Here is a 144179-nt window from a genome sequence, read left to right on the forward strand (position 1 = left end):
CCCCTCCCCTGTTTAAGCGAGTTAAAGCTTCATCAATAGCTACTAGCCAAAGGAGAGGCGAGAGGACGCCGCCCTGCGGTGTACCTCTATGTACGAACCTAGTGATTTTAGTTCCTCTTGCAACAGCATTTATTTCCCTACCACCAAGCAGGGGCAAGATCCATAGGTAGATAGGTCTTTCTACCCCCAGTCTATTTAGAGAGGTGACAATTGACTCAGCCTACTCTTAACCTCTTAAAAAAAATTTCTTAGTTCGATGATTTTTATTGAAAGTATTTTCATGTAAACTTACGATTTATTTACCATATTTATTTTATTTTTTATTTTTGCTTTTTTGTTCGTCTTAATTAGTATATCATCGCATTTCGCTGTAAATATTATAAGTATGTGTTATTTAATTTTTATTTATTTTTTAATTTTTTTTTTTTTTTTTGTTATTTACTGAATGATCGTAGGTACATAAATCGATATAATCGCACTTTAAGATTATTGTAAAAGTACGCGTACATATGTCTGTGATGAATACCATAATTAAGTTGTGACATATATAAAATACACAAAAATACACAAAGTGATAGCAGTTCTATGTATGTATGTATGTAAATATGTATAAGAATAGAAGATGAAATAAAATTAAAAAGATTTAATGTAGAAATTGTAAAAAAGGTACACATTTTTCGTTTTCCATAAATAATTACATGAATGTCTGAGTACAGTGAGGAAGAAGAAGAAGAAGACAATACAAAAGTTAAACGATAGATACAAATACAACGTGGATTTGTGAATGCATTTCACATTCTTCCGATGGACTCCTCCTTGCTACTTGTTGTTGTTGCTGTCGGTGTTGTTAACTTTGATGATCGCAGCAACATTTCGTTGCTTCACTTGCTGGCAGCCATTTTTCGTTGATACGAGTATTGATTTGTTGCTATAGCTGGCGTGCAATGTTGCAACAAGCGCAGTTTTCCATTTTTCCTTAATTTAGAGGTTTTTTCTTTGTAATATTTTTTTGTGAACACACATAAACTATAAACACGAGTACTGGGACGTAGTTCAGATCCAATTAATTTTTTTTAAAAATTTTTTTTTTTTTTACTTTATTAAACTTTAAATTTGTTTTGTATTTGTATTTAAGCGTAATCACGTGCGCTATCCAGTTTTCTCATCTGTATTTTAAGAAAGGTGAGACACGTTTTAATAGACAAAAATCTATGATATAAATAAATAAGATTAGAGAATTAAGCAAATGGGATAAGCAGGCAATAAGCAGGTGGTGTGTGGGTGTGTATGTGTGTGTGTACAAATTTACAAATGTGTATGTATTTAAGGTGGTATTAAACGATACTTTTTGTTATTGTTGTATTTGTATGTAAGCATGTTGTATGAGTATGTACAGCATTAAGTTTTGGTGCGGGTGCAAGAGCAACAGCGAGTGCGTTTTCATACATATTTAGAAATTTTGCTTTTTTTGGCATTTTTAATTTTTTTGTTTTTTAATTTTTACAGAATTCCAGCGCTTGATTGCTCGGATCGCCATTTCAAATTTGTTGCATCACAACACGCACACATACATATCAACATTCATTATGCACTGTGCAACTGCAGTAAATTCGAGTTGTGTATTACAAAATTTCCTCTACTCAACTTTTCACTATTCACTTTCGATCTGCACAATCAAACACTCGGAATTCATTCGCTTTGCATTTGTTTTCGTTTTCAGTTTTTTTTTTGTTTTTTGATTTCAGTTTTTTTTGTTTTTTTTTTTTGTGTTTTTTTTTTGTTTTTTTTTTTTGTTTTTTGATTTCTGTTTTTTGTTTTTCGTTTTGTTTTTTTGGTTTTTCTGTTTAGTAGAAATCTGAGTTTTTCCAGGCTTTAACAAAGCTCACCTCGCGCTCATCGGCGTGTGTCCGATATTTCTCGGACACCTCAATCACCTTAACGGAGGTGTGTACGAGCGGCTTCTCCAGCACTTGTGTGTAGATGAGCGCCGCCGCGATGCCACCCAAAATGGGACCAGCCCAGAATACCCAGTGTGCATCCCAATTATCGACAGCGAAAGCAGTGCCCAGTGTGCGTGCCGGATTCATGCTGGCGCCAGTGTAACGAATTGTGCCCAAGTGGCCAAGTGTGACTGACAGGCCAATAGCGAGTGGCGCGGTGAAACGGGAGTCTGGAAAATGCAAGTGGGAAAGTTATTGAAATTTCATAGAAATAAAGTTTTATAAAAAGTAAACAAAGAATGAAGAGGAGAAAGAAGAAACTCGTAAGAGATGAAGTTAAACGAAATGCTGCATAGATTTGGTAAGAATTGTTGAAAAACTACACCTTTTTCAGTTTGAGTTCAGAGTGTTGCAATTCATATTCAGAATTTGCATCTAAAAGAATTCAGAATTACCATCTCAGAAAGTTGAAATTCAATGTAAAATAGTTAGAATTCAAATTCTGAAATTTCCATTTTTAATTCAGAAATTTTCATTCCTAATTCAGATATTTCCATTACAAATTCAGAAATTTTCATTACAAATTCAGAAATTTTGATTTTTAATTCAGAAATTTTCGTTTCTAATTAAAAAAATTCCATTACAAATCCAAAAATTTTCATTTCCAATTCAGAAATTTCCATTAAAAATTGAGAAATTTTCATTTATAATTCAAAAATTTTCATTTCTTATTCAGAAATTTTCATTTTTAATTCAAAAAATTCGATTACAAAGACAAAAATTTTCATTTCTAATTTAGAAATTTTAATTTTTAATTCAGAAATTTCTATTTCCAATTCATAACAAATTCAGAAATTCTCATTTCGAAGTCAGAAATTTCCATTAGAAATTCAGAAATTTTGATTTCTAATTCAAAAATTTTCATTTCTAATTCAGAAATTTTCGTTTTTAATTCAAAAAATTCTATTACAAATTCAGAAATTTTCATTTCTAATTCAGAAATTTCCATTTCTAATTCAGAAATTTTCGTTACTAATTCAGAAATTTCCATTTTTAATTCAGAAATTTTCCTTTCTAATTCACATTTTTGGGAATTTTCATTACATATTCAGAAATTTCCACTACAAATTCAGAAATTTCCATTTCTAATTCAGAAATTTTCATTACAAATTCAGAAATTTCCACTACAAATTCCGAAATTTTCGTTTCTAATTCAGAAATTTTCCTTTATAATTCAGAAATTTTCCTTTCTAATTTACAATTTCAGAAATTTCCACTACAAATTCAGAAATTTCCATTTCTAATTCAGAAATTTTGCTTTCTAATTCAGAAATTTTCGTTTCTAATTCAGAAATTTCCATTTATAATTCAGAAATTTTCGTTACTAATTCAGAAATTTCCATTTTTAATTCAGAAATTTTCCTTTATAATTCAGAAATTTTCGTTTCTAATTCAGAAATTTTCCTTTCTAATTCAGAAATTTCCACTACAAATTCAGAAATTTTCCTTTATAATTCAGAAATTTTCCTTTCTAATTTACAATTTCAGAAATTTCCACTACAAATTCAGAAATTTCCATTTCTAATTCAAAAATGCCCAACTTAATTTCAAAAAATTCCGTATTCACTGTACGAAAACGAGATTTTAAGTCGCATAGAAGGAATTCTGCTGAAAAGTTTTAACATTTCTATTTGTTTTTTTTCTGTATATGTACATATTATATTATATATGGCTTTGTCTACCTGGATCCTAGGACATTAATACCAATAACAACGTCGACTAAGAGATCCAGTGAAGAATAATTCTTGCCAACAGGTGCAACTTTTGGCTCGGTAGGCAATTGAAAAGCTGAGTGCTCTCTCGACGCACGAAACGAAAACGAAAAACGCTATCTCAATCACTCATCCTCCCGGTCTTACTGTATGGCGCTGAGTCGTGGACATTGACGATCACCGATGGACGGTTTTTAGGTGCTTTCGAGAGACAAATTTTTTGCAAGATCTTTGGTCCGATTTGCGAGAATGATGCATACCGCATAAGATGGTACACGAGCAGTACGAGCTGTACGCCGACATCGACGTAGTGGACTCTATTCAAATTGAACAACAACGCCCCAGCAAAGAAGCAGCTCTTTTCGAAATTTACTGGTGGAACTCGCAACAAAGACTGCCCTCATTTACGTTGGAGAGACTAGTCGACGATGATTTGACCGCCATTGGTGTTTCTGACTGGCGTCAATGCGAACAATGCAGAGGCGATTGGCGCAACATTTTGGTAGCGGCCGTTCGGAGTAGGCTTGAAACTGTAGGTCCCTCCATTTGTGGAACAACATCAAGACGCACACCACAAATAGGAGGAGGAGCTCGGCCGAACACCCAAAAAGGGTGTACGCGCCAATTATATATACCTATATATATATATATATATATATATATATGAAATTCCATAAATCTCACCTGGTTTATTTGCATCACAAGCGCCAAAAACAGTTAGCACCAAGACTAGACCCAAAAAGAATTCTATACCGAGACCCTGCAGTTCGGTAATGTTGGGCGCAAGATGTGTGTGACCTAAGCCATTGTAGTAAAGCTCATCGATGAGTGTCTGAAAGTTAGGAAATTTCCATTAAAACGCAAAAAAAAAAAAAAATATATTTAAAATTATTTTTTTAGAAAAAAAACTAAGATCATTTTATACTCACACGAATGGCGGCTGTGCCGGCAATGGAACCCAAACATTGGAATATTATGTAAAATACGGCGCGCAAAACAGACACACGTCCCGCCACCAATAAACCAATTGTGACGGCGGGATTTACGTGACCACCGCTAATGTTGCCGATAACCTAAAATGTTTGAAAATGTAGAGAATTTTTGTAAAATTTTGAAAATATTTATAGCAGTTTTATATAAGCAGTAGAAAATTTAAGCGTAATCTACACAAATATGTGCATATATGTATGTGTGCGTGTATATTTGTATTTGCCAAAGGCAAGTAAAATTAAGTCATTACATTCATACATACAAACTTAATTACAATACAATTCGACACGTTTTCACTTTCAAGTAGCAGAAAAATAAAAATACATTTGTTGCACTGTAATGCACATACATATACATACATACATACATACATACATACGTAAATACATACATATGTACATATTTACATGCATTTCATGTTCAATGTTAGCTTACTTCGCACTTGCAGTGCACTTGCTTTCATCTCTGTCCAATGGCATTTTCAGTTTCAAATGATGCCGCCGCTGAGTTTCGCGATTTTTTTATTTTGAATAATTTTCACGGCGCCACTTTTATAGTAAAAACCATTTGAGAAAGCAAATTTTCGGCTATCTAAATAAGTGTTTCAAACAAAAAATGTTTGCTTGCTTACTTGCAGTGGCGGTAAACAAAAGTCGAACATTAATTACAGTTAAGTTCCTCACAATAGCAGTGCCGCCATTAACTGAGCAGCAAACGGAATTATCAGTTCAGTCTATAATTTCGTGTGTTTTTTAAAGGTGGTTTCGAAATAATAAAAAAGATGTTTAAAGTATTTATTAATCAATAACATATTTTCCTTCATTATTTACAATGTCTTCTCAACGTTTAGGAAAATTTTTATATTAATTCCCTGCTCAAAAAATTTGTTGTCCTTGGAGCCAAAATACGCTGCGATATCCCTTTTTAATAGCTTCTTTTGAGGAGTAGTTCTTGTTACTCATTTGGGATTGAAGTCCACGGAAAAGGTGATAATCACAAGGTGCAATATCCGGAGAGTATGGTGGATGCGGCATTACCTCCCATCCGGGCTCGTTCAGCTTGCCTTGCGGTATGAGGACTTGCGTTGTCGTGGTGAAAGAAAATTTAGCGCCTACTCACTAAAGACGGTCGCTTTTTGTTAAGTGCCTCATTCAGGCTTGATAGCTGATGGGAATAATAATCAGCAGTTATCGTCTGGTTTGGTTCCAGAAGTTCTTAATAAACAATATCGGCCATGTCCCACCAAATAGACAGGAGAATCTTCTTGGGGTGAAGGCCATCTCTAGGGGTCGGTTCTGGTGTTTCATCTCTATCTAACCATTGGCGTTTGCGAACAGGATTATTGTAAAGGACCCATTTTTCATCACCAGTAACAATACGGTTCAAACTCCTTTCATTTTCAAGCCGTTGCAGCAGCTGAGAACACACATTCACTCTCTGCTCTGCTGAAGGTTGGCGACGGAAAGTCTATGCGGTACCCATTTTCCCAGCTTTGAAACCTTTCCCAACTGAACCAGGTTCCTGTGAACTGTTCCATGCGATGAATTTAACCTCTGAGCTATCATATCGACTGTCAAATTTGGCTCAGCTTCCACGAGTTCGAGCAAGGCGTCGGAGTTAAAGACTTCAGGACGACCAGCGCGCGGGGCATCCTCCACAGCTGCCTTCCAATGAAAGCTTGGTGACATTCGGCGTAGTTTTTGCGTCCAAAGTCTCAGTAAGTTTGTGTCATGGGTACAAAAATGAGTTTCGCACTAAGAGCTAATATCAAATTTTGTTTTAAAATCAGTAAAATGTTTACCGAAACATTTTAATTAATGAAAAAAGTATATGGCGATGATTGTCGATCTCGTGCCGGAACTCATGAGTGGTTTATACGTTTCAGAGATGGTTGTGAGGACATAAATGGTAACGAACATACGGGCCGCTCAAAATCACTAGACATCGAAAACTTTAACGAAATCTTTCTAAAATTTATCAAAAATAAACCTAAGTCATCGTTGAAATTCATGGAATCGGAGTTGAATATCTCCAAAACATCGATTTATCGCATTTTAACTGATCATTTGGACTTACGAAAGGTCTGTGCACGTTTCATTGCGCATAAGTTAACTGAGGACCAAAAATTCCGCAGAATTCAACATTCGCAAGGCCTCATTAAGGAGGCGAGAAAAAAAGAGAACTTCCTTTACAACATTGTAAGTGGTGATGAAACGTGGAGTTTCCAACATGAACCTGAAACTAAGTGTCAAAGTGCCGATTGGAAGGCCCCAGGCGAGCCACCACCCAAAAGATCGCGTTTGGAGAAGTCAAAAATCAAGTCGATGCTCATTTGCTTTTACGATTTCAAGGCAATTGTCCACAAGGAGTTCATGCCAACGGGCCAAATCGTCAATGCAATTTTCTATCTTGGCGTTTTGAAGCGTTTGGTGCATCGCATTCGTCGAATTCGCCCAGAATACCGCGAAGCCGAAAGCTGGCGCTTATTGCATGATAATTCACCATCTCATCGATCCACTCTTGTGACTGATTTTGTGACTAGAAATCGCATTTTAACCATCAATCACTCACCGTATTCACCTGATATGGCTCCCTGTGACTTCTACCTGTACGAAAAATTGTATTTGGCCATGAAAGTAAAAGGTTTTGCGTTCGTAGAGGCTCCAAAGACTTGTACCGACATCCTGAAAGACATTCCGGTCAATGACCTGAAACACTCTTTTGAAAAGCTTTTAGATCACGAGAAACATTGTATTGAGGCCAGAGGGGACTATTTTGCATAAATAAACTCGAAGTTATCTGAACAAAGCTCCTGACATTTCCATTTTCGCTCAGACTTGTTTATTTTGGACTTCCCGTTGTATATCAGATTAAAGGTACTTTTACTAATAGGGTTTTTTGACAGATCACGTGTGACTACTGTCAAGCTAAATGCTTATTTTTTTCAGTATTCATTGACATTTCACTTTCACCTCAACAACGTTTACAAATCGTACAATTGAATTACGAAAATCGACGCTCTGTGAAAAGTGTTCGTCGCGCGCTCAGGCCAACTTATGGTGTTCAACGATGAGGGCCATTTTTGGCTTAATGGCTACGTCAATAAGCGAAATTGCCATATTTGGGTATGAAGAGCAACCTGAAGTCATTGAAAACAACCGTTTGGTGCGGCCTATGGGTTGGCGAATATTTCTTAAAAGAGGAAGCTGGCTCCCATGGAACAGTGCATGGTGAACGCTATCGCGCCATGATAAACGAGTTTTTGATACCGGAAATTGAAGCCCTTGATCTGCACAACATTTGGTTCCAACAATCCAGCAAGACGGCGCTACTTGCAATACAGCCCGTGAAACAATGGATTTACTGCGTCGTCGTGTCGGTGAGAAATTTATCTCTCGTCTCGAATCAGTGGATTGACCACCAAGATCGAGTGATATCATATCTTTTGACTTGAGGATATGTAAAGTTTAAATGCTTTTTGGATACACCAGCTTCGATTGAGTTATTGGGAGCCAAGATTACTAAACTTATTCACGAGATACCGACCGACCAACCGAAGTCCTCCAGCGAGTCATTCAAAATTGAAGTTTACGGATGGCCGAATTACGACGCATGTGCGGCCAACATTTGAAAAGGATTATCTCTAAAAAATAAGTGTCAAGAATGGTTCTACAAAAAAATAATGAAAATTGCCCAAACAATGTGAACTTTCGTTGGTTTGTTTCAATTTAAAATCCAATAATTCTAAATTTATCACGTGTGCAGACTATCTATTTTCTTACATTGGCAATTTTTTTAAATTTATTTATTACATATTACATGAATTTTTTTAAATATTTTATTTATTATATCCATGCACATACGCTATAAATTATACCATTTTTCTCCGTTGTGGCTTTCAACCTTCGTATGGTTTTACCTATGTAAATAATCACTTCATGTAGAATTTCTAGAAATTATTATTTATTTCGCCTGAAATAGACAGTGTAGGTGTTTGGCACATATTAGCGAAATTAACCAAAATTTATTAGACAAGGAAATAATTAATATATTAAAACGATAAACCCACACCACCCACTAACACAAAGTGACGCCAAATTTATCACCCCATCGGAAGGCGTATAACTTTTACACTTGCGAACTGGACAGCTGTAGTACACAAACAGGAAAACAATGGAGTTCAATATAATGGAATAAAGTTCAAAATACAGATTTCCAACGCACAGAATCATTTGTTTATATGTAACAACCTGAATAGATCTATTGTGCAGCCATGTAGCCTACTCGAACAGTTTTAGGCTGTTAATAAATCCTAAATCTGCTGTAGGCTTCATTTCTACCAGGAGGTTTGAATTTATATCCCCATTTCCCAGGTAATTTAATCTGCGTCGTGCCACTGCTGGGCACTCGCATAGAACGTGTTTTGCTGTTTCTGGTGCCTCTTTGTAGAGTCTACAGGAATCCTTTTCTATCACAACTATCTTTTTCATGTGATGATTAAGTTTACAGTGTCCGGTTAGTAGTTGAGTGTAAAGTTTTATGTCCTTTTTGCTTAGGTGAAGCATTGTTTCTGCCTTTAACCGTTCTAGATCTATGAGTCTTTTCGATTGCCGCATGCCCGATTGGGCTCTCCAGTAATCAATTAGGCCTCGAACCTCCTGCTCACGTAGAAAGGCACTTTGAAGCTGTTATTTACCTCGCAGAAAGGTTCAGGACCTATGAAGGGAGTGTTTGCCCTCTTTTTCGCTAAAGTATCCGCAATTTCATTCACTTCGTGCCCCTCATGTCCTGGAACCCACATCTAGGTAACAAGTTTCTTCATGCTGGGATGTGGAGGATTTTAAAACATTCCCAGACCAACCTTGATTGGAATGAGAAGTTATCCAGCGATTTTAGAGCTGCTTGACTGTCAGAGAGAATGTTTATAGTGGCACCGCGCGTGCCTCTCCGTAGAAATTCTCTGGCACACAGCTCTAAGGCGTAGATCTCCGCCTGGAAAATGTAAGTGGTTTTTCCCCATTGCAATTGCTTTTTTGAAATGTCGTCCGACAATTCCAGCCCGGGCACTACCGTCTTCCATTTTGGACCCATCAGTAAACCACACCTGAGCGCCCTGTTTTAGGAGTATTTCATTGTTTTTCTACGCTGAGCAGTCACTAATGACCATTTTGAATTTCTTGGAGAATTCTAGTTTCCTTTCCATCTTGCCCTGGACTTTCCAGCACGGAGAGTTCAGGATTGAACCCAGAATTCTTACATTTCCTGTAAGACTGCCTTCTTTGAGATGGAATAGATTAGGAAGCCTTATAGCTGCACGAATTGCCATCTCTTTGGCTACAAGTTAGAGTGAAATGAGTCCAATGACCATTCCTTAAGCCGTTGTGGGGCAGGTTCGCATTGCCCCCGTTACGCTCAGACAGGCTATTCTGTATGCCTTGCTAAGTATTATCTGAGTCTGAGTTAGGTCTACTTTTGGCCACCACACCAGAGAGGCATAGGCGATCATTGGCACTATTATTGTCTTAAAAGATCATGCCATCATCTTTGGCCGCAGACCCCATGTTTTACGGTAAAGCCTTGGTCATACGTATATTGCTTTCAAGGCATTGTTTGTGATGTACTTAACTATTGGGCCATAGGATATGGCCTAAGTTTAAACCCGCGTAAAACAGAACTTATGCTTTTTACCACCAGATACAAGGTACCAACTTTTACCCTACCAAATATTAACGGACAAACCCTCCCACTTTCACCCAGTGCAAAATACTTAGGGGTAATTCTGGACTCCAAACTTAGCTGGAAGTTAAACATCGAAGAACGGGTAAGGAAAGCAGAAATTGCTTTATATGCCTGTAATCGTATGTTTGGAAGAAGATGGGGTCCTCGACCCAAGTATACATTATGGTTGTATAAGGCGGTTGTACGACTTATTTTATCGTATGGTTCGGTAGTTTGGTGGAAGGCTCTAGGGAGAGAGTACAATACCAAATTACTCGGCAGAATACAAAGATCAGCCTGTGCAATAACGGTCGGTGCAATCAGATCATGTCCTAGAGAGGCTCTCAATGCACTGACACACGTTATTCCAATAGACCTACACATTAAGAAGACGGCAACCATGAGTGCATTTAGGTTAAACGCAGCGGGTCGCTGGAAAGAAAAAACTTATGGTCACGCTAGTCTATTATTACGACAAGCTCAGTTAACCTCGGTGAGGACTGACTACACGTCCCGACGGTAACTTTCAATAGGAATTTTTCCACTCTCTTTCCATCTAAGGAAAAATGGAATAAGGGATTTTCTTTAAACAACGTCGACACTACGGTCTATACAGATGGCAGTAAAATGGATTGTGGTGTTGGAGCTGGTATATATTCTCATAGACTTGGAATTGAAAAATCTGTGCGTCTCCTTAATACCAGCAGTGTCTTCCAGGCGGAAGTACTGGCAATTGGGGAAGCTTGTAGGCTACTAATCACGCATTTCTCTTTTAAGGGCAATATCCCTATTCTTTCGGATAGCCAAGCTGCAATCCAGGCACTGGACTCGGCTACAACAACCTCTAAAGTGGTGGAGCAAAGTAGGAATAGCCTCACCACCTTGAGTGAAAACCATAAAGTTACCTTAATTTAAGTCCCGGGACACCGGAACATAGAAGGTAACGTAAAAGCCAATGAACTGGCAAGAGGGGGATCTGCCATGAATAGCGTTCTTGCAGTACCGGTATTCACACCATTAGGTGCAGTCAAGAATGCAATTTCCCTAAAATACCTTCGAAACGCAGATTGTAGATGGAGAGACCAGACAAAATGCAAAATCAGCAGGACGTTATGGCCCAACTACAACCTCAAGCAATCGTCGACATTGATAAACATGAAACGACGGGACGCCTGGAGACTAACGGCAGTCATAACTGGCTTTTGGTCTGTGGGAGAACAAGCAATCAAAATGGGCATCCCTCACAACACCTATTGCCATAGTTGTAAACAACCGGAGAAAAAGGAAACAATCGGAGAAAAAGGAAACAATCTTCCATTTCCTCTGTGAATTCTCTACCTTATGAAAGGAGAGAATGTCAACCCTGGGCAAACCATTGTTCGAGAGTCTCAAACAACTTGCTAGCATGGACGTCAACAGCCTAATAAGGTTCTTAAACCGCACAGACTGGATATAGTCATGCTAAAAATAACTGGTAAAGAAGTTGGTAACGAGGATGTGGCAATAAAATGGTGCGGAAGCGCACGTTGGATTCTGGATAAATCAGAACTCTAACCAACCAACCAACCAAACCTGGTAATCTAGCATCCTTGATCGGTATGTCAAACTCTCTGTATGTACAAACCTAATTCCAAAGCTAATTTAGGCCATGACGAGAAACTTTTGATTGCTTGAGATTCGTCGAGAACCTCATTTCACAAGAAAGATTCTCCTTGGATTTCTAGTCAGACATTATTGAAGGTAAATAGCTCGCCTATGTTTTCTAAGTTAATTGGAGTTCAAGCTCACCAGAAACACGTGAAGCTGGTATGCTAGATTGGCCTTAGTTATGTAAAATTATGTCTAAGCCTTCGCTAACAGAGTAGCCTCATCTAAAAAGTCGTATGCATTTTGTGTACTTAATGGCTGGCAAACAGTTTTATACGCCTTTGGGCATACTCGTATTTAGTCAGATGTACTACATACATCGTAAGTAAACCTACATAAACATACATTACATAGCAAGTACACAGAAAGGCTCATTGAATGGCAGTTAAAATTTAAATGAATTATATATTCTACTTTGTATTCGTAAACAGAATTTGGAACAAGGAAAACAAGCATTCAATGGAGTGTACTTATTTATCAACTCGTATAAAAATGTATGCACACACGCAAATAGCCGCCAACCATAGATGTGCGAGTACGCCTGCTTATGGGCATACTTGTAGCTCGTAAGCCATTTAAGGATATGTCAGTGAATGGCATGAAACAAATTCTATTAAACCAAAATTATATGGCGATTGCGTTTTTGTTTTTGTAAAAATTCTATGGCCATTTGTAGAACAAAAAAAAAATTAAAAAACAAAAATTAAAAAAAAAGAAATTAAATTAAAAAACCAGCCGAAAGCCTCTGCTATAGCACTGCGTTTGCTTGAGTTTACTTATAATTTTATTATCATGTAAGCTTTTAAAAATACAAAAAAAAATAAAAAATTAAGTTAAAAAATATAAAATGTCGAAACTAATCAAATCGACAGCATGAGTCTTTACCAAGCGCGCAGCTAGAAAAAAATTTCAGCGGGTTTCCGTTCGGTGTTTGGCGTGTTAGTTTGTACAGAACGATTTGTTCCGACAGTTTTCCCAGCATATCCGGATTCTACATGAAATTCTAAGAAAAAAAGTCTCTTAACTAAAGTTAATTTCGAGCCTCTAGAATATGCAAGGGAACAGTTTTGTTTAATTATTAGGCGCGCAACTAAGTTCTCGGTTTTTGTTTGATAAAAATACTATTGTACTTTATTCTGAAAAAGTGAATCATTGAAAGTATTGCCCAACGCTTGCTACTACTTTTTCCCATCTTTCTGGTAGATCTCGTATACCGTCGCGGTAAAACTGTTCAACTTTTGAGGCTATCCGCGGATCAAGCCATTTTTTGATGTCTTCATATTAATGCAACTGCTGGTCAGCTAGACCATGTGCCATCGATCGGAAGAGGTGATAATCGGGCGGCGCAATATCTGGAGAATATGGCAGGTGGGGTAGGATTTCCCATTTTAGTGTTTCTAGGTAGGTTTTAGCGGGTTTGGCAACGTGAGGCCGGCGTTGTCATGCTGTAGAATCACCTTTTCATGCCTCTCCCCGTATTGCGGCGGTTTCTCGCGCAGTTCTCGGCTCAATCGCATCAATTGAAGTCGATATCGCTGGAGCAGTTCTTCACTCATAATACTGAAGCAAGCGCGTCTTGCGTTTGACACGGATCCCCATTGAGCAATGCCTCCAATTCAGCGGAACCAATCTCGGCACGTTGTTTCACTTAAAGCAGCATCTCCATAAACTTTTTGTAACTCTCGATGCGCCTCAGCCGCCGTTTTTCTCGAATGAAAGAGGAAAATCAACACTTCCCGCAAATGACGATTATTCGGCACAAAATCAGACATTTTCACAAAACTAAAATTATATGATACCAAAAGCAAATCACTAATGTGTCGAAGCAGTTTGTTTACCATATGTCTAAGCTTGGTTTATGACGTTTAGGTTATGTTAGAATCGGCTAGCACTTAATAATACGAAGTTAATATGAAAAAAAGCTAAAAAAAACATTTTTTTAATATTGCGAAATTTAACAATTTGTTTTTTCAAGTTTACGACGATTAGAACTGATTTCGTTAATCTATAGTTTCAATACAAAATAATATCACACCAAGCCACCATTGGTGTGAAGAAGAAATTGAGTCGGTATAACTCCTCCTTTGTGATTGACCTGCACTTAAAAGAATCCCTTCAAAATATCTGGGCGATTATTTCTTTGAGCCATTGGCTTGAAATTACCCTGATATGGGTTCCCGGTCATAGGAACATACGAGGCAATGAGATAGCGGATGAGCTAGCAAGAAAGGGCTCAACACTAGACATAGCAGAGGCGGTGGCAGTTTCCACCCCACTGAACACACTAAAAGCATCTATTGCTTCACACTATCATGCTTTAGCCGAAAGAAGATGGAAGCAAATACCTACATGTATCACAACAAAAAACACATGGCCGTCATATAAAATCCAAAGGACGAATGACCTGTTAGGATGTTCTCGGCCAAACATTTCACGTATCACTGCAACCCTTACAGGGCATTGGAAAGTAGGGGATCATGCAGCTAGACTCAACCTACCCTTCAATCCTATCTGTAGAAGCTGTCAAGCGGAAGGGGTGAAGGAAAGTCTGTTCCACTATTTATGTGAATGTCCGGGACTAGCCAGGGCACGACTCCGATCCTGCGGTAAGCCTTTCCTACAGCAAATTAAGGAGATCTCAGTCATCGAGATAAAGGATTTGCTCCTATACTTGGACCTCACTAAATGGATCTGACTCGGAAGCACCAAAAAAAAAAAAAAAAAAAAAAAAAAAAAAAAAAAAAAAAAACAACTCATCATTTCACGAGATAGTGGTATTAAAACGGTGCTGGTCACTAATTAGGAGCATTTCAGCTAAGAAATGTTCAACCACCTCAACAACAACAACATTTCTTTGAAGACCTGGGAAATTTGCAAAATGTCTCACTGGAGGGAGCAGTTACTTTCTTAAAAAATATCTAAGCAGTTTAAGCAACTTAGTGAGGGGATGGAAATTAAATGAAGGCATCAATGAGTCTTACGGCCACCGAGAGTAATGTCTTAGACAAGCAACCTGGCTAACCTAGCCTAACCTAAGCCTCAATTGTATGTAGCTATGAACATAAATCTCTTCATATTATATTTTTCTTCAATGACAAAATACCGATGCTCGACCTGAGCCATTTCTTTGCTTGTGAAGATTCAGACGTTCATTGCGCTCTCAAGAATTGTTAAACCGATCAGTGGCAAGACTAGAAACTACTCTCCCAGCAGGTTTTGCAAAATCTTTTTAGCGATAATTCTTCTATATACTTGGACATCGCTTTCTGAGGCAGAGAAAAAAATGAAACAGTCTTTGAGATAAAATGAAACAGCCTTTGAAGAAATCCGAATAAAGAAACTGATTTACGCATCTTTTGGCTTCATCTGATAACACACAAAACTCAGGCACTTGATTTTTAAAATGTTCCAGGATTTGGGTTCAGATTTTTGGTTTGGACCTCTTTGTTTATTTCTTTTCTTTTCAACTTTGTTTTATTTGTCATGCGTCCATCGCCACCAACAAATGTTCAAGTCTAAGCTAAACTCTTTTAAAATTGTATCAAAAAAGAGGCCAGTGTATAGTATTCTAATCGTGAAAAGTCAATAAAGCGATGCATTTTTATACGTGGCTGCATCAGAAGCTGACTTTTTGGTGACTTTATTATAAAATGCAAAGTCCAAAATAAACAAGACTAAGCTAAAATAGAAATGACAGGAGCTTTGTTCTGAAAAATTCGGGTTTATTCATTCAAAATAGCCCCCTCTGGCCTCGATACACTGTTTTGCGCGATCTAAGAGCTTTTTGAAAGGGTCACTGACCGGAATGTCCTTCAGGATGTCGGTATACACCCTTTGGATGGCCTCTACGGACGCAAAACGTTTTCCTTTCATGGCCAAATGCAGTTTTCGAATAGGTAGAAGTCACAAGGAGCCTATCAGGCGAATATGATGAGTGATTGATAGTTGAAATGCGATTTCTAGTCAAAAAATCAGTCGCAAGAGTGGATCGGAGAGATGGTGCATTATCATTCAATAGGCGCCAGCTTCCTCCTACGCGGCATTCAGGGAGAATACGATAAAGGCTTCAAAATGCCAAGATAGAAAATTCCATTGACGGTTTGTCCCGTTGGTACGAACTCCTTGTGGACAATTCCCTTGGAATTTGTAAAAAGAAGTGAGAATCGACTTGATGATTTTTGACTTCTACAAATGCGATTTTTTGGATGGTGGCTCGTCTGGGGCTTTCCATTCGGAACTTTGACGCTTAGTTTCACGTTCATGTTGGGAACATCACGTTTCACCACCAGTTAGAATGTTGTCTTTTCTCGCCTTTTTAATGAGGTCTTTCGAATATTGAATTCCGAGCAATTTTTGGTCCTCAGTTAACTGGTGCGGAATGAAACGAACACAGACCTTTCGATCAAATGATCAGTTAAAATGCGATAAATCGGTGTTTTGGAGATTTTCAATTCCGACTCCATGCATATCAACGATGATTTCAGTTCATTTGTGATAAATTTACGAACAATTTCGATGGAGTTTTCGCTGATTTCTGATTTTGGGCGGCCCGGCTCGTATGTTCATTGTCATTTATGTCCTCACAACCATCTCTGAAACGTGTAAACCACTCATGAACTCCGGCACGAGATCGACAATCATCGCCATAAACTTTTTTCATCAATTCAAATGTTTCGGTAAACTTTTTACCGATTTTAAAACCAAATTTGATCTGAACTCTTTGTTCGAAACTTATTTTTGTACCGATGACACAAACATACTGACACTTTAGGCGCAATAACTTCGCTTCCACTGAACCGAATGTCACCAAGCTTTCACTGGAAGAAGGCTAGGAATGTAACTTCCAACGCACTAACTCATTAAAGGGATGGCGCCATCAAAAACATTTTTATGACACCAGTCTTGTTTATTTTGGACTTCACCTTGTAGGCTAGGTTAGGTTGAAGCGATTGCCCACTGTGGGACACACTCGGTGCCATAGCCTATGGTAATGCCGCGTGGCTTATCTCTCCTAAAAGTAGTATGAACTTTTCAAAAATGTTTTGAGCATCCGTGATATCCTCAGAACTGAAAACTTCCAATTCATTAAAGAATTGTCTACCTAAAATGGTAAACCTACGTCTGAATAGAGCAGGAAAACGGCACAAAAGGTGCGGGATCGTCTCTTCCTCAACTAGACAACTACTGCATAAGTCATTTATTTGGACACCCATCCTCTAGGTGAAATCAGTACGCTAAGATTGTGCTTATTTCGGCTTAGCAGAGATTCTGTGCGTTTAGTATTGAGAGTCGCCCACAATCGTCGGATGATTCTGCAGGTGGTCTGAGTACTCATCGGTCAATTTAGAGGCGAGTATCGCTAGTTGGCCAGGAACCCATGTTACCTTTAGGTGAAATGACTCAGCCATTTCGTTAAAGATAAGCGGCATTTCGTCACTACCTTGGAGGTTGTTGACTGCTTTGTGAGGGGTTGTAATGACCTAAGATGCGCGGAGCTTCGTAGATGCCAACAATAATTAACAGCCTAACTAATCAGCAATGTGAGTGCGCCTTTTTGGCAGTTCCACAGAAGGAGTAGTAGGTAGTGGAGACACGATGTACAGAATGCTGAGGTATGGCCAACATCAGACCGTTAACTGGCACTCAGCGAGTTAGAAAGAATCAGCTGATCTGCTGACAGTGGTTCGTTTACGAAAAAACTGAGATATTGTTGGAGATATAAGAAAAACTCAACGCAACTTTAGCTGAGATTACTTCGTTGCCATGAACAACGACTGATTGGACGAGTGTGTGAATACGTGTGAAATGGGCGGGCAGAATTCTCCTGCCGATTCCTACTACCTTGCGGCTGTACCGTGTGAAATGAGCGGGCAGAACTCTACTGTCGAATCCTACCACTTTGGAGTTGCTATTACCCAAACCCCGCCTTGTGTGCGCACCTGCTTCTCATACATTCATATACATACGCACATAATATACGCTCCTTAATTTACAATATTATAAATAAATTGCCGACTGATTGTCGTCAGTATTGAACAATGCTTACCGTGATCGCTATGAATACAGCCAAACCAAAAGCCAACGCCTTAAATGTGCCATCCTCTGGCTGTGTACATGCGCCGCATGCAAAGAAATTCAATAGGAAGTTGCCTAAAAATATATTATTTATTTATTAAAATTTTATTACATCATTAGTGGACAATTAAAGTGCGTATTTGAGTTTAATAAATTAAGCAAATAAGCGACATGGCTGAGTGGCTGAGTGAGTACCTAGAAATTCCGCGACGAGTGCCTGCCAAAGGCGATGTTCTTTCGACTTCAGCTCGTGCACGCCCAGTGAGTATTCAAATTTTTGCGGCATTTTTCCTGCTTTTCTCTGTACTTCAATTTTTGGACGCGAATTGCTATTTTGTAAGTAACTTCCGGCAGTGCGTTTTTAATTGACTGAAATCAAAAAAAGAAACCGAAAAAAAAAGAAATTACTTGTAAAGCGATAAATAAATAATAAAAAGGCATACATAAATTTGTAATTGAAGCGTTAAGGCTTATAATTATTTTCAATACAGCAACTTAATGAATCGTTTACACAGCTCAAATTGTGATACTAAAAATGGCAAACAAATAAATCAACTTTAACGGCTGTCGTATCAACATTTCTTTGTGTGGATGTGTTTGTATGTATGTATGTATGCATGTGTGTGTATGTATTTATGCATGTATGTACGCATGCTTGCTGCTTCGTTTATGCATAATTTTAAGACCTACTGTCTACAGTCTGTTATGGTATCACCAAATTTATGTGCACAACTTTTATTGTCTTGTTAATTGCCAAGCCGAGACTATTCGACGCCGCCGCTTAAACGAGCAGCTACACTGACTTAAAAGCATGCTTATAAGCATATAAGTAGCTATAGCGTACAATCAACCGTTTAGCACGGCTCGAGGTATCTAAATTGTTAATCGCCAAGCGAGCGATTTTTTATGCAAAAATACAGCCGTCAATTGGCAGGCGTGTCATTTTTGTCACCCGCTCAGTCGTCTATGGTTTTGTGCACGGTAAGTGGGTTGTGTGCTTATAGTGGATACACACGCCCACATATATATGCTTTAACTCATATACAAATATATGCATGTACTTGCTCATCCACTTGCCGCTTGCACTCAAAAATATTCTTACATTTTTCGTCTTCTTGCATGAATTTAGTCATTCGAAAAAAAAGAAAATTGTATCCATTGCAGTCGCAAATTTCACTGGTCATTTCAGTAGCTGCATTTTAGCACCGTAAATAAATAATGCCTATAAATTTACCTGCATTCGCCGCATTTAAAAAATAGTTTTAGTTTTCACGGTTGGCTCGTAAAAATATTAATTTCTCATTGTAAATAAATTCTTCACAATAAAATATACAGTTATACTATACATATATACATCTATATATGTATGTGCTCATTAGGGATGGGCGCGTGATAAATTTACGATACCGAAATTGCCAAATCCCGAAGACAATATCAGGTATACACCTATGAGATGAGACTTTTTTTTCAATTTCAAACGTTTATTAACAAAAAATGGTTACAAATTTATTCTTCAAAATAATAGCCATCGCTAGCGACACATTTTTCCCTTCTCTCAGGCAATTCGGGTGGGTGCCGCGCCAAAAAAATTGGCCGTCTTTGGCCGCAAACCAATCATCGAGCCATTTTTTGGCTTCTTCGTGAGAATTTAAGCGCTGCTCGGAAGGTGCGTGGCCCATCGGTGCAAACAAATGATAATCGGAAGGCGCCAAGTCTGGTGAGTAAGCCGCATGCACCAGCGGTTCCCAATCGTACGATAAGGGGAAACCGTTAAGATTACATGAATTTCGAGGTGCGCTTTGTTTCTATTTTTTGTAGTGTGGCTGACTAGGTAGGTAGGTAGGTAAGACGGCAAAAGAAAAGGGATCTAGGCTGGAGAATTCCTTCAAGCCATCCCCAAAGGGCACGGTAACGAATCTCAAGGGCCTAGTTGCCAGAGCCGGACATTTGCAGAGAAAGTGTTCAACAGTCTCTTTCTCTGCAGGATCCTCACAACTTCTGCAATAGGTGTTGTACGGAATTCCAAGCTTCTTCGCATGAGTACCGATCACCCAGTGACCAATGAACACCCCAATGAGCTTGGAAATTGAATGGCGGGGGATTCCCATCACCTTAAGCGTTCTGTTTATATCGTATTGAGGCCATAGCGTTTTCGAAATAGCACACGATGGGATTATCCTCCATCTGTTTTGCGTTTTTTTTAGAAAGAAATTGTGTAGTTTCCCTTTAATAATGGTCAAGGGGACACCGATGTCGGAGAAGGGGACAACTGAAACCGATTCTGTCGACCCCTTCCTGGCCAGCTCATCGGCAATTTCATTTCCCTCTATATTCCTGTACTCAGAAACCCAGATAAGGGAAATGTTTCCTGCACGTTCGAGACGTTTGAGTTCCTCCTTACTGGGGTTCACCAGAAGAGCGCTGCAATACGACGACGTCAGGGCCTTAATCGCAGCTTGACTGTCGGACAAAATATTAATGTCTCCCTCCCAACAGCGATCTCTAAGCATTTGGCATGCTTTCAGAATAGTGAAGATCTCTGCTTGAAAAACGCTGCTCGTTTCCGGCAGTTTAAAGGAGACCGAAATATTGGTTGATTTAGAGAAAGCCCCCGCTCTCACTTCAGATTCCATCTTGGATCCGACAGTGAGCACAGAGGTATCCGTGCCGACTCTCCCATCTTTCCAATCTTGCCTTCTCGAAAAATAGCCCTGGCACAATCCTCAAAACTCGGTTTGCGGATGGAGAGATCAGTGCGAAGTACAGAGAAGGAAGCAGGGATCTGCTTTAAGGTGCTCCTATGTCCTACAGGAAGTTGCCTCCAGAGGCTGACTAACTTTTTTTCAAATTTATTTGTTTGCTTTTGACGCGAGGTACTGTCGTATAAGGGGAAAAGCATGGTTGTAACACATGGGCTGAAAAATCCCGGGTGTAACAAAGAAAACACGTTTTTCACGAAAGCATTGCAGGTTGTGCAAAGAACAGTGGCACTCAGAGTTGCCTCAGTCTACCGTAGTGTCTCTGGCGCTGCAGGGTGGGGGTGCAGGGCGGAGGTGCAGGGCGGGGATGGATGCCTAGGACTCCAAGAAGATGCACACCAATACAAGCCGATGGGATACTGAATCGAGTGGCAGATGAACGGTGAAACTTATTCCATTAATAGGCAAATGTGTCGAAAGGAACTTCGGGGAAATGAATTACTTCTTAACTCAATTCCTCTCGAGCCACGGATATTTCCAGATACTCCTATACCGCATGGGCGAGTTAAGCGATTCCAAGTGCATGTACTGCGAAGAGCCGAGCGATAGTGTTGAACACACGTTTTTTAGTTGTGACAGTTGGCTTACGGAAGGAGATGCTCTGCTATGCCTAAAAAATTATATTTTAATTATTACACATTTTTTTTGCCTGATGTAGGGTTCAAAACAATCAAACGAGGTTTGAGAAATTCATAACCCTCCCCAAGGGTAATCTGAGAATGCTCACGGGCATCCTTATAGGCCACTGCAGACTGCGAAGTCATCTGCACATGATCGGGATTTGACCTACGGACTCTAGCCGTTTCTGCGACCAATCTCAGAAGACTCCAATGCACCTTCTCTTGGAATGCAGCATTATAGCACGCAGAAGGTTGAGACATTTTGGCCAATTGCGGCCAGAAGAAAGGCACATACGCTTAATCCAACCCAGCGCCATCCTGGGTTTAATAAGCGAACTGGGCTTGAATGAGATACTGTGATGAGTAGAGGGGATAAAAGACCATGAGGTGGAAGTGCAAACCTCATATATCTACATATGTATCTATCTATCTAGGGCTCAAAATGTCTTCGCACTTACAGCGATCGTTGTCTTGTGGAACTCACTGGAGAGGAGGACATCAGTTAAAAAGTTAGAGAGAGTTCAAAGGTCTGCACTCATTGGAATCAGTGAGGCGCTTCGAACTACTTCTACTCTAGCGCTTAATGTAATGTTAAATGTGGTACCTATAGACATCGCAGACAGAATTGCCGCTGCACGTACCGCAATCAGATTGAGGGGCTTGGGCTATAAACTCAATCTCACATATGGGCACTCAAGCATCCTCAAAAACTTCGAGTTCATCCCCTCGTCGACGGATCATTGTGTGCCTTCGTTTAGTCCAAGCGGAACTTTCTCCACCCATATTCCATCAAGGGAGGAGTGGACCGGGGGCAACACTTGGGGACAGGGCCTGGATAACCTCATCATAGATGGCTTGAAGTTGGACGAAAGGGTTGGAGGAGGAGTATTCGGCAAAGAGCTTCCCATCAAACTCAAATTCAGGTTATCGGATCACTGCAGTGTGTTCCAAGCAGAGGTGGCTGCAATTAAAGAAGCAGCTGACTGGCTACTTACTTGCGTAATAACTATTAAGAAGCTAAATATTGACTCCGTTAGCGCCAAGCGGCAATTACGGCCCTAGGCTCTATTATGGTGCATTCAAAACTGGTCAGGGAATGCCTGGTCTCTCTCTCGATTGCTTCAGAATTCTTCGATATAAAGATAATTTGGGTGCCTGGTCACAGTGACATTGCTGGAAACTGCGAAGCCAACGAGCTGGCCAGACAAGGGACCTGTGAGGTAGCGTGCGCGCGAAAGGAAAGGATCGGGATCCCCTTGACAACCTGCGCTCTACTCCTGGAAGCATGGGCTTTGCACCAACTCAGCGAGCGCTGGCCAAGTACACGAACGGTCGCGAAGTCCTTCTGGTCACGTTTGGATAGGAGGTGTTCGAGAGATATTCTGAGGATGACATCACTCAAATGTCGTGGGCATCCTCACGGGGCACTATCCGCGGGGTATACATGCCGTGAGACTCGGAATTACTTCGAATCCTTTTTGCGTCAGCTGTATGGAGGATGAGGTGGAATCATCTCAGCACCTGCTCCTTCGCTGCCCAGCTCTCGCGGGACTAAGATTCAAGCAACTTGGTTCTCACTTCTTTTCTGCGCCTGCTGATATAGCAGGTCTTGATAACAAAAATCTGATGAACTTCATCAGCAGCATAAAGAGGCTAACACAACCGCAAACTAGTCACCGTTCATAGTCCACAAACACTGACCCCTCCTCATCCCTTTCCCTTTCGTCATATCGTCATTTTTCCTTCACATCATTTCCCTCTCTTGCAATGGTATCACAAAGGATGAACCAAACTTTTTTCGTCCAAGTGGGCCCACTCTATGGGCAACCATTGCGGCCTAATCTAACCTACAGCGACCGTCGTTAATTATAGTTCCAGTGATAGCCGCAGCCTCATGGATTAAATTGTTTTTTTTTTTTTTTAATTTTTTGATTTCAGATCAGTCAATCAACCGGAATCGAGGTCGGGCTAGGTTAGGTTAAGTGGCTGCCCTTGCGAGAGGCCCACTTGGACAAATAAAAGTTTGCCTGTTGTGATACGATAGAGGGAGAGGGGAGAGGAACCAGACAGAATCCAAGCCCTGGATAAGAGGATTTGAGGATGACGACCAGCGAGTGGCGATTTATGTTTGTGTTAACCGCTTCAAGCTGCTGATGAATTTTACCAGATCTGCTGGTGTAGCGAAAAAGTGAGAGCCCAGACGTTTAAACCTTGGCCCGACCAGAGCAGGGCAGCTGAGAAGAAAGTGCTGAGATGATTCCACCTCGTTCTCGAGACAATTTCTGCAATGCCAAGTCTCACCGCATGGGCACCTAACGGGCAGTGTCCGGTGAGGATACCTATCAAATTCGATAGCTGTGACTTTGTTAGCCTTAGAAGTTATCCGAGCGCCCCCGCTGGACCGGAAATCGTGGTCACCTATGGACAATTGTTTTTTTCAGAACCAAGATCAATTTCCGGTATTCATATGTAAGTCATGAACATTGAAGTATTTCGATTAGATAAAATAACTATTTCTTGCTAAAATATCACTATTTATAGGAGGAAAAGCATTAAGAATAAATAAAAAATCCACAAAAGCGCCAAAAGCTTCAGAAGTGCACAAAAAATATTAATTCACGAAAGTTTGTCTACATTTTCTGAAATATTCAAAATTTAGCTCAATGCTGCTACAAATGACCTATTTCAACTTTTACACTTACATATTTGTACATGTATGTATGTATGTTTGTATGTGTGTATGTATGTATGCACATTTCCTCACAAACACTAAGAGAACTGCATTACAAAAGATATGAATTAATGATCTCACCGACACTTTTTTACAAGCCACAACACAACGAATTATGTCATGAAGTTTAATTTAAATAAGCCAACCATGAGCAATTTTTCCATTTCCACACTGTTGCTTAAATAAAAAAAATTGTTGTCATTACTATGCCACGCCAAAACAAAAGCGAATAAATTAGAAAAGAAAAAAATTAAATCATCTCAAGATCATTTCATGGGCGCCCCAAGTAAAGTGTGTAATAAGCAAACAAGTTTTTCCCGTCTCAGCTGTTAGGCTATTTTTATAAGTAAACACAATTTTTGAGCATTTGATTTTATTTATTTTCATAATATACATACATTTACATGTATATATCTGTGTGTGTACGAGTATATATTTTTGTTTTTATTTTACATTCGAATGTAATATTTAATTTAATTTTGTTATTGACAAAACTGTTTGTGATATTTTGAATTTTTTTCTCATTTTATTTTTATTTTTAATTTTTTTCTCATTTTTTTATTTTTAATTTTTTTATATTTTTTCATTTTTTTTTTTTTCATTTGTATCTGTCTGCATTGTATTTGTTTGCTAGCCTCAACAAAAACAACAGCACTTTGGCGGCTGACTACGTAATTATGATGAAGTCAAATTTAAGCAGCCGCAATAAATAATGGAGTGAACATAAAACAAAAATACTTTTATAACATCACCAGCTGGGGCTTACCTCATTCTCGAAATCTTAATTCATTTCGTCCATTCAACATTCTAAGGTTTTGTTATGTTGACCTGTTTGTTCGTAAGAATGAAAATGAAACTAAATACTAACATAGAAATGTTTTATTTCTCGTTCGCCTAATTCATGCGATAACCCTGTAGGAAATGGAATTAGCATGATAGTGTGAGATTCCATATAAGAAAGCGATTCCATGCCAAGAGAACGAAGTATTTTGGACATGGTTTTCAACTTTTCTAAAAGCTGATTGATTTGTAGGCTCGAGTAAATAAGAGGAAATTGGAGTAGTTTTGAAAAAATTTACTAGTTTTGCGATTTATTCAATGCTGAAAGTTCTGGAGAGATTTTTAAAGTGACATACAGTCTGTGTCAGAAGAAAAGTATCGGTTGTTTTCTTTAATTTCAAGATATATTTTGTTTTTCCTTTTGCTGCATAATAGTCCCATTCAAGGGCAACGACGCCAGTGCTAATTCAGGTTAAAAAATTGAGCCAAGGAGCACCAGAAGATTTGGTGGCTCCTAAAACACTCAGGCTAAAAAGCCCGTTGTATTTAAAGCTCTGGAAAGAGGGTAGATAGTCAAGGAGGGAAGGAGAAAAGTATCAGAGAAAGAGATAGGAAAGAAAAGAGACAGAGACAAATTTAGTAAGTCCTGTGAGAATTTTCCAGATTCTTTGGTAAATCTGTAAATATCCTCCTGTTTTAGAGAACGAATATTACTCATTCCCATGACATCGGAACACAATACTCGTAGCCGTGTTATAGCAAAGGCAGGACACTCACAGAGAAAATGCTCAGTGCTATCCGCCTCCTCCAAGCAAAGTGTTTTGTGACAAGTCCGAACAGAAAACTGTCAAGCTTTCTACTAAAACTTGGAAGGAAAAACGTTCGGTTGATGGTCGGTATCATCACAGGACACAACCCATGGGATCAGCATATGATCACCATTGGAATCATTGATGACCTGATGTGCCGGCTTTGAAGTTCTGCAGCGTTCCAGACCGGACCATCGCTCTTTATGTAGATTGCCTACATAATCGCTGATCCAATTCATGATTCCTGTGGAACTGATTCCCATTATTTACTCGGGCCCTTGTGGGGGCACCGCTGATCCACAGTTGGCCAATTCGTCGGCAATTTCGTTTCTTTGAACACTGGAGTGTCCTGGAACCCATATAAGTACAAGACTGTTTTGTCTTGCGACAGACTTAAGCTTCTTCTTCTTGCATTCTTCAATAATCTTTGAGGTTTGCTTCGCGTTCTCCAGGGCCTTCAGTGCAGCGTGGCTGTCACTGAAAACTCCAATCTGTTTCCCGCTCCATCTCCTCTCGATTATCCATTCGGCTACTTTCAGGATGGCAAAAATGTCGGTTTGGAAAACAGTTGCTATTGCCCCCTTAGTGATTCGTATTACTATCGTTTAAGTACTATCCGGCTCCAGACCCTATTTCATTCTTGGACCCATCGGTAAAGAAAATATCCGTCAGACCTCCCAGCATGCATTCTGGATTGCTCCAAATTTCCTTCCAAATGAAATCATGGGTATCAGGTCGTTTTTAGGTGCCAAAAACTGCTCAGATAGCAACTTAAAGATTTCTCTGTGTCCCGAAGTTCCGTCTTCGTACCAGAAACCATATTTATGGAGTCTACATATTGCTTTTATTGCTTCCAGTTGTATCTTAAGATCCAAGTGAAGCAAATCAAGCATAGCATTTAGGACATCAGCAGAGGTTGTACTCATTGCACCCCTGATGCATAAATACACACTTCTTTGTAGTCTGTATAGTTCCCGGATTGTGGGCTTAACCATGTTTCCTCGCCACCAGACCACAGAAGCGTAATTGATGATTGGTCTGACAAGTGCTGTGTATATCCATAGGACAACAGAAGGTTTCGGACCCCAGGTTTTATATTACCAAAGGCTCTACGGCTTTGCTGAAAAGTCAGGTTAGTGTCGTTCGAAACTTTCCCGTAAACGCAACCAAACAAAAATGATTGAGAAGTACGCGAAGGGTTTTGAGGTGGTATTTTTATGCACGCATTCGGAAGGACCGAAATTATCTTACGCCGCGGCTGCAAAAGTGATTAAAAAATCAAAAGAGTTTGTTGTGATGTGGAATCAGCGGTATAAGGTGTACAAAAAAGTTGATGACTTTTCCAAGCGTGGTTCGAAGCGAGTGACGACAAAAAAGCTGGATAAAGTGATCATCCAACTTTTCAACGACTACGCCAAGCACGATCAGTTCTTGCTAAAAAAGGAATAGATGTGAGTATCAACACCATCGAACGTCGACTGAAGGAGGCGAACAGATCCTACCGTCCCACATCGTCAAAACCACTGCTCTCAGAAAAACGCATCGAGAAACAACAAAACAAGCAAATGGCGTTACAGTATCGGACTGGCCTTCCTAGTCTCCAGATGCCAATCGCATTGAAAATGTGTTGGGAACTATGAGAACGCATCTTGCCGGAAGGCCAGTCCATGATTTAAAGCAACTCGTGCGTCAAGTTCGCAAAATCTAGTCCTGTTTGTCGATGAACTACGCAGAAAAGCTGGTTCAAAGCATGCCGAGAAGATGCCAGGCTATACTCGACAACGATGGAGACTACATGGCTTATTGAGTAATTGCGACTCGTAGGTTTCTACATACTTTCATGTAAAAAAAATTTAAATATATATCCTTTATACTTCGTGAATAATCGCGGTTCCTTTTTTCTGGCACAAACTGTATATTTGGTTATTCTTAGCACTTTCATCATTTTTTAAATTTTTATTTATAATTTTATAAATTTATTATTTTTCCTTTTACTCTTTTTCAGATAAGACATGAAGGACTACAAATTAACGCAAGAAAGGAAGAGGCATGCAGTTATCGTGGTTAAATGTGCAAATAACAACGATTTAGACATCTCTAATTTTCTTAAGTGTAACATCTCTACTTTTCTTAAGTCATTTGCTCATAAGGCTCGCCTGGAATTGGAAGCATCGGGCATTCAAGCAGAATCTGTTGCAAAAGGCAAAAAAACACTAGGAACGTTCAGATACTGTCCGATCAGCAGAAATTATTCTGCGCTCATTGACGAGGATCCTTCAAAATCAATGAGGGCCCTTGCGAGGGAGGAAGCTTAATGTTTCCGAGGGTCTTATACGTAGAGTTGTCCATGAAGATCTCCTGTATAAATCTTACGTTATGCGTAGAAGACAGTCTGTGTAGGTGCAAACACGAGAATAGCGAGTTATCCGATCAAAACGCCTCTTAAACAAAATTAAGCACCCTGAAGTGCCTAAGCTGTTGTTTTTTTTTCTGACGAAATTTGTTTTTACCAAGACCAAAAGACTAACCACAGAAATGACCAGAATGACAGCTGGTTATGTTCCAATCCTACAGAGGTTCCTGTTGTCATGGACACAAAGTTTCCACCCACTGTCTTAGACCATAGACTTAGGCGTTATGAGACGCAAAGGGCATGTCACGCCATCAAACTTCTTTATTCAAGGGGTTTCGAGTGAACTCTGCAGCAGATATCAATGTTTAAGACTCTCCTTCTTTACACAAAGCGATGGCAACACCATCTTGGATGGCTGAAAATTTCCATCACCACCTAATACGGAACTTATGGTCGCCTAATTCGACAAACCTTAATCCACTGGGTTACTATGATATTTGGGGCGCAGTTGAGCGTGAAACTAATAACCATAAGTTATAAATTATAAATAAATAATTTAATAATTATTAATTATGAATTTATTTATATAATAATTTACTATTTTTCCTACAAGGAAATCAAAGTGGCTGCTGTTTTTTTGAATACCCCTGACTCACCCAACAACATTTGCCATTTCCTATTTAGTAGAGCTCGTACGCGTGCGCTAAGAGCGGCTGTTGCTCATACTTTAACTGCGGCATAAAACAAAAATAACAAAGAAAACTTAAATTGAAATGACTATAAAAATGACATGATTCATTTTTAATAGGTGTACACTAATTAAAAAAAAAAAAAAACAATAAAAGAACTAGTATTTAAATGGCTTGAAATATGTCAGAATCTGTAGTAAATTTATGTATGTAAAATCTCAAATCGCTTAAAATAAAGTCAAAATTTTGTTTGTTGTATTCCGATTGAAATTATCATATCTATTTTCGTTAACCTATGCGTCAACGTAGCCGCCATAGCCGAATGGTTTGGTGCGTGACTACTATACGGAAGGGCGTAGGTTCGAATTCGCGTGTATGAAACAGCAAAATGATAAAATACGGATTTGGAGGCTGATTGATCTGCACATAAGGAGGGAAATTACTCGTGGGCGTTTATCGTACGCTCAATATGCTTACTGTAAAGGCAGATCGATAGAGTTTGCTTTGCATACAATTGTTAAGGACATCGAGGTGTCCCTCCATTAGAAGGAGTTCACTGTAAACTGCTGAAGGACGTATCAAAATACTACAAACTAAATCATATTTGGGAGCCAGGCCACAGGAATACAGCAGGGAACTGCAAGGCAGATGGGAAACCATCAACAACCAGACAGTCATGGCCGAAATGGAACAGCGGTCGATCAAAAAGCTTGTTAAGATTTAATAGAGAAACTAAATATAATAAAAATGATAGGGATATTAACTGGTCTTTGTTTAATAGGCAGCCACACTAGAAGGTTAGGATTCCCGTACTTCGATTTTTGTAGAAGCTGTCTTCACACAGAAGAAGAGGAAACAGTTAGGCACCTTTTATGTGAGTGTGAAAACTTAGCTACAAGGAGGCTCCGCACTCATGATAAGGCATTTTTAATTGATATAGGAAACATCGCGCATGTAAAAGTAACGAAGATTTGCTCGTTTATTAAATCTACCGGATGGTTTGAAAAGGAACCCATAGGGTAAGGATAAGTTCCAGTGGTATCACAATGGACCTATTAAAGGTCTAAGTGTATCATTGCGACAGCCACCCCACCTACCTACCTACCTAAGCCTGACTAAAATTCAACCAATTTTCAGAAAAATAAAATTTTATTTATCCAAAACTTTTTTTCAGAATTTTTTTTCCTATTCTTAAAAATTAAAAAAATTTAAAATGATAAACAAATAAAAAAAATGATCAAAAATGTTAAGGAAATACTCAACTTTAACATTGAATAAATTTTAAATTTTTTAATTATTTTCCTAATTTTTTTCAGTTTACTGCTTACTATACTCAAGCCTACAAATAAACCAATTTTCAGAATATTTGACGACAATATCCAAAATACTTGCACCACTTGGCATGGAATCGCTCCTACCTGACTAGCAGCTATCGAACCGAGCCACTTATCCTTAAGATGTAATTCTGTGGAAAAAAGCACACCTCATTCTCTGCCATTAGCCAACTAAAGCTCTGGATTAGACAGAAATAAACCAAAATAAATTACCAAGTCAATACGACTATTTGAATAAGACTTAGCGATCTCTAGATGATGCCACACCACAACTAAATAGTCTCTATGGCCTTTCATTCGCCAAGCTCTTATTAGATAATTATCTATGTATGTATGTTTGTTGTTATGCATAAAAATGTGTGGAATTCACCAAAAAAAAAAAAATATTTTTGTTTTCTAAATGCGAATGCTGACAGCTGGCACTGCCTTAATTAAGCAATTGAGATAAGGAGGTAGTGCCTTAAATGGCGCTTATTTTGACATATCTGAAGACTGACGCAATCTTGTCAACGCGACGCCATAGAGTAAAGCAATTTTCAACAAACAGATGAAAAAGTCTATAACAAACATGTATGTAAGTATGTACTTGTATTTTATATACTCAAAAGACAGAGCCGAAAATCCAATGTTAGAATTTCGTGGCGAGCCACCAAAATTGAGCCGATGAAGCAGAGTTTAACTTTGCGTGACGTAATCAATAATATATAAATAGGGAAATAGCGAGTTCTGTAAACAATAATGAAAAGCTGGGTTGGAATATCTCAACCAGGGGAGATATTTAATAGAAAAACGAATTAGAAGAGCAAAGAGTTGTTTGTAAACAAGGTTCTACAGACACAAATAAACGCACTGCCCATGAACTACGATCGTGGCGGCCTCGTCTGATGACAATGGCCTATAACACAGTAAGTTGTTGGTTTGAGTTGAAATGGAAAATGAGTTGTTTTTTCAAATACTATTTTTTTTTTTAATGCTATTTATTGAATCACACTTGAATTATAATGTAAGTAAATGACTGAAGTACACTTTTATATATGTACATAAAAACTTCTTCACGTCCAAAATAAACAAGACTGAGCTAAAAAAACGACAAGAGCTTTGTTCTGATAATAGTCCGGGAGCCAGGGGTCGATTTTGGAACGCGTTTTTATACCGTTAACTTCTTGACTATACTTGTGATTTAGCTTTCATCAATAAAAAAATTTCTACCAACTCATTTTATACCGGCTGAAATTTTTTTCATGTATTGCTGACTATTGTTTTTTTTATTCTACTAAATGTCAACAATACATAAAAAAAATTTAAGCCGGTATAAAATGAGTTGGTAGAAATTTTTTTTCGTCACGTTTCGCAGCATCCCACGCACGTACCCACCGCTACTGGACCAGGTAACGGTTGGTTTCGTCATCCATTGGATGGCATCTGCCTTCAGTATTAAAGTCAGCCGGCATGAAATGATGAGGTCAAAATGACCCCTGGCTCCCGGACTATAATTTCGAGTTTATTCATTCAAAATAGTCCCCTCTGACCCCGATACACTGTTTTGCGCGATCTAAAAGGTTTTCGAAAGAGTGTTTCAGGTCATTGACCGGAATGTCCTTCAGGATGTCGGTACAAGCCTTGTGGATGGCCTCTACGGACGCAAAGCTTTTTCCTTTCATAGTCAAGTGCAATTTTCCGAATAGGAAAAAGTCACAAGGAGCCATATCAGGCGAATACGGAGAGTGATTTGTGGTTAAAATACGATTTGTAGTCAAAAAATCAGTCACAAGAGTGGATCGATGAGATGGTGAATTATCATGTAATAAGCGCCAGCTTCCTCCTTCGCGGTATTCAGGGCGAATTCGACGAATGCAATGCAAAAAACGCTTCAAAACACCAAAATGGAAAGTTGCATTGACGGTTTGTCCCGTTGGCACGAACTCCTTGTGGACAATTCCCTTGGAATCGTAAAAACAAATTAGCATCGACTTGATTTTTGACTTCTCCAAAGGCGATTTTTTGGGTGGTTTCTCGTCTGGGGTCTTCTATTCGGCACTTTGACGCCGAGTTTCAGGTTGATGTTGGAAACACTACGTTTCATCACCAGTTGCAATGTTTTAAAGGAAGTTCTTGTCTTTCATCGCCTCTTTAATGAGGTCCTTCGAATGTTGAATTCCGAGCAATTTTTGGTCCTCAGTGAACTTATTTTTACAAAATTAGATTTAGATAAACCGAAATTAAGCAGGCTAGAATTAGATACGAAATTATATAGTAGTCTCCAAAAAGGTATACAGAATAGCCTGTCTTAGCGTTACGGGAGCAATGTGAACCTGCCCCACAGCGGCTTTAGGAATGGTCGCTGGACTCATTCCACTATATCTTGTAGACAAAGGGTCGGCAGCTAGTGTAGCCCTAAGGCTTCCTAACCTATTCCATCTCAAAGAAGCCAATCTTACAACAAATGTAGGAATTCTGGGTTCAATCCTGAACTCTCCGTGCTTGACAGTCCAGGACAAGATGGAAAGGAACCTAGAATTCTCCAAGAAATTCAAAGTGGTCATTAGTGACCGCTCCACGTAGAGAAACAATGAAATATTCCTAAAACAGGGCGCTCAGGTGTGGTTTACTGATGGGGCCAAAATAGAAGACGGTAGTGTCGGGGCTGGAATTGTCGGACCACATTTCAAAAAAGCAATTGCAATGGGAAAAACCACTTCCATTTTCCAGGTGGAGGTCCACGCTTTAGAGCCGTGTGCCAGAGAACGTCTACGGAGAGGCACAAGCGGTGTCAATATAAACATTCTCTCTGGCAGTCAAGCAGCTCTAAAATCACTGGATAACTTCTCATTCCAATCAAGGTTGGTCTGGGAATGCTTTAAAATCCTCAATACCCTAGCATCAAGAAACTTTTTTACCTTGACATGGGTTCCGGGACATGAGGGGCACGAAGTGAATGAAATTGCGGACTCTTTAGCGAAAAAGGGGCAAACAATCCCTTTATAGGTCCTGAACCTTTCTGCGGGGTAAATAAGAGCTTCAAAAGTGCATTCCTAAGTGAGCAGGAGCAACGAGGCCTAATCGATTACTGGGGAGCCCAATCGGACATGCGACAACTGAAAAGACTCATAGATCTAGAACGGATAAATGCAGACGCTATCCTTAACCTAAGCAGAAAGGGCATAAAACTTTACTAAACTACTAAACTACTAACAGGACACTGTAAACTTGATTATCACATGAAAAAGATAGGTGCGATAGAAAAGGATTCCTGTAGACTCTACAAAGAGGCAGAAGATACAGCAGAACACGTTCTATGCGACTGCCTAGCAGTGGCACGACGCAGATTAAATTACCAGGGAAATGGGGCCATAGATCCAAACCTCCTGGTAGAAATCAAGCCTACAGCAGTTTTAGATTTTATTAACAGCCTAAAACTGTTCGAGTAGGCCACATGGCTGCACAATAGGTATCTTCAGTTCGCAGTGCGCAAACAGCCAATCAATAATAATAATAATAATAATGATAATAATAGTCTCCAAGTGCCCGAATAATGCATGCATTAATCGAAAATTTAGTTTTAAAGTTTTGCCCATAAAAAGTGCCCACATTGTGAAGACTTCTTCGTGGTACATTAAAGTTTATCCGCTCAAGTAGAACTGAACAGTCGGCGATGCCACTAATAACACTGAAAATAAACGAAAATGAAAGGACTGTCCTTCTCTTTTCTAGAGATTCCAAATTAATTAACTTTAGCCGAGAATTATAGCATGGAACAGGCGACTCAAATCGTAGGGCCTGCTGAAGAAATACACTCATATATTATATTTATCACAAGTCAGTCATAAGGTCTCCAAATGATAACTGCGAACTCTAAGTGAAACGATCAAGAGCCGTAAACAGTGGCTTGTAGGTATCCGGTCTGAAAATTTAGATGCAGTGCGATGAATGAAGCCCAGAACCGAGTACGATTTGAACAAAATCAAATTAAAGTGACGACTGAAGGAAGAAGTATCGAATAAAACTGCAAGATCCTTAAACTCTAATACACTTTGTACGACATTATTCAATACTCAAAGACTGGCTCGACTTCATGCGCTTTCAAGACGAGTTCAAGCTTCTGAGCATCCACTTATGAGAAAACTCATCCGCAAAGAGCTATAAATTCGAAAAGGAAAAACACTTGCCTATGTCAACAACAACAAAAAGAAGTAGCCGGAAGCTCCCTTGACGGACACCCGAAGTAGCAACAAAGTGGTTCGAAATACTCCAAATACTAAATTTTTACCACGCACCGTCTATCCGTCAAATATGGTTTAAGGGGGCAGCTCCTCTAGTACTTTGAAATTTTCCATTTTTTTTGCTTTAAAAATTCATTGACAATCTAAAGAATATCTTTTCAATGTTTTAAGCTTAATAGAATGTAGAAAAAGTCTCTATAAAGTCAGTGAAGTGATGAGTGTCGAATGAAAGATGAGTAAGAACGAAAATTTCAATCGCGTTTTTCTAGAATTTTTATTTTTTCCGCGCTGTCGAATATAAATAAAAAGTAATCAAGATATGAACTTAAAATTTTTCAAGGATATTCTTTAACATACTGGCCTTTGCAAGTACCCCAAATTTTATATTAATTAACACTAAAAATATTGTTTGGATACATTTTTTTATAAAACAAAAAGTGTAATTTTTTTATTTTTCACTTCATTTTTTTCCTTTGTTAAAAATAGGTAAATGCAAAGCGAAATAACTTTTATTTTAATGGACAATTTTTGTCTGGTTGATTTCAGTTGATTACAAGAGGCTGTACATTACACGGCGCAAATTAAAGGAGCCACGTTTGAGAAGCAGTAGCGCCGCCATTTTGTTTGTTTTTAATTAAAAAAAAAAATTTATATCTTCATTTAATCATTAGTATTAATATCTAATTCATTTTAAGATAATAAATACACTCAGTTTTTCGCAAAAAATGATTGGAAGAGCTGCTAATGATCTGGTGGAGCTGTCCCCCTTAAGCCATTGCAGAAAGGTGGAGTGAAAGCCAAGCGAGCTTACTTGCCTACTAGAATATCTTGCAACACTTTGTCAAATGCCATAATTTTCTCTAGCCTTCAATAAAATGTTAGTCAGCTTTAATTTTCCACGTTCAAATAACCGAGTCACACATAGCGCAATTCTGAATTACGGAAAAGTGAAATATAATGCCGGCAAGGCATTTCCAAATAACTGGTCGGCACTTTGTGATACCTTAGCGTCTGATTCATATCCATTACCAAATTACTTCCAATTAAATAACAATTTCACACCATAAAAAATATAATAAAACCAGTTGGAAAGACCACACAAATACCTATGGGCATACCTTTAATCTGTAGTGGATAGACAATTTAATAAGAGAAGCGAAAATCGATGAGTGCATGCACTTGTCAGTACGAATTTGCATTGTTTCACAATTTCATTGAGAAATTCTGCCAATGTGCGCGTAATTGTTGTTATAATTGGCATTACTACATCGTGATTAATTAGCTCCAGCGGATGCAGTATTGCATATTTGCTTTGAATGAATTACTGTTTCACCTCTGGTGTTGTATATTTGTGCATACATATGTATTTACATATAATAAGAAAAACAAAAACACTTGACTGAAGTTATAATTGAGAAATTATACTATATATTTATGCCATAAACGAAAAATACTTGCTGAACGAGAGTGTGTCAAAAGCGCAACCATTAGTGGTGTGAAGTTCATGAAGTATCACCGAGAGTCAATGCTACGTTCATTTTACGCTGTTAATTGGCATCTGTATGGAAATTAACTTCAAAGACAACTGGCCGGCCGGCTGTAGAAATAATCAACCATACATAAATAGGCTAGCCTGGTTGGCATTAAGCCACGCATAGACCTTTTGGTTCCTAGTGATACCCGATGAAGACCGACCTCTATGAATTCTGAAAGTAGACATCAAGTAGTATGTGAGCCCTTTTGGCAAATCTAAGCAGAGCCGGGAGATCTGCTTTTGAGACGTCCTCAAACAATGGGGCTCCCAGGCATTTTAAACGCGTTTTTGATAATGCCGGAAAAACGCACAGAAGGTGTTCTAAAGTTTCCTCAACATCCTCTCTGCATTTCCTGCATTTTTCCGTGTTAGCAATCCCTACCTTGTACGCATGTCCAGCCATTACATAGATTATGACCTGTTAGCATACCTATGATAGTTCTGCAGTCCTTTCGTGAGAACGTAAGTACGAATTGAATCAGTTTTTTGTCGTTAGTTCTAAACATAACTTTTGCTGTTTTGCATGTGGTCAGATTAGTCCACCTAGCTTCCACTCGCCTTTTCATGTAGTCATCCATTTTATTGTACATATATTGTATTTAGCGGATTTAGTATGTCATTTTCTTGTTCAAATGGTACCCAATAAATATGCAGCCTACTGTTTGCGGCTAGCCTTTCTATGGCCACCCTGCTCCGTTGAACATTTTTATCCCTAGTTTTGAGTAGTAAATGCTCACTCCCACACCGTCTCAAGTTTTAGAGCCGACTGTATAGATGTAAAAAGTTCTATGGCCAGGCTTCATGCCTTTGTGCCATCCCTCCTCTTCAATTGTAGTACGAAACCTTCTCTCCCAACTAAAGTACAGAGTTATGTAGTCTGTGCAACCTGAACTCCTCTTTCCTATTGAGCTGTGTCTGAAGGTTTTACTGCTGAATATTCCAGCAGCCCCTAACCTCCCCGCGGATTTCGCTGCCAGATTTTCCGCCATAAGGTCAATAGGTGGCATGCTGAGTATCATTTCCATCGCCGCCGCTCCTGTTATGCACAGAGCAGCGAGTCGCTGAATCCTTTCCAGTGGCAGGTTATTGAATTTGGTATTTTTTCTGTGACCAGAGGTGATACTTTTAATGACTTCAAAAGGACTTACACCACTTTCAAAGCCAGCAAAAAGTAAAAATCGTACATTTACCAAATATAATATTAACTATGAAATATGAATTGAAATTTTTATTAAATTTTTTTTAAATACTTCATTGCATTGACGAATATAATTGTTAATTGCATTTTAGGGTTATTTAGTTTTTAATAAGTTTTGAGGCTTATAAATGGAATATCCAGGAAACAAAAATCAACATGTTTGACACCTGTTCTTCTTTGCATTTCATAGAGGTCAAAAATCTGCCGAAGCAGCCTGGCACATTTGCGACATTTGTATGGAGAAGGTATCATAGGCGAGTCTGCAGCACGGAAATGGTTTGCAAAGTTCAAAAACGGCGACTTTGACGTCGATGACACGTCCCACAGCGTCCCAAGGCCTTCTGAATTCGATGAAGAACATCTCAAATCACTTTTGAAGGAGCACAGACGCCAGACCAGTCGTGAATTGGCGGAAAAATTGAGCTGCGACCATAAAACTATTCTCAATCACCTTCATTCAATGAGATTTAACGAAAAATTGGGAACTTGGGTGCCTCACAAGCTCAACGAAAGAAACAAAGAAAGTCGCCTTCAAATTACTTCTTCTCGCCGCAATCGACAAACACGCGGTTATAAACAGCGTCTTTTGTGCCGAATCTTCACGGGAGATGAGAAATGGTGTCTATACCTACATCAATATGAAGCAAAGAAGCGAGAGTCCAGCCGGACTTTCTTCCAGATAAGATCAGGATATGTGTTTGGTGGGTTCGGGAGGGCATAGCGCACTGAGAAATATGCTCGAAAAGAATGCATCAATGGGGAGCTCTACATTGCCCAGCTACGCGGCATGAATGAGGCTATTCGACTGAGAAGACCTCATCGACATGGTCAAACGATATTCCTTCACGATAACGCCAATCCCCATATTGCATAAGTCATCAAAGGCGCACTCCAAGAGCTCCACCAAAGTTTTTTTATATTACAACTTTCAAGTTGTTGTTCAAGTTTTCTTGTTCAAATGTATTCAAGGGACTTCTGGGGAAACGGGCTGCACACAAACAGCGATAACTTTTACAGTTATTAATGTTTTTTTGAAATTTTGCTCAAGTCAACTCGACTGTATTAATGCTATGTTTTTATTTTTGTAAAATAAAGCATTTGACTAGCACAAAAATTATTGAAAATCATCATTTTTTCGGGCCTCTGACTACCCCTAACCCCTTAAAAGGCCACTCTGAACAGATTTGAGTGCTATTGAAAATTTGTTGACTTTTATAAAATTTGTTGTTTTGAAAGTGAAAATCTCTTTTTTCTTGCTTCTTTTGAGGTTAAGCAAAAATATTGGCTCTACTTTTCTCAACTCTTCTCGACATTTAAAACATTTTTATAAATTTTAACAAGCCTTTGAATTTACTAAATATGAATTGAATCCATAGAAGTGTAATTATACATAGTAAAAAAACGTACAAAAAATACCAGATAATACTAAAGAAACCATAACGTCCTTTTTGACGATCGTGTAATCACTTTCTTACATTTAATTTGTTGTCCTTTTCTTTAATTGTCTATACTATTTTTTATTTTTTAACCGGCAACCGGGCACGAAACAGCAAATCGAAGAAAAAAAGTGTTTTCTAAAAGTCGTCGCCCCTCGGCAGGCAATGGCAAACCTTCGAATGTATCTCTGCCATGAAAAAGCTGCTCATAAAAACGCATTCGCCATTCGGAGCACACTTGTGGAAAAAACTTCAAGACGCACGCCTCAATTAGGAGGAGGATATGCGAGTATGTACAATTTTTTTAAATCACTTCCATTTTTTGGTGTGCAGTGTTCAAAATCCCCAATTTAAATTTTTTTTTGGGCCTATCATTCGTTTGGCTGTTATGTTAGAAATACTTGTATGTGTACTACTACATACCCATCTACATATGTATAGAGATTTAACTGATTTACAATTATCAACACTGACCTTGAAAACGCTAACAACCTGTTATATATGTACTTAAATACCTATCCCACATACATACATACGTAGGGGCCGGTATTTTGTTTAACTGCCAACAAAAAATTCATTTCAAGCAGCCATTATCGCATTTACCTGCACCAAATGCACGAGTACTGATCTTTACTTTGGCATTGATCTGGTGGGGATTGAAATTATGCCTACTGTAATAATTTCTAGAGCGTTGCCCATCAAAATGAATATGTAAATGGATATGCATATTTTTTCAATTGTTTTTCAAAATCATCGCTCAAGCGCAACGACTTTTCAAACTGTTGATACAACACCAAGTCAAATAAGGCAACAAAAATCGCCGAATGAGAGCTAAAATAAGCATGAAAAGGTAAACGCAATTTGTTTAAAAATTGTAAACACGCGATCGCAGTGCACGAGTGAAGTTGCCAATGGTTTTTTGTGATGCAAGCAAATGTGAGCAAGGGGGAAAAGTACTGCTTCCAACGCGCCAAAAAAAAAAAACGAACATTAATACATCTATGCATATGAACAGTCTGTTAAAAAGGTATTCGGATATTTTGATGATTTAGGAAAGGCGTTTAAAGGGATTGTCTACATGTTTTTTGGCACAAATGTTCCCTTAAGAGTGTGCAATTTCATTAGTTCACTTCAAATGTTTTGTTTTTTGTGAATTTCGCAATGGGCCTGAAATACTCGCCAAATAATTTGTGTAAAATTTTGTATAGCTGGAAGTCTTATAAAGGGTGGTTAAATTTCAAGGGCCGATGTTGAATGTGCACCGCACCTAAATCTCAACGACACCGTTGGACTTCTTTCTTTGGGGTTATTTGAAAGAAAAGGTGTACGTCGATAAGCCAGCAACAATTCAAGAGCTAAAGGATAAGATAAGTCGGCACATTTACGGCATAGAACCTCAATAATGCCTCAGCGTCATCGAAAATTTGGACCATTGGAAGGAGGTGTGTCGCCGAGACCGCGGCGACCATTTGGGCAATATTTTGTTCCATACGTAATTGAGCCATACCAATATTATCATAAGAAAGAGATATGATAATAATTTTCCAAAAGAATTGTATTTTATTTAAAATCAACACCGGCCCCTTAAACTTAACCATCCTTTAGATAAGGAACTATTTGCATTTGGTGGTCTTTGGAGGTGTGCCGCTGAGGCCGCGGCGGCCATTTGGCCGATATTTTGTTCCACACGTAATTGAGCCATACCATTATTATCATAATGAAGAGAAATGACAATAATTTCCTAAAAAACTTTTATTTTAATCAAAATTAACACCGGCCCCTAAAACTTAACCACCCTTTAGAAAAACTTGTGGTGAATTGACTTTAGCAAAAACATGTGGTTATGCATAATTCAATGCATTCAAAAGCAGTTGAGATGTAGTGAATGTGTCACCTCGCACTGTTCGACTATTAACAGCCCCCAGTGAGGTTAAGATCGCTAAAGTCAAGTAAGTGTTTGCTAAAAGTCGCTATTTAAGAGGGTCGGCTCAGAAATTTCGTCGAAAGAATAGTAGGTAGTAATCTTCTAAATATCGCTTATAAGGTATCTCTCTCTAGGATTGGACTTTATCAGTGTGCCTTTAGACTTGGAAAATCCACAATAGACCAGTAATTCACAATACGCCAAGTCTTGGAAAAGATCCATGAAAGAAGAAACGACACACACGACCCTTTTATCGATTTCAAAGCTGCATTCGATAGTACAAAAAGAAGTTGCCTATATGCCGGAATGTCTGAATTTGGTATCCCCGTAAATTAATGGGGCTTTGCAAGATGACGTTGCCTAATACTCGAAGCGCTATCAGAATAGGGAAGGACCTCTCCGAGCCGTTTGATACCAAACGAGGTTTCAGACAGGGTGACTCGATGTCGTGCGACTTCTTCAACCCGATGCTGGAAGAGATAGTGGGAACCCCATAACTTAATCGCTCAGGCACAATTTTTTATGAGAGCATCGGCCTTAACAACCGCGCTGTTAGTTCTGCCTACTTCAAACTGGGTAGAGAAGCAAAGCGAATGGATTTGGTGGTGAACGAGGACAAAACGAAGTACCTCCTGTCTTCAAACAGTCGGCGCACTCGTGTATCGGCACACACGCTATTGTTGACAGTTATGATTTCGAGGTTGTAAAAGTCTTCGTGTATTTAGGAACCAGTATTAACACCAATAAAAATGTCAGCCTTGAAATCCAACGTAGAATCTCTCTTGCCAACAAGTGCTACTTTGGACTCAGTAGGCAAATGAGTAGTAAAGTCCTCTCTCGACGAACAAAACTAACACTCTACAAGACTCTCATCATGCCCGTCCTAACGTCTGGCGCAGAAGCGTAGATGATGACAACATCGGATGAAACGTCCCTTGGAATGTTTGAAAAAAAGATTCTGCGGAAGATTTTTGGACCTTTGCACGTTGGTTACGGCGAGTATCGAATGCGATGGAACGATGCGCTGTATGAGCTTTACGACGACAAAGCGCAGCGAATAAAGATCCAGCGGCTACGTTGGCTGGGTCATGACGTCCGAATGGATACAAACACTCCGGCTCTGAAAGTATTCGATGCGGTACCAGCGGGTGGTAGTAGAGGAAAACGAAGGCCTCCTCTTCGTTGGAAAGATCACTTGGTGTGCCCAATTGGCGCCGATTAGCAAAGGATGGAAACGACTGGCGCGCTTTGTTAAACTCGGTCAAAATCGCATAAGCGGTTATCGCGTCAATCAAGATGAAGAAGAAAGAGGTGTCACATTCCATTCCTCAATACCTAATGGTTTTCGACTTAAGTACAGCATTCATAATTTATGAAACTGTATGAAATTTCAGTACTTTAGTTAAAGTGGTTTCAGAGAGAGGCTATATGAAGCTTTCGACCTTTTTTCTACCACTTTTGACCATAAGACAGGTAGTTGCAATTTCTGCAACTGTATCAAATTTCATTATCTTAGCTTTTGCGGTTCCGAAGAAAAGCGATTTGGAAATTTCAGTTTATATGGGAGGTGTGACGCGCCCTTCTCATATACCTACTATTCTTCATCGTAACTATGGTATATACAATTTATGCACTTCGGCTAAGTTTCAGTTCCACAGCTGAATTGGTTTTAACGAAATATAGGTTATAACATTTAGATCTACAGGTATCCCTCGTATAACGCGATAGTTACGTTCCAGAAGAATTGAGCGTTATGTAATTCCGCGTTATCTAAAACATAGTTTTCATATAAATTTGGGGGTTATGCTCCAATAGGTTTTTTTTTAATAAAATACATACAAAATAACAGATGCCCATATATTTCAACTCAATACTAAAGTTCAGACTTTCTTATACAATTAAAAACACAAGATATGAATAATAATACATATTTCAAAATTCAAAAAACAAAATTTAAATAATTATGTGCACATTAAAAAATTTAAAAACAAACTAGAACAAATTAAAGGTTTATTAAAAACTTTATTGTTTTTCTTCAAACTTCATATGGTAATTTATCTGTTTCACTATCATCAAAGATCTTTGCACGTGGGCGTTTTGGGGGAGCAATAGCTTCAACATAGTTTTCGCTATTGGATAAGAAACTAGTTGTGGGACCTTGTGGTTCTTCTACTGGTTTTATAATTGCAAAATCTGTTATCAGTTTTTGGTGGGTGGTTTTTTTAAGCTCCTTTTCAATTTCGTAATAAGGTGCTAGATTAATATCTATTCTATCTATCTAAGGCAAAAAAGGGTAATTCCCGGTTTACAATAAAAATACATTACATATTATAAATATGTGGTACGCAAATTAGTGTTACCAGATTTTATAATTATGTATTTTCCCCTTCGCGTTATATAAGCCTAAATTTCGCGTTGTACTGAAACCTAATTTTTCCAAATCGCGTTATATCGAAACCGCGGTGTATAAGACCGCGTTATACAAGGGATACCTGTATATCGTAAATGACACGCCCCCTATATTTCATTCCTGCACTAAACGAAGTTATTTCTTTCATCGCCGAATGTTTCATTGAAATCTGGCGAAACTAATACCCAAAGAGGGGTTCAGATTTTTAGTGTGGCGTATTTACATATAATAAATATTTTGTGTTTTATTCAGCGTTTCCGGTACTTTTTTGACTGAATGTACGAGTACATACATGCAAAAATGTTAACTGTAATTAGATTCAGATTGAAGGTCAGTTTGTTCGGAATACCTGTTCAATTTTTTTCGCTCTCATAAATAATTTTTTTACGATCTACAATCGAATAGGTTAATCAATTTCATAGCTGGTATGCATCTGCATACACACAAACATACCGTATCTACATACGCGGCGACTAACAAAAGTTCCTTAAGTCGATGGTATTTGTTTGAAAAATATTAAAATGCCATTAGTTCTGTTATAGTCTTATGCTGTTTCATTTAAAATTTCAGAAAAATCGGTCGGAATGGAGACGAGAACACGTAAATTAATCTCAGCAGAAATACCGCTAGCGACGAAGCAGGAATTCGTTACTCAATACTTTTCGGCTTTCGACGTTAACTCCGGAAATTTCCAATGAGTTCCAAACTGCATATAAAATGGATACTCCATTCCCTACGACTATTTGTAGGTAATATCAAAGACTCCACACAGGCAATTTTTTTCTGAAGGATCAGCCTTCTTCGCCGGCAAGGATGGCCAAAATCGTCGAGCGACGAGATAAATGTGGCCCTGTTGAAGCGAAAAATTGGCGAAGATCCACACACGGCACATGAAATAATATATGTACCTATAATGAATTGGGCTTGAATGCTATGGCAGTTTCACGAATATTGCATAATGATTTGTAGTACACAAAGAAATCTGCTCGATGGGTTCCTTGAATTTAAAAGAAGAGTCTAAAAGCAGTTAGAGCGAAGCTTGCTTAATGTTTTTTAAGAAAATTTGAGGACGAAGGGTCTAGCAACTTTGATATGATCGTAACAGGTGACGAAACTTGGTTTTTTAAGTATGACCCGGAAACCAAACAGCTGTCTGTACTGTGAAGCTAGCAAAAAACAAAACCAGGCAGCAAAAGTCAGTAACAAAAGTTTGCTTGGTTTGCTTCACCAGTGCAAAAAAGTTTTATTGGTTTGCTTCACTAGTTCAAAATTTTTTGCTGCTATTCTGTTAGATTCTTTTCAGTCAGTAGGTTAAGTTAGGTTAGGTTGAAGCGTTAGTCCACTGTGGGACACACTTAGGCTCATGGCCCATTGTGATGCCGCGTGGGGAACTAACCCTTATCCCTCCTGAAACCAATGAGTACTTTTCAAAAATTTCGTAAGATCCTTAATTTCGACAGAGCCGAGATCTCCTAATTCATTAAAGAAATGCCCGCCCCGAATGGCGAATCTACTTCTGGATAGAGCAAGACAGTTACACAGAAGTTGCGGGATCGTCTCTTCAGTAACTACCAAATGTTATAAAATTGAAAACTTCAATTGAAAATCGCTTACCAAAAGTATTCAAAAATTTACTTGAAAGTAGAAAAAACCGAGGAACTGCGCCACTACTTCTTAAACTACGATAATTATTCGCCAGCTCGCACTGCTAAAATGGTTACTAACTTTAACGGCCTGTCTGGCATTGAAGAAACTCGTCCATCACCATATTCTCCGGATCTGACGCCGTGTAATTTCTGATTATTTCTAAAAATTAAAATAATAATAATAATAATAAATAATAATAAGAAATCTGAGTAGATCTTATGCTTTCAAGGAGCCATTAGGTCGCTTCTTAACACATCAGTGCTAAAGACCTCAAGCCTGATTCGAGCGAAGGCCGGGCAGATGCACAGAAAGTGGTACGCCGTTTCATCCTCCTCTTCATAAGCCGGGCAGAGTGCACTGTCTGAGATGCCTATATTTTCCAGGTGCTTCGCTCATAGAAAGTAGTCCGTCATCAGTCCAACCAGTTGCCTATAGTGCCTTCTGTCTAATGACAGGAGATTTTGCGACAGTTGGTCGGACACGACAGGTAACATCAGTTTTGCCCATCTGCAGCCTCTCTCAGCCTACCAAGCTCGCTTGTGCGTATACCCCCTTTACCTAGTGTAGAATTTTGAAAAAAATGGAAGTTTTTTTTGCATATTTTCAAAGTTTAGACATTTAAGAATGTGTCATTAAGAGGATGGCATGGCATCGGTTCCGATCCGACCACTTCTGAAAACTGAGAACGCGTTTTTCTCAAAAATACTTTTTTCGAGCTGGCAGTAAGGATATTTCGAGTTCTAATGGACCGATTTGCCTCAAATTGGGGGAAGATGTTCTTTATACATTCCTTCATCGAATGACTTTAGCTCGAAACTATAAGTTTTCATTTAGTATTAAAAAAAATTGGATTTGTTGAAAATATATGCAAAAAAAAATTTTCAGATTTTTCCAAAAAAAAAAAATTTTTAGAGAAAAATAAGAGAAAAAAAATTTCTCTAAGAAAAAATTTTTTTTTAGAGGAAAAATATGCAAAAACAAAAAATTCAGAGAATAAGAAGAAAAAAAAATTCTCTAGAAAAAAAATGTTTCTCAAAAAAAAAAAAAATTGTCTAATTTCTCTTTTTTTGCAAAAAAAAATTTTCAGAGAAAAAGAAGAGGAAAAAAAATTTCTCTAGAACAAAAATTTTTGTTTATAGAAAAATATGAAAAAAAAAATTCAGAGAAAAAAAATGCCTCTAGAAAAAAAATTTCTCTAGAAAAAAATTTTTTTAGAGGAAAAAAAACAAAATTCCAGAGAAAAAGAAGAGAGAAACAAATTTATCTCAAAAAAAAAAAATTTTCTCTAATTTCTCTTCTTTTTCTCTGAAAAATTTTTTTTGCATATTTTTTCAACAATTCCTATTATTTTTTAATACGAAATTTTATCTAGAATTTTTTTTTTTTTTTCAGAGAAATTTTTTTTTAACTGCACGCCAAGACACCCTCGTTTTTTGGACCCCCTACTTTGACTGCGCATAATTTTGTCAATTTACATTTTTCTTGTTTTGGTTAGTTTTTAATGTAATAATTAATAATCAGTAAACAAATGATAAAAAAATGGGTAGTAAAACTTTTTTGGTTCCATTGTACAGCGCTTCAAAAACCGGGCGAAACTCATGCCGCTACACTAGAATACCCCCTTAAAGTAACCCGTTTGCTAACCATGGCTTCCGTTGGAGATTTTGTGGAGGTGCCGGTCAGGCCGAAGTTTAGCAGATAATATGAAGAAGAATTAACAAATGCAATTAACGATAAACTAAAAAAGCCGCAAAAAACGCGAGTTCGAGGACTGATTTAAACAGTTGATTCATAGATTAAAAAATGCACTGAAATAAATGGTGATTATGCGGGGAAGATACAAAATGAAGAATATGAATAATAAGAAATAAAAAAAAACATCTTTTTTTTCAATTCAATTTATCGAAACTTTTTATTTACCAAATAGAAAAATGCATTTTTTTCAATTCAATTTACCGAACTTTTTATTTACCAAATAAAAAAATGCATCTTTTTTTCAATCCAATTTACCGAACTTTTGTTAGTCCCCTCGCATATGCATGCGCATACGTTCACAATGCCATCGATACGCGTGATATTTGCACAGCAAATGAAAGATCTGTTATGAAAACTACTTTCCTTCATGCATAGATAAGCACACACACACACACACACACATGAACATCTACCTCTGTATGCGCATATAAAAGTAAAAACAGCTATGAAATAGTAATTAACAAACAAAAAAGACAAAAGACGCAGCCGCAGTTGACATTTGTGGCGCGCTTCGAGGCTTTGGCAGTTTGACAAGCAATCGCTCATTTCACAGCAAATCAACCGATCGATATCGGACTACTGCAAGCGCGGCATACAAAATGTTTATAAATAAATATTTGCTACTTGAAGCGAAACTCAGCAGCTCAATTAGGCGAACAATAAAAACAATGAAGAGAATAGCTACGCAAGCGTACTTTTACACGCTGTGTGTTACATATTTACATACCCCACTTTTATTTTTACAATTTTTATTACATCTACTTGCGATTACATGCAATTTTTCTTCTTGATATCTATTCGATGATATTTTGTTATTAGATAAGCAGAAATTGAGAATAGCGAGGAATTAGAATGGCTTTGTGCTTAGACGTGCATACAAATTTACAATTCACATATGTATGTATGTATCTTCCCACATACTTTGGCATATGAACTCTTGAGGGCTATGAAAAAGGAACGAAGAAAATTTGTTGCCCACTTTACTGACCCATAAACACATTTTCCTTTTGGGGAAAATGCAGGCGCGTAGGCTCAATGATTTCGCTTAGCTACCAAATATAAAATTTTCGAAAATATTTATCACACTTAGTAACTCACATCACTAAAAGTAATCAAGAAAGCAAGTGCGTTGGTTGCTGAAATGAAATGTAGAGAGAAAACCATGCCAGTCCTGATCAACAAAGTTTACATAAGAGATCTCGAACTGCTTGCTTATGTAAAATTTATGAAGCATTATTGATTTCAAAACACTGGTACTTGTAATGGGCTGAAAAGTCCCGGGTCTAACACATATATGGCACTAATTTTATGGCATTCACCTCTTTTTCAGTTAGTACTAACATCGAAAAGACATCTGTTTAAATTCCATGGCATTCTATTCATTAGTTCGTGAGTTCATGTGCTAAGAGTGACGCTATTTTTGTATTTTTGTTATTTTCAAAACAATGAGAATTTCGCTTCTTTAGGTCATGAAGCTATCGGCTGTGCCGTTTTTGATATGCTTAGAGAGACAGAACACATATTCCGAATAGACTTTGTAACTTCGTCTACCTTCGGGGAACTCTGGGCTATCCTGAAGGCTATTGACACAGCTCATGGGCACAATGAAGAAAGCCTTGCAATCTTTTCTGATAGTCTAACCGCTTGCAAGATCTTAGCAAAATATAACTCAAATAACTATTGCGCTGCCCTACTCAGTCGTAGAATCCTAGATTACAAGCTTCAAAATGTTCACATTATTTGGACGCCGGGTATAAAAATAAATGAAAAGCTGACTCTATTCCAAAAGAGGCCGTCAACACAGGGCTGTCATTAGTAGTCAATTTCGCGGTTGATGAAGCACTCAGAAATATCAAAATGAACATCTACAGGGAGTGATTTCACAGGCTTAATGAGTTTTCTCAAAATAAACTCAATCTTTTTGACAAACTGACTAACAAAACCGTGGTTTAAAGGTTTCAATATTGACGGTCCAGACATGAAATTGTGTAATAGAATCATCGTAGGGTATAACTATGATAATGAGTACTTGCACAAAATTAAAGCTATAAACACACCACTATGCAGATGTGGTGACACCCTACACATACCAAACTTATGATTGTAACCTCCTTAATCAATTAAGATCATTATACCATACATTTAACACCTATAAAGACTTCGAATCCGTATTTAAAATTTCATTCAATCACAACTCATACATCTCCCTCACTTCATTAATTGCTTTTATTCAAGATGCTAACATCACATTTTAAAGTGAATTTTTCTACACACCAGTAATCTCAGCTGCAGGAGTAGAATTTTGCAATTCCCTATGTTGAAACCCCTAGCCATTTGTGGAAGTTATTCCCGCCATCTTTGCGAAAACCCAAAAAAAAGAGAATTTCGTGCTTTAATTTTTCACAGCAATGGCTTGAGAAGTGTTACGGGGACTCCGCTTCATCAAAAAGAACAATAAAACGATGGTTTGCTGACTTCAAATGTGGTCGTAGAGACACCGATCGCGGTCTGATGCACAACGCAGTGAGCATCCAAATGAGGCGTTAACACCAGAAAACAACTAAAAAATCCACAAAATCGTTTTGAATGATCTAAGGTGAAGTTACGTGAATTGGCTGATATCGTAAAGATATCAAAAAATGTGTTGGATTTATATTGCATGAGGATTTGACTATGAGAAAGTTCTGTTCAAAGTGAGTGCCGCGTTGGCTCACGGTTGACCAAAAACAAGAACTTGTTAATGATTCTGAGCAGTGTTGGGCCATGTTTAAACGTAATGAAGCGGATTTTTTGCGTCGATGTATGACATGATGGATGAAACATCACTCACTCCACCATCATCTGAGTGGACAGCAACTGGTGAACCTCGTCCAAAGCGCCAGAAACCACAACAATCGGCTGCAAAGGATATGACCTCGGTAGTTTGGGATGTGCGTAGTGTAATATTCATCGACTATCTTGAGAAGGAAAATACCATCAACAGTGAAGATTTTAAGGGGTATTGGTCATGAATCAAGCAAAACAATGGCATAACTACATGAATTGAACTTCGAATCGACTATTGTATTGGTCACATTTGGCTCCCATCGATTACTGGCTGTTCGCAGACCTAAAAACGCAGATCGCTGAAACTGAGGCCTATTTTGAGGTAGAATATAAATCGTTCTACAAAAGTGGTATTAAAATGTTGGAGGGGCGCTGAAATGATAGCGTTGTTATTGATGGAAATTACGTTGATGAATAAAGCTAATTTTGAACAAAAAACAAAACGTGTTTACTTGTTAGGCGCGGGACTTTTCAGCCCAAGTGGTACTAATATAACCAGGGGAAACATTTCCAATGCTTAGTCCTCAAGTTGAGCGCATTGAAATGCTTAATAGCTCCTACGTAGAATATATGTTCTTATGCCGGGAGTACATGAAGGATCTCGACTTTTTCAGGACAGTCCTCGATGTGTCAACGTGTGACATCAAAAGCTCTGACAGCTTTCTGGCAGTGCAAAGGTGTCTTTGGGAAAACGTGGGGTCTTTCTCCTAGTAGTGTCCTATGGATCTAAACGGGTATGATAAGACCTATTATCACCTATGCATCAATGGTCGGGGTGAGTAGATTCCCTCTCGTGGGAGTCAGGAGGACCTTATCGAGACTACAACGCATTTTCCGACTACTTCGAGCCCGGCATTAGATGCTCTGATTAGTCTACCACCACTTGATGTTTTCATCCAAGGTGAGGCTTTGAAGGACATCTGGTGATTCAGCCTCACAATGGGAATTGGTACGGCCCCTGTACGGCACTGGAAAACAGAGAAGGCATGGACTTCGATCCATCCATTCTATCCATGTCCCTTAACTCCACGCCAACAAGAGTCGTACTTGAAAAGAGATACACTGTGGTGCACCCATAGACTAAATTGTGTTCAAACTCGGAAAATGAGCCCGGCAAATACTGTTTTCGCATTTTCACGGATCCGGCTCTGGGGTCCACGTGGAATCCAGCGGGACAAAACTGTACTTTGCTCTGGGAATGCATGCACCTGTATTTCAAGCGGAGGTGTGTGCAGTTCCAGAAGCGATGAACTTTGTTATGGAAAACAGATGGAGAGGCAGATCTATATGTGTCTGCAGCGACAGCCAAGCCGCGCTCATGGCCTTAGACAATCCCCCAACCACATCAGGGACTGTCGAGACCTGTAAATCTAGACTGAACTATGTCGGTAGACGTAATAGCCTGATGCTAAAACAAAACGAGGGTTGCCTTTTATATTGTGCTCTTATGCCTCTCTACGTGTTGTAACCTGTAAGTCGCTTTTTTTTCGAAAATTTAGGTGTTTTTTAGCATAAACTTACATATAACGTTTTCACTTACGCGCTTTATTTGTTCTTTTTTCAATGAGTTGAAAAATGCATCTCGCCCAAAAGATGGAATTAACTGGTGAAAATTTTCGTGCGACAATTTATTACGATTTTCGAAGTGGATTATCGAGGCAGTTGTGCATTTATCAACTTAACATATATTCATTCAAATCATTAAAGCCGTTAATCAAGAATTGATCGTTTAAAGTAAAAGATTTGCAAAGAGTTTTAAATTTTGTCATGAAGCAGATATTGAAATAACTTCGAAGCAGCTCTGAAGTAGTATTATTGGCTGTGATTTTTCTACTTATGTATGTAGCTCGTAGCTTGATAATTTTTTCTCTCTTTATGTTTGAACTTCAGAATTTGGAAATTTAATTACCAAATATTCTTCTATTGAAATTGATTGCCACTTGACTGATCACTAAAGCATTCAAAACGACTTAATTGATTTTGGATGACTTCTTTTCGTGTACACAAAAAAATCAGTTCACTTCATTGTTTTTGACAAGCCATTAAATGTCATGAAAATGATTACTTTTCAGTCTGGCATTTGCGTAGCTATAAATTACATATTCGTTTAATTGATCACATAAATGTTCAGTGCACATTGAAATGCCTCTAAGTTTCTAGAATCTCGTAGCAAAAGGTGATTTTCCTCATATGCAAATTATGTGCATTGATACAATAAATAGCGAAGAGTACGTGCCTTGACTACTATTAAAAAAATACTTCTATTAAAAAAAGAAAGAAATATAATTTTGTTTGTTTTGTTTTGATATTGCAAGATCACCTAGTGAAGGTGCGGGAATTGGGAGACCCCCCAATGACTTACGATGATTTCAATTATGCATACGTTTTTGAAGATGATGAAAAAAAAAAATAGATTAATGCGAAAATATTTACACGCAATGAAATCACTATATTTTTTACCATATTTGCAATATTTTTCATGCTAAATTTTTCTTCATTAGGTTTTTATAAAAATATAATTCAAAAACCTTATAAATCAAAGCTCTCAACTTTGCACAAAATTCGCAAAGTTTTAACGAGTTTTAAGATATTTGTATCAAATTTTATACTATTTAATCAGAATATTTGAAAAACTTCCGAACTCTCACTTTGTACCTACTGAAATTATTGCACTACTGAAATCACTGTTGTCACCACTGCAAGCAAAAACAGGCTCGCTGTACGCAAACTTGTCCTTATGGTGCGCCATCCAAAATATAAAAAAAAATGCTGCAGGCAATGAGGTTCTGAAAGTCGTTGAAAATTAATTTTCTAGTTACTTCTTTGGATTTCTTCACACAACAAAGATTAGCAAATATATAAAAGAAATTATATTAATAATTAAAAGAAAAGAAAGACACCTTTGGTATACAATTTTTGATCTACCATAAGCTCGCTTTTACTTTCCGGAGTAGCAGTTATAGACTTAAGACTTCCATCAATTGTTTCTAGTGCGAAAGCTCACTCTTTTTCCAAGAAGCTGCACTTTTGCTAGTCTTTTCGACGTTTCCTAATGCTAAGACACTAGTCGGAAATAAGCTTCTGAAGAGATGGAATGTTTTGGATGACTTTAATTATAAGTTTATTCAATTGAACCTAAAATGCCGAGGGGTTCAATATTATCAAGAGAGGAACGTGGAAAAATTTTGGCCTACAAGGATTCAGGCTTGTCAAACAAATTAATTGCAAAAAAAAAGTCGTTGCGTTATCCGGAATTTTTTACGGAGTCCTGAGAATTACAAAATTTTGAAGCCCGTTGGAAGAAAATTATCAGTATCGAGTCAAGAACAGGGAGTAATCATAAGAAAAGCTTCTAACTCGACTAAGTCTTGTGCCAACTTGGCCGCTGTTGTTCAAAATAGGGTCTCAAAAACAACAGTTTGGCGCACATTACAGAGATGCAATCATTTAAAATTATCAAAAATAAGAGAAGGAGCCCATCTTTTGTCACGACACAAGCCGATGCGTCTTCGATTTGCCGAAAAACTCTTACACACCAACTGGGACACAGCAAGTTATTTGGAATATTTTTAATGTTGCCCGATTTTATATTATTTTGTAAAAAATGTTATATTTTCGGATGAAAAAATGGTACCTTGATGGACCCGATTGTTTTTTTTAAATTATTGGAGAGATTTGCGCAAGAGCCCCCTCTTATTTTACAGGCGCAACTACGCTGGAGGTTCTGTTATGGTTGGGTGCATTTACATCGAAAGCAACTCTTGATATACAGTTGACATCATCGCGAATGAATGGTGGGGACTACAAAAACGTTTTGAAAAATAGTTTCCTTCCCTTTAATCAGGATAATCGTGAAGTGCCCTTCGTTTTTCAGCAAGACAACGCCCGAATCCAAGTAAGCAGGGAAACAAGGCAGTATTTGACCGATTATTCCATAGAAACTACGGACTGGCCAGCGTGTTCTCCGGATCTAAACCCAATAGAAAACATTTGACTAATATACCAGTCAGAAGAGTTTACGCCAACAATCGCCAATTTGACAACACCAACACGAGCTTAAAGCGGCAATTAAGGCAGAATGGGAAAAAGGGTTATTTTGTGTCGCTAAAGCAAATGGTGCTTCCATAGAATACTAAAATATTCTAGATGACAGAAAAAAAAAATCGAAAAAAGTTGACTTTTGTTAAATGATCACTTTAATTACACAGGCCGACAAAATTTAACCAACATTCAGACCCAGAAACCAGACTATATATTTCCGAAGGTTTATGATGCGCTGAATCCAAATCTGGCCTCAGAATTGCTCTATTAGTTTGAGTTTTCGAGATATCCTAACCTAAAAGTGCAAAAAACCCCATTTTTGCCCATATTTGAGGTTATGTAGCCTTGCAGATGTTTTCTTTCACCAAAATTAAAGGATGGCATCTTTAAATACAATCCTTCTTTTTTCAAATGGCGTTTTGTTTACTCAAATATCATTTTTTTTCGCAGAGATATCGCATTTTGAAATTTTCATGTTTCGAAATTTTCCTACACCTGAAAATCGATTAAGATAACATAGACATGATATAGTCGCTTACTAATTTTCTTGGGTTTGAGGGCCTGAAATATATGGATTAATAGTATGTAAATTTGGAGTTTGTGGGAAAGCCTGCTTGCGGTTATGTGGGTTAGCCTGCTCGCGGTATGATAGGGGTGGTTTCTAGGGGTTAGGGCTGTGTGTGACTCGGTACCGAAGGGTTAGATAGTGTAGGGATGTGGTGAGTCAGCACACTTATGGTGTGAGACAAAATTTTAAGAAAAATAAGACTCAATTCAAGAAAATTAGTAATCGAATATATCATGTCAATGTTAATATATCTTAATCGATTTTCAGGTGTAGGAAAATTTCGAAACATGAAAATTTCAAAATGCGATATCTCTGCGAAAAAAAATGATATTTGAGCAAACAAAACGCCATTTGAAAAAAGGATTGTATTTAAAGATGCCATCCTTTAATTTTGGTGAAAGAAAACATCTGCAAGGCTACATAACCTCAAATATGGGCAAAAATGGGGTTTTTTGCACTTTTAGGTTAGGATATCTCGAAAACTCAAACTAATAAATTAATTTTAGTTATCAATCCGAATTTTGCATGGACAGAGAAGCAGATATTAGTTTAAATTATTTCGGATACTTTTCCTTGTAGACTAGTGTTATCATTTTGAAACGCCTGGAAATACGTTTTTGCTAAAAATTGTCTTTATGTTTTAAAAAAATTAATTCTGTAAGGAAGCAGATAACTTTTGTTACTTTAAATGATATATTTATAATATAAAAATTTTATTTTCCTCAGAAATCTATAAATTAAAATACTTTGAAAAATTTTTTGGTGTCTTATGATTATGAAACCCACCTTATATGTATGTTTCCGTGCTTTAGATTTTTAAAAGGCATACGAACCAATTACTTTTGAAGCGAGTGGATACTCATACATTGTAGTTGTAATTGTAAAATATTAGCTGCACCATTCACATTCACATGCAATGAGACTATTAAATGCCCCATTGGACTGTTATTAAAATTCATTTTGTACTCTTTCACAAATAAATTCATAAATTTTTTTAATGTGGCAAACCGTGAGGTCATCCTCTGCTTTCACCACAATGTTTGTCCTTTGAGGCTATAAAACGGCAACATTTATGACTTTTGACGGCAAAAAGAAAAATTCCATATGGCTTAGCGGTCTCTCTGAGTTCATTGCATTTTCAGAAATAAATACATATAAATAAATATTTTTATATTTGCGACATCAAAGCTATCAAAGTTATTGCTTGCATTTATTAAATTTACCATTAAAAATAGTCCAAGGAACGAGACCACATGAAATACACACAAACAGACGCATACACAAAAATTCAACTTAAAAGCCGCAGCCTTTTACTGGAATTCGATGCTTTGAACTTGCACACTTACGGGCAAATTAGTAAGTGCCTGTGAGACTTATTTGTTCTCATTGAGTTCTCATTAACACTTTTACACCTAGTGGCACCTAACAACAATAACAAACAATGGATAAACGTGTCCCAGCAATGATGTTTTCATAATAAATCTAAATTTAAATATAAATCCATGCATGAATAGAGAATAGAGATGTACAGTGTGCGGTTAAAAAATTAGGAGCATCCAAATGTTTTCAACTTCTGCCTAAACAAGAATGATAGAAAAACAGATTTCGTCGTGACGTGACGGAAGAACCCATGAACAAATAAACAAAAGGAAGGGGAATTACTTATGTGTGAAGAAGAAGAGTAGGCAAAAACAATGGAAACCACTTTATAGCCACGGCGTCTTCTGCAAAAAACCGCAAGCAAACTGCATTTAGAAGCGTTATGTTCCTTTGTGCTTTCACATTTAACACCCGGCACTTCGATTTCATTAGTTTAAATCTCACAAATCACAATATTGCTGAGAGCCATTCACTGAATTTTCATAAAAATCTACATAATTTCTCCTACTTTTGTTTCCTCTGTTCGCTTGTTTTGTATTGCGGAGGGAGCTGACGACCGACTTGTCAAAATCGGGAAAATAAAGTAACTGCTTTTTAATGACGCCACTTTAGATTCTCAATTCGCCTTGTTTTCTAAATGTACCTACAGAATGGTTATCACTCAAATTATTCCTACGAAGTTGCCACTTTTTTATCCAAATTATTTTAAAAGTAAATAAATTATCATAAAATGAATATCAAAGGAAACTAAGAATGAATACCAGCAAGGCGAATCTATTGAAGGTGATAGAAGCAGTACAAAAACAAAAAGTTGCATGTATTTTATGTTTACTTTTTGGGCTCAATTGTCAAAATGATTATTTCCAAGGCGAATTGGTTGAAAAAAAGAAACTAATAACAAAGAAATGTAAATAAAGTCTTTCGAGAGTATAGTTAAAAGTGTTTGAAGTAAATTAGTATTATTAGTAGTAAAACTTTTTCCGGATTTATTATTTAAATCTACTTAACAACTATGATTAACTGAATTTCAGTGCAGTTAATTTTAACAAAATAAACATCAAACCAAAATTTTTTGTAGGTTTCGTTGAAAAATTCCTAATACAATTCACAATTCTTAGTTGTTTTCGGATTCGATTGAAAAGTTTTAAATACAATTAAAAAACAAAACATATATAAAAATAAAAAAATAACAAAAAAAAAATTAAAAAAAAAATAAAAATACAAAAAATAAAAAATTTAAAGTACATATATAAAAAAATTTAATATATAGAACTTTTAGAAATGAAAAATAAAGAAAAAAATTTAAATGCATAGAATTTTTAGAAATGAAAAATAAAGAAAAAAATTGAAATACATAGAATTTTTAGAAATGAAAAATAAAACAAAAAAATTTAATTCAAAAAAATTATCATTAAAAAAATTTTAATAAAAAAAATTAAATATATAGAATTTTTAGAAATGAAAAATAAAACAAAAAAATTCAATTAAAAAAAATTATCATAAAAAAAAATTTTCATAAAAAAAATTAAATCTACAGAATTTTTAGAAATGAAAATTAAACAAAAAAATTTAAAGACATAGAATTTTTAGAAATGAAAATTAAAGAAAGAAATTTAAATGCATAGAAATTTTAGAAATGAAAAATAAAACAAACAAAATTAATTTAAAAAAATTATTAAAAAAAAATTTGAATAAAAAAATTAAATATATAGAATTTTTAGAAATGCAAAATAAAGAAAAAAAATTAAATACATAAAATTTTTAGAAAGAAAAATAAAATCAAAAAATTTAATTTAAAAAAATATCATCAAAAAAATTTGTACATAAATAAAAAAAAATTTTAATTTAAAAAAATTTGTAATTAAGAAAAAATGTATTAGTAAAACAGTTTCCGGATTTGTTATTTACTTCGGGTCATTGTAAAAAAAATACAAGTAAAAAACACTCTTTTTCTTCCTATTTTTTGACAGGAATCCTTGGTGTGAGTTTGACAGGCTGTCAAGTGTGTGATGGCGAGAGTGCTTGGTATTTTTGCTTGAGCATAATTAGAAGTTTTATGGTAACATTAAAAATAATACAAAAAAATTAAAAATAAAGTCATTGACTAGAAAAACTTACAATAGCAAATATTTTTAATATATTTCTTAGCTATTATAATGGTTTTTTATTGAGAAATACATCGGTGTTTATACCTCTTTTTACGATTTTCTATGAAATTACCCTTTTTTATGCAACTTTGTCACATAAAAGGGCGTTTTAGAATCAGCTGATCCCAGCTGTGGCCATTTTTTTTTACAACCAGCTCAGAGTGTTTTCACTTCTAGATCTGTAAAATGCATCTGAGCGATGAGCAAGAATAAAATGTTTGATCCTGTAACTTGCAACGGTAAAGGATATGGAATAGCGTCGAAAAACTAATGCTTGCCTTACCCCACAGGTTATAATATTTGAAGGCCTGAAGGCCATATCCTCTCGTTTTCTGAAAATTTCATGCAACAAGCACTGCTTACAGCAACTTAAAAAAAATTACCCATTCTGCCTTCCATTCTTTTCGCGTATAAAGGACTTTTGACCATTTTTTTTACTTAAATGAAGTCTTTACCCAAAATAATACCTCACTGATTTTTGTTTGTTTCTACTTTGTATAAAACAATGTAAACAACGAAATATGTAAGCAAAGCACACATTTTTGACATAAATGCCCAAGGCGAATTAGTCAGCTGTTCTACCGATATCAGCTTCTACAGATACGCCTTGAATACAAGACTTACGCCTTTCGAATTCGCTTTGGCATCATCGCCTCAAATAAACAAACAAAAGGAAGACGAAGAGTGAGCGAAAGCAATGGAAAGTGCCAAAGACAATAGATTAAAAAAAAAAAAAAAAAAAAAAAATTTAATTAAAAAAAATTAAAAAAAAAATTAATTAAAAACAAATTTTAATAAAAAAAATGTATAAGAAAAAAATTGTATATGAAAAAATTTAAATAAAAAAATATATAGTAATTTAAGATAAAGTGGATATGCACGTCGTTCTCTCCTTGAGAAATCAATAGTGGTTAAATTTCAAGGGCCGATGTTGAATGTGAACCACTCCTAAACGTCAACGACACCGTTGGACTTCTTCCATTGGGGTTATTTGAAAGAAAAGGTGTACGTCGATAAGCCAGCAACAATTCAAGAGCTAAAGGATGAGATAATTCGGCACATTAACGGCATAGAACCTCAATTATGCCTCAGCGTCATTGAAAATTTGGACCATTGGATGGAGGTGTGCCGCCGAGGCCGTGGCAGCCATATGGCCGACCTTTTGTTCCATGCGGAATTGAGCCATACCAATATTATCATAATAAAGATAAATGATAATAATTTCCTAAAAAAATTGTATTTTACTCAAAATCAACACCGGCCCTTGAAACTTAACCACCCTTTATATGTGCAATTGGCGCGTACACCCTTTTTGGGTGTTTGGTCGAGCTCGTCCTCCTACTTGTGCGGTGCGTCTTCGATAGTTGGTTGCCTTTATTATTTCGAGGCTTTTCTTAGACACGCCGCTATTTGAGAACGACCACCGGATTGTGAGAGCCCAAATTAGTAAAACTAATAAAAATTCCAAAACTAAAACTGCAGAGCATTACCCTACAATTATTAACAAATATAAAACCAACAACATTACTGTAAAATTATCAACAAATCCAATCCCTTTTTCTTGCCTCCACACCTAAATTCTTCTCTTCGATAAAAGGCGTAATAATCACGCGAAATTCGCAGATAAGCTGCTCCAGATTTGTATGTACCTACATTTGTACAAGTATATTTAAACAGCACCAGTTTGCCAATAAAAATCCAATTTGTACAACGGCAGACGTAGATTTGACGTCACAACCGCTAAAGCATTGCAAATATGTTAAGAATTATCGCTTCAAAAAAAGCATACAAATACAGAATTTTATTGTGCGGAGTTAAAAAATTTAAATGGTGTATTGGCATGAGATAATAAATAAAATAATAAAAGGGAAATTCTTGTTTCCGATTTCACAACAGAAAAAACTAGTAAAGAAGCGACCAATCTTTTGCGCATGTTGTTTTTTTTTTGTTTATTTTTATTTTTTATTTTTTTAAGATTATTGAAGTCATATAAGGATCATATTAATAGTTTATAGATAATTTGACTTATCTTATAAAAAATGGAGCCCTATGGTTTTTTAATTTACAAGCGGAGTGAGTCTTATTGGGAAACGTAAAGGGTTTCAGACAACCAAAGCTTTTAGCAGAGAATGTTAATGCACGAACATGTCCATGTTATCAATAACATTTGCGCCTTTTCATTACATTAACATTCTCTGTTATTGGTCTGCATTGATGCTATCGGTCCGATTTTTTGCCTAGAATATATCCGAATAAGTTATAACTGTAATACTCAAAGGAATATAGTGTGAAAAATTGTTAAATATTTCTAGTTTTAATTTTGGCGCAGCTCCTCTCTTTCCGATGAGTATCATACGAAAACTTTACAGGAGTTTTTCTCGAAACTCAGAGCTCGAATAAATCTTAACCAATTGATTTGAAATTTTAACTGTATATTCACCAATACACTCTGCCTGGAAATACGGATTAACTTTTCAATATTTACATAGTTTTGGGTCGGCTGCTGAACGGGTATTTGCTGAAGTCGAGGTGCACTACTTAGGTGCAAAATTTTCATGTGGGATCTTATTCTCTTGAAGCAGTGCAGCATTTTAAGTATTTGGGAGTTCTGTTCGCATGTAGCGGTGATGAAACTTCTGCAGTCAGGGTCGCATCAACGCCGCCAACAAAACGTTTTAATGCCCACCTGAACTTGTTCGAACCTCCCGGCTCTTGTCTAAAGCTACATACAAAGCTAACTATGCGCAAGACCCTTATCCGACCAAAACCAAATCATCTAAAGCTAGTGGCCCTGATAGACTAAGAATACTTATGCTGAAGCACCCGAGTACTTTGGGAATAGGATTGCTCACAAAGGTTTTCAATCTGTCCTTGGCCACTCTCATTATCCCTGACAAGTGGAAAACAGGGAGAGTGGTCCCGCTACTGAAACATGGGAGACCCGCCAACCAAGGGGAGTATTATCCACCGATAACTCTCCGTTCCCCAGGAGTGAAGGCACTTGAAGTCCTCCTACTCCCATCAAAACACCTGGCCCCAGCCCCACATCAGCATGGTTTCCTTCGAGTGCACAGCACTCACCGTCGTAAACGCCCAGATAAACCGCGGGCTTAACCAATACCGTCCCTGCGAGAGGACTGCCCTTTCACCCTTGCTGTTCAACCTCTATCTATCGAAGCTCCCCCAACCACCAGAGGGAGTCTCCCTGGTCTCATATGCTCACGACTTGCGTCAAAGTGAACGTCTACCTCCCCGATCTTTCTCGCTTTTCCATTGCGAGGAATCTCCAATTTTTCTCCACAAAGTCCACCGCGACCCTCTTTACCACCTGGACAAAGGAGGTCAAACTGCAACTGAAGGTAAAAGTGGATAACATACCAATTCCAACTGCTAATAATCCAAAAATTGTGGATGTAACCTTCGACAGTTTGCTTTCCTTCTCTGCGCACACAACCTCAATTGCTACTAAAATCCAAAGTCGCAGCAAGGTCCTCAAATCGCCTGCCGGCAGCACTTGCGACAAAGACAAAGAATTGTTGCTATCGACATTTAAGGCAATTGGCCGGCCGATTCTAAACTATGCTGCGCCTGTCTGGTCGTGGATAAAGCTCTAGACTTGCCAAAACACTGCTATTCGGACAGCGACGGGTTGCCTCCTCTCTTCAACACCTACACAACGAGGCATAGATGCTCCCCGTAAAGGAGCACTATATACTGCTCAGCAAGCAGTTCCTGTTAGGGTACTACCGCATGTTTCACCCCTGCAGACTCCTGCTTGAGCCAGAGCCGCCTCCCAGGCACGTCAGGAGACACCTCCTCAATTACGCCGACGAGATCCAGGACCAAACGAACGGACATCTACTGGACTAGACAGTGTTTAGACAGACAATAAACGACCTTCATCAGCAGACCATCACCACCTTCATAAGCTTCTGACCACCTAATGACGTAATCGGAGTCGTACAGCACATGAAGAGCTCCAGCTTCACCGTGAGACCCGCGTAACATTGGTACAATTAAGTTCTGGATATTGTAGCAGGTTAAACTCCTACTTATTCTGAATTGACCCCGACATACCAAACACATGTCCTGCATGTGAAGGCACCCCGCACGACACTAACCACCTTTTCACATGGCACTCAAAACCCACTCAAAACCCACTCATCTAACACCCTTCTCCCTCTGGACCCAACCTGTCGAAATAGCATGTTTTCTGGCCCTACCTTTAGATGAATTAGACGAAGATGACCGGTGATATACACTACACTGACAGGACTTGTATTACTGCTACAACAACAAAATGCTAGCTAGAAAGGGTACTAATCTTCCACTGCTGTAAAACAGAGGAAATATTGGAATGCCTATGGCAAGTTTCAAATCAAGGATAAAAAATAATATTTTCCAGGCGGCCAATAGATCACGGAGAGAAGAAAATATTTGTGTTACAACAAGGCTAATTTGGCCACAAACAGATAAGAAGAGATTCGGAGAATTGCTCAACGTCTCAAGAGAGAACATCTAGTGTCACCGGTCAATGGCTGATAGGTAGGCTCTCTTCTAGGCTAGAAGTATTTTCGCATGAACGCTGCAGAAGTTGTAGAGACGAGGAAGAGAAAGAATCAGAGAACATTTCCTCTGTAATTGCCCAGTCTCAGTTACGAGTAGAGCAAAGTTGTTAGGAAAACACCTTTTTGACCCTCTTATGGAACTACCCGGTTTCATAAGAGCTCCTAATTGGTTCCAATGATAAATAAACATTCAGGTTCCCGTGTTACACAGTGCTACCACAGCGCACCGACTGCCACAAAAACCTAACCTAACCTAACCTTTCTCCCTCTCTGGGCATTAATCGCTGCTATTAATAAACTGTTTATTTTTCTATATATTTCCAAATACGCGCGCGAAATTATACACAGATTTTATTAAAGTGAATTCTTTTCGCTTAATGCTTAAAAAAACTTAAAGCAACTTTCAAAAATAAAATAAAATATCACAGCATTCCAGAGCACTGCTTTTTTATCAGCTTCAAACAAGATTAATGCCTATAAAATACTCAAGAAACCTTTTCCAGCATAAATTTAATTCACTCCGGCTAATCAGTTGCCGATATTTGTCACAAACATAAGCACATACATACATATATACATTTAATAAGAGAAATGTGCCATGCATTGCCAATTTAGCACAACGGAACGAAGTACACAAACAGCTCATATTTGGAAATTCCAAAGAATACTCGCTTTGAAATAAGAAAAAATGAAGAAGTCACTTCGCGTTGAAAATGAAAACTTGTAGTGCAATTAAAAACTGTTGTTCGATTAACTGTTATTTCGACGTACATACGCAAGGAGACAAATACATACATACATATAAGCAAACATACATATATTATTCTATATTATGTGCATATGTATGTAAGTAGATAGTAAAATTAGAAAACGCAACAGCAAAAAATAGACGCAAGGTTTTTTACTTTTAACTTCATGAAATTTGCGGGAAATCATGACCAAAGACTTTTTATTATTGTTATTATTATTTATAGTGGATATATATGTACAATATAACAACCTAACTTAATTAGCACACTGGCTGTTAGGTCCTTCGGTGAGACACTTTTTTGTTTGATGAAAAATTTGAAAATTTATATCTAAATAATTCTTGTCATTTTGAGTTTTATAAAATATTATATTTTCTTGAGAATTTGATAAAATGTATTCATATACAATAATTATTAATTTTTGTTTTTTTTTTGGATTTGTTAAAATATTTCGTTAATAACTTATTTTTTATTTGAGAAAATAATTCAATAATCTTTTCCAAGTATTTTATTTTTATATTTTTATAAAATATGCAAAAAATCGAGCCGAAGAATTTTTATTATTTTTTATATTTTATTTGACAAAGAGTTTGAAAAACCATATTTTTGTTAAATATTTTTTTATAAAATATGTGAGAAGTCGCACTCAAATATTGTTGTTATTTTTTTATTTTTTATTTAATAAAATATTTGAAAAACCATTCTTTAATATTTTTTATAAAATATGTGAAAAATGGCAGCAAAGTATTTCTACTATTTTTTATTTGATTTAATATTAGAAGTATTCTTTTTTTAATTTTGTATTTGATAAAATAATTTTTTAAGTTTTTTATAAAATATTTGAAAAATCGAACCCAAATAATTTTGTTATTTTTTACTTGAAATAATATTTGAAGTATTTTTAACTTTTTACATGATAAAATATTTGACGAACCATATTTTTTTACTTTTATTAAAATGGCGAGGTAAAAGTCCACAAAACGCCAGGGTACTCCACCATCTGTGTGATCACTGGTGTGTAAGGGAATGGTAAAATTCAATGTTAGTTTCTTTAGTAAACGAAAGCAAATTTAGTGCGTCCTTTTCATTTGAAAACCCACATTTAATGCACAAAAAAAAAATTGATAAAAAAATATAAAAAATAAGAAAACAATAAAAAAATATATAAAAAAAAATATATAAAAAAAAAATATATAAAAAAAAATATATAAAAAAAAATTTAAAAAAATTAAAAGGGGGAAAAAATTAAAAGATAAAAAAATAAAAAACCAATACAACAACAAAAAATATAAAAAAATGAAAAAGTAAAAAAAAATAAAAAAAACTATAAAAAAATAAAAAAAATAATATTCGCATCAACATTTTTTATTTCGTTCCAAATATTTTAGTGCAAAAAAAAAGAAATCAAAAACATTTAATGCGAAAAATAAGAAAAAATTAAAAAAAAAATTTTAAAAATATAAACAAAAATAAAAAAATAAAAAAAATTAAAAAAAAAATTTTTTAAATATAAACAAAATTAAAAAAATAAGAAATTTAAAAAAAAATAAATAAAATAAAAAAAAAATAAAAAAAATATATGTATATAAACAAATAAAAAAAAAAAAAAATAAAATAAAAAAAAAAAATAAAAAAAAAAAAAATAAATAAATATCGTATCAATATTTTTTATTTTCTTCAAAATATTTTAGTGCAAAAAAAAATTGGTAAAAAACAAAATTGGGGTGCGCTTTTTTTATTAAAAATAAAAATTATTTGCATATAATTTTTGACGTATTTTATCAAATTAATGCCTGGTTTCACCAATGAATATTAAATTTATGAGACTTTAAAAATTTAACAAATTCGTGTTAAAATTTTACAACTTCAAATTTTAGTAGCCTAATAAATTTTAGAATTGATTGGTAAAAACGGGCATTCATTTGATCAAATGTTTCAAAAATCATATCTAAATATTTTATATTTTTAATTAAAAAAGGCGTTTTTTAATTAAAAATTTAAACAAAAAGGGGTTTTACCAATTTTTTTACGATTTAAAAATCATATAAAAAATCCTTTAAATTTTTTTATATTTTTGATAAAAAAAACCGCACCCAAATATTTGTTTTTTACTTTTTCTTACGTGATACAATTTTTTGAAAAATCATATAAAAGTATTTTTATTTTAAATTATTTTTATTATCATTATATTTTATTAATTGACGAAATTTTTTAAAAAGCATACCCAAATATTCTATTTGTTTGCTTGAAGAAGAACACAAAACAAAATTTTTCTTAGCACTTTTTTATTTATTTTTATAAAAAAAAGTTACTCAAATATTAAATTTTTTTATTTGAAAAAGATCACTGAAATATTTTCTTTAAATATTTTTTTATTTACTTTATATTAAAAAAAGGTACCCAAATTATGGTTTTTTACCATTTTTTTACGTTATAAAATTTTTTGAAAAATCATATTAAAAAACCATTCAAATTTTTTATATTTTAAATTAAAAAAAGCGCACCCAAACATTTGTTTTTTACCTTTTTTTACTTGATAAAATTTCTAAAAATCATATAAAATGTTTATTTTAAAATATTTTTATGATGATTATATTTTTTTAATTGACGAATGTTTTTAAAAATCATACCCGAATATTTTATTTGTTTATTTAAAATGGAATATCCAATTATTTTCGCTTAGAACTTTTTTTTATTTATTTTATATTAGAAAAAAGATACCGAAATTTTGGTTTTTTACCATTTTTTTTTACATTAAAATATTTTGAAAAATCATTTAAAAGTATTTTCATATTAATATATTTTTATTATCTTTACATATTTTTAATTGGCGAAATATTTTAAAAATTATACCCAAATATTTTATTTATTTATTTAAAAAATAATATCCAAATATTTTTTCTTAGTATTTTTTTATTTTTAAAATCATACCCAAATATTCTATTTGTTTATTTGAAAAAGAACACCCAAATATTTTTTCTTAATATTTTTAATTAATTTTATTTTAAATAGTGTACCCAATTTTTTAAATTTATTTTTGGTTCCAAAAAGTTACCTAAATATTATATTTGTTTATTTAAAAAAGACCGCCCAAATATTTTCTTGTTTATATTTTTTTAATTTTTTATTTTTATTTAAAAGTTACACCAATATTATATTTCTTTATTTGAAGAACTCAAAAAAATTATAATTTTTCTTAGCACTTTTTTTATTTATTTTTATTAAAAAAAGTTACTCAAATATCCTTTTTGTTTATTTGAAAAAGAACTTTCAAATATTTTTTCATAGTATTTTTTTTCAATTTTCGCATTTTCATGTAAAAATTATTTGAAGGCAAAACAGTTTCCACTTAAATTCCACACAATCGCTACACACCCCAGTTGCACACGCACCAAAAACGCTTTAAATATTTACTAAATACTTTAGACACTTCACACAAATTAATTAAAAATTTAAGCAAAATGGATTTTTTTTCTATACCTTTGCGCCGATTGTGGGCTTAATGTTGGCTTCAAAAATGCACGTAGGGCAAAATCTTTTGCGCGAACACAAACTAATTACTAATTTGAAATAATATGGCCGGTGCTGGAGGATTTAATGAACTAACACCACCTGTTGATCCGCAAAGCTTATTGCGCTCTGTACACTTTAACGTCTAAACAAATACTACACAGCGACGAAAATTGCAAAGCCCAAGACGACACGACCGCTAGCAGCAAGCAGCAAACAGCAAAAGCAATATTAAGCGACAACAACAACGACAACAGAAATCAAGCGCCAACGAGTGTAAGAGCCGAAAGTAGCAACAACACGAACTGTTGTAAACGGCGGTAGCCTCAAATGCTAGGGAAAACAACAAGAAACGCAGCGAAAATGTAACTGGAATGACAGTGGCACTGGCATTGGTTTTTGTTGTTGTTGCTTTTCTTGTGCCCTAATCGCATACGAAGCCCTCTGACAAAATAAGTAATTAAAAGAGCATAAAAAATAGAAGTAAGATAGGTTATTGTAATAAATAGTTGCTGTTTTTTAAATTATTTTTGCTGGCGCTGCCGCTGCTGCTGCTGTTGTTGTTTGCTGTTGTCTTTATCGCTTTTGTTATTTTTACATTTTACATGCAACAGTTGCTGTTGTTTTTGCTGCTGTTGTTGATCATCGTTGGCTAATCGTCACTAAGTAGGAACTGGAAAGCTACTGTTTGTCTGGATATCGGGGTGTGGTGTGGTGTGGCGCTCACGGAGTGGTGCCAACAATTTTGATTACGGACTAGTAAGTGATGAATAATACCTACAGACATACATACCGTATATACATGCATACACACTTACAAGGAGAGCTTACATACATCAGGAAGAGTAGTTTTACTTTTTGCGGCGCTCGGTTTGGGCGTAAATAGCATGCGTTGAGTGAGATATTTTTAGGAATCATAATCAGACCAATAATCCGTTTTTCAGTTTTTTTTTTGCCTAGAGAATCGTACTACTGGAATTCAAATTTTTTCTTAAAAGTTGCTGTCGATACTAGACTTAGGTAGATGAAATGATTGAAGTACCAGACTGCCACTTCTCAAGTAGCACCAAAGCGCCAATTTGGTACTACTCTAAGACCTCCAACAGGCAGATAGCTACAACAGCCAGCCAGAGCTGTTGATGTAACGGAGAAGGTTGATGGAATTTAGGTTGGCGCACCGCCCAGGCTGTCGAAGAGAGAAGCACCAAGTGACCTTAATCGTCTGGCTGCCAAACCCGGGCATTTACAGAAAAAAAGCTCAACAGTCTCTTTCTCTGAAAGATCCTCATAGCTTCTGCAATGAGAATTAAATAGTAAACCCAGCTTTTCTGCGTGAGTGCTGATCGCCCAACAATCGGTAAGCACAGTCACATGGGGATGCCGATGCCCAGCTGAGAGATCTCTGAGGCCAATTCAGTCGACGCCTTCCGGATAAGCTCATTACAGCTACATCGGGATGCCGATGACCGGCTGAGAGATCTCTGAGGAATATTCTGTCGACCCCTTCCTGGCAAGCTAATCAGCAATTTCATTTCCCTCTGTGCTTCTTTGTCTTGAAATCCAGAACAGAAAAACGTTACCTACACACCCAAGAGGTTTGATCTTCTCCTTACAGGAGTTGACCAATTTGGATCTGCTACATTGGGATGACGATGACCGGATGGGAGACCTCTGAGGCCAATTCAATCGACCCTTTCTTGGCAAGCTAATCAGCAAATTCATTTCCATCTATGCTTCTTTGTCTTGGAATACAGATCAGAGAAAGAGATCACAGAAATTAGAGTTGACCAATTTGGATCTGCACCAAGGCGTGTTCAGAGCCTTGATCGCAGGTTGACTAACGGAAAAAATTTTGATATCTCCCTCACTCCCTCGTTCTCTAAGCATTCGGCATGCCTCGAAGACCGCAAAGACTTCTGCCTGAAAAACACTAGCAGTATTCGACAGTTTTAAGGAAATGCATAAATTGGCTGATTTAGAAAAAAAATCATGCTCTGACTCCCGATTCCATCTTGGAGGCGTCAGTGAAAACAGAGGTAACAGGCTCGGTACAGATTTTCCCCTCGGTACAGATTTTTCCGTCGTTGCTCGTTGCCTACTTGGAAAGATTGCCCTGGCACGACCTTCAAACTCCAGTTTGCGGATAGAGAGATCGGCGCAGATCCCAGATAAATACTATATTAACTGTCCAAAGAACTATGATTTATCTTGAGAGATTGCTTCTCTACTCCATTTTGGCGCCGTCAGAGAAGACAGAGGCAACAGGCTCGGTACAGATTTTTCCCTCATTCCAATCCTGCCTACTTGGAAAGATAGCTCTGGCACGACCTTCAAACTCCAGTTTGCGGATAGAGAGATCTGCACAGAGTTCAGAAAAATACGTTATTAACTGTCCACAAATACTTCTATGTACATACATATGTCCTTTGAGAGATTGCCTCTAGGAACCAACCTCCTTTAACCTGGTCGCACTTTGAGCATCGATGGATATAACGTCAAAGTCGATGAGAAGTAAGAGCACAACGAGATTCAGGGCAGCACTGGGACAAGTTCTACAAGCAGTACTTTTTACCCTCCCCACTCCACTTAAGATGGATAAAACTTTTGTGACTTTTCTAACTCTTCTTAATAAATCTGTTGTTGATTTCTCGTCTTCAGTCTCAAATCTAATCAAGTCGCCTCCTTGTGAGCCTTCGCAGACTGTTTATGTTAATAATTCTTTGTCCAGTTGTCCTTTCTTATGTCCTTATGTAAGGGTCTGCCCCAAGGTTTTGTGCTTGGCCTTTATTATTTGTATTATATATTATATTAATGACCTTCCTGAGGTACTTAATCATGGCGACCTAATTGTATCTTAGTTGCTTCTTTGATTCAATTAATTCAAGTATATCTAATTTAAGCTGGTAAGGTGTATGCACCGGGAACAGTGCAAATATGGTCGGATTAAAGCATGCCTGCCGATTGGAATTTAAGTGTGCTCTGCCCAATCCATAAGAAGCGCGATCCTGCAATTTGTGGCAATTGCCGCGGGATTAGTCTTCTAAATATCGCCCAAAAGGGTCTAGCGAGCATATTATGTGAAAGGCTGAAGCCAACCATCAATCAACTGATTGGTCCTTATGAGTGTGGCTTTGGACCAGGAAAGTCCACAAGCAACCAGATCTTCACACAAAATCATCGGAAAATATCCATGAAAGGAGAATTTTTTAATCATTTTAAAGGAGCATTCGACAGCACGAAATGGAGTTGCCTATATGCCGCGATATCTGAATTTGTTATCCCCCACAAAACTAATACGACTATGCAAAATGAGGTTGCTCAATAACAGCGGCGCCGTCAGAATTAGGAAGGACCTCACCGAGCCGTTTGCAACGAAACGAGGTGTCAGACAGTGTGACTCGCTGTCGTGTAACTTCTTTAACCTATTGCTGGAAGAGATCGCGCGAGTCGCTGAACTTAATCGCTCAGGCACAATTTTTATAAGAGCATAGAATTGTTTGCGTATGCCGACGATATTGACATCATCGTCCTTAACATCCCCGCTGTTAGTTCTGCCTTCTCCAAACTGGGTAGAGAAGCAAAGCGAATGGATTTGGTGGTAAACGAGGACAAAACGAAGTACGTCCCACCATCAGACAAACAGTCGGCGCACTCGTGTATCGGCCCCACGTCACTGTTGACAGTTATGATTTTGAGGTTGTAAAAGACTTCGGTTATCTAGAAACCAGTATTAACAGTCAGCTTTGAAGTCCAACGTAGAATCTCTCTTGCCAACAAGTGCTACTTTGGACTAAGTAGGCAACTGAGCAGTAAAGTCCTCTCTCGACGAACAAAACGAACACTCTACAAAGCTCTCATCATGCCCGTCCTATTGTATGGCGCAGAAGCTTGGACGATGACAACATCCGATGAAGCGACACTTGGAGTGTTCGAGAGAAAGATTCTGCGTAAGATTTTTGGACCTTTGCACGTTGGCAACGGCGAATATCGCAGACAATGAAACGATGAGCTATATGAGCTTTACGACGACATAGACATAGCGCAGCGAATAAAGATCCAGCGGCATCGTTGGCTGGGTCATATCGTCCGAATGGATACAAAAGCTCCGTCTTTGAAAGTATTCGATGCGGTACCAGCTGGTGGTAGCAGAGGAAGGCCTCCTCTGCGTTGGAAAGATCAGGTGGAGAAGGACTCGGCTTCACTTGGAGTGTCCAATTGGCGCCGGTTAGCACAAGAAAGAAACGACTGGCGCGCTTTGTTAAACTCGGCCAAAATCGCGTAAGTGGTTATCGCGCCAATTAAGAAGAAGAAGTATATTTTCGTTATTATTTAGTTTTAGTAGTGAGTCTGAAATTATGTTTTCTTGACTTCGAAAAAAAAAATTAAATGAATTTTCTTTCATATAAAAGATTTGTGAATATGTGTTTTATATGGAACAAAATTCTCAATATCGTACGAAAGAAAAATTCTCAAAAACCCGAATATTTAGTGTCTTCAAACTTATACTTAAATAGAATTACTAAAATTCAATGGGCTATAAAATTGCATACCAAAAGAATTTTAAAAATCTGGTAAAAAAATCGAAAACTTTTTATGAAATTTGAAAATTTTTGTACAAAGTTTGAAACTTTGCGTTGCATGGTTTTTGTTATAATGTGAATAAGATTTTGAAAAAAACTTAGTGGTTTAAATTAAATTTTTAAAAATTGAATACTTAAAACTAAAATAAATAAATAATTGGGGCGTACACTTCTGTTAGGAGTTTGGCCGAGCTCTTGGTGTTGTTCGACAAATGGAGGGACCTACAGTTTTAAGCCGACTTCGAATGGCAGATATTTTTTATGAAGATCTTTTTCATGGGGGGTTTTGGGGAGAAAATTGGATATTTCAACAAGGTAATGCTGCAATTCACATGTTCCAACAATGAAATTGCCCTCAAAACCTTGTCATTTGCTTCCTTTCTAATGTGCATTAGAATTTCGAAAAAAAAAATTAAGTATGTATTTTACTTTCTTAAAAAAACTGTTTGTTTCATTATTTATTTCGCTGAGGTATTTCAGCCGAATACGAGTATGTTTCTTTTATCCTATTGTAAAAAAACAAATTAAATAATAGGCACTTATCAACTTTAAAAACTGTTATCGCTTACATATTCCACATTTGCTAATAAACGAAAAATCAAATCTAATTAGTAGCACTTCGTTTGAATTGATTGATTTTTGGTAAAAATTTTTATGTGGGGTTGACTTTCGATTATTACAGGTTGTACATTCTGCAGCGCTGAAATCTTATCACAACGAGTAGGTGTGGCAGCTGGAATACTTGAACTGATTACATCTACATAAATGTATATGACCGTAGGTAAGTATGTACATATTTGCCAATGCCAAACAGATCTGAGCGGCCCTACTCCTTTAATAATTCATGTTTTACGATTGCCAATTAAAGTTGCTGAAGTTCAATTGTTTTTATACCCAGTGTCTAAATGGTCGAGGATATTTTTGTGATTCAGTTTTCTGATGTAATGCAAATGATGCAATTCTGAAATGATGTAACAAAACTCTGCTTAAATTCATCTTAATGTAGGAAGACGAATATGTAGATGTTGCAATATAGTTTGCGCTTGACATTCAGCAAAATTAAAAAAAAAATGTTATTCGGTTTGAGCTTTTATTCGCGCCAAAATTTATTAGTTGCAAGCAGTGCCTTTTGATTGATGAATTTATTTTCGCTTCCCTTCCCTTGCACTTCAGCATTTTAAGCAATTTTGTATATAAAAATATGTTATCTTGGAAATTTCTAATTTTATTTTTTATTATTTATTAGTAGATATTTCTTCGACCCATATCAACTTTCCTCTCATGGGTCTTTTCCAAGATTTGGCGTATTGTGAATATTTGGTCGATTGTGGACTTTCCAGTTCTAAAGCCATACTGATAAGGTCCAATCAGTTGGTTGATGGTGGGCTTCAGCCTTTCACACAAAACGCTCGCTAGATTGGCACAGATTGCAGGATCGCCCTTCTTACGGATTGGGCAGAGCACACTTAAATTCCAATCGGCAGGCATGCTTTCATCCAACCATATTTTGCATAGAAGCTGGTGCATGCACCTTACCAGCTCCTCGCCACCATGTTTCAGTAGCTCAGCCGGCAGTCCGTCGGTTCCCGCGGCTTTGTTGTTTTGCCGCATTATCGTTTTGTTCTTTAGCCGCATTATCGCTATTCTCACCTCGTCATGATCGGGTAGCGGGACGACAAGTCCGTCGTCAACGATTGAAGTATCGGGATCTTCACATTCTCTATGGCATGCGTAGTGTTCCCTCCATAATTTAAGTATGCTCTGGATGTTAGTGACCAGATCGCTGTCTTTGTTCTTGCAGGAAAACGCCTCGGTCTTGAAACCTTCTGTAAGCCGCCGAACTTTCTGGTAGAATTTTCGGGCGTTGTTCCTATTGACCGGCATCTCAAGCTCCTTGCACTCACGTATTTCTTTTCGATCGTATCAATCCCACATGGCTCGCGTTGCGCCCGATCGCAGCGTGGCTCTGTAGGCAGCATCTTTTCTTTCGGCGGCAGCATGAAATTCCTCGTCGTACCAAGTGTTCGGCTCGCCGCAATTCGATTTCTTCTTCGGCGGCGGTACGTAGGGAACGAGAAATGTTGCTCCATTGCTCGTGCATGCCGGATTGTTAGACAGTGCTCTCTGAAAGCAGGAGTGAGAGTCGAATCTTCTGGCTGTCTGTTGTGATTGCAGCTCTTCGATGTCGAACATTCATTGTGTAGGTAGATGTACGTTTTTGCTGCACCGCGGCGTGTACGCTGTTTGGTTGCAACGAGGTAATGATCCGAGTGCTGATCTGGGGCTGGAGACTACCCTGTTTCGGGCCACGGCGAAGTCAACCAGCCTCTGTCCGTTACCGGATGTTTCGTTGTACAGGGTGAATTTTCCGAGTGTGGGACCAAAAATTCCCTCCTTGCCCACCGTGGCGTTGAAGTCGCCAAGTACGATTTTTATGTCATGGCGGGGGAAGCGCTCATAGGAACGTTTCAGGCGCTCATAGAAGGAATCTTTGGTCGCATCGTCTTTTTCTGCCGTCGTGACGTGGGCGCAAATGAGCGAGATGTTGAAGAATTGCGCTTTGATGCGGAGTATTGCGAGACGCTCGTCCACCGGAGTGAACGACAGTACTTGGGGACGAAGTCTCTCTCCCGCAACAAATCTGACACCTAATTTGCGCTCCTTTACATGGCAGCTGTAGTAGACGTCGCAAGGTCCTAAGTTTTTTCTTCCGTGCCCCGTCCATCGCTTCTCTTGAATGGCAGTGATGTCAGCCTTCACTCTCACGAGGACATCAACCAACCGAGCACAGGCATCTTCCCCATTAAAGAACCGGACATTCCATGTGCATGCCCTCAAAACGTAGTCCTTAATTCGTTTGCAGGGTTCGTCATTAGTATAGGAAGTTCTCATCCTAGGCTTTGTACATCTTTTCATTAGGGGGTGATTTTTAAGTGGCGCGCCCCAAACCCAGCGCACAACCAGCTATCCTGGGATGCTTCGCTTATTCATGTTGGCTCGCTCACGAACGGGTGTTTGGAAGCTACCTAGAGGATACGTGGGCTAATCCCGGCCGTTGTGAGCTGCTTGAACCATATGCAGAAGAATCGTCCTGGCCACTCCGAAGTGAATGTCGATCAGTAATTTTCCCCCACTTGCGTGGACTTCAACATATGGAACCATCCGCCGCAACACCTTCAGAACAAGAAATTATGGAAAATCAACGAGAATTTCAAGCTACATCAAACCTTCATTTTATTATAACGCCATCAATTCTACGTCATTTAAATTTTATTTAATCAAAATTGGTTCAGTAGAACCGGCTATATCGTCAGCTTTGTGAGACGGTGCCTTGTCCTGCTGTCTGCCCACGGCTTCAAAGCAACCTCTAGAATACTTTCCCGACAATACCTGTATTTCGCATTTACCTTGACGCCAGGCCCGATCAAAACGATTGGAGAGCGCCCATTTGCGGTTACAACGGCCCATACAGTCATTACCTGTGGTGGGTGCTGCCTCCTGGTTGCCAATCGACGACTCAAATTCTCGTATGAACGGTGGGTCAAATAAACCCAATCGTTTTGGAAGTTTACGAATTGCTTAATTTTAAAAATTTTGTCGTCATTTAGCCAACTTACAGGCAGCAGGTGGCCGTGCATCAGCTGCGCGAACTTTCTGAAGTTGGTTACACTTCGAGTGCCGGACCCTGTAAATAGCAATCCTCATATAAGTGCCCAATTTCGGAAATTCTACCGAAAAATTTGGATTACAAAGTGCGCCACTGTAATGTCTGCCTTGGGAACCAATTGAAAAAAATTGTGATCCATTGTCGCCGTATCTTGTGGTGGTACACGAGCCGCTCCCCTTGCTCTGCAGTTAATTTTTCAGCACAAACAGCGAGCACAAACCTCCTCGGCTATGAGAGCCGCATGCATTGGGTTTAACAGGCTTTATTCGCACTTTTATTTCTCTATTTGCGTAGATGTGTGTTTTATCATTAAAGGCGGGTAGCTCCGTAGAACTCTCCCAAATTATGATGTCTAATGTTTCTTATAATGTGTATTCACATACATACATACATACATACAAATGTGTATATTTATACTCATAAAATAAAACACTTCAAAGCGCCGGCTGCACCTTTATAGCCCAATCATAGGGCACCCAATGTACACAACTGCTCGTAAATGCTCGTCTGTTAAAACATTTCTTTCAGCTTTTATCTACAGGCGTCACTTTTTAATCTTTTACACAAATAAATACAGGCAAATAATTGATTTATAATCGTGTAATTTTTGCGATCGAAAAATATTTTTACAATTACGAATTTTTGATGTTGTGAATCGGTAGCTGATGGCAAGCGAGCCATGTGCCCAACTGACTACTTTGCCAGCAACATTTTGACCACTTTTGGCTATTTTTCTTTTGTTTATTTATTTTTTTCGACAATTAAGAGGTAGGTGAAAAAAATTCAAGAAATTCCTTCTGTCGAGGATAGAAAAAGGATTGACGAACCAGGCTGGTGTTTTTTGAAGAGCAAAGCCTATGTGAATAAGCCAACAATGATTCCAGAGCTTAAACGCAACATTCGGATCGGGATTGCTGAACTCCTTGCGATACGAGTATGTTGTGAGCGAGTGCTTGAAATTTGTAATTACCGTATGACAGCCTGTAGACGTGCGTGTGGTGGATATTTGAAGGATGTAATAATTCACATATAAATAAATGTGAAGCGCCGTATATTGTATAAAACTAGTGAAACCTGAAATAATCTCAATTTTTACATGTTTTATTCTAAAACAATATCTAGGCGCGGCTTTTGAAATAACCTTTAAAAGACCCACAGACACCCAAGTTTCAGACTTTGTGTAAATTAATAAAAAAATTATTAGGTGTGCAACAAAGTTCTCGCTGTTTTTTCATGAAAATACAACTTTATTCTGAAAAAATGGTTACAAGTGAATTATTTGAAGTATTGCCCATCGCTGGCTACTACTTTTTCCCATCTTTCTGGTAGATCTCGTATACCGTCGCGGTAAAACTGTTCATCTTTTGAGGCGATCCACGGATCAAGTCATTTTTTGATGTCTTCATATGAATGGAACTGCTGGTCAACTAGACCATGTGCCATCGATCGGTACACGTGATCATCGGACGACGCAATATGTGGCGAATATGGCGGGTGTAGTAGGATTTCCCCTTTCAGTGTTTCCAGGTAGGTTTTAACGGGATGGGCAACGTGAGGCCGAGCGTTGTCATGGTGTAGAATCACTTTTTCATGTCTCTCCGCGTATTGCGGCCGCTTCTCGCGCAGCGCTCGACTCAATCGCATCAATTGAAGTCGATACCGATCCCGTCCCCATGACTTTCTTTTCTTTGGATTGCTGTAATGAATCCACTTTTCATCACCCGTCGCGATGCGATGAAGAAAACTCTCCCTTTTTTGCCGCTGGAGCAGTTGTTCACAGGCGAAACGTCGAAAAAACGAGGTTCAACATCCCTTGGTTTTAACTCATAAGGAACCCAAGTCCCCTGTTTCTGAATCATTCCCAAAGAATGCAATCGCTTGGAAATGGATTGGCGGGTAACTCCGAATACTGAAGTAAGCTCTTCTTGCGTTTGATACGAATCCTCATTGAGCAATGCCTCCAGCCTCCAATTCAGCGTCTTCGAAGGTTTTTGGCTTTCCTTCACGCGGACGGCCGTCAACATTAAAATCACCGTCTTTGAAGTGTCGGAACCAATTTCGGCACAATTTTCCACTTAAAGCAGCATCTCGATGCGCTTCAGCTGCCGTTTTTTCGAATGAAAGAGGGAAATCAACACTTCCCACAAATGACGACTATTCGGCACAAAATCAGACATTTTCACAAAACCAAAAGTATATGACACCAAAAAAAAAATCACTAATGTGTCGAAGCAGTTTGTTTACCATATGTCCAAGGTTGGTTTATGACATTTAGGTTATGTTAGAATCGACTAGCACACACTGCTGGCGACATCTGTTGATAAACAGTGGGGACTTAGTTGCGCACCTAATAAAAAATATTAAATGTGAAAAATCTTTGTTAAATTTTTTATGAGAAAAATCACATTTTTATAGGGAAACATCTAATTTCTATTAAAAGGTAATACTTTATATTAAAAAATATTTGTTAAATCTATCTAAAAATAAAGAATGTTTTTTTATGTTTAATAGAAATTTAATTTTTAATAGAAATCTATCTTAAAATATAAATATTTTTTATAAATCTATCTAGAATTAGGGTAGTCGAAAAAGTCTTTTCGTATTTTGTCAATAGATGTCGTTGGAGTCATCTATCTCCAGCACTACCGATCACATTGTATCATATCATATAGTGTTGGAGAGGTGACATTTTAAGCTTCATTTAACCAAAAAAAAATTAAATTCGGAGAAGTTGAAAAAAAGTTATAGCTGTTCAAAAATGAGTGAAAATAATGAATTCGCTATATTTTGAAATTTTTGTATAAAAAAGGGAAGAATGCCACGCAAGCCACCAATGAAATTTGTGAAGTTTACGGAGACGATGCTGTAACAGTTCGTGTAGCACAACAATGGTTCGCTCGCTTCCGTTCTGGAAATTTCGATGTGAAAGATGCACCTCGCTCCGGTCGATCTATCGTTGAAAAAGTCGATGAAATTATGGAAAAGATTGACCAGGACCGTCACATAAGCTGCCATGACATCGCCAAGGCACTAAACATTCATCATCAAATGGTTTTGAACCATTTAAAAAAGGCTGGTTACAAAAAGAAGCTCGATGTTTGGGTACCACATGAATTGTCTGTGAAAAATTTAATGGAGCGAATTAACATCTGCGATTCTTTGCTGAAACGAAATGAAATCGAACCGTTTCTGAAGCGAATGGTAACAGGAGACGAAAAGTGGATCAAATACGACAATAATGTGCGAAAAAGATCATGGTGCAAGGGTGGTGAAGCTCAGCAAATGGTCGCAAAGCCAGGATTGACGAATCGAAAGGTTCTGCTGTGTGTTTGGTGGGATTGGAATGGAATCATCCAGGAGCTGCTCCGGCCTGCTCGAACGATTGATTCTACACTTTACTGTCAACAACTGATGAGATTGAAGCAAGATTGTATTTAATCTAGAAATATCTAAATCTAAATCTCGATCTAGAAATAAAAACTCTTTTTTAATTTTTCATAGAAAATGAATTTTTAATAGAAATTTATCTAGAAAGAAACAAAATTGTTCTAATATTTAATAGAAAATTTATTTTTAATAGAAAATAAGTTTTTTAATAAAAAATCAATTTCCCTCCAAAAATGTTATTTTTCTCATAAAACATTTAACAAATATTTTTCACATAGCGAGCTACTTTTTCAAATTTTTTTGATAAAAATAATAACATCAAAAATGGGCTTATCAGTTTTGAAAAGAGTAAAAAAAAATTTATAAAATAAATGAAATAAAATAAATAAATAAAAAAAATAAAATTTTTCCCGATGAAAAACCAAAAAAAAAAAAAAGAAAATAGCAAACAGTCTAAGTTTTAATCAAAAATAAATATAAAAATGAATTACTTGAACCCAAAAACAGAAAGATGCCATAGCTGCCGCGAAAAATTCCACAAAAAAATGCTATTCGATCGAATTTTTATCAATATTTTCTGTATTAGTGAGACATTTGCTTTCATCTAATGTAGTGAAATAATCTATAAGGCGTGATTAAATCTATATATTGGCACAGTTCCACTCCGTTTTTTATTGATTTGCTTAAGAGGGTGAAGAAGAAATATTCAAAAAATAAATGCAGTCATTCGCATCCAAGCAGTTAGACCAACGACTTTACTTTCCAGTTTGCTTTGCAGCCCAACCAGCTCGTCTTCTATTCTTTTTTAATGCTCTGCGGAATGTCAAATAGCAGTCAATACATCAGCAATACCAGTTAATCAGGAGTATAAAAAAAATTCTAGCTCAATTTGTGGCGAAATTCGCCGTTTTGGAACGAGTTGAAAAAGTGAAAAAAATTGCAAATGAAAGTTTTAAAAATCTTTTTATTTTTGTATTACACAAAATGTTTCCTTGCATTAAATTCTTTCGGCGTGCATGATTTTATTGTTGGAAATTACATCTTTCAATATTTCATTTACTCTTAAACTAAATTAAAAAAAAAAAAATATTAAGCATTGCTATTTAAAATTAAAGCAACAAAAAAAGAAAAAAAAAATCTTCATTTTCTAACTGGAACAGTTCTAGCCACTCTTGATCTAATAATGAATATTTCTTATTTGCTGAAGCGCTTCGCTAAAAAATGATTTTATTTGATACCCCCAAACTCTACACCCGCTTTGTTCAAATCAGAAGCAGTCACGAAATATAGAATGCCATTAGCTCTAAAAATAATTGCAGCTTTTCTACTGCCGTTCTGTGCAACAACAAAGAACTTAAGAATAGAAACTCTCAAAACTGGTCTCAGAAGTGCTTGCACACTTCTAGGCAGCCAACATTGCTAACTGACTGTTCCCACACAGCGTCTATTTTTTTTTAGTAAAGACACAAACCGCAAATTTTAAAGTGCATCAACTCGACTATATTTACAGTGGACTTCAAACTGTGCACCATTACAGTAATAATTCGACAACACGAACATTCGATTTGGATTATTGAATATTTTATGTTTATTACTAAGTCTGTGGATTTTTGCAAAACAAAAAAAAAAAATTTAACTGTAGCAGTTTTTGCTTTAAGACATAGAAATACACAGTTTTCATTGGAAAAAGTTAAAATTTTACTCATACTTGTTTTAATCTTAGTTTAGTAACACGAAAATTACCTCGACGGTCACCTCACCACTTTTAAATTCAAATAAAATAAGAGACCTATAAGATGGTAATGGTTGCACGGGTTAGGCTAAGGCTTTTATGCACTGCAACCAAATTGATCTATTGTGCGCCCCTAATTACTTAATTATAATTATTTAGTATGCCGAGGAATCGAACCAGCTTCTTAGGAGGGAGCAATTGTAGGACTTCCTCCTCTAGTAGGTATGAGCCCAGGGTTCTGTGTCTCCTGTAGCCTAAATGCCTCACAGTTGGTGACTAAGTGTTTCATGGACTCCTCGTCATCACAGCAGAACTTACACGATCTTGTACTAGATAACCCTACTGTGGTTATTTAGGCAAAGTGACCTTTAAGTGCTCCACAGAGTAATCTGAGGCCCTTTTTGTCTAGGGTTAGAGAAGATTTTGCTTTCTTGGCATTCAAGTTCAAAAACTTTTCGGAATGATTAAGGACGCTTGTGCTGTTTCAATGGTCCTTGATTTTAGTTTGGATCCATTTTTTGGTTTCCAGTTTTATATTATTTTTGTTAAAGCTGAAAAATGTGGTTGGCCCAATAATAAATGTCTGCCTTCTTGTTTCATTCATGTCCCTCATGTCCTGCTACCCAAATCAGTGAGACCTGATTATGAATGGCCAGTTTGTTGAGTGCATCGTTACACTCTATTAGGACTTTTGACTTGAATGTCTCTCTACTTTACTCTTCCCTAGACAGGAAGATAACCTTGTATCTCTTTATAAAATTGAGTACGAGTTTCGTGTGGCGAGGGCTACCATCAATTGTTAGAACACAACGACTATTGCACAAATAAGAGTTTATCCATTTCAGAAAAGCAGAATGAAAGCCAAACAAGCTAATTTTTTAATTAAGAAAGAAGAAGATGAGAAACTTTGTGAAAGGCTTTCGAGAAGTCAGTGTAAATACAGTAGACCTGAAAGTGAAGCCGAATGAATGAATGCAGTATTCCCTAAAAACAGCCATTTTTGATACTGCAAATTTGTTGGCAACAAACCCATGCTGATTTGAGCAAATTAAAGATTAAGTTTTGTATTGACTGCGAAATCCAAAATTTTGGAAATAGTCGTTCTAGTCGTTGTCACTTTTAAAGAGGGCGTAACGGGATAGAGAGAGAGATAGAGGGAGAAACAGAGTAGAGAGCTTCCAGGCGTCAATGAAACTTTCCAACGATAAAGATTTGTTGCATAAACTTTCAGGGGATATAGCAAGGCCGTACAATTTCTTATCAACACTGCTGAAAGTCCAAATGAATTGGATGCCCAACCCAGTCTTTCGTGGGTAATTGCGTCTGTTTTAGTGAATTCCATTGTCAACCTGGCTGGATCGGTTTTGCTAACATCAACACAGCCTGGAAAGTGGGTGCTAATGAGATCCTCTAGAGGATGAGGTAATTCACTAATAAAGATCAGTTGGGCCATTTTAACTTCTTCACAGTTTTTTACGGTGCAACTGTACCTCAGTATGTGGTTAGCTGTAGGACAAAATTACCTATTAGCCAAATATTATTGATTTTACTTCTTCAAGAAAAAGGATCTACACACATTTCTTGTATGATTAATTTATTTCTCCTTTTTAACATAGAAATTTATTACGTTAAATTTTAAAAAAATATATATAAAATTCTAAACACATCCATGTGAGTATGTATGTACTATTTTTGCTTTCAAGCTTTTCCCTCGAAAGTTTTCAACTCTTCTTCTTGCTTAGTTTCTTTATCATTTTCCTGTATTTCATCGTCGAAAATTTTCAGATTTTTCACCAGGTACCAAACACCGCAATCAAAAACAGTGCCAACGAATATGAAAGCCGCAGCAGTGAAATTTAGTATGTACCTAAAATTATACATAAACAAAATTATTATTATTGTTAAAAACACACACAAAAACTAACCTCAATGCGTATGGGTCGTAGAGCCAACAGTTGCCCTTATTGGTGCATGTCTTGCCCCACACCAGGCACATGCGATCCAATAGCCAACCGAAGAAAATCGGACTTGGTATGAAGGTTAGCATACAGGCCATCATCATTCCAAAACCCATAGCCACAGTTTTATCTTTCTCCGGCACACAACGCACCGTAACCAAGAAATTCGACGTGCGTCCAGTGGCGCCGATGAACTTCAAACCACACATAACTGACAAAAAAATAACAAATTGGGTGAAGCAGTCAACTGGACAGGCGCCAGGTGTGGCTTGGCCCCCTATTGATGACTTTATACGGAGCGCAAAAAAACAAAATTTGAAAATTATGAGCGAGTGAAATTAAATGATTCTTACAATTGATTGTTTGGTTGTTGGTGTTGTAAATAGTTGTGCTAAGTTGCTGGGTGTTTCGGTGGCCGACGAAATGCTTGCAAATGTACTGGCCACAAAGGAGGTTGTTGTTGTTGTTGTTGCTTCAAGCATTGTCGCATTCAAGCTGTCTAAAGTAGTTTCTGTTATATTTAGGAATTCTGACAATTCGCGCTCTTCGCGTCTCAGCTTCCGGTGCTTAGGAATGCAACTGCAATCGTTGTAAAGCTAAAATTGCACATAAAGGGTTTTCAAATAAGAGGTGTTATTTTGATACTCAAAGAAAATAGCTATTTTTTAATATAAATGCTGGGATGTTTATTTCATTATAAAGAGGAAGGTATGCCGTTAATGGTGGAAAAAAACATCAGGCAAGTGACAAACACGACCACGCTTACAGGACAATATCCTTTTCATGAAATTTTCCATAACCGAATTGCAAAGTGGCTGCCCTATGTCCTCGATAGCCTCACGAATTCCATCTTTGAGGTCTTGAATCCACCCTGTGCTGTTGGCGTAGACCTGCTCTTTTACGAGGTCTCAAAGAAAAAAGTCACAAGGTGTTAAATCACAAAATCTCGGTGGCCAACTGTGATCACCTCTTCGAGAGATATCGCGGTCCGGAAACTTTTCCCGTAAAAGATCAATGGTTTCGTTGCTTGTGTGGCACGTAGCGCCGTCTTGCTGAAAATAAACGTTGTCCAGATCAATACCACGCAATTCCGGCCATAAAACATCATAAATCATCTGTCGATACCCTTTTATATATTTAAATAACACCTGTTATTGGAAAACCCTATATTTTGCATACAAGTTTAAATTAACAGGACGAGCGATCAGAGGCATACGCACTTTAGAATTGATTGCCGAAGAATTTTTTTTCGAAAAAGTGATTGGAGTGGCCGGCACGATTCTTCTACATATGGTTCAAGCAGATCACAACTTCCGGGTTTAGCCCAAGTATCTTCTGGGTAGCTTTCGAATACACGTTCGAGATGCCCCTGCCCGGCAGGTTGCTGCCCTCGTGAGAGTAAAGGCTGACGTCACTGTCATTGAAGAGATGCGATGGACGGGGCAAGGCAAGAAAAACATAGGACCATGCGACGTCTGCTACAGCTGTCACGTAAAGGAGCTCATTGGAGTTGTTGTGTTCATGCGCCATTGCTTACAGATATTCATCAAGCTGAAAACCAATTCTGTTTGTCTTCGATCTTATCACCGCTGAAACCTTAAATAATAATCCTCAAAAAACATTGATTAAGCTAACAAAAATTATAAATGCATGCCTTAAGCTAAAATATGTGCCAACGTACTGGAAAATTTCAGAGGTAATAATGATACCAAAACCTGGCAAAAGTCCTCAAGAAGTGTCATCATACCGTCCAATTTCCTTGCTACCTATAATGTCCAAACTACTCGAAAAAATAATTCTGCAGCGGTTAAAGCCTTTGATTGAAAACAAACGCCTTATTCCTACCCACCAGTTCGGATTTCGAGCAAAGCACTTAACAATCGAACAAGTGCATAGGATCACAAATGTGATAGAAGAGGCAATTGAAAAGAAAAAAGTGTGCCGACAAAGTATGGCATGACGGACCTATTTACTTCGTATCTAAATAACAGATATTTCAGGATTAAGTGCGATAGCACTTATTCAAGCCTAAAGCGAATTAAAGCCGGGGTTCCACAAGGCAGTATCCTTGGCCCTATACTTTACGTGCTTTTCACATCTGACCTGCCGGTCTCTGAGACTAGCACTATAGCTACCTTTGCTGACGATACGTGCATTTTAGCAATTGGAGACGATGAGACACAGTCCTCTCGCAGACTTCAGGAAGATGTTAACAAAATCACCGAATGGACAAAGTGGCGTATAAAACTTAATGAAGCCAAGTCACTTCATGTGGATTTTACAAAAAAAAAATTCAATATCATCCTGTGTATATTTCTGGCACGAAAATTCCTTACTCCAATACGGCGAAGTACTTAGGGATGACGCTTGATGCCAAACTATGCTGGAAAGAGCACGTTAAAATAAAACACGTGGAATTAAACCTCAAAATGCAAAAATTAAACTGGCTTACTGGAGGAAGGTCTCCTTTTTCCATACAAAATAAACTTTTAATTTATAAACAAGTATTTAAACCTGTGTGGACTTATGGTATACAGCTATGGGGCTGTGTCAAACAAACTCATATCGAAAAAATACAACGATTTCAAAACAAGTTCCTAAAGAACGCAGTAAACGCACCATAGTATGTGAGGAACACTGATTTACATCGTGACCTAAAGATGACATTAGTATGAGAAGTTGTCAAACATTACGCTGTAGCTCATGCCGAAAGGCTCGAAAAACATAGGAACCCGGATGCTCGGCGACTTGCCTATTTAGATGACCAATTCCGGAGACTTAAACGAAAAAAACCAAATGATCTTGTTCCAGAAGTTTTGATGACTGACAAATATATGTAAATTTCTGTCAGCTGTCTTCCAGTTTTATACGTATTTCCTGTAAATACCGTTGAATTTAATAAAATAATATTACTTGATAGTTGTGAACTAGGTGTAATAGAATGAAATGTATTTAAATATTTATAACGTTTCAATAAAAAAAAAAAATTGGAGTTGTTGTGGTAGAGGGACTTCGTTGCCAAGTACTGTCGTTCACTCCGGTGGACGAGCGTCTTGCGATAATCTGCATCAAAGCGTAATTCTTCAACATCTCGCGCCCAAAGACTCTTTCTATGAGCGCCTGAAACGTTCCTATGAACGCTACCACCGCCACGACATAAAAATCGTGCTTGGCGACTTCCACGCCAGGGTGGGCATGGAGGGAAATTTCGATCCCACAATCGGAAAATTCAGCCTGCATAACGAAACATCCGGTAACGGACAGAGGGCGATCGACTTCCCCGGGACCCTGTGATCGTTCGCAACGCGAGTTATGTAGGATCGCTACCGAGAGATAAAAAAGAAGAGGAACGTATAATCAGACAGAAAAAATTAGGGACCGAAATACGTGAGTTCGAGGAGCTTGAGGTGCTGGCCAATAGGAACAACGCCCAAAAGTTATACCAGAAAATACGGTGGCTTACAGAAGCTTTTAAGATCGCCTTACTCCTGCTTTGGTGGTGAATGGGCCGCTGATGTTGCCGTTGTGAAGCACTGCGAGTTCGGAGTTCTCGTAAAAGGCTGCGGTGAGGCGGATGAGGCTGCTCAACTCCAGCCATATTGAGTCTCGTTGGATTGTGTCGAATTATTTCTTGAAGTCGACGAACAGCATGCAAAGCGGTGAGCGTAACTCAACTGATTATCTACTATGATGCGAAGAGTGTTGGCTTGTGCATATAAAAATATTTTTTTTTAATCTCGGAGTATCGTGAGTTTAATTTACTGTACTTTGCCACATATTCTTTTCTTTAGAGTTCACCAAACGCTGCAAATTAAATTGGTTTAGCTCAAAGATGTGCTGTTTTCTTGAGTGCTTTGAGGTACTTTGACTATTACGACTTTTAAAAAGAATATCTCGTAATGTTACATAACCTCAAATATAACCAAAATTCGTTTTTTTTTACCTCGAAGACCTAGAATATCTTGCAAACCTGACGCTATATAAATTTCGAAAGTGTTAAGTAAAAATCAGAGTCTATGCAAACTACTCGGTTATCTGCAGTACAACACGCTCCTATTCCTTCAGCCACACCAATGACTCACCTTTTTACCACCCGCCTCGAGTATTTCCTCCTTGCACCCGGCGTGACACGGTGATATATAAGTCATATTGTTTTCACCACAAACCGGTGAAAATTGCACATAATCACAATAACAGGCGGAATTGCAAGTAGCAGTGAGGTCTGGCCCACTGAAAGTAATAAAATTGAAATTAGGTAAACTTTAAGGAATTTCAAAAACGTTACCTCTCTGGTATATTGACAATCATCGAGTGCTCATTAGCTGGGCAGCCGATAAATGCATATGCAATACAGCCAACCACAGTAAGAAGGCCGACGAGCACATTCCAAGCCGCCATATAGCGAGCTCTGGGTTTGAATTTGGATATAACTAAGCCGGAAATTAATACGCCAAGCGCGGAAAAGGCCAACGCTACTGTTCCCGTCACCATGCTGAGAACATATATAAAATTTCGTAATTTGGTTATAGAGTTCCTGGTCACTAAATTATGATCGATGACTACAGCTTTTGAGCCGTCGCTGAAGGGTGACAGCTAACAGATAATGAGCGCCCCACAAAAAAAGTGTATTAAATCAAACCCCAGCTTTACGACCCTCCTACCCTCAAGGGAAGAGTGGGAATGATGTGAGACGAGGCGAGTCGATCCATGTATACACAGATTTCTTAAAGCTCGAGGGCAGGGTGGGCGGAGGTGTATATTCTGAACATCTGGGTATTTCCTTCAGTTTTCGGCTCCCCGTCTACTGTAGTGTCTTTCAGACTGAACAGATGGCAATAATAAAAGCCGCGACACTGGTACAGTGTGATGCGATATCCGGAAATTATATCTACATTTTCACTGATAGCTAAGCGGCGATAAAACCCCTCACAAAACAGTCGACAACCTCTAAGGTAGCCATGAAATGCCGCACATCTTTAACGAGCTGGCTGAGTCATTTCACCTAAAGGTAACATGGGTCCCTGGCCATCGCGACATTGAGAGTAACTGTAGAGCCGATAGACTAGCGAGACTCGGCACTAAATTGACCGATGAGTACATTGATAATAGGAATACTCTTACAAACATATAAGCTACTCATCCTTCAAGAAACTGTAAGGAAAGCAAACGAAAGATGGCGTAATGAAGCCACCTGCAAAATCGCCCGTCAACTGTGGCCGACTCTAAATGCTAAACGCACAGAATCTCTGCTAAGCCAAAATAAGCACAGTCTTAGCACATTGATTTCAGTCATAACAGGGCACTGCCTAATAGGTATACCCGCCCAAAGGATGGGTGTGCAAACACATGACTTCTGTAGAAGATGTCTAGATGAGGACGAGGAAGAGACAATCTCGCACCTACTGTGCCACTGTCCTGCTCTATCCAGACGCAGTTTTACTATTCTGAGCAAACAATTTTTTAATGAGTTGCAAGATCTCAGTTCTACAGAAATCAGAGATATTCTAAAATTTTTGAAAAGCACCCACTAGTTTTAGAAGAGATAGGGACAAGCTCTCCACGCGGCATCACAATGGGCTATGAGCCTGAGTGTGTCCCACACGACAACCGCTTCAACCTAACCTAACCTAACCTAACCCCAGCTTCTAGGCGGCCAATGGACATTATGCCTTCGTCTAGCTATTCGTTTTCGAACGTTTTTACATAAAATTTCTCAACGACCCATTTGGTAAATGTCTAACTATAAACTAAATTTCCGATACATCGCGGATGTTATTTTAAGTACCGAAGCCAAAAATTTTGATATTTAAATTTCCTGGCGCTAAAAAGACAACCTTGTATTAACTGCTCGTATTATATTGTTGTTGTTGTTGCTGAAATATTCATAATTAGCGACTAGCGACTGTTCTCGTGTGATGATGTCTTAGTTGTTTTCTGTTTTTTTTCATAGTAAATTCTTTTGAGTTCCGACTTCAGGCCGCTGTAAGGATAGTGCAGTTTACCTAAGTGTCCCCATGGTTATCTATGCGAGCAGGGAGGCCATGCGAGGGTTGACTCTACGCTTCATGGGCAATAGAGTTCAGAGCCAGGACGGGAACTAGTCAGGATTTCTCAAATGAGCCTGCACCACCAACTTAATGGTGACGAGTAAGGAACGTACCCGCAGGCTTGACAAAGTTTTAACGGGGCGGGTAGCATTAGCCTATCAGCCATTTCGGTGAGGTGTCTCCCTCCTGTACTGAGATGATAAAATACTACTTTCACCAGCCCATATACTTCCTAATCTAAGAATATTTTCCAGTATACCGTCATCAGGATCTTACTAGTTTTGATCCTGATGAGCTTTACAGCCATGCCGCTGGAGGTACTTAGGGTATATTAGGCCTTTCGAGCCGAGGCCCTTCCTGTCCTGCCGGATTTTAGTCGCCTCTTACGACAGGTATGCCTTTCCGCGGATGGATTCTTTTCCCCGACCCGCTGGGGAAACAAATGTTCTGACGACATCGCACCGAGCAACATATTCAGCAAAATGCTCGAACGCGAGGACAGCTGGAACGCGGTAAATAATGCATCGAGAACGTACTACGGAAAAAAAAGATTGACCTCGACACTGTGCAACAAAGCGAAGCCGCACAGATAGAGACATAAGAAGACGAGCCTATAGCAGGAAAGCAGTAGACGACGGTCGCTGTAAGTGCGAAGGCATTATGAAGCCCACCTCACCCACCAAAAGAAAAAAAAAATATTAAGGCGCACACATATTCCAATAATCACAATCACTTTGATTTTCCTCAACCATTAAAGTTCAAGTTCTCTTTTACTTTTCAACATCGATCATAATTCAATACCCAGTTACTGTACTTTATAGAAAGAAAGCAAGAATCAAAATATTTCCTATGCGCTCACCTGGAAGTGGCTGCCGATTGTCGATATTGTATCTCTATGTATTTGGGTGTAAAAATCCAGTAAGGCATATAGCCGAAGTAATAGAATATCGACGAAATATTATTGCACATCAACGTCTTATTCTGCACGATGCGCTTGAAAGTAACAAACATGTCGCGCAAAGAGGTTTCCTGTACCTCGGCCTCAACAGACGCATCAGCTTGCAACGCATTACCCGCCCGGCGTTTACGTTCTTCTACAAGTCTGCGCGCCTTCGCACGTGGCAACTCTTTCGGTAGCATAGCAAAAAGTGTGCCACAAATGAAGAGCACAGAACCCAGCAACAGCCAACCCAACCACCAGGCGCCCAACCAACGTGGATCGTTGTTGTTGATGACTGGATGCAATTCTGGTGCAATGTAGATACGCAAACAAAATGAGGCCAAGGCGTAGCCTATTGCGGGTCCCAGCATGTGGATAAAATAGGAGAAACCTAAAGTGTGTGAGCGGTGAAATGAGATAAAAGTAAATATTTGTTTAATTATGCATTATTTTAAAGTGAAGTGTGTGCTGCACACCGTTGAGGAGCCAAAGGTGCTCTCAATTCATGTATTATTGCCGTTTGCACTATCGCACAACCATAAAGTTCCATATAATCTTAAAATATATAACCTTAAGCTGATATTAAATACACGTAGCGCATTTCTTGCGAAATCATCACTCACTCGTAATTGGCGCAATTGATGCGATAACAACACCAACAACCCAAGCGGAAACCTCTTGTGTGTGTACTCACTCAACAATGCTGGTGTTTTGGACTTCTTCGTATTATCATCCATGTAGGCTATGCCGAGTGTATAGTAAAGCGCACCGCCTATGCCAGACACGATTTCAGCGAGGAAGAGCACCACCTGTGGTGCCAAATTACTTTCCTCTACCATGCAAGCGGTCTCATTGCTGCGGTCGCGGCATAATGTCATTGTGCGGTGACGGTTCAAAGTCTCCAATGTTGCATTCTCATCGGCGATGCCACCAAAATCGGTAGTTAGTGCGAGTGCATCTTCGCCGGGCCCATAAAGAAAGTGCGGTGTTGCGGTTAGTATGCAGAAGGCGACAATTGTCATGATGCCTGGGAGAGGGAATGCGGAGTAGAAGTATAAAATTTAGTAAATAAAGAACAGGTAACCTTCCTTCAACACGGTATCTTATAACAGGGTTTCGCTATAGCTCGATGAGAAAATTGCAAAAACCTTTGTAAAGTACTGTACTTATATAGCCGGAGCGAGGCTTGCCATCTTAAAGATGCACCGTTGCCCCTGAGCTTTTATACATTTCTATCTCAGTGAATGTTAGGGAAATTATTTCTTTTCATCTTCGTGGCCTGAAAAAAGTGTCTTATGCTGCTGATCGGCAGTCTGCTTCGAGCACCGGTGTGCTAAAGAATAACTTTTTAACACCAAGTTTCTGTGCCAAGCCATGTCCGGGAAAGATAAAACAACCACGTTCAAGAGGAAAGTAATTTTTTTAGAAGTAAAGATACAAATCTTTGATCGTCTTTTGAAGCGAGAAAAGCATCTCGCATTGGAAAAGGCCTTAATTTGAATGAAGCAACAGTTGCAGTTGCTGCAGCGTCATTGACATCCGCAAAACGTGGAGCTCGCCCTGGGCGTCAATAATTGAAAAAATGGAAAAGGTATTTGGATTGATGATTGTTGTCAAGAAAAAAATTCTCTAAGTAGCAATATCATCAAACAAAAAGCACTTAACATTTACAAACATCTTAAAGAATAAAATAAATAAATAAATAAGGCGAATCCTCTGTGAACCCAGATTTTGTGGCAAGTAAAGGTTGGTTCGAAAAGTTGAAAATGCATTTTGCAATTCGTAACATACGACTCCAAGGAGAATCTGCGTCGGCTGATCATGAAGCCGCTAGGACGTATCCAGAAAATACACCAGAGGATACACAGATCAAGTTTTCAATGCCGACGAGACTGGGCTTTGGTGGAAAAAAATGCCCAGTAGAACCTTTACAACGCAATCCTTTCGCCCCTACTTTGGCTAGTTGTAATAGACGAAGTTCTGATAATGCTAAATAAGGGTGGGGTTAAGGTAGTAGCATAAGCCGAAGACTTGGTCTGATGGTATCGGAACCGTTTCCCCCAGTCATGGCTGAGATTTTGGAACTCAATCGCTGGAACTCAACCACTTGTGGCCTCCGAGTCAACTCTGACAAAACGGAGCTGGTGCTATTTACCAGAAAATTTAAACCTCCACCCTTTCGACTTCCCAAATTAAACAACCACGTTCTCCCGTTTCCATCAGAAGTTAGGTATCTTGGAGTGATACTTGACTCCAAACACCATTGGAAGCTACATATTGAAAATCGGGTAAAGAAGGCCAGTATAGCCTTCTACTCCTGCAAATCTTTATCGGTAAAACATGGGGACGCAAGCCACAGGTCGTGCTGTGGACGTACAACGCAGTGGTTTTGCCAATTTTAACGTATAGATGCCTGGTTTGCTGGGAAGGAGACAATCTCTCAAGGGTCATGGTATCGTTTTCGGGCAGTTAACACCGTAATTCTCCGAACTACGAACAGATGATCTCTCTATCCACAAACTTGAGTTTGAGGGTCGTGCTAGAGCAATCTTTCCAAATAGGCAGAATTGGATCGAGGGGAAAATCTGCACCGAAGCTTGCACCTCTGTCTTCACGGACGGTTCCAAGATGGAATCGGGAGTCGGAGCAGGGGTTTTCTCAAAATCAGCCAATTTATCTATCTCCTTTAAACTGCCGAACACTGCTAGTGTTTTTCAAGCAGAAGTCTTTGCGATCTTGCAGGCATGCATAATGCTTTTCTCCGATAGTCCAGCCGTGATTAAGGCTCTGACGACACCATGGTGCAGAACGAATTTAGTAAACTCATGTAAAGAAGAGATCAAATTTCTTGGGTGTGCAGGTAACATTTCTCTGACCTGGGTTCTAGGACATAGGAACATAGAGGGAAATGAAATTGCTGATGAGCTTGCCAGGAAGGGGACTGAATTGGCCTCAGAGACCTCCTATCCGGTCATCGGCGTCCCCCGGACAGTTGTTAAAGGGGAACTGCGCAAATTATTTCTCAGGAAAGCGCAGAAAAGATGGAGTTCCATTTCTTCATGTGCTATTTCGAAAACCTTTTGGCCCCAATACGATAAACGAAGAACTCAGAAAGTTCTTTGGACTCCTCGCCATTCAATTTCCAAATTCGTAGCTGTGTTTACCAGTCACTGAACGATCGGTACACACGCGGAAATGCTAGGGTAACCGTTTAACCCCCATTGCAGAAGCTGGTACCCACAGCGGGTAGAGAGAAGAAGCCTGTACAGAATTTTCCCTGTAAATGTCCGGGTTTGGCAGCTAGAAGACTAAGGTTACTGGGCGCTCCTTTTTTCGACAGCCTGGGGCAGTGCGCCAACCTAAGTCCCATCAGTCTTTTCCATAATATCAACAGCTCTGGTTGGCTGTAGATATCTGCCTGTTGGAGGTTTCATAATGGTATCAAAACGGCACTTCAGTGCTACTTGAGGGGTGCCAGACTGGCACTTCAACCATTTCACCTGCCTACCTACCTTTATGACAAATCCCTTTCTAGTGTATAGATCTTTAATTCCTCGTGCATTTAAAGGCGTAAATGAAAATACTTTAGCGGTATATTGGAAAGCAAATCCAAGAGCTTGGGTAACTAAATCATCCCAACGTTAAAATACTGTTCCTACCACCGAACACTACTTCGTTGCTCCAACCATTGCATCACGGTATTATTTGGAATACAAAATTTTTATTAATAAGTTTTTAGAATATAGCCTCCTTACTGGGTCTCATGTAACACGGTTTCAAAAAACACGGTTTTTTTAGGAACCTATCTAACGTGTTATAGAAGGATTACCTGTATAAGTAGTATAAATTAGAAGTAGAATCTCCTAAGTATTGTTTTGAATTTGCATTTGCTCACCAAATCCAATCCAACGCGGTCGATGTCCTTTGCCCGCATAGTAGCTGAGTACAGCCGAGGCAAGCATTTGACTAATATTATTGCCAATCACTATTACCCCGGTATTCTTCGAAGGTATCTTAAAGCGTTTCTCGATGGTCGTCAGTGTGCCATTGAAATAGGCAAAAGTCATGGAGAACACACAGCCCACTAGGCCATAGAGCAGCACGTAGGTGGTTTGATTGGCGAATCTTTAAATTGGAAAGAGCAGACACACATACACACATATATAAAGATGAAGACAAAACTATGATAGTACCACATATTGACAAATCTCAACTATTTATTTATTTTTTTAACTCAATTTTTTTTTTATAAAAATAGAGTTAATTCTATAACAAATATCATATAAATCAATAATTAAAACTTTGTACAAGATTTATAAAAATTCGACAAATTCTCATCAAAGGTTGCATTTTTTAAGTCAGAACTCACAAAAAGAAAGTGGATACGCAATTTTATAGCAAGTCATATTTTAATCCAATAGAGGGCTAGTTAGAAGTGCTAGTAATTCTCGTTGGTTTTTGACAATTTTTTTTGCTGATGGTGTTACGCTTTTTCTTCATATACCCTATGATCAGAAAATACCGGGAATGCTTAAATAAAACAAAACAGAGTTAAATTTCAGGCAAATTTATTTTATCTCCTTCAAAATATGACCCGTCTGAACCAACACATATGAGCCAACGATTATCCCAGTCCTCCATGCACCCCTGGTAGGCCGACGAAGGGATGACCTTCAGCTTATTTGTCGCTTCTCTTTGATCTCCTCTATCGACTGAAATCTTCTTCCACGAAGTGGTAACTTCAACGTGGGAAACAAAAAGAAGTTGCACGGGGCCATGTCAGGTGAATACGGTGCTTGCCCGATAGTGCTCGGTGCGATGGCGCGTTATCATCATTCTATATTCAATATTCTTTCTTGACTGTCTGTCCCACCAACATAAGAAAAAAATATGAACCGGTTCCCAAGAGCACGGTTCGTTTAAATCAAACATTTCCGGTACTTTTTGATCATAGGGTAATTAAAAATGTTGTTCGTTTGTTGCATAAGAGTGTGTGTTATGTGAAAAGTGTGAAATTTTCATGATTGGATGAATGTTTAAATATTTTGCACAAAGTTTTTTTGCTATAAAATTAAATATATTTTCATAAATAAATAATTCAAATTAATGTGAAAAAAAATTGTTAAAACTTATCACTATATTACTGAATTTATATATGTAGATACAAGGTGGCGCAAAATTAAACACCCTATCGGAAGATTTACAATTTTTGCAAATTGCGTTGTAGGTCAGTAATGTTTGACATTTGTAAAGTAGACATCTGCATTATAAAAACCGACAAGCAATATTCAAAATAATATTCAAAATATTCCACTACTCAGAATCATTTTATTTGTGAAGTGAAACTTCTTAGGCGTCGATGGACGAGCGAGAATGGAGAGTAAAATATCAAGGCCATGCAACGTTTTGGGCATTTTCGTTCCGCGAGAGAGAAAAAAGATATAACTTAGAGGTAAAGGAGAGAGAGAGCTACACCTTATATATATCTTAGATACACTTTAGGCTATTTTTTCTGAGTTTTTCCTTGAGGTTGCTAATTTCCAGTGAGAAATAACACTGCCTACTTTTTGGCGCTTGTTTGCTGGTGCAAAGTTTAGGAAATATATTTTTGGTGCCTACTTTTTAGCGTTATATTTCCTTGGTGCCTACTGTTTGGGGCGTTTTTTGGCCCCAAGTTTTTTAGCGTTTTTTTTGGTGCCTCCTTTTTGCCGCTTATTTCCGATTTCTGGCTAGTGCTTGTGCGTACTATAAAGTGCAACCATTCCGGCGTCGGATTTATTGGTATTGCCTTGCGGTAATTTGTGCCGTTGCTGCGGTCCTGGAATTGCTGCGTTTGTGCGATTGATAAACGCTCGGAGCAGTGGGCGTTGTTGCCACGGTTTGTGCCCGGCGTTTGCCTACAACGGTCGACCTTTTCCGTCTTTTGTAAATTTTGTCTATTTGTATTCTCTGCAAATGTTGTAAATTTATTTAGATATATATTCTTTCTCTTTCTCTCTCTCTCTCTCTCTCTCTCTCTCATTCTCTCTCGGGTGTCTCCCTCTTTCTTTGTCTGCCTTGAAAGTTTCACTTCTGTTATGTGTACTACGCTACACGCACTGTTTTTTATTTAGTAAACAAGTTATTCAAAAACAAAATTTGTTGCTTAATTTTGCGCCACCTTGTTGTTTATACATACAAACCACTTTTTATGTTTCTATTATCAATTTTTTTTTGTTTCACTTGCCTTTGAAGGCCCAAGCCTTTAAATATCCAAAAACCACAGCTCACATCTTCGGTTAGCGGCATATCGCGCAGAATCGCATCGATCTGCCTTTTGGTGTCGCTCTCCTCTTCCTTTTTTGGATTTTTTGATGTCTGCTCTTCGAGTGACGAAGCTTCTAACTTTGTCTCTGGTAATAATTTTGATTCCACATCACTGTCGTTTTGTGCATCTGACTTCAAAGTATCTACTTCGAGTTGTACCATTTTGGCATTTTCTGTAAGTTTCTTGAAGGCTTAACGGACAAGTATGTCTATGTGCAACTACTGGTTCCCACTGTCAGTTGAAAACCCCAGAGTCTCCTTTTCATATGAAATTTACTTATCATTTATTGCATCTTGCGATATCTTTGTTTGCATTTTTCCACTGGTGCATTATCTTAAATTAATTGCGCTTTTCAGTTGAAAATGCCTTGCCTTGTGCTGGGTTGTGCTCTGAGCACAACTTTTTTGAATTATTTCTTATTTTTTATTTTGTTGTTCTTATTTTTTTTTAATTTTTTCATTTACATCAACCTTATCGAAAACCATTTCATTTTTGCTCTGAAGGCTGAATGTCAATCTAGGATTTCAAAAATTTCATGAAACATAAAAAATTACTAAACTTTGGCCAAGACGCATTCATTAAAGATGGTGGCAATATACCAACAACAATGTTCAGTACGTTTGAGCAAAGTATTGGACAACTAAAAAACAAATAATCAATTCGCTTTCTTTCATTCCGAGCTGACAGCCACATGAACACGGCGAAAAAAAAGCAAATCAGCTGATTTACCAACGCCACCTTTAGCAGATTCGCGTTGACTAAAAAACTATGACAAATCTTCGTTAACATTTCTGCTACAAAAAAGTTTCTCAAATAAATATTTGTTTTTCAAAGAAGTATTCAAATTTGGAACATCTCTGCTCAGTTACTGATGAAGCCATAACCCCAAGTATTTGAGTCAATTGCACGTTTCAGTGTACGTAGGCAGTGTCGGAGTTATTAGAAAAACGAATTCGAGAGCATGCAAAAACAAGTACAGGGTCCGGCACTCGAAATGTAACCAATTAAAAAGGTCATATATTTACTTTGGAAAATTACTCGCGGTCAATGGCTTTTTTCAGCGCCTCGAGACTGGTGAATCTTTTAGTTCAGTTCTCCCACTCCAAAATGGCCCACAGATATAATCTATCGGATTCGCGTCTGGTGAATTTAAGAGCCGTTGTGTGGGCGTTATGAACTTCGGAACATTGTTTTTAGCCATTCTTGGTTCACTCGAGCTTTGTGAGACGGTGCCGAGTCCTGTTGGGGCGACCATGGTCTATCACCGAAATGTTTGTCTGCCCACAGCTCCAAAGCAACCTCCAGAATACTTTCCCGATAATATTTAGCATTTACCTTGACGTCAGACTCGATGAAATTGATTGGAGAGCGCCCATCTACGGTTACAGCGGCCCAAACGATTACCTTCCCTGCCGGCGGGTGCTGCCTCCTGATGGTCAATCAATGACTCAAATTTCGTATAAACTTTTTTAATTTTAATTATAATTTTATTATAAATTTTCGTATAATAGTAAAATAAACCCTATCGTATTAGAAGTTTACGAATTGCTGAATTTGAAAAATTTCCTCGTCAGAAAACACCATGTTCGGAAATTGACCGCTTTCGGCCAAACGAAGCAACTCCTTCGCTCTCTAAAGTCTGACTTGTTGCTGCTTTGGTCTCACACCATACGTAAATAACAAAAGTAAAAATTGTTTGCATTTTGGGTATCAAAAGCACTGCATTTATTGCGAAGAACAACACTGCACAACTCAGCTTATGTGAAGTCACGCACTCTCTGATGGGCGCAATCTTGTCTCTGTTATTCTTGTGCACATCTGCATGTACTTATGTTTACCGTACGCTTGCTCAGTGCTTGCCTATGCAAATCGACAAGGCACTTGTTTCGTGTCGCAATCCTTTTTGGGTATACAAACAAAGGCATCGCTCTCGCCAATTACAACTCTTCACGATATTTTCCCTTCCTTTTCTTCTCACCCTCCCGACTGCATCAGGCCTCTTCTAGTCGCCATTTCCCCGCTCCCTATCTCTATGCCCGATTAACTTGACAAAAAATTTGCATGCGAAAGCAACAACAAAGTAATCGAGTAAGATTCGCCGTTAGCGAGTATGGCTAGAACTCATTACGCCGCAAAGCCTTACCAGCACATGTAATATAGGGCAGTCCTCTTCTCGCGTTGCCGACATACACATGTATATTCATTTGCTTCATCTATTCATACCAAAAAATGAGAGCTTGTGACTCTATCTTACTTCTTATTCAATGCTTAAAGGTATGTCTTTACAAATTTAGGCACGAGAGCAGTCACAAATAATAATAACGCACGTTATTGGCAAGAATGATAGAAAGAAGATTGCGCCCATCAGAGAGTACGTGACGTCACGTTTGCTGAGTTGTGCAGTATTGCCAACCATTTGCTCTTCGCAATAAATTTAGTGCTTGTTTATACCGAAAATTTTGAAGTTTCGTGTTTGTTTCTTTTTTTTTATTTTAAACCTACCGAAACTTTAGGTTAAAAAAAACTATTGTATATTATTATACAAAAGAAGGTTAAAAAAGGCCACTCTGAGAAGATTTTAGTGCTAATGAAAATTAGTTGGTTTTTATAAAATTTGATATTTTGAAAGTGTGAATTTAATTTTTTGCTCCTTTTAAGGTTATGGAAGAATATTAAATGTCCCTCTCTCAACTCTTCTTAAGAACACTTTTTACATATTTTAAAAGGCGTTTGAATTTACTGAATGCGGATTAAAACCATATAGGTGTAATCGTTTCTTCCGGCCATCAATCCTTAGTGGGACATAGGGCATCAAGAGGTGTAAACACACAGTAAAAATAAGTAAAAAAATACCAGAAAATACTAAAGAAACCATACTGACAGTTTTACAAAATGAGTATCTTATCTTGTTACATAACCTCAAATATAGCAAAAAGTCGTTCCCTTAACAAAAGAGTCTCGCTTAACAAAAAAACCTCATAAATTAAATTGTACATACGCATAACACATTTATTAAGAAAAACGCACATTCTAAAGACAATTTGTCACGCATACAAAATTCTTTAAATGATTCAATACAAATTTGTTGTGTTATTTTCTTTGAATAGGAATTTTAGTGCGTTTTTATATCCAAAGGTAGGCAATACTGCAGTAGCGAGAGAGAGATTTGACTGCCGAAAGCAGAAGAACACCAACAACACCTGCAATCGCGGGCAATGCCACCAGATGTTAAAAAAAAGTAAAGCTAAATAAAACTGAGTGAATTATTTAAATAATTATTAAAAAATGTATATTTTACAAAATTATAAACATGACATTTTAATTAGAACAGCTAGAAAAATGTCATGAAGCAAGAACTAAAACTCCGAGACTAAATAAAAAAAAGAAAAAAATGCTAAATCAAGTTACGAAAATGGTAATCTGGTCATACTGGAGCTAAAATCACGTAACTAGCTGTCAAATTCGCTGAGCGCAAAGTAACGGGACCACGATAGGCGCCATCTCATTATTCTTTCCATCATGCGTTATTGGTTTACTGGTACGAGTACTCTCCGAGTGTGTAAAATAAATTCAGAAGTGGAATCTTAAATAAACGGTGGTTAAGTTTCAAGGCCCGGTGTTGATTTTGAATAAAATAAATTTTTTTGATTTCTCTTTATTGTGATAATATTGGTATGGCTCAATTACATATGGAACAAAATATCGGCCAAATGGCCGCCGTGGCCTCGGCGGAACACCTCCAAAGTCCACCAAATGCAAATAGTTCCTTATCTATTTATATTTCAACGAAATAAAATGCGTGCTTATCATTTTAAAATCTTTACTTTATTCTGAATTTTCCACATTTTTTTTTGTATGTATTTCTGTACAGTAATTAAACTTTATATTAATCGATGTGTCAATACACACAACTTAACTAATAATACTTTGTTCTTAATCCCCTATATACAAATATTAAATTATGGATCTTCGTTTTCTATCAAAAAATGATAATAAAGCACAACAAATTTGTTCACATATAATAAGTTTATATCTACATATGTATGTATGTATAAACTGAGCCGTCATATGTATGCATGTAAAAAGGTTGGCTAAGGCTTTGGTAAATTAGCGTAGAATCAATTGATTTTATTTACAAATGAACTATTAAACTATTTTAGCAAACCAATAACTGTATATTTTTACAATAAACATTAGCTTATGTACATATGTATGTATATATGTATTTACACATATTTGAATTTACTGGAAAATTGCATGTGCAGACCCTAAAATACACAAATCATGCACACTAAAACACACACATACAACCTCGCATATTTAAGGTAAAGCACACGAAAAACTGTAGTCGTTCACTATTTTTTTTTTTTTTTAATTTTTAAGATTTTCAACTCTTATGCTTCCAAATCCTTAATGGAACTCACTTCCTCTTCATGCTGCACAATTTTCATTTCCACCTCTTTTACCTCCTCATCGAAGATTTTTAGATCTTTCACGTAATACCAGACACCCCAATCGAATAAGGCACCAATAGCGACAAATACTGAGGAGGTTATATTGAGTGTATATCTGAAAGTGGAAGGAAATGAGATTTAATTTTTCCATTACATATTTAATTTACACACCTCAGTGATTCCGGATCGTAAAGCCAACAATTTCCTTTATTGGTGCACGTTTTACCCCACACGAGGCAAAGGCGATCCAGCACCCAGCCGAAGAAAATTGGACTTGGTATAAATGCTAGCATAGACATCATCATCATACCGAAACCCATTGCAGCCGTTTTATCCTTTTCTGGTACGCAACGTACGGATACCAAGAAATTCGAGGCGCGTCCCGTAGCGCCGACAAATTTAAGGCAACACATCACCGACAAGAAAGTGACGAACTGGGCAAAACAATTCACCGGGCAGGCGCCGGGTATCGCCTGACCGCCGAGCAGCGCCTGATGGTGTATAGAAAAGGAAAAAAGGAAAACATTAAAGAGATTTTTTTTTATATTTGTAAAGCTTGATAGAAATGTGTGTATATCTGAAAATATTGTTTCTTGGGTATCTTCATTCCAAGAGATTTAGACAATGTTGTTAAAAAATACAATGGATGTAGTTTGAAATTTGACTAGTTTAATATTTGGCTTAAAGGCCTCTTCGACCCCAGCTACAGCACGAACGTCGTTCGCGTGCGTGGTCGAAAAGGCCTAGTATCCGATCCACGCTCGCGAACGACGTTGGTGCGTCAACGATCAAGACGCAATGTTAGACTGGCGACTAGGCCTCACCAGCTAGAACTACCACCCGCTTTCCGAGATGGCTGTCTAACCCCGGGACAGGCGTTACGTCCGGTGTCACCAATAATGCCAATCGTCGTCGTAAAAATCGAGGCTATGGGATGCCTTCACCTGGTGCGCGCTCTCATCGGCGCATGCCTACCAATTACGATAATATCGAGCGACCTTGCAAGGCAACTGGAGTTAGAAAATACCCAGGTAGGAGGCCAGTGGCTGCTTCGTTGCCATTCGGAGACGAAACGGCAACAACAAGCGCGTTGCCACACATGCTGCGGTCGTACCGGGCTTCCAGCGCGTCAGCCCCTTTAGAAGCATCGACCCGACCATATATTGTATAATTTAATACATACATACATAATTCCGTATCATCTTATATTGTCTAATATTAAAACATACATCTGAATATAAATAAAAGATGATAACAGCTGTATAATAATACGCTTCTTTTTTCTTTTTCTTTAAAAAGTATCATCGGAGCGACTGTGGAGGCCCCACATATTAAACCTCGCACCTGCGCCACCCTCCGATAATAAACACAAGTCTTTGCTTCGAACGAATGAATGGACATCGTTACTTCTTTTGGCCCTTTATAATCTTTATAAATGTTAAACTATTGAACTTATATTCTTTGTCCAGGCACATACTTTTTCACCTCTGACGACAGCAAGGTCACAAGCAGTAGTTCTCGTGTCTCTCCTGTGGAATATCATATATAGAGGGTCCGGCACCCGAAGTGTAACCAACTTCAGACCGTTTGCGTTAGTTAACTTAATGACAGTCCAGAGTGTTGCTTACAAGCGCCACGAAGCATTTTGCTGAGAGCAAACGCGAAAAAAGAAAATCAGTAATGGATTTCAAACGCAATAGTGTGATTGCATTATATTTGGCCAACAAATCACAATCAGTAATTGTTCGTGAGCTCGAGCACCTTAAAATAAATCGAATTTTTGTTAATCGCACCATTACTCGTTACAATGATGCTGGTAGCATCGCGAAACGTCATGGAGGTGGTCATCAAAAGACTGCAACGTCACGTGAAATGGTTCAAGAAGTGAAGAAGCGACTTGAGCGAAATCCCCGACGAAGTGCCAATCAAATGGCGAAGGAACTAAAAATGGAAATATCTGACTGTAGCATCCGCCGCATACTGAAAAATGATCTCAAAGTCAAGCCTTACAAGATCCAAAAGACTCATGATCTCACACCAAAGCAGCAACAAGTCAGAGTTGAGAGAGGGAAGGAGTGGCTTCGCTTTGCCGAAAGCGGCAAATTACCGAAAATTGTGTGAGAGAAAATTTTTCAAATTGAGCAATTTGTAAGCTTCCAAAACAAAAGGGTTCATTTGACCGAACATTCATACGAGAATTTGAGTCATCGATTGGCCACCAGGAGGCAGTACCCGCCACAGGTAATGTTCTGGGTCGCTGTAAGCGCAGATGGGCGCTCTCCAAACGTTTTCATCGAGCCTGGCGTCAAGGTAAATGCGAAATATTTTCGGAAAAGCATTCTGGAGTTTACTTTGAAACCGTGAGCAGACAAAAATTTCAGTGGCAAACCATGGACGTTTCAACTGAACGCGGTGCGCTCTCGCAAAACTCGAGTGAACCAAGAATGGCTAAAAAACAACGTTCCGAACTTCATGACGTCCATACAATGGCTCTCAAATTCACCGGACGCGAATCCGATGGATTGTTCTCTTTGAGCCATTTTGGAGAGCAGAGTTTGAACTAAACGATTCACCAGTCTCGGGGCGCTGAAAAAAGCCATTGACCGCGAGTGGGGCAAAATACCTGCAAGTCACATTCGGGCAACTTGCGATGCGTTTCAGGACCGCCTCGAGGCCATAGTCAAGGCAAAAGGTAGTCATATTGAGCAAAAGTAAATTTATTCTTAGTTTTGTATTATTTTCACATATTTTTTACTTTATTATTAAATAAAAGTTATTTGATTCTTTTATTAAATAAAAATAAATTTCGAAACAAAATGTATGGCTTCGAGTGCTGGACTCTGTAGGTATAATTGAATGCAGTTCTAAAGATTCAACCAGCCTGAAGGCACCAGCACAATAGGTTCCACAGATGATATTGCGATTGTGACCACAGTAAAGCATCTAATAAATATTTGCGGAGAGTTGGCAGCATCAGCCATCTATAAACTAAACAGTTTGGGACTGTTATTTGAAGAGCAGGAAACTGAAGGTGATAGCATTGATCGATACCGATTGATGTTGATGCTGAACTGACTCTGCACTGATCTGTGCAAGGGGATCTTTAGTGAGCTTTCTAATACTTTATGAGTGTTCGTATTTTTACACTATACCTATGATCAGAAAGTACCGGGAATGTTTAATTTTTTCTTATGCTGGTAGGACTGTAAGACACACATCTGTCACTTTTTAGCGCCATCGGATCATTAGTGTCTGCCTGGCCCGCCGGAAATATGGGCAAACAGTTCTTGGATTTTGCTTGACGACAACGCTGATATGGCCCCGTGCGACTTCTTTTTTTCCCCCAAGTTGTAGTTACCACTTCGTGGAAGGAGATTTCAGTCAATAGAGGAGATCAAAGAGAATGCGACGAAGGAGCTGAGGGCCATCCCTTCGTCGGCCTACCAGGGGTGCATGGACGACTGGGTTAAACGTTGGCTCATATGTGTTGCTTCAAACGGGTCATAATTCAAAGGACGGGTCATAATTCAAAATAAATTTGCCTGAAATTTAACTCTGTTTTGTTTTATTTAAACATTCCCGGTACTTTCAGATCATAGAGTATATTGTCTGGGCGCATTCCGAGTACTTAGTGCTTTTAGAGCTATGCCAGACGAAGTACGCAAACAATTTTTATGAGTGATAAAGAAATATAGTTAAACAACGACTGGAAGGCGGCGATAAAGTGGCATTAGATACAGTTTTCTCTAATAGCGGTCGCCCTTTTGGCAGGCAATGGCAAACCACCAAGTGTCTTTCTGTCACGAAAAGTATACTCGTAAAAACCACTCGCCGTTCGGAGTCGACTTATTATTATTCGCAATTAATTTTTAATGTAGCTTTTATTTCCTAATTCTGCCACCGATCACCCTTGTCTACCCTTTTTTGCACCAATACTAAGAAAAAAATGTATTCTCAACTCACATCTGGATACGCCGTGCTCAGTGAGGTGGGTAAAGTTGTACCCAATGTTGTGGTTGGCAACTCTGACATTATTGTGGTACTTGCATTAACGTCATCGCCATCATAATTCTCCGATGTCAGATCCATCACAGTGAGACGTTTAAATAGGGGTTTCGAACTCTGATTAAAGCTGTTGTTAGGTATGCAAGAGCAATCAAAGTAAATCTGCAAAATGATTTAAGATTAGGTTATGCACATACAACTCGCTGTATCGCCATTGCGATGGAAGAGCGTATAAAAAAAAAAATGAGTTATTTATTACCTTGCGCCCACTTGCCGTTTTGTGTTGCTTCTTGCAGCCTGCATGGCAAGGGGAGATGTAAGTCATATTGTTTTCGCCGCAAACCGGTGAGTAGCGCACATAATCGCAGTGGCAATCCGAGTTGCAGGTGGGTGTGCTGTTTACGGCACTACTGTTTGGAAAAAGATGTCAGATATACAATAAAAAGTTATATTTAGTGCAATACGCATAAGTACTCGTATGCAAGAAGGTTGCCAGTAGTGAAGGCACTTTCGTACTCGTATATATGTCACTTACCTGTCATGTATGTTGACAATTACCGATTGCTCATTGCCCGGACAACCGATAAACGCATATGCCAAGATGCCACCCACGGCCAGGAAACCAACTATAACATTCCAAGCAGCCATATAGCGCGCGCGTGGCTTATAGCGCGATATCACAAAGCCTGAGAGTAATACACCGGCGGCAGAAAAGGCCAAGGCGACAGTACCGGTGACCATGCTATTGAAAAAGATTTAAGAAATTTCATTTAAAATTAATTAAGCAAGTACTTTTAAACTATTTAAGTTTAGTGGAAACCAAAACCATTGACCAAAAGTATGAACGAAGTGTGGCAACTAAGCGCCGAGAATAATTGATAGATCCCAGCAAATATTTGGGGTCATTAAGAAGTCCAATTTCGGAGCCTTTACACTCACAGTCAGCGCCTTTAAGAGTGCGAAATGAATGTGCTTCCTTTTACCTTACCTTACTCCTTACTCAAGTGGCAAGACCGTTGGGAGAACTTCACAAGGGGAAGGTTGACCTAAACGCTAACCCCAATCATCGGAAAATGGCTAAATCGTAGCTATGGTGAGCTTAACTTTACTATCAAACTCAATTCTTGACAGGTCGTGGTTGCTACCAGAAGTACATACATCGGCTTAGGATACGTGACTCGTCTTTATGTCCAGTATATCACGAAGAGGAAGATGCAAGGCAATATGCATTAAAGCACGCAGACATACACGAGGTAAGCGACAGCTAAACAGACGATGCTTGACAAAGAAACGGACTCTAAAGTCGAAGTGTTACAAGTATGGTGGGATGGGGTGGACAGACCCAACTGGGGTGGTTTCCTTCGGGAATAAACAAAACTAGGGTAGGATTAAAGGGATGGTATGCGACCAAGTGCAGACCAGGCTGTGAAGATCGTTTTCAGGGCCTCAACCAGCCTGTCTCCCCCTTTCTTAATTATTGATGGATACTTTCCCTCAAGTCCAGGGGCCTTAAAGTTTTCAAAGGAAGATAAGGAAAAGCTTATCGATTCCTCTGTCACTATTTGACCAGAAATATGCCAATCCACTCATATTACTGGTCAATCTCATCCACTGATGTCCACCCATTTATTTCAATCCCCCAATGTCCACCAGTCCACCGATGTTGCTGATCCATTTCATCCACCAATATCCCGCAGTTTACCCATGTCCTCCAATCCACCCATATTGCTGGTCCAGTGATGCCCACCAATACCCCATATTGCTGGTCCATCTTATCCACCGATGCCCACTAGCCCACCCATGTCCACCAATCCACCCAGAGGTTCCACTATTGTTACCGTTAAAGTCAATTCTGCTTTCAACCCCGAAATGGGTTGCCGATTTGGAAATGGTATATGAACCGTCAGGTTTTCAAATGGAATCCAGCCTTACTGAGTCGTCTATTTGAAGGAGCTTACAAAGTCTAGCCGTTTCCTTCGTTTATTTCTTTATTCTATAGATTCAAGCTTATTTCTTAAGATTCAAGTTTGGCTTGCCTTCTTTTTCTTTTATTTTCTCTGTGTAAGTCGATGATTGGTCCAGTCCATTTCTGTTTGGGTTTTTAAGGCGATATTAAGAAGTTTTCGTATACGGACGCTTCGAGAGTTCTGCGTTCCACACTGCTTTCCCCTGTCTGCTTTGCTTGTGTGGGCGCAGTTCCTAAAAGCAACTGATTAAAGTACCTTTTAATTTCTCAGTAGCATCTTCAATTATTTTTATTAATTTGAGCTTTTTCAGGTTTTTTAACCGCTCTGCTAGTAGTTCACCATTTGTTAGTTTTGTGAGAAATTTAGAAAGCGTGGGCTAAATCCATTATTTTCTCGGTAGATGGCTGTAGTGATCGGTATCTCGTAAAGAATTTAAAGTTTATGCTCGTCTTCTAGATGACATTTCATGTTAAAAAATTCTTTTGTTGCTCATTCCATTCAGTTGTGAGTTACAGGGTGTTAACAATGGAAGTTAACAGAAAGTAAATGCCGTAAATTTTACATTTTTTCTGTTTATTTTTAACAAAGGCGAAAATGCAAGCCAGACCGCTTAAATTGTGAATGTTGTTTATGGGGCCGAGTGTTTTACAGCAACAGCTAATTACGAGCAATTTTGATTTCGTCGATTCCGTTCAGGCATTTCTGATGTCAAAGAAAATGTCGATAAAATCACCGAAATGATCGAAGTTGATGATGAAAATAGACCATAGAACAATTTTGAACCATTTGCACAAAAATTTTACCCAAAAATAATGGATTTCTTTTCCCCCAAACTAGTATTAACCCAGAAGAATCCAACTCTTATAAACCTATACAACTGGGTATGGACTCAATTATGGCACACATTCAAATATAATTTTTCTTTGCTCTCTCTTTGTATAATTTTGTACATCAATAACAGTTTATATCAGTACTGCCTTAGCTGTGTTAACCGAGTCGTATTCTTTTGTAACTCGTGTATAAAAGAATACGGCTATAGTAGGACCCTTATCGGACCCATAAGTTCTGAGTGTTTTTAAAAACAAAACACAATTTCACAGACAACGTTTTGTGACCTCCTTTTTTATCTTGAGAGTGGCGGCAGAGCAGTGGTATTCGACGAGACGCGTGGTCACTGGAGATAACACTTGAATATTTGAGCAACTGATAACGAAGGCAACTGAAAACGAAGTCAGCAGTTAGCAAAAAAGGGTGGGAAGCGGCCAACTAAAGCGAGGATGTCCCAGCCGCGACGACTAAAGGTAAAGTTGGTACTTTTATCTCTAAATCCGCGTCATTAGTCATCTTCAATGCGTTCCTGCTGGACAGGCAGTGACTGAACACTTCCATGCTGGTGTAACGGAGATGTTGCGGGTACGCATTTTTCGTGTGGTTGGCTGGATTCTGCACCACGATTATGCACCGGTCATTCCTTGTTTCCTGCCACTTTATCTTATTTACCAAGATGAAGTCGCATCTTCAGTGAACTCTTAATGTCATTAAGGAGGTCAAATAAGTTGTAGCCGCTACTCTGAAGAGGATAACTTCGGAAGATTATCAAGTGTGCTTTCAATCGTGCGATGCATTGTGCGAGACTATAGTGCCAGTCGATAAGATAATTTGCTCGTAACTTAATTTTCTTGAGTTTTATCGGTAAACTATTTTTGGAACTTGCGCGAGTTTAGACGAGCTTAACAAAGCACGCGAGTTGTTTCTTTCCGGTCCTTGACAAATTACCGGAACTTAATTGACATACCTCGTTTGCTAACTTCATGAATTTTGAAATGAGTGTTGGTTATATAAAAAAATTTCTTGTGATTTAAACAAAGGCATTTGCTCCCTCTTTCACTCACCTAGAAGTCGCTGCTGACTGTCGGTATTGTATTTCGATGTACTTAGGCGTGAATATCCAATACGGTGTATAGCCGAAGAGATAGAAAACCGAGGAGAAATTATTGCACATTAAAGTTTTATTCGTGGTGAGTCGCTTGAATGTTGCCAACATATCCTTGAATGAAGCTTTGGTCTCCTCTTTTGGCTTCTCCTCCATCTCAGCGGCTAACCGATCTTTCTCTGTCGGTTCCTTGTTGCCATTCTCTTGCCGCTCTTTCAACGAAATACGCTTACGGCGCTCCTCTTCGACCATGCGCCTTGCTGCAGCGCGTGGCAAAACTTTCGGGAACATCGTAAGGAAGACGCCAGAGAAGAAGATCATACCGCCGATCACCAGCCAACCTATCCACCAAGCACCCAACCAGCGTGGATCCTGATTATTGATGACTGGATGCAAATTTGGTGCTATATAAACGCGCAGGCAGAAGGAAGCGAGCGCATAACCGAATGCTGGACCCAGCATGCGTAAAAAGTAGGATAAACCTGAAAAAGTTTGGATAGTTAAGAAATGGAAATGTAAGTGGTTTGTATTTGTATGTACATATGTATGTATGTGTTTTGCTTGGGGGTTTTTGGTATATAATGATGGGGTTTTACTAATATAACTTTGCGGAGCCCAATCGGATATTTTTTAAGGGGGATTTGTGTTTGAGTTGACCTGATCTTGTAGACCAAGATCTTTACGCGAAATTCGTGTGGCCTGGAGGATTTCTAATTATTGTTCATTGTTCTAAATCGATTGGAAATGCTTTACATCAACAGTTTCCCCAATTAATAATCACACTTCGCATGTAAGGTGCCACTGCATTGGTTGCATTTGAATAACTTCAATAAAAGTTCAGACAGGCTACCACTTACTTGTGCAATATTTATTATTATGATATTCTCAACGTTTTAGAAAACTATGTACATTTTGTTTTATGGCCTCATAGTAAATATTTCATTTAACACCTTCGCTCTAAATTTACTTAAACAAATAGGAAGGCAATAAAGATTATCGAAGCAGATTTTTAAGGCGATATGTAAATGTGCGCCACTCCACGGTTTTAGTGTTTTTTGCTAAAACTTGTGCCGCTACTAATCGCACAACATAGTGAATTTATCTAAAAACGTAATACCAAAACGGTGCTATTTATTTACAGCTATAATTTTAGCTACACGGGCAGTAGAAAAATCTACATCCTCGAACTAAAGATAAGATGATAAGGAGGCATCTGAAATTGATATCTTTAATTTAAGATACGAATGTAGTTGAAAGGTAATTTTTTTTTAAATATCATACATACTTAACTACATACGTGTATAAAAAATAAATGGAAATAAAATATACATACATATGCATACTAATGATGAAAATGATATACACGCGATATTTTAACCAGTTTTGACCGCGTTTCTTTAGTGGTTTTAATTTTTAGATTTTTTTTAATAAAAATGTAGTTCATTCTGCAACAAATGTTATATGACTCAAAGTTTCAAAATACTTTCGACAATTTTTGTAAAAATTTCAAACCTTTTTAACAGTATTTAAAAAAAAGTTGGTAAGCAGTTTTATATGACACTAAGTTACTGCCAAACGCAAGAAACGAGAACAGGAGAAGCGTGAGCTGCTAGAGGAGTACAGAGGCAGGAATGATGCTCGAAAATTCTATCAACAAGTCAAGCGTCTGACACAAGGTTTCAAGACCGGAGCATCAGCCAGCAGAGATAAAAATGGAAATCTGGTTACGGATACACAGTCCACACTGGGCATATGGAGGGAACACTTCTGCAATTTACTTGCTGGCGATGACGCACACAATTCCGCCCCAGTAGAAGATGACCCGATAGCACCAATCGACGATAATTAGGACGTTCCACCACCTAGTCATGACGAAGTTAGAGTTGCCATTCAGCGGCTCAAGAATAACAAAGCGGCTGGCGCTGACGGCTTGTCCGCTGAATTGTTCAAAACTGGCGGCGATGTGCTGATAGGGAGCATGCATCAGCACATCTGCAAAATATGGCTAGCAAAAAGCATGCCCGACGATTGGAATCTCAGTGTTCTTTGTCCTGTACTAAAGATGGGTGACCCGACGATCTGCACCAACTACCGGGGCATCAGTCTTCTAACCATCGCTTACAAGGTCCTGCCTAGCGTCCTATGTGGAAGACTTGAGCCGTTTGCCAACACACTGATCGGGCCTTATCAGTGCGGCTTCAGACGTGGTAAGTCCACCATCGACCAGATCTTCACATTACGCCAAATCCTGGAAAATACCCATGACTTTGTCGACTATAAAGCTGCGTTCGATAGCCCGATAAGGGATTGCGTGTACGCCACCATGTCTGAGTTCGGTATACCAGCGAAGCTCATACGGCTATTTTCTACAAGCTCCTTGCGTACCCCGATGACATTGACATTATTGGCCGCTGTAAGCGGTGAACGAGGGTAAAACGAAGTATATGTTGTCTACAACGCGGAACACACGGCGTGTTGGAACGCACGTCATTGCGGACAACTATACCTTCGAAGTAGTGCCAGAATTTATTTATCTTCGCATCGCCGTTAACAACAACAACGATATCAGCCTGGAGATCAAACGGAGAATCACTCTTGCTAATAGGTGTTACTAGGGGCTAAGTAAGCAATTGAGTAGTCGAGCCCTCTTTCGCATGACCAAACTGACACTTTACAAGACACTCATCATACCCGTGTTGCTTTATGGCTCAGAGGCATGGGTAGTGTCACAAAGCGATGCAGCCGCTCTTGGTGTGTTCGAGCGGAAAGTTCTTCGTAAGATCTTCAGTCCTGTGCGCGTTGGCGAAGACTACCGTTCAAGAATGAACCACGAGCTGTATGAGCTCTACGCCGACATTGACGTAGTTCAACGCATCGCCATCCAACGCCTGCGATGGCTAGGGCATGTCGTGCGTATGGATGAAGAAGCTTCAGCAAAGAAGGTGTTCGAGGCCGAAGTCCAAGGAAGCCGACGCAGAGGAAGACCATTGCTCCGGTGGAAAGACCAAGTGGAGGAAACCCTATGATTGCTTGGTGTACAGAATTGGAGAAGACGCGCGCGGTGCAGAGGCGCCTGGAGAGAGCTAGTGAGGTCAGCCGTAACTCGGTAATGGGTTGTTATGGCCACCTAAGTAAGTAAGTTTCTGTTTAAGGGACTACATACGTCCAGAATTTTCAAAAAATTGATTTCTTTTCTTTCGATATTTCGAAAGTATAGTATCTTTTCATGCGGAAATTCCGAATATGATAGGTTCTAGAGCCCATTAACTAAGTTGAGAACAATCCGCGCGCTCCTGCACCTCAAACTTTAAACTTGTTTTTCCCGAAACTACTTTTCCGGTATGGTCTGCATGATAACTCATACAGTTTTTAATATTTTTTGATGCGGTTTTTTTTAAATATTCGAAATTGTTTTCTTTATAGTCTGTCGGGCGGTATTTTTGATATTTTTATTGTATTAAAAAATTTTATAAACATAATTAAAGTGTGACATTTATGACGTAAAACGCATACTTTTTTTTAAAACGCCGTAAATTGCAGAATTTTTCGAAGTTCAAAAATCACGCACGACAGGCTATAACTACCTACAACTTTATTTTACAAGATTTTTTTTACTTTTTACTGCTCCGTTAACATTTCAAGGGGAAATGATGCAGACCGTGGAGCTACTTTTTTTCATTGTACTTTGGGTCACGTGATTTTTTGTATACTAATTAAAATATTTTTTTTTTATAAAGGCTAAGTACTAATAAATAATGTATACATTTTTTTAATATTTATTTCAATTGTTATCCCTTCAAAAAACAGTTTTTCTTTTAGCGCATTTTTGGCGCTGCTGAACGTATGTAACCCCTTAATAAAGATCAAGTTTTAAGAGGCTAAAAGTCTAAAAAAAATTATATAGAAATAAGAAATTTAAAATTTGTTAATGCATCAAGTTCTCATTTATTTTTGAAAATTTTGTTTTTTTTTGTTTTGCTAGCGGTCTTGAACATTTTTCCATGTACCGACTGCACTGTTTTGTATCAAATGCACAATGCCATCAGTGGAAAATTTATCTAAAATTCATGAGAATATTTAGCTGCTTCAAACTTGCACTTTATTTTACTAAAATTTGTTTGTGATTGAAAAGTTTGAAGTTTTGATGAAAACTTGTCAAATAGAAAAGCTTATAGGTGATTAAAAAGTTGATGAAAACTTCTCAAATTAAGAGGTTTGTTGATGATTAAAAAGTCGATAGAAGTTTTTGTGAAAATTTCTCAAATTAAAAAGTTTATTGGTGATTAAAAAGCCGATAGAAGTTTTGATGAAAATTTCTAAAATTTTCATGAATCTTGTGCAAAATATAAAATTTTAATCCTTGCATTTAATCGAAGATTTGATATTTGAACTCCTTCGTTTAACATACAAAACTTTCGCTATTACTCACTTAGCAATGCCGGTGTTCGCGACTTTTTCGTATTATCATCCATATACGAAACGCCCAGCGTGTAGTATAGCGAACCGCCAATGCCCGAGATGAATTGTGCCACGAATAGCACCAGTTGTGGTGCCAAATTGCCTTCGCCCACCTCACACTCCGCACCGCGCCCATTTAGTCGGCACAACGTCTTCGAACCTTGCTTTTCGATCGCATCCATAGTAGCATTTTCATCGGGTTGTGCGCCAAATTCAGCAGTTAACGCCAATGCATCATCACCAGGTCCATACAGGAGATGTGGCAATACCGTCATTAAGCAGAAAATCACAATTGTTAATAGACCTGGAAATTATGGAAATGGTATATTTCGTTAGAACAACAAAAATTAAAAAAAAAAACACTTCGAGTGTTGGCAAATTACCAAAACCAATCCAACGCGGTCGATGTCCTTTACCCGCATAGTAACTCAATACCGCGGAGACCATCATTTGACTGATATCATTGCCCACCGATATAATGCCGGTATTCTTCGATGGTATTTTGAATCGCTTCTCTATAGTTGTGATCGTGCCATTGAAGTAGGCGTAGGTCATTGAGAACACACAGCCTACCATGCCGTAGAGTAGGACATAGGCTGTTTGATTCGCGAATCTGCAAAAAGACAATCATGCATACATATGTACACGTGTATATGTATTTGTTTACATTACTAACATAGAAAAAAATGCGAGCAGTAAATTTTGTAAAGTTCCTAGAAATTACACTATTATTTATTATTAATTATTATCAATTGTAAATTATACAAGTAAACCTTGAGTAGGAAGGGCGTATCCCAGTTGGGTAGGCTCGAGAAAAGATTATTTGTATATTTTGGGTTGGGGAATAAGTTCATAGCGTTTTTATATTTTCTTTTATTTTACAACGATTTGTTTGCTGTTTGGCAAAGGGTAACTAAGTATTCATTCGGTAGAACTCTTTCTGCTCTAAAACTATGTTAATTGTATTTTTGAGCAATTTAATTTTTTATTAGTTTTGAAGCTTAGAAATGGAATACCCAGGAGGCAAAGCTCTTCTTTGTTTTCCATCGAAGTCAAAAAGCTGCTGAGGCATCCGAAGCCGCCCGGGACATTTGCGACGTGTATGGAGAAGGTGTCGTAGGCGAGTCTACAACACGGGAATGATTTCATGGAAGGCCTTCTGAATTCGTTGAAAAATGTCTCAAATCACTTTTGAAGAAAAATGATCTTCAAATCAGTCGTGAATTGGCAAAAAATATGAACTGCGATCATAAAACGATTCTTAATCACCTTCATTCAATGGGATTTATCGAAAAATTGGGAGCCTGGGTGCCTCATGAGCTCAACGAAAAAAACAAAGAAAGTTGCATTCAAATTGCTTCTCAGCATCTCGTCCGCCATCGACCAACACGCAGTCATAAACCACGCTTTTTGTACCGAATCGTCACGGGAGATGAGAAATGGTGCCTATACATCAATATGAAGCAAAAAAAGTAGTGGGTGGGTCCACGAGATACGCCAAAGTCGAGAGTCAAGCCGGATCTTTACCGAAAGAAGATCATGGTGGGACTGGGAGGGTGCACTAGGTGCACTAGGAAATGCTTAAAATAGTGCCACGATCAACAAGGAGCTCAACATTGCCCAGCTTCACCGCGTGAATGCGGCTATTCGACTGACTAGACCTGATCGACGTTGTCCAACCATACTCCTTTACGACAACGCCAGACCCCATGTTAAGTCGTCAAAGCATCACTCCAAGAGCTCGAATGGGAAGTCCTTCAGCCTTCGCCGTATTTTCCGGAACTTGCACCGACCGTTTACCATATTTCCGCTCCCTGTCAAACCATATGAAGGACGAAAGAGCGTTATCTTCGATAACAAAGACTCAACGACTTCTTCGAGAGGTGGGGAGAGGTTGTGAACAGCAACAGCGAATATATGTAAATATAATTGATTAAATTATACATATAATTATTGTTCTTTGTTTAAATCAAAGTCTTCTGTAAAACAGCTACGAACTTATTCCCCGACCTAACAAAATGCAACGTAGGACCTTGCGTAAAGTGTTTTGCCAATTTCCATACCAAATTACGATGTATTTTCGATCAAATAATATCTCCTTCGTGGTTTTTCATTGACAAAATTTTTCCTTGGTTACAATTTCAATAAAAATATTTTAAAATAAAGTTTTTTGTGAAATTTTTTAGAAAAAGCATTCCCAAAAATTATTTTCTCTTTTAAAAGAAACCTGTGCTCTAAGCTACCCAGGGTTACCCTATAGTAACGTTAGTTTTTCGCAATTTTCGGAAAAGTGTAACAGTGTATTTGAAAATGGACTTAATTTTCATGCTCAGGGGGTCAAATTATGCAAGTGTACATATTTTCGATAAAATATAAGGCAAAAAAGTTCTGTGAAATTAATTTTGTGCCACTTGTATATGTATAGTATAATCGACCATGTTCGCTTCTCCATAGAGGGGGCAGTCTACATAGAGTGGGAGACGACTATCTATCTGGATGGCGATGAAATATCTCAAAATATTTTATGTGAATGACCAGATTTGTCTCAGTCTTGACCTTTTTTTGCAAGAAATGTAAATATCTATAGTATCCCTGTTAGGAATGCGGCAATGAAGTTTCTTTTTACCTTCATTATTTTATTTTATTATTTATTCATTTACTTATGGAGTCAGAGAGTGCCTGAAATACATGGTGACGAACCAGTTCCCTTCATAATAATCGAAATACTGTGCGGCGTGTGCGCTGATGTTCAATGGTAAACGCTCAGCACATTGAATACCGATATTATAATCAAGTATCCATCGATTTGAATATTCTATAAGCAAATGTTGGCCTATTGAACTAATATTCTGTGAAGGACTGCTATTTTCAAAGATGTTGGATTTCTGCTTTGGCAATTAGTTTAAAATTAATAGCCCGCGCTAGCAGAAATATTGGTGAAGGTTTCAATGGCTCATGTCAAGGTAATTTTTTTAAAAAGGGAAGCGACCATCGAGGTGGTCTCCAACTACACATGGTGGAACGAGAACTTCCAACTACTAGCTGCGAAAAGCAAAGTTCTGTTTAGCTGGTATATCTGGGTTCCACCTCCTCAACGTCTTTACATGGTTCAAAGAATTTTGTGACCTTAACTGTCCATCTTTCAGATTTAAAATTACATTTTGGAAAAAACTGTGAGCGATGCATTATGATACTAGCGAACGACAGGCAGATGCTGTTTGGTTATTCATTGAGTGGAAAGGGCCTTAAGTTGTTAGTGAGGACTAAATATCAGGCTGCTCACTATTTACACATCTGTTCATAATCGGTTGCATTGTCACAGGCATGGTTAGGTCTATCTAATCATACAGATTTCTCAGTTTGTCTTGAAAATGGGGAACATCCAAGCATATTCCATGTATTTCTTTTATTTTTTATATTTTATTTTGGTCTTGGCCTGACAGAGATTGAAACACTCCAAACTCTTGTATAGTCAAGCACCTCAACGCAAGAAATTCTTCTATCGAGGACCTTTTAGCTGATGTTCAGTTGGACAACCAAGACCAGAGGCCACTTAGTGACATACAAAGATGAAGTGGCTGTCGCAATGACACACTTAGACCTTTCGTAGGTGCATTGTGATATGGCATTGTGGCATACAAAAGACTTTTAGGTTCCAGTGCCTCTTTGATTAGCTACACCCAATACCCTATCTATCTATTAAAGTGGAAAACAAAACCAGGATAGGATAAAACCATTTAAGGATAAAAAAATCCAGTCACTATTTTGAATAAAAAATTTTTGATTTTTCTAATTTTTTAAAAGCGTTGTATACTTTGGGTAAAATTTGAAGTAAATTCCAACAGTGATTGAGTTTTCATTTTTGGAAGGCTTAAAAAGCAAAGGAAATTTTTGAACGAGTGTTGAAAGTATATTAGGACATTTCGCAATCAATTAGTACAGTAGAAAGAAGGGTTGTTGAATTTAAACTTGGCCGCACAAGCCCTGAAGAGGATCCACGTCAAGGTCGTCCAAAAACAGCAACCACACCAGAAATCATAGAAAAAACACTGGATATCAAATTGGAAAATCAAAGAGTGGATGTAAGAAATTTGGTCATCTCATTGGACAGTGTAAGCAATAAGCAAATTTTGACTGAAGTAATGGCTTTCAGAAAACTGTGTGCCCAATGGGTGCAGCATCCGCTGGCAATGGAACAAAAACATATTCGAATTCGACTTTCTCAGCAACATTTACAGGGGATTTTAGATAAAAGGCATTTTGTACATCGAGTCATCACTATGGATGAGACTTGGGCTTATCACAATAATCAAGAAGCTAAAGAGTGCTGTAAGTTTGGTTCTTGAGCTCCGAAAAGAGTTCGCGTACAGAAATCGGCCAAGAAACATTATCAGTTAGCATCAGTTTTTTGGAATGCGAAATGAATTTTGTTTGTGGATTACTTGCAAATTGGTAAATCAATAAATTCTGAATTTTAGTGTAAACTTTTAGACCAGCTGAAGGAAAAATTTCGTGAAAAAAGACCCAGTTTGCGAAAGAAAAAAAAGCGGAAATTATTTTTCATCAGGAAGAAGCACCGTGTCATAAGAGCATTTTGACAATGGCTGAAACCCATAAATTAAAGTTCGAATTGTTGGAACATCCACCAGACCTAAAAAAATTCACACGTAGAAAGCGTTTTTCATAAAATGGTGAGGTCATAACAGCTGTGGCAGTCTATTTTGTAGCCCTTCCAGATTTTCACTGCAAGGGTTAGGGGTAGTCAGAATTTTCAAAAAATTAGTTTTTTTTGCATTTGCTCAAAATATAATATCTTAAAAAAATTGCGTGAAAATTTGATGTGAATCCGATAAAGACTTTTCGAGTTATTCAGCAATTAACAAAGAGCGATCGGGCGCTCCGGAGCGCTCGAGAGAACTTTAAATGCGTTTTTCTCAAAACGATGTTTTTTGAACTGGTGAAGGTGTAAGTTACAGTGACTTAAAAACCGCTTGGTAGATTTCAATAAAATGTATACTACTTTTGAAAAACATAAAAAATTCGTGCCTGATCAAAGGATTTTTTTTCAAAATTTCAATTTTTTTTTTAACAATTAGTTGTCGGTGTTTTTCTCGAAAACCAGAAAAATATTTCCTGAGGCCATATTGTTAATTTTGAAAAGGAGTGTATTTCTGCCATGAAAAAGCTCCGCATAAAAATATCTGCCGTTCGGAGTCAGCTTTAAACTGTAGGTCCCTCCATTTGTGGAACAACATCAATACGCACACCACAAATAGGAGGAGGAGCTAGGTCAAACACCCAAAAAAGGGTGTACGCGCCAATTATATATATATATTCAAGGACTTGTGATGGTTTCCGCAAGGGGCTTCTGGAGAAACTGGCTCCACACAACCAGCAATAACTTTTACAATTATTTTCTTTTTTTTGAAATTCAGCTAAAGTCAAGAAATTGACTGGCAAAAAAAATTATTGAAAATCATCATTTATTCCTCTGACTACTACTAACCCCTTCAGGGGGCATTACTCTATTGAAAAACACAAAGAAAATTCGACTGTTTAGATTAACTTTGATAAGTAGGTTAAATACTTCCGCTGACAAGCTTTAAAACCCTTATGATGGAAAACTTTACTGCACTCATAAACTTCATTTTAAATTCAACACAGTTTTTTTCTTTAATTTCTTCACTCACCTTTGAAAGAACCGTCCCTTGAATATCCAAAATCCGCATGTCATATCATCCGTTAACGGCATATCCCTTAATATTTGATTGATTTCATCTGTCATTGATTGATCATGATGTGATTTCTCATTATTTTTTGCACCATTTGACTTTTCACTGGACTTCACATTGCCGTTGTCGAGAAGACGCGACTCAACATCGTTATCCCGATCAATGGTCTCATGACTATCCTGCGCATCCTTATCACGTTCATGTTCATGATTTGTGCGCTGATCATCGATCTCAACCATGGTTGCAATCGATTACTTATTTTCACTTGTCTTCTTGAACTACTAAAACAACTAGTAAATGAATAACTTTCCGATCTCACACACACACATTTAGCACTAGAGTACCACACAGCAACTTTTTAAGCAAATAATTACGCAGGATTTTTTAGAGACCTGTCGTGGCCCGTTCTACTTTCACACTTTTCCACTGCGCTGTCGTAAGCACCACGGCGGCTGCACTGTGAATAGGCGATAAACTACAGATGCGGTTGCTATTTTATAAACTCGACGAAGTTGCTGATATCGCACGCAACGATCGCTGTGGCCGTAGGAAATTGTCAGTAACATCCATACAAGCAAACAGCAAACACAAAGCGTCAAAGTAATGAACCATCTAGCAGTAGCTGCTAACTACCAGGTATTTGTGCTTGAGATGACGCTGATTGTGCGATCTACAGCCGACAAATATGTAGACCGTCAAATTGTCATTTGCCTATCTGAAGTTTGCGTATTTGTTTCAAATATTATCTTTAGCACATATGGAAGCGAAGACGTATGTTTGTATGCTGGTGCGCGTATTACAACAATTGCGCGTAAATGGGTATGTAGGCCTGTGTAATCTTGACGTTTAGTTGTCGTTCAGTTGGCTTTACAATGCTGTTGTTGTTTGTTAAACTTGTACCGCGTTTAGTGCTTTACATGATTTAAATATTCCTAAAGTTTAATCCGTGAATAATTTATGAGTTATCTTTTATGAAAGGGCAATAGAAATGATTGAGCATTTTCGAAGTGCAGAGCTGACCCAGTGGGAAAACTTTCATTCATTTTTTCTCTAATTATTTTTTAGTAAAGAGGCGAAAGGTGAATAGGTTGGTGGGAGTGGCAGCCGGTACATTTAGGTAAAGGGCCAATTTTTAAAGCTAATTCTATCCATGCGTTCCCTCCAGTACCACGGATGAATATCCTGTAGGGCATTTCAATTTGGCGAGTATTAACTATTTTAATCGGGGAGAAAAAATGAACACAGACAGCGTAACCTGCTTTTGCGCAGGGCTGAATAGTTACTTTATTACTATTATGAGACTATAAAGCACTGCGACCTTCAAGATCTAATTAACCCTCTTCAAACATTTAAAGATTATCCTTTAAGCCTACTTCCGAAAGAAATTTTAGTATCAGAGTTAAATTAGATTCGATTAGAGTAGGGGGTTGGATACGTCCAAGCACTCAGTCAAGAAGAAATTGCCCTGCACCCGGATAGATTACACTGGAAAGAATAGAGAGACAGGATAGATGCAATAGGAAGAGTACAACACTCAGACACAATTAACTCCATTGTACTGCACCCGGATTCCCTTTTAATTTTCTTTAAACCTACTCGAACTCCGAAGAAATCTGAATAGATCTTGTGGTGTCAAGGAGCTAAGGTGGTCGTTTCTTAGCACATCAGTGCCAAAGAAAGTGGCCCGCCATCAGTCCCACCAGCTGTCTGCAGTCCCTTCTGCTTAGTGACAGAAGGATTTGCGGCAGTCGGTCGGACATGATAGGTAACATCAGTTACCAATGGCCTCTGATGCCAACTTCTTTGGCCCGGAGCCCGTTCAGGCACTCCCTTCTGCAGACGTCAAAGCCATGTTTAGCAAATGGGTTATTACAACCCACAAGCGAGCTTGGCAGGCTGAGAGAGGCTGCAGATGGCTTCTGATGCTAACTTCTTAGACCCGGAGCCCATCCATAACCCATCTCAGAGCCCTTTGAAGTGGTTGGTGGGCTATCAATGGCCATGAGCGCGGCTTGGCTGTCGCTGCAGACACATATAGATTTGCCTCTCCATCTGTTTTTCACAAAAAGTTCATCGCTTCTTGAACTGCATACACCTCCGTTTGAAACACAGATGCATGCATTCCAAGAGAGAAGTGCAGTTTCGTCCCGCTGGATTCCATGTAGACCCCATAGCCGAAGCCGTGCTCGGTCCTGGAGCCATCCGTGGAAATGCGAAAACAGTGTTTGCGGGGCTCATTTCCTTAGTTTGACCACAATTGAGCCTCTCGAGACACCACACTATATCTCTTTTCAAGTACGACTCTTGATGGCATGGAGTCCGAGGGAAGGGAGAGCATACCTACTATAGTTGGTACGCGAAGCAGCCTTTCTGTGCACACTACAGACACAGTAAAGATTTTGTGGAGATAAAAACGATTCCTCGCCGTATATGTAACTCAACTTGTGATGATTTGTGTCTCACAACCGGAAATGCCTTAAAGAATTCATAAGTTGATCAAAGAACAACGTGAGAATGATTACTAGAATTCTAACAGGGCATTGCAGTTTGAAATAACAGTTGACTAAATTGTTAATTTATTTGTGTGAAACCTGCAGTTTCTGCAGAGTAAGGACCGATACCGCAAGGCAAGTACTCTTGAAAAGTCTTACAGAGATGCACAAACGCAAAAGAGTCCTGGGTGACACTATTTGGGAAATACTATGAATGCCAAGTACATAGTGAATACCTGGGTGAGTGAGTCTTCGTTCCGCGAGAGCTTCACATTCGCAGAAGATGTGCTCTAGTGTTTCATGGCTCAGCTCGCAAAACCGGCACACACTTGTTTCTACCAATTATAGCTTTGCGTAATCTTCTTAAACGGTCACCTGAACGGCAAGGTTAAATCAAAGCAAGTAAATTTGTTGTGGATATGAATGCTTCAGCAAAAAAAATTACACTAAATTATTGTTCTTATACAGTGGTAAGCTGGTGCAAATATTGTATGAGTTGTTTGAAATATAGGGCAAAAAAGGATCTGGTGTCAAATTCTTGTCAAATTTCGCTTTCGTATTAAATTTTTAGCACGATTTCGTAATAGATCATATAATATAATAAATATAATGAACTGTGTGCCAACTAAATTTTAGTTCTCCCAACCAACTAGTGAACAAATGACCGCAAGCTTTGGCTACAGGGCCAATTTTTAATAGTTTGCTTTCAGACAGTGCGCAGCAGGAGTCGATGCCTGCTATCAACCGTAGTCAAATAAATCTCAAATGATGTTTGCGAAAGAGATAATTGTGCACAGCTATAGAATAATACAATAAACTAATATTTTCTATAGAGTCCAAAAGCTTAGTGATTGGCAAACTATTTGTTTGCTGTGCCTAAAACCAACAACTCTTATCAAGGCCTTTGTCTCACATCAAAATGAATGCAACTGCCTAAGTAAAAATAATAATGCCACTATTTCAGTGCGAAATGCGACACTAGACTAGCTTGAGACTAGATTAGGTTAGCTTGGACTTGGTTGATCCTGTAGATCGCACGTGGACCAGAAATCGATCCATAGTGATACCAAGTGTTTGTATGAAAAGAGTTTAAGAACTTTATGTTTTGTTCTTAATACTCGCACACAGTTTTGATAATTTAATGGACTATGAATAAGTTCGTGCGGTTTTTTTTCGAAATTTGAAACTTTATTGACGTAAAATGATTACAAATTTAATATTCAAAATATTGTCCATCGCTTACTACTACTTTTTCCCATCTTTCTGGCAATTCACGGATTCCCTTTGTGAAAAATTCGGTCGGTTTTGCCGCAATCCACGAATCGATCCATTTTTTCACTTCATCGTAATTACGGAAGTGCTGGTCAGCCAGGCCATGTTGCATCGATCGGAAGAGATAGTAATCGGATGGCGCAAGGTCTGGACTATACGGCGGGTGGGGTAGGACATCCCATTTGAGCGTTTCTAAGTATGTTTTGACCACTTGTGCAACATGTGGCCGAGCATTGTCATGTTGCAAAATAACTTTGTCGTGTCTATCGGCGTATTGCGGCCGTTTTTCTCGCAGTGCTCGGCTCAAACGCATCAATTGTCGTCGGTAGACATCCCCCGTAATCGTTTCATTCGGTTTCAGTAGCTCATAATACACAACACCCAGCTGGTCCCACCAGATACACAGCATAACCTTCAGGCCATGAATATTCTGCGCCGACGTCGATGTTGAAGCATGGCCAGGGTATCCATACGTTGCCCGACGTTTTGGATTGTCGTAATGGACCCACTTTTCATCGCCAGTCACAATTCGATGCAAAAAACCCTTTCTTTTGTGCCGTTGAAGCAGTTGTTCGCATGCCATAAAACGGCGTTCAACGTCTCTTGGCTTCAATTCATACGGCACCCAATGGCCTACCTTTCGGATCATTCCCATGGCTTTTAAACGTTTGGAAATGGTTGATTGATCAACTCCCAAAGTTTTTGCAACCTCTTCTTGCGTTTGAGCCGGATCTTGATCGAGCAATTCCTCCAATTCGGTATCCATGAACTTTGGCGGCGCACCCTCGCGTTCTTCGTCTTCCAAGCCAAAATCACCACTTTTAAAGCGTGCAAACCACTTCTGGCACGTTCGCTCAGATAGAGCATGCTCACCATAAACTTCCACCAAGATACGATGACTTTCGGCTGCTTTTTTCTTCATATTAAAATAATGAAGAAGAATTCCCCGCAAAAACACATTATTTGGCACGAAATTCGACATTTTCAAGTGTGGTAAAAATATTGTTGTTTACGCTTCAAATAAAAAACTTATACTGACGTTTGTGCCTTACGACAGTAGCTCTCCAATGAATGTTTGGAAATGTGGATCGATGGAATAATAATCAAGTTACGCCATCTGTTGTAAAACCGAAACGAACTTATTCATAGTCCTATTAGATAGGCTACTAAGTGTTTGAACTCCCACACTTTCTTAGGTTGAAAATGATGCAGCACCTAAGCAGTTTATTCGTGTTTTCCTAAGTGCAAGGCAGTGGCATCTACGCTTTTCCAGACTTCCTCTCGAGTTGGCTTTGTTACGTATTGTGCATGTGTCGTTCTTCACTTGCTTCAGTTTGGCCGCCTGCGATGAAGGGAGCTCGATGTCTCGTCAGTATCTACACTGCAAGTTTACACTCTTTCCTGGGAAGAGATGAAATATAGTTTGCAGACCTGACGTTGTGCTTACGTAACATGATTTTCGCGATCCTGCATGAGCTGATTCTTTCCCATATGGAGTTCGCTTCTTGAATCTTTGCTGTATCCGTATCCAGTCGTTGGGTGTATCCAGAGAGGTGGTTGCATACCGGTCATGCTAGCCACAGGAAGAATTGCGTCAAAGCGGCTAGGTAGGTAGGTGAATTGTTTGAAGTGCCAGATTGGCACGAAGTAGCAGTAAAGCGCCATTTTAATACCATTATGAGACCTCCAACAGATATCTACAGCCAGTCAGAGCTATTGATGTAATGGGAAAGATTGATGAGATTTAGGTAGACGCACTGCCCCAGGCTGTCGAAGAAAGGAGCACTCAGTGAAGCAAGCCGCTGCAGCGGCTAATATATCCACTTTCTTGTGCCCTTCAATTCTCTTGTGCCCTAGAACCCAGTAGATGGTGGTTTGTTTCTCAGTTGCTAGCTTATTCATCTTGTACCGGCATTGTCGAGCTGTTCCGCCTTTGATGTCTACTTTGTACTGTAAAGTATTTTTTTTTTTATTTTACAAAAACTATTTAATTCAAGGTACAAATTTTGTATAAAAACCACGAAGATTTAACAAATTTCAAAAAAAATGTCCAACCTCAGAACTTCTATAAGACTTTCACTATGCCTTTTTATAGTCAATTCAGTTTTGAGATAACAATAATCAAAATTTTCACTGGTTTAACTGGTAAAACAATAAATTCTGAATTTTTGTGTAACATTTTAGACCAGGTGAAGGAAAAATTTCGGGAAAAAGTCCTAGTTTGCGAAAGAAAAAAAATATTTCTCATCAGGAAATTTGGTGGGCTATTGTCAAATTTCATAAAATTCCTGCTCGAAATTTAGTTTAAAGTTTCTGATTAAAAAGTGTGAGCCGCGGAAGTTATTTGAATGAAATTATGTTCCATGCTCAGTTTACACTTTTCAATAAAAAAATAACTTATTTGCAATTTGCCTGGAGAGGGAAGAATATGTTGACCACGTCTTGTTCCAATACCCACACTATCCTCCCGAAACTTTTAAAACTTTAAGCGGAGAAAATATTTAAGGGGACAGATACCTGTAAATTTTCGAAAAACAATCTTTTTTATCATAAAATTTTAATATAATCCTTTAAAAATATGTCAAAAAATGTTTGGAACGTAAATTTACGTATTTCTTATATTATAGGTCGTCAACCGCGACGGGTACTTTTTCCCCCGGACCCGGAGTTCTCAGAGGGGCCCGGACTCGAGATTATGTGTATTTATATGAATTAGACATTATTGGAAAGGGCCCTGGCACTACGAGAAAGGTTTCGAATACCTCCATACCTGCTAAGGATTCCCCAGAGCTACCTGAGCGAGCGTGAACTGCTGTACGACACACCAGATGGTGTGGATCTATCTCGGCCCCGATCTCTAGAATCTGAGTTACGATAAGATATCTAGCATAGGAATATCAGAAGATATATATCTAGTAGGATACGCGGGCGATATAGCGGCGGTCATACCAGCTCGGGACACTGAGGACGCTAGAAGGAAGCTGAACCAAGTCATGATAAGGACGCAAACATGGCTTGAGGACCAAGGGCTGGAACTCGCCAAACATAAAATCGAAGTCATCCTTATGACACGAGGTCACATGCCACTCGAGGTCAGCCACACGTCCTTAGTGACCCAGAAAGTAGTAAAATACTTAGGTATTCAACCTCACTGCAGGCTTACTTTCCGGGCCCAGATGCGGCATGCGGCTACCAAAGCAGCAAAGGTCACGGGTATGCTAAGTAAATTAATGGTAAACATCGGTGGGCCAACACAGAGCAAAAGAAAGCTGAGATGTGGTGGCCACAAGCTCAATTCTCCTGTACGGCAGCGAAGTATGGGGAATTGTGCTAATCTGCGACGCCAAGCGCAAAGCACTGGAGGCTGTGCAACGAACAGCGGCACTCAGAGTTGCCTCAGCCTACCGCACTGTCTCAGGCGCAGCAATTTTCATGATCAGCGCGCAGATACCCGTCGATCTCATCTGGGAACGAATGGATGCGTGGGACTCCAAGAAGAAACACGTCATCACTAGCTTCCCACGGAAACGCCAACCATGCTGCGGTGGCAAAGCCGATGGCACACTGAACCGAGTGGCAGATGGACAGCGAAACTTATTCCATCAATTGACAAATGGGTCCAAAGGAACTTCGGGGAAGCGAACTACTTCTTAACTCAGTTCTTCTAGGGCTACGGATACTTGTGGAGATACCTATACCGCATCGGCAAGGTAACCGATTTCTAGTGCATATACTGCAAACCGCTGAGCGATGACGCTGAACACACATTCTTTAGTTGTAATAGATGGCTCGCGGAAAGAAATGCTCTGAGGGAGCAGATTGGCGACATCGCACTGAGCAACATAGTCAGCAAAATGCTCGAACGTGAGGACAGCTGGAACGCGGTAAAGAAATGCATCGAGAACGTGCTACAAAAAAAAAAAAAAAAATAGACTGCTACACAGTGCAACAAAGCGAAGCCGCACAGCTAGAGACACAAGAAGACGAGCCTATAGCATGAAAGCTGGCTACAAATATGGTGGACCCAGACGTGGGTGAATAGAATTGGTTCTTTATGGATGCCGTTCTGGGCTCCCCGATGTAATATAGAGGGTAAGTGTGTCTTCGCAGAAGGAGAGGAGGGATCGTTTTAGTGGTCACACTACACGACGCAGCAGACGAAGAAGGTATTTTGAACCCTACCTCACCCACCAAAAAAAAAAACAAAAAAAAAAAAATCACCTACCCTGTCAGAAAGCAAATATATTAACGAAACCAACGCAAGACTGAGTCTTGTCGAGGCCCCATGCTCCCGAATAGAGTGAACCAGGAAAAAAAATTAAAAAGAAATAAAATTCGCACTTCTTTTTTCGTTAGTATTTTTGTTTTTTAATTTTCGATCAACATTTAGAGGAAAAAATTAAAAAAAAAACGGTACTGGTTTTTTTTGCAGAAGTTATTGAAACCAGTTTTTTCGTTACTCATTTTTTTAAATTTACGATCAACATTGAGAGGAAATAATTTTTAAAAAATATAATTCGCACTTGTCTTCTTTACAGAAGTTATCGAAATAAACTTTTTAGTTAGTAATTTTTTTTTATTTACGATCAAAATTTAAAGAAAATAATTTAAAAAAATAAAAGCGGCACTTTTTTTCTTTGGGGAAGTTATTGAAAACATTTTTTTCATTTTTTCAACAAACTTTTTTCATTAGTAATTTTTTTTTAATTTACGACCTACATTTAGAGGTGTTGACACTTATTTTCTTTGTGGAAGTTATTGAAATATATTTTTTTCATTTTTTCAACAAACTTTTTTCGTTAGGATTTTTTTTTAATATATGATCAATATTTAGAAGAAATGATTAAAAAAAAAAATAAAACTTGCACTTGTCTTCTATGTGGAAGTTATAGAAATAAATTTGTTTCAGTAGAATTTTTTTTTTAATTTACGATCAAAATTTATAGGAAGTAATTTTTGAAAAATAAAATCGGGACTTATTTTCTTCGCAGAAGTTAGTAATTTTTTTTTTAGTTTTCGATCAACATTTAGAGGAAATAATTAAAAAAAAAAAAAACGATACTTCTTTTTTTGCAAGAGGTTATTGAAAACAATTTCTTTCATTACTATTTTGATTTAAATTTACGATCAACATTGAGAGGAAATAATTAAAAAAAATACATTAAAATTCGCACTTGTCTTCTTCGCAGAAGTTATTCAAATAAATAATAAATTTTTCGTTAGTAATTTTTTTTTAATTTAGCTTTTGATTCCTAATTCTACCACCAAATTTTGACGCTCAAAAAAAAAAAACAAAAAGGCGAATATGTCTCACACCCACTTTTATTGACTTCAGCCATATTTTCCACGTCACCAGTTGCTTTCATTCTTTACAAAAAAAGTACAAATGAGTAAACAAGAGATTTCTCATCACATTAAGATTAGTACCGTTTGCTTCAATTGGTTAATTTACACTTCTCATTTTACTTGGGAGTCGCTCTAAAGAAGTCAAGCCGACAGGACGTATGAGTAATTTTTTTCAGTTGCTAGTAAATCTCCATTTGAAAAACTAGACTTTTTGCAGAACTAAAGAAAACTTTGATGTAGCCACATACATACGAAAATACACTTCTACACGTGCATATTACTACAAAAATACAACTTATGCAATAGCTGCTTTAATTATAAAATTCTAGCAATTACTTCTAAATACACAAACATACAGAAACGTACATTTATATGTAGATACATATTTCCATTTATATACTCGTACAGCCAGTATTTCTTGCGTTTATATAAAAGTCTTTTTATTTAGTTGATTATAATATCCGGGTAAAGGTATGCGGTTGTTTATTCGTTGATTAAGCGTTCTTATACTCTACTCTATTTAATTATATGTGTATGTGTGTGTGTGTAGGTATGTGTGCAGGCGTCGGACATACTCGTAAGTAAGCTTTTGCAACTAAAGAACTGGCATCGTTATTGAAGATAGCACTAAAAATACGCGCTCATGTGTGTGTATGTATGTATGTGTGTTGTAAAAGAATTTGTTGTATGTACTGTCTGAATTTTCAATTACTATTGTCATTTATTTAAATTATAAACATAAAAACGTTTGAAAAAAAAACTGCTAATGTGGGGCTTTAAATTCGGCAAATCTCTTGTAATATCGGGTAAGTGCTAAGTTTTATAAATAGAAATTAAAACAGAACTTCTTCAGTAATTCTATGCATTCAACTCTTATTTAAGCATGAATGAAATTATTCAACATTTTGCGGCGTTGACTTTGTTATTTACTAGCGTTAAGAGTTTTCTAAAAGAGCAGCACGAAACGACTTGATAGTTTTTTTTTTTCAGGAAAATGTCATCAGTAGAGATAAGCCACTGTATCGCCAACGATTTTTCAAGAGAACGAAATAAATCTTAGCAGAAATTGAGTATGACCAGCTGTAAGTAGCCACGATATTGCTGAGAATCTAAGCCTTTTCGAATGGAGCCTTGGTTAGAGCGCATATTTTCACAGAACAGCAAGCTTAGATTTTTCGATTGGGTAAGCGATTGCATATTTCGGTGAATTACGAGTAAAAGCTTGTATTCGTTTTAGTTTTGTGTCTCGATAGACTATAGAGAAAACACTTTAAAACAACCACATCAAAGTATATTAAAAACTGTTTGAATATTAATGCAGACCGTGGCGCAAAAAGTAGTTTCGAGAAACACGAGTTTACACTTTCAAGTGCATTTCGTAACGGCCAGCTGCCTCAAACGAGAGACAGCTACCTGTGTGTATCAAACTCTCGTCGCGCAGTTACATTTTCTACCACAACTTTGCATCTATGGAGAATTTTTAAAATCGACTTACACAGAAATACGCCTAAAACTAAAAAGAATAATAATCTATAAAAAAAAATCGATTTTATGAAAATTCTGGCCGTATGTAACCTCTTAATAACCCTCACTAATCAGCACTTACGCCTCTGTCGTTTGGTGGCGACGGGCTATGGTTAATTCCACACTTGGGGAACTTTACAGACTGAAGGTAATCCAGAGTGCATTCAAAGAAGTTTGACGAATATTTTCTTTACCGATGGGTGCCAGAATGAAATAGGATGTCTGGAGCCGGATTGTACTTAAACGATAGTAATAAGTGGAGGATGGTTCCATGTGTAGAAGTCCACGCAAGTGGGGAAAGTTACTGATCGCCATTCACTTGGGAGTGGCCAGGACGATTCTTCTACATATGGTTCAAGCAGCTCACAACGGCCGGGATTAGCCCACGTATCCTCTGGGTAGCTCCCGAACACCCGTTCGGGAGTGAGCTAACGTGAGAAGGCGAAGCATTCCAGGATAGCTGGTTGTGCGCTGGGTTTGGGACCCGCCACTTAAAAATCCCCCCCAATGAAAAGAATTACAAAGCCTCGGATGAGAACTGCCTTTACTGATGACGACCCCTGCAAACGAAATAAGGAATATGATTTGAGGGCATGCACCTGGAATGTCCGGTCCCTTAATGGGGAAGGTGCCTCTGCCCGGCTGGTTGATGTCCTCGTGAGAGTAAAGGCTGACATCACTGCCATCCAAGAGATGCGATGGACGGGGCAAGGTAAGAAAACCATAGGACCTTGCGACGTCTACTACAGCTGCCATGTAAAGGAGCGCAAATTCGGTGTCGGATTTGTTGTGGGAGAGAGACTTCGTCCCCAAGTACTGTCGTTCACTCCGGTGGACGAGCGTCTCGCAATAATCCGCATCAAAGCGCGATTTTTTAACATCTCGCTAATTTGCGCCCACGCCCCGACGGAAGAGAAGGACGATGCGACCAAAGATTCCTTCTATGAGCGCCTGGAACGTTCCTATGAGCGCTGCCCCCGCCACGACATAAAAACCGTGCTTGGCGACTTCAACGCCAGGGTGGGCAAGGAGGGAATTTTTGGTCCCACAGTCGGAAAATTCAGCCTGCACAACGAAACATCCGGTAACGGACAGAGGCTGATCGACTTCGCCGGGGCCCGAAACATGGTAGTCTGCAGCACCAGATTCCAGCATAAAAATATACACCAAGCTACCTGGCTGTCTCCTGATCGAAAAACGCGAAACCAGATCGATCATGTTGTGATAGATGGAAGACGCACTTCTAGTGTATTAGAAGTACGTACGATCCGAGGACCCAACATCGATTCGGATTATTACTTTGTTGCAGCCAAGCTGCGCACCCGCCTCTGTGCAGCAAAAAACGTACATCTACCTACGCAAAGAATGTTCGACATCGAAAAGCTGCAATCACAACAGACAGCCAGAAGATTCGCCACTCGACTCTCACTCCTGCTCTCGGAGAGCACTGCCCAACAAACCGGCATGCGCGAGCAATGGAGCAAAATTTCTCGTTCACTACGTACCGCCGCCGAAGAAGAAATCGGATTCCGGCGAGCCCGAAAAAACAATTGGTACGACGAGGAATGTCATGCTGCCGCAGAAAGAAAGGATGCCGCCTATAGAGCCACGCTGCGATCGGGCGCAACGCGAGCCATGTGGGATCGCTACAGAGAGCTGAAAAAGGAAGAGAGACGTATTATCCGACAGAAGAAACGAGAGGCCGAAATACGTGAGTGCGAGGAGCTTGAGATGCTGGCCAACAGGAACAACGCCCGAAAATTTTACCAGAAAGTTCGGCGGCTTACAGAAGGTTTCAAGACCGGGGCGTTTTCCTGTAAGAACAAAGACGGCGATCTGGTGACTGACGTACAGAGCAATCTTAAATTATGGAGGGAACACTTCTCGAACCTGTTAAACGGTGACAGCTGCGCATGTCATAGAGAATGTGAAGATCCCGATACCCCAATCGTTGACGACGGAATTGTAGTTCCGTTACCCGACCATGACGAGGTGAGAATAGCAATATCACGGCTAAAAAACAACAAAGCCGCGGGCGCCGACGGACTGCCGGCTGAGCTATTCAAACATGGCGGCGAGGAGCTGGTAAGGTGCATGCATCAGCTCCTATGCAAAATATGGTCGGATGAAAGCATGCCTGCCGATTGGAATTTAAGTGTGCTCTGCCCAATCCATAAGAAGGGCGATCCTGCAATTTGTGCCAATTACCGCGGGATTAGTCTTCTAAATATCGCCTATAAGGTTCTAGCGAGCGTATTGTGTGAAAGGCTGAAGCCCACCGTCAACCAACTGATTGGACCTTATCAGTGTGGCTTCAGACCTGGAAAGTCCACCATTGACCAAATATTCTCAATACGCCAAATCTTGGAAAAGACCCATGAAAGGAGAATCGACACACACCACCTTTTCGTCGACTTCAAAGCTGCATTCGACAGTACGGAAAGGAGTTACCTGTATGCCGCGATGTCTGAATTTGGTATCCCCGCAAAACTAATACGGCTATGTAAGATGACGTTGCTCAACACCAGCAGCGCCGTCAGAATTGGGAAGGACCTCTCCGAGCCGTTTGATACCAAACGAGGTTTCAGACAGGGTGACTCGCTGTCGTGTGACTTCTTTAACCTGATGTTGGAGAGCATCGTACGAGCCGCAGAACTTAATCGCTCAGGCACAATTTTTTATAAGAGCGTACAATTGCTGGCGTATGCCGATGATATTGACATCATCGGCCTTAACAACCGCGCTGTTAGTTCTGCCTTCTCCAAACTGGATAAAGAGGCAAAGCGAATGGGTTTGGTGGTGAACGAGGACAAAACGAAGTACCTCCTGTCTTCAAACAAACAGTCGGCGCACTCGCGTATCGGCACCCACGTCTCTGTTGACAGTTATAATTTTGAGGTTGTAAAAGACTTCGTGTATTTAGGAACCAGCATTAACACCGATAACAATGTCAGCCTTGAAATCCAACGTAGAATCTCTCTTGCCAACAAGTGCTACTTTGGACTAAGTAGGCAATTGAGCAGTAAAGTCCTCTCTCGACGAACAAAACTAACACTCTACAAGACTCTCATCATGCCCGTCCTAACGTATGGCGCAGAAGCTTGGACGATGACAACATCCGATGAAGCGACGCTTGGAGTGTTCGAGAGAAAGATTCTGCGTAAGATTTTTGGACCTTTGCACGTTGGCAATGGCGAATATCGTAGACGATGGAACGATGAGCTGTATGAGCTTTACGACGACATAGACATAGCGCAGCGAATAAAGATCCAGCGGCTTCGTTGGCTGGGTCATGTCGTCCGAATGGATACAAACGCTCCGGCTTTGAAAGTATTCGATGCGGTACCAGCTGGTGGTAGCAGAGGAAGAGGAAGGCCTCCTCTGCGTTGGAAAGATCAGGTGGAGAAGGACTTGGCTTCACTTGGTGTGTCCAATTGGCGCCGGTTAGCACGAGAGAGAAACGACTGGCGCGCTTTGTTAATCTCGGCCAAAATCGCGTAAGCGGTTATCGCGCCAATTAAGAAGAAGAAGAATAAGTATCACTGTGCTATGGAGGAAATGGCAACTGTTTTCCAAACGGAAGTTTTTGCTAATATAAAAGTAACGGAATGGATAAATGATTGGAGGTGGATCGCGAAACAGATTGGAGGCTTTAGAGACACTAAAGAATGCTAACTTTAGACTGCACGAAAGACGCTGGAAAATCCAAAACAAACCTCTAAAATTGTTCAAGAATGTAGAAAGCAGCTTAATCCTGTTGCAAGACAGAACAGTGTTGTACTTAGATGGGTTCCCGGACACTGTGGTGTCGAAATGAAATTCCCAATGAATTAGCAACTACGGACCAGCGGTTACTCCACAGGGACCAGAGCTAATAATCAGAATCAGTTCGGCAGGAATCATGAAGTTGATAAGGAAATATATATGCAATTTACAACAAGATCGATGATCCGGTCTAGAACCCTGCAGAACTGCAAAGTGTTTTGTGACAAGCTCGAACAGAAAACTGTCAAACTTTCTTCTAAAACTTGGAAGACAAATGACGTTCGGTTGATGATTGGTATTCTTACAGAACGCAACCCATGGGGCGCGTCAGCATATGACCACCATTAAAATCATTGAGAACCCGATTTGTCTGTCTTGCTTCGAGCAGTCGGATAGCACTGAGCATTTTCTCGGCGAGTACCCTGCATTTGCTAGAGCTAGACTATGAGTTTTGGATTCCGATGTCGTGAGAACAAATAAAATTCGTTCCTCTCCGCCTCTTAGACTGGAGGATATTTTCAGATTTACCAAAGAATCTAGAAAATTCTCACAGATCTAATGACCTTTATTTCTGTCTTCTATCCCAGTTGTTTTCTCTTCTGTTACTTATCTCCTTTTCTCTTTGATTTTCTGCCTTTTTACTTTCCAGAGCTTTGAATACAATGGAAATTTTAGTCTGAGTATTTTAGGAGTTACCAAATCTCTCGATGCATCTTGGCTCAATTTTTTTAAATCTCAAGTTCAACCCTAACTGAAATTTTCTGAGAAATATTTTCCTTGAAAATTTTCCGCCCTTGAATGCTTTATTTAATCAAGCTTTTTCGATATTTCTTAAATTGTTTTTTAAATTGGCATGTGAATAGCGAAGTTGAGTGGCTGAAATATTCAACAAAAAATACACTCGTGACTATGGAATAGTGGTGGTGAAAAATATCGCTATCATAAATTTATTTATAACATTTGGCCACTTTATGTGACCAAAATTTTAAAATAATCTGCAAGGATTGCAGGGATTGCTGGCATAGTCTCAGCTCTTCATGGAAAATAGAAAAAATACGAAAAAAAACCGGAAAGGAGTGTTTTTCAAAAATAACAGCAAATTTTTTTCAAAAAATTGGAAAGTTGAAAAATTAGAAGAATCATATACATACATATGTAATTTCCAAAAAAAAATTCAAAAAATTTCATCTCGAAAAATAAAACAGTGTAAGAAAGTTAAAAAGAACCGAAAATATTTGACTTTAAAAACCCTGTAGCACTGTTTGCTAGAGTGAATTGAAAATTTTTTCAAAAAAGTAAAAAAAATGAAAAGATTGGAAAAATATTTTTTTTTCTCCACTAAATTTTTTTCTAAGTATTTATTATATTTCCCTGAAAAATAAAAAAGTTTAAGAAAATTAAAAAGAACTGCAGATATTTCAGTTTAAAAGACCCCATAGTAAATTTTGCAAAATTGCATAAATCTCACATTTTTCTTCCAAAAAAAATTAAAAAATTAGAAAAATATTTTGTTTTCTAAACACAAAATTGTATAAGTATATTTAGTGCCAAAAATTCAAAAAAAAAAAGTGTTATGAAGTTAAAAAGAACCGCAGATATTTAACTTTAAACAGCCCAATACAGGGTGAACAATATGAAGTGTTACCAACTTCACACTGCTTGTATCTGTAAAACAGCTCATGACATCAACGTCACAATTGTTCTTATGAAAGTTCAATATATTGTTTATAAACCATCAAAAACATTTGCGTTTTTATCGAGCCTGGTGTCAAAGTGAATGCGACTTATTATCAGGAAAATGTTTTAGAAGCTGCTTTAGAGCCGTGGACATGCAAACATTTCGGTTGTAGACCATGGACGGTCCAACAGGACTCGGCACTGTCACATAAAGCTCGTGTGAACCAAGAATGGTTAAAAAATCATGTTCCACACTTCGTTTCGTCCACACAATGGCTTTCGAGATCGCCAGACGCAAATGCGATGGACTATTCCATCTAGTTCATTTTGGAGAGCTCCTCATCTTGCTAAAAATATGCCAGTATGGATGCGCTGAAAAAAGGGATTATACGAGAATGGGCCAAAATACCTCAAGATCACATTCGTGCAGCATGCAACTAATTCTTTGACCGTTTAAAGGCTATAGTCAAGGCAAAGGAGGTCATATCGAGCTAAAGTGAATATACATATGCTAAATATGGTTGGCGCACTGCCCCAGGTTGTGGAATAAAGGAAGGTGACCTTAATCATCTGGCTGCCAAGCCCGGACATCTACAGAGAAAGTTCTCCATTGACGCCTTCTTTGAAAGGTCCCCACAGCTGCTGCAATGGGGGTTAAATGATAAGCCTAGATTTTCTTTCTTGATTATTGAGTTATTAAGCATTTTCTATCACTTTTATTTTATAATTGCTTCCTCTTCTGGCATTATTCATTATTCGCAGTTACGCTCTTTCAGTGTACACTTTTTAAATTGTTAATTGAATTATTCTTATTTTCACATTAAATACTTGTAATGAAATTTTATTAAAACTTTGTAAATTTCGTACTCTACATTTTTCGTTTGATTATTTCACAGTTTATTATTTCAATTTTTCCACGAACTTCTCTCTCCTTTAATAGTAATTTTTCTTTCTTCTTTTTTTAATTTCCATGCAATAAATGCAATCCACATTTGTATTTAGTAGGTATTCATTTGCTTCGCGATCGCCACAAGTTCACCAAATTAAATTCACCGTCACAACTAAGCCGCGCTCAACGACTAACTTAACTGCTACTGATTCTTTTCAATTCAGACTAAAAACGTCGCAAACGGCAGTATCAATCACCGAATAACTATATACATATTTATATATACATATACATAAGTACGTATGTGCATTCCTACATACATAATATACATACATACATAAATATCATACATAGGTAGTGCAAGCATACAAATGTTTCACAGCTTTTATTTTATTTTTAATTCAATTGCTTAAGTGCCCGACAGGCAGTCACAACTACCCTCACCCTGCCACTATGCCACTACATATGTATATACATATACGTATAAGTGTGTGTATGTATACCAACCCCAAAGACTAATGCTGTGCCGCCGCCGCAAAGCTAAACCAACCAACCAGCCACACACTTTGTAAGCTGAGCCTTCAAAATTAATTCGTTCAACTTATTGTCGTAAGCGATCTGTTGTAGATGCGCGCATAGCTATGTTTGTGTGTATATGTGCGGCTATAAGTGGTTTTTAGTCTACCCATATGTATGTACTCATGTAAATGGGCGCATGTGGTTGTAGGTGTGTAGTGGCAGCTCAAGAAAGTAACGAATGATATGATAAAAAGAAATTGCGATCAGTTGTGAAACTTACGTGTGACGCTGTGAGATTTATGAATTTATTTATCTACGTACATTTGTATGTTTTTATGTGTACACATACAATTTTCTTATCATTCCACATAGCTGTACTCTATAGTGATGAAGATATCCACTTGGTGTGGGTGATGAGTAGACGACCAGCGAAGTGTTACAATACGCAGCGTGCGATCAGCTGAGAAGAAAATTCAGCAAATATCATTGTTGATTTTTCTTGTGAGTTAAAAATGTACACTTAAGTGCGAAATATTGAGCGCGAAGTAAAATGTGCTGTGCACTTTTATCGCTTTATTTCGATGGTAAAATCGATGAAGCGCTTGCACGTGACACCCAAATATCGGTCAGTCCATAAGTTCGTGCGTCTTTTAAAGGTGATTTTAAAATTAATAAAAAAAATGTTTAAAGTATTCATTTATCAATAATATATTTCCCTTCATTATTTACAATGTCTTCCCAACGAATAGGCCAACTTTTAATTCCCTGCTCAAAAACTTGTTTGTCCTTGGAGCCAAAATACGCTTCGATATCCCTTTTTATTGCTTCTTTTGAGGAGTAGTTCTTGTTACTCATACGGGATTGAAGTCCACGGAAAAGGTGATAATCACAAGGTGCAATATCCAAAGTGTATGGTGGATGCGGCATTAGCTCCCATCCGAGCCGTTCGGCTTGCCTAATGTTTGCCGTGCGGTATGAGCTTTTGCGCTGTCGTGGTGAAACAAAACTTTGCGTCTATTCACTAAAGACGGTCGATTTTTGTTAAGTGCTTCATTCAGGTGGATAGCTGATGGGAATAATAATCAGCAGTTATCGTCTGGTTTGGTTCCGGAAGTTCATAATAAACAATAGCGGCCATATCCCACCAAATAGACAGGAGAATCTTCTTCGGGTAAAGGCCATCTCTAGGAGTCGGTTCTGGTGTTTCATCTTTATCTAACCATTGGCGTTTGCGAACAGGATTATTGTAAAGGTCACATTTTCCATCACTAGTAACGACACGGTTCAAAAAACTTTCATTTTCAAACCGTTGCAGCAGCTGAGAACACACATTCACTCTCTGCTGAAGGTTGGCGACAGAAAGTCTATGTGGAACCCATTTTCACAGCTTTGAAACCTTTCCCAACTGAACCAGGTGCCTTTGAACTGTTACATGCGATGAATTTAACCTCTGAGCTCTCATATCGACTGTCAAGTTAAAGACTTCAGGACGACCAGCGCGCGGGACATCCTCCACGTCGCAGTTACCACTTCGGAATTTGGAAAAACCACTTTTGCGCAGTCCTTACACTCACGGTATCCTCTCCGTGAACGGTGTTTATTTCTGCAGCAGGAGTTGTTGCATTTTTAACACTTTTATAAAAAAAATACAAAATATGTCTCTTATAGGCGTTGAAAGATTCCATTTTATTTTTTAACAACACGTGACTAAACTCACTTGTTGAATAAACAATATATCAATGAAAATATAAATACATAGTTGCGTTATATTCCGCGAATAATTTTTGGTATGCAAAAATCGTACAAAAGTGAAATGATGGGTAAAATTCGCACGAACTTATGGACTGTCTTGATATTATGCCAATATTGCAACCCTATCGCTTGGCGGCCGTCGTAGGCGAACGGGTTGGTGCGTGAGTGCCATTTGGAAGTGCATAGGCTCGCATCTCCGTGCATGAGTGCATAGAAAGTGTATAGTTTCTGCTGTGATAAAGACGAGCCTATGGAACACTTAGTCACCAACTGTGTGGTATTAGGCCACAGGAGACACATAATCATGGGCTCGTACCTACAAGAGGAGGAAGAGGAGACCTACAATTGCTCCCTCCTAAGGAGCTGACTCGATTCCTCGGAAATACTAAATAATTAAAATTAAGCACTTACGGGCGCACAAAAGATATATCTGATCGCAGTGCATAAAGGACTTAGCCTAACCCGTACAACCATTACCATTACCAAGTGTATAGCTTCGAATCTCCGTGCATAAAACACCAAAATGATAAAAACTGTTTTTTCTATGTAAAAACAGTCACCCTTCAGTAAGCAATGGAAAACCTCCGAGTGCATTTCTGCCAAGATAAAGCTGCTCACAAAAACCTATTTGCCGCTCGGAGTCGGCTTAGAACTGTAGGTCCCTCTATTTGTGGAACAACATCAAGACGCACACCACAAATAGGAGGAGGAGCTCGGTCAAACACCCCAAAAGGGTGTCAGCGCCAACTATATTTTTATATATTTTTTTTATTGCTTGCTACTATGTTACTAATGCTCAGCTGATGACACTGGTTTACAAATAATAAAATATTTTTTTTTTTAGCCAAGCACCAGACCATCTATCTGTGTTGAAAACTGAAGCTTAAAGACATGAAAGTCCCGGACCTAACAAACAAAACACCTTTTTTTTTCAAAATTAGTTTTATTCATCAACGTAATTTCCATCAAGAAAAACACCAGCTCTAACCTTCCAGCGCCGCTCTAACATTTCAATATCACTTTTGTAGAATGATTCATATTTTGCCTCAAAATAGGCCTCAGCTTCAGCGATAACCTCTTCATTCGAGCGAAGTTTCTTACCGGCGTCGCGAGTATTTTTTAGGTTTGTGAACAGCCAGTAGTCGCTGGGAGCCAAATCTGGCGCATACGGTGGAGGTGGGAGCAATTCGAAGTTCAATTCATGTAGTTTTGCCATTGTTTTGATTGACTTGTGACACGGTGCGTTATCTTGATGAAATAATCCTCACTGTTGATGGTATTTCCCTTCTCAAGATAGTCGATGAATATTACACCACCCAAACGACCGAGGCCATAACCTTTGTAGCCGATTGTTGTACTTTCAGGCGCTTTGGACGAGGTTCACCAGTTGCTGTCCACTCAGATGACGATCGCTTTGATTCCAGAGTGAAGTGAAGGATCCATTCACACATATCAATGCAAAAATTCCGGTTCATTGCGATTAAACATGGCCAAACACTGCTCAAAATCATCAACACGTTCTTGCTTTTGGTCAACAGTGAGCAAACGCGGCACTCATTTTGAACAAAGCTTTCTCATAGTCAAATGCTCATGCAATATAAAGCCAACACTTTCTTTTGATATCTTTACGATGTCTGCTAACTTCACTTTTCGATCGTTCAAAATGATTGCCTCATTTGGGAAGTGGATGTCCACCATCATCGGTGTCCCTACGACCACGTTTGAAATCAGCAAACCATCGATTTATTGTTGCTTATGATGAAGCGATGCAGCGAAGTCCCCATAACACTTCAAAAAAAATTTTTTTGATTTACAACAAATTCTCTATTAGTGATGTAGTTTTGCAGCAAGAGATGCACATTCGTAGGCAGTAAATTACTAGAATTTTGTTAATTAGGTCGCGGTGCCTAAGGTCTTATCGAATGCTTGTGCTACGCCTAAGAACAATGCAGTGTAGTACTGTTTTTTCTCAAACTACTTTCGTATAAAGAACACTATGCGAGGAACTTGCTCAGTTGTACTATGTTTTCCTCCACATCCAAATTGGTGTTGAGGAATAATAATGTTTTCATGAATAAAGGGCATTATTTTCTGCAAGAGCAACTTTTCAAAAAGCTTCGAGAGTACAGACAATAGACTACTTGGCTGGTATGAAGATGCGTGGCTTGGGCCTTTCCCACGTTTGCCAATCATAGTGATTTGAGAGCAAGCTTTCGGGTAGTAGGCAATGCGAGAGATGGAGTTAAATATGTGGGTGATATGAAGAACGGCAATATTGGGTAACTCTTTCAGCATCTTTAGAGTGATTTTGTGATAACCTGGTGCTTTTTTAGGCTTAAGTTGATTCATAACTGAAACTATGTTATTTGTGTTTTCGTAACTGATGTGAGAAGAAAGTAAAGTGGTAACAATTACGGAACAAATTACTCATATCTTACTTATCGTGACCGAATTAAGGGGGAACACCACTGTGAACGCGTGAAAATTAAGTGATTTTCATGAATTCTTTTTAAAAGTAGGGATGATTATTTGAGGATCAGACAAATTATAATTTATTTAACATATATTCAACTAGACTGACACACATTTTTATTACAAAATATAAAAAATTACAATTGTTTCCAATAATAATGCAATGACGTCATAAAAAACTGATGCTCCCTGGTGGCCACGATACAGCGGTGAAAAATCATTGAACGCAAAAAACCAAACAAAAATGCTTAATCTATACATCAATGGCTATCGCCGTATGTGGCGGTTTATTATTTTTATTTTAATTTTTTTTTTTTTTTTTGAGAAAATGGGGCAGGTTTGAGAAATGAGTTTGTGTTTTTACACTTTTTTTTGTTTTCGAAAGGCTTGAAAAAATAAAAATTTTTGGAATTTTTAAACACGGCTATGTACGACTGTAGCCAATACATGTACAAAAATTAAAAAAAAAATTTAAAAAATTAAAAAAAAATTTAAAAAAAAATTAAAAAAAAAAATTAAAAAAAAAATTAAATCGGTTCAAAAGTCTTCGAGAAATCGAGGCCACCGTGTTCAGAAAAGTCATTTTGAAAAAAACGTGTGTAAAGTTTTCATTGGCCGCTGTAACTCACTACCTGCACTTGTTGTATTGAGTATAACTTCGTGAATTTTCAAGATTTTAAGTTAAATTTTTTTTACATATTTTTGAATATATCTACTTGAAAAATGGAAAAAATGAAAAAAAAACAAAAATCGATTTTTGTGAAAAATCATAATCAAAAAATTTCTTTTGGAATTGGCACTTTGTAGAGAACATAAATTTTCGGTATATTCAAAACTTTGCTTCAATTTCATTTTTAAACTCCTATCGACACTTAACCAAGAATTTTGTTCCAGTGGAGATTAGTTTGTTCAAAACAAATTTTTCCTAAATGCCATTCCAATAACCGGGCGCCATTGTGATCTTAAACAGCTTCCCATTAAAAGTCATTAATAAGAAAGAAGCAAAATATTTGGCCACATTTAGTTAATGATTTGCATCTAAAGACAATCAACCGCAAATTGGCGGCAGGTAGATAAATATTTACCGTGAAATCTGCGAGTGCTTAAGTATTCATGTACAACTACCTGATACTTGATTCTCAAGTAAATACTATATGTATGTATGTATGTACGTACACATGCGCCTATTGATAGTTAATTTTGTTTGAACATACCTATCTACCCCGCAGTAAAAGTTGGAGTATTCTGATTAAAGGGACTACTTTTGTTCCATCCACTAGGAGAAAACTGATACAGGGTATTTCAGTCGCGTCGCTTGGCCTTTGGTCTTGCATCTCAATGCACTAAAAATGTAGCCCTGCTATATTTTCCTCCTTTTAAGTAACTCTCGCTAGACATTTCTTCTGTAAGTAGCAGCTTATTGCTCAGCTCAAGATGAATTTAGGTTAGGTTGAGTGGATGCTATCCGACACTCTTGCATAGGCTTGAATAGTCCCTGATTCTGCTCTGAACCAGCCTGTGGATTTAATAAATTTTGCTACTCTTGGCAACCTTATTTGTGAGATCTTTTCAATGCTGCTAAGAAAGGGAAACGAGTGTGGAAAGCCTTTTTCTGTATAAAGCAATGCATTTACACAGGATGCGTTCCAAAATTTTCTCTATTTCAATATCTTGGCAGCTTCGATAAAAGTCATTCTGTGGTACCCCCAGTATATTTGTATGCCTTCCAATTAGACAATACCCTGCTAGTACGCCTATAGTGTTATTTTCATATCCTGTCTCCTAAGATTCGGTAGCGATTTTGTGCGGCCTTGGTTCCATTATGGTCAAGTTTGCTTGCTTATTTGGCAAAAAGTTGATTGCCTCTAACGCTATCTATAATATAATAGTTGGCACGTGGCTAAAGGAATAGGTATTAGTGGGTGTTATACCCTTCCTTGCAAGTTCATCTGCTTTACAATTAAAAATAAAAATAAATCAGGCTGTGTTAATTTTTTTCGAATATCACCAGCACAATCTCATTTTTCTTTCGTTAAAAACCGCATCCATGACTCCACTTACTTCATCAATCAGCTGATTTTCTAAAATTCGCCGAAAGCCGTCTTACGGTCTGATATTGGCTACCCCTGAATTTGTTCACGATGATTCACTAGAGCAGTATTTTGCACTTTGTAAATTTCTCTTCTAAAAAATATTTTTTCTTTCTTTTTTCATAATTGAAAACATTTACTTGAGACACTCCGGTTGACTACCAGGTACATCTGTACATTCTGTACATAGAATCTACTAACATTCATTAATTCAAATGTAATAGAAGCGAAATTATAGCATAAATGGGTAAATATTTCTCAGTAAAATGATAAGTAAACGCTGGAGCGTTATGTGTTTGTGCGACTTACAAGCCGTTGGTGATGCGAACAAAAACGCACACGCATACGTATGCACATACAGTATTTACCAAAAAATTAAACACTCCTTCTTTTTTTTTTTTTGTCGGGATAAACTAGTAAGTACAGCACTCAGACACAATTAAGTCCATTGTACTGCACTCGGGTTCCCTTTTTAATGTTCTTTAAATCCACCAGACCTCTGAAGAAATTTGAGTAGATCTTGTGGAGTCAAAGAGCCAAGGTGGTCGCTTCTTAACACATCAGTGCCAAAGACCTCAAGACTGATTCGAGCGAAGGCTGGGCAGACGCACAAAAAATGGTCCGTTATAGTGGTTATAGATCAAGATGGTACGGCACCTCAATATTTTTACCAATTTTCGACTATTTTTCTCCTATTTCTTTTTTTTTTAATGCTAATTATATTTTCATAAAGTTGTAACTCATTTTTTAACAAAAACCATATAAATCCAAATTTCAAACTTTATAAAAAAATTAGAAAAAATCCACAAACTTTTCATCACCCTTCTACGGCTTTTATTTATCTCTCGAAAAAATTTTGATATGCAGTTTTATAGTGTAGTAAATGTTAATATAACAAAGACCAAGTTTGAAGTTGCTATAAATTCTGTTGATTTCTTATAATTTTTTCTTTGACGGTGTTGCGCATTTTTTCCATACAGCAATTGGAAATTTTCAATCCACGAAATTCTTTTTTGATGTTGAAAGGGGAAATAATTATCAAAAATCTACTAGAATCTGGAGCCAGTTCAAACTTATACTTTATTATATTAAAATTTTTATATAAAATGAATGGGTATCTAATTTTTTATTTTTTTGTTTCAATTTTGATTACAAAGTTCAAAATTTTGATGGAAATTTGTCGTATTTTAACAATTCTGAATTTTGGGTTAGTATGGTATTTGTTATGGAATGAGCTATATTTTTTTAAAAAACGAATTGAAATGAAAAACAAAGTAAATAAATATTGGGCATGGGAATAAGTTTCTGCCCTCGTAAAAGAGGTGTCGCTGCTGATACCATTTTTGTGTTCGCTCTGGTGATATACTGGTGATTTGAAGGTGTATATGTGAGGCCTCGATCGCAGTAGTTGACACTCATTTGACGCCAAAAGTGTCTACGTTCGTCCCGAAAAAACAGGATTAGCGGAAGTCATGCTTCATTGTTACCTTTTAAAGAAAAGTGCAGCTGAAGCGTGTTGTATATTGATCAATATTTACGGTAATCGCGCCCCATCAAATAGAACTTGTAAAGAGTGGTTTCGACGCTTCCAAAGTGGTAATTTCGAAGAGAGTGATAAAGATCGCGAAGGGGCACCGAAAAAATTTAAGCCCATGTGTTTTTTGGGCCCATTCCAATCGACGAGACTTGTCCGCAGGCAACAATCTTTGCGTGAATTGAATCTTATACGGAAATAAATGCAAATCAATGCGGATAATTTGTTGTAAAGTGGTCCGAGCAATGCCCAACTGCTGAGAGCGGCGTTTTTGGGGTGTCCTTGGCGACGTCTCAGCACTGGCCCGTACAAGAGCTATATTCTCATCCGATCGCCTTGGTCGGTTTTGATTTGGTCTCTTTAGATTAGAAAGAGCATCACCAGTCAAACACCTTTCGTACAAACGTTTAATAGTGCTCTTAGAAGGCGCACTTTTCGCATTATTTAATTTTTTATACGCACGTTGAGTTTTCACAATTGACTTCTTTTGTTGAATGTAAATTTCAACAATTTGGGAGCGCTCGCGTGGCGTGTACTGTTCCATGGTAAAAATCTGCTTGGACTGACGCTTCCAACGCGGTATATCATTAAGCGATCTGACGTCTCTGTCAAAAGATACAGGGTTGCCAGATGGGTCCGTCGAATATTGGCTACCCTGTATCTTAGGGCTTGGATATTTTCAGATCAACCGTCGTCAGAAAGCAGGTAACAGGTAACTGGGTCACACATCAAAAAGTATCCATGCTTCAAAGGTTATTTGTGCATCTGGTGGGATCAGAAGGGTGTCATCTATTATGAACTACTTAAACCATCTGAAACCATCACTGACGATCGTTACCGACTGAAGCTAAGGCGTTTGAATAGGGCTCTCAAATAAAAGACGGGCTAAGAGTGGACGGAAACTTATTCCCATATCCAATAAATAGTCATAACTTGTCCAAATGTTGGGATGGTATAATTTTTTTCGCGGACTGGAAAGGATAACAAATATTTTCAAATATTCTGCGATATCGATTCCCAGATTATTTTTATGACTTCGAGTTGATCTTCCCAGGTCTTGCAATTTTCACTGTTAATTATCAATCGAAGTATATGCAAAAGGTTCTTAATAGAATACAGATAACGGAATTGGGCAGGTCCTTTCAGGTCTTCTATCTCATGGCTACGAAATCATGCACTACACACTTACACTCGTTGCGGTACTGGCATTTAGGCGGTACTCCTTCTAATATGGAATTGTTTATGAAACATTATGAATTGACTGAATCCCTTGTACAAAGAAGCAACCCAAGGGCATAACCTGGCCTCCTCCGTGCGATGCCAGCTTTGAATCCTTAAAATTAGATGTTAACGCGTCAGAGCACAACATAGACTTCTGTTGTTTGACACTCTAAAATAATTCTTTATTAAAAAACGCTGATTTATGTCTTTCAATAACTTTGATTCCATAAAAAGTTTACTTTTTGAAGAACTGTACTTCGGAGGCACTGAAATTTGGTTCAATACTGTATTCTTGTACTAAACCTTATGAGTTTTCATTCATATTCTGA

The 144179-nt window shown here is 38.2% G+C and overlaps 3 protein-coding genes across 5 annotated transcripts; all 3 read right to left on the reverse strand.

The window, feature by feature from the left end:
* Positions 1-1078: 1078 nt before the first annotated feature.
* On the reverse strand, positions 1079-66296 carry LOC128866309 (aquaporin AQPAn.G). 2 transcript variants are annotated; one of them, XM_054106927.1, is made up of 7 exons: positions 66101-66296; positions 18338-18511; positions 18114-18217; positions 4642-4785; positions 4397-4544; positions 1887-2170; positions 1079-1166 (listed from the first exon to the last, which is right to left on the reverse strand). In XM_054106927.1, the coding sequence occupies exons 2-7, from the start codon at positions 18426-18428 to the stop codon at positions 1131-1133; spliced, it is 807 nt and encodes a 268-aa protein (XP_053962902.1). In that variant the 5' UTR covers positions 18429-18511; positions 66101-66296; the 3' UTR covers positions 1079-1130. The 2 variants fall into 2 exon arrangements, with proteins under 2 accessions (XP_053962902.1, XP_053962901.1); XM_054106926.1 differs by lacking the exon at positions 1079-1166 and having other exon boundaries at positions 1788-2170.
* Positions 66297-81087: 14791 nt separating this feature from the next.
* Positions 81088-94967, reverse strand: LOC128867831 (solute carrier organic anion transporter family member 74D-like). The gene is made up of 9 exons (XM_054109374.1): positions 94668-94967; positions 92337-92566; positions 89136-89468; positions 88361-88832; positions 85740-85946; positions 85537-85684; positions 81808-82050; positions 81422-81741; positions 81088-81363 (listed from the first exon to the last, which is right to left on the reverse strand). Exons 1-9 carry the CDS (start codon positions 94907-94909, stop codon positions 81195-81197), a joined length of 2364 nt encoding a protein of 787 aa, XP_053965349.1. The 5' UTR covers positions 94910-94967; the 3' UTR covers positions 81088-81194.
* Positions 94968-98557: 3590 nt separating this feature from the next.
* On the reverse strand, positions 98558-118229 carry LOC128866443 (solute carrier organic anion transporter family member 1A6-like). Of its 2 annotated transcripts, none has more exons than XM_054107198.1 (9): positions 117256-118223; positions 111949-112178; positions 111537-111869; positions 107067-107589; positions 103743-103949; positions 103467-103614; positions 103166-103369; positions 99374-99693; positions 98558-99317 (listed from the first exon to the last, which is right to left on the reverse strand). In XM_054107198.1, exons 1-9 carry the CDS (start codon positions 117534-117536, stop codon positions 99143-99145), a joined length of 2421 nt encoding a protein of 806 aa, XP_053963173.1. In that variant the 5' UTR covers positions 117537-118223; the 3' UTR covers positions 98558-99142. The 2 variants fall into 2 exon arrangements, with proteins under 2 accessions (XP_053963173.1, XP_053963172.1); XM_054107197.1 differs by having other exon boundaries at positions 98559-99317; positions 103467-103617; positions 117256-118229.
* Positions 118230-144179: the final 25950 nt, after the last annotated feature.

This window comes from Anastrepha ludens, chromosome 6, assembly GCF_028408465.1.
Source record: "Anastrepha ludens isolate Willacy chromosome 6, idAnaLude1.1, whole genome shotgun sequence".
Taxonomy (NCBI): domain Eukaryota; kingdom Metazoa; phylum Arthropoda; class Insecta; order Diptera; family Tephritidae; genus Anastrepha; species Anastrepha ludens.

Excerpts from the sequence above, each read along its gene's own strand:
- LOC128866309 (XM_054106926.1), bottom strand. The coding sequence starts at position 18,428 with ATGCCGCAAAAATTTGAATACTCACTGGGCGTGCACGAGCTGAAGTCG. Across the intron at positions 18,218-18,337 it reads ACTCGTCGCGGAATTTCTAG|GCAACTTCCTATTGAATTTC; the intron begins GTACTCACTCAG and ends ATATATTTTTAG. Across the intron at positions 4,545-4,641 it reads CCGGCACAGCCGCCATTCGT|ACACTCATCGATGAGCTTTA; the intron begins GTGAGTATAAAA and ends CCTAACTTTCAG.
- LOC128866443 (XM_054107197.1), bottom strand. The coding sequence starts at position 117,536 with ATGGTTGAGATCGATGATCAGCGCACAAATCATGAACATGAACGTGAT. Across the intron at positions 112,179-117,255 it reads AAGGGACGGTTCTTTCAAAG|ATTCGCGAATCAAACAGCCT; the intron begins GTGAGTGAAGAA and ends GTCTTTTTGCAG. Across the intron at positions 99,694-103,165 it reads TGAGCACGGCGTATCCAGAT|GCGCTGCTCGGCGGTCAGGC; the intron begins GTGAGTTGAGAA and ends ATACACCATCAG.
- LOC128867831 (XM_054109374.1), bottom strand. The coding sequence starts at position 94,909 with ATGGTACAACTCGAAGTAGATACTTTGAAGTCAGATGCACAAAACGAC. Across the intron at positions 92,567-94,667 it reads AAAGGCTTGGGCCTTCAAAG|ATTCGCCAATCAAACCACCT; the intron begins GCAAGTGAAACA and ends TCCAATTTAAAG. Across the intron at positions 89,469-92,336 it reads ACCGCGTTGGATTGGATTTG|GCATCATGACAATTGTCGCC; the intron begins GTGAGCAAATGC and ends TCCCTCTCCCAG.